The following is a 142,415-nucleotide window of genomic DNA, read 5'->3' as shown; positions in this document are numbered from 1 at the left end:
GCCACTGCAAGAAGAAGCCCACGCACGGCAACAAAGAGTAGGCCTCACTCGCCGCAACTAGAGAAAGCCTGCGCGCAGCAACGAAGACCCAAGTAACCAAAAATAAATAATTTATTTTAAAAAAAAAAGAGATGAGGGAGGAGGCCGTGGGGATAGAGCATTCTAACAAGCGGGAACAGCCTGTGCAAAGGCCCTGAGGCAGGACCAAGCCTAGTTGATTCAAGGCATAGAAGACGAGGCCCCTGGGGCTGGAACTGAGCGGGGAGTGAAGAGAGGTGAGGGCAGGGAGGTGACAACCTTATATTTAGACCTGCCCTAGCCAACAGCTCAGACGGAGAAATGACACCCAGAGGCTGACATTTCCAGAGCTTGTCCTGCTTGCTCTCCCCTCCTGTCACTGCCCTTGTCCCCTGCCATCTCCCGATAGGTTAGCCTTTATCCAGCTGTGGCCCCATCACTCCTGCCAGGATCACGGTCAAAGCTGAGCCAAGAGGACTTCCCTGGCGGTCCAGTGGTTAAGACTCCACGCTCCCAAAGCAGGGGGCACGGGTTTGATCCCTGGTTGGGGAACTAAGATCCCGCATGCCGTGGGCAGCGCAGCCTAAGAAGAAAAAAAGTGCTGAGCCAGGGCCAAAGGGAGGTGCCCTTAGGTGCACCCATCCCCAATTTGGAGGGGGTTGGGGAACGGTCCTGGCCACAGTGTCTGGGCTCAACCGAACCACTGATCTAGGTGCCGACACCCAAGTGTCCGAATCCCCTCTGTGAAGCCTTTGAAACTGGAGGGGTTTGGTGCATACCTGGATGAGTTGGGGGGTGGGGGTGGGAAGGGTGAGCAGGCCCAGGTGACCAGGTCCTTGTCCACGGGGGTGGGGGGTGGGATGGGGAGGGATGCTGAGTCTTTTCTCCTACACCTGGAAAGGGAGTGACAGCAGGCTGGTGGAGGGGCCATCCTCAAAACACACCTGCTCTGGTTTTTGCTGCTCATCTTTGAGGCCCAGCCAGGCCCCCGCCTACCATCTCCGGTCACCTCCCTGAGAACATCCTGCCCCAACACCCAGCTCTGGGCTCTGCACCTCCTCCACCTCCCTGGCCCCCTTCTCTGTCTCCATCAGCACCCTCTCCCTGGCTACTTCCTTCCATTCCCTCCAGCCCCCCCAGGGAGCCTCCCAGGTCAGCTGAGCCCCCCACCACGTGCGGGGGGAAGGGGAGAAGCTTTGCCCACCAGTAAAGGGCTGGCCTTCTCTTCCTTCCTCCTGCCAGCCTCCTCCACCTTCAGGGTGCACTGACCACTCCACACAGGGGACAACACACCAAAGCAACACCCCTGCAAGCCGTGCAGCAGTGGGGCCCAACAACCTTGCACCCCTCAAGCAAGGGCCCAACCAGGGTCTGCAATTGTTGGATTGAGGGGCCCTGAGGACCCTCAGTCTCTTCATCTGCCCCTCTCCCCACTCTCCCCCTGGCTCACTCTGCTCCAGCCACAGTGGCCTCTCGGCTATATCTCCAACATGCCAGGCCGGGTCGTGCCTCAGGACATTTGTACATGCTAGTCCCTCTGCCTGAAATGCTCTTCCTCCAGAAGTCCACCTGGCTGGCTCCTTCTCATCCTTCAGGTTTCTCCCCTCTCCCGGCTGCCCCCCTCCCAGAACGTCGGCTCCATCCATGAGGTGGGGGGGGGGGGGTGGGCAGCAGGGAAGCTTCATTTTGTTCACTGCTAGTCCCCAGTGCCTCCCAGCATAGTGCTTCAGAAGTACGTGCTGAATGAATCAATGACAGGGTGGGAGGGAGCTGGGGCCAAGCACAGGGTAGTGGGGGGGATCTTCAGGGGCTCGCTGGCAGGGGCCTGACCCCTCCTTGGATACAGTCATGGGGCCCTGAAGCAAAATATGGTTTGGGGAGCCTAGGAGGAAGCGGGGAGAGAGGTGAGATACTGCTGGTTCAGCGTGGAGAACTGGTGTGACAGGATCATGTTAACAAAGGTACAAAGGCCAGACTGACGGAGGAGAAAGGCCTCCTCTGTGTCAATCTGGTCAGAGCCAGGCTGGGTCTGAGGGGCCGATTCAAGGATAGCAAAAAGAAGCCCAATCTGAATGGCTTGGGCATTGGGGAAGGAACGGCAACCAAATAAGGGAGTAAGACCCCTGCCATGGGGAGAAATTATTCAAGCAGGGGATTAGGAGACATGGCTGAGACTGACCTCATCTTCCACTTTGAAGCCCTTGCTCCCTTGGCTTCTGGTTTGCCACCCACTCCTGGTTTCTTTCCTTCCACCCTCTCTCCAATCCATCCCACCAGGGTGGGGATGTCTCCCAAGCTCTAGGCTCCCCCCACACACACCTGGTCTCCACCTGGGTGTCTAGTGGCATCACAATCTCCAGATGCTGGGAAATAGACTGCTGACTTGCACCTGAACCTGCTGCCCCATCAGTGGCTACTCCATCCCCACCCCATCCTCAACTTCAAGTCTATCCAGGATCCACCCACTTCTCTCATCCACACCTCCACCTGGTCCAGCCTCATCAGGGTCTGGACCAGTGCAGTCACTCCCATGCTGATTTCCTGGCTCCTGCCTGCAGTCCCTCCCATGTACGCTGTGGTGCTTCCCCTCCACATCTTTGTTCACCGGTCTCTCTGCCCGTGAACTCTTAAAAATCCTTAGTAACCTGGCAGATGGTCACCTCCTACAAGAAAGCTTCCCCCACCCTTCCAGAGGCTGAATCAGGTCACTTCTCTGGGCTCCCCCTGCTTCCACCCGGGCATCCCCTCTGCTTTCCCAGGTGCTTATTACCAGCCGGACACCTCTCAGGTGATGACTGCTGTTATTCCCATGTTATAGGTAAAGAAATTGAACCAGGAGGTGAAGTCACTAGCCTGAGAGCACTACATTCAAACTAGCAGGACAAGGTCAGAGGCCGCTTCCAGACAGCCGGAAAGGGAAAGCCTGTGGTACCCAGATAAGAGAGGAGTGTGCCCCCTGGTGCCTGCCTTCCTGTGGGCATCCCAGGGGTGGTGGGAGGAGTGAGCCCTAGCCAGCTCCCCACGGCCGACTACACTCATCCCAGCGGCTCCTGTGCCCAGTGACCACTTCACACCAGGCGCTGGGCCAACTGAACACTTTACACGCCTAACTCATTCAGTCTGCAGACTGTGGGTTCTGGAGGTGGACGCCCTTATACCTTCCTCCCATTTCTCAGAGCAGGAAATAGAGGCTCACCGGACCCAGAACTCCGGGCCCAGAACTCCCACCGGTGCTGCAGCCCTCCTCCATCCCCCGAGGCGTAAGGCTGCCCCTGGGATTGGCCAAGCCCTTTCCTATTTCATAGCCGAGACTTCCATTGATCAGAACAACACTCCCAGATACAGGTACTATTGACCCATTTTATCGATGGGCAAACTGAAGTCCAGAAAACTTTCTCTGGGGCCCCAAGGCCAATTCAACGACCAAAGCTCCCAGCTGGGAGTAGGTGAGCTGGGAGGGCAGGCAAGGAAGGTCCCAACTGCCTCCTCCCTGCAGCCTGGCTGGGCCTACAGGGACCCAGCTGCGCTGAGTGAGGCTCCGGGCACTCCCACCACTGTCAAGTTTATTCACAGCAGCTCCTTCTGGAAGGGGGCTGAGTTGAGGCTAGGGACTTGGGGTGGGGTGGGGGGACTTCAAAGACAAACCTACCCTCCAGAATTTCTTTTTCAGGTGGCCCCAAACAACAGATCCAGGTTGCCCCCTTGCACTCAGTCACCTTGGACTTAGGCCTGGGTTCAGAGTCAGGTCCTCAGGCACCTTCCCCCTCAGGTGGTATCTCACAGGTTTTGGAAATCGGACTCAGTCACAACAGCTTCACAACCTCAGATCTGTTTCTCCCTCAGTTTTCCTATCCTTCCACACTCCCAGCTGCCGGTGCCAGAAATCTCTTCCGTGCACTTTCCTTCCTGCCCCACTTCTGAGCAGGCAGGGAATGCAGGCAATGTTCTTCTGACAAAAAGAACCCAAATTCACCCACTTTCCATCCCCCCCTTCCTGTCGGGTCCAAACCAGCGGCCTCCTCCAGGGTCTCCTCCGGTCTCTTTTGGCCACAGCAGCTGCTGGGTCTTCTTAAGACACAAGTGGACCCGGTCACTCACTTTGTTCTAAGCCTACGTGGTCACCACAGACTTGAGAACGGAATCCACATCCGCCTCGTTATCTTCGTGGCCCGGGGGCCAACCTCTTCTCACCTCGGATCCCTAGCTCACTGCACTTCAGCCACGCTGGCCTTTTTTCCGCTCAGCAAACACACCAGTCTGGGCCCTGCCTCAGAATCTTTTGCTGTTTTCTGGGCCTAAAAACCCCTCTCTGGCTGGTCCCCTCAGGCCCGGATGACACCTTCTCCGAGAATGCCTCCCCGACCATAACCCATCTCCCAGATGTGTTGTCTTCCCCGCACTTAGCATGGCTGGAATGATCTGTGTCTGTTTCCGCGGGTCCCAGCCGTCCACGCGGCCGGGCTGCGGGCTCCGAGGCCAGGGCCCCGGCTGCATCCCCAGACCTGGCACGTCGGTGGCACCCCTTAGGTATGGATTCTCTGGTGACGGACCGACACCCCCCCGTCGCGGTCCTCGCGTTCACACATCCGGATTCCCCCGCGTCACCGTGCTAGGCTCGTCCCCACTCCGGCCCGACCGTTACGCAGCCGCGTCCTCGGGCGCTCGCGGCGCCCGGGCCCTCGGGGGAGCTGGGCTCTATTGGGGAGGCGGCCTGGGGCCAGATGGGAAGCCCCGAGAGGCCGTCCCGGGCGAGTTGATGGGGGACTGCATGCGTCTGGGGGCCGCCGCGGGCGCCATGGCCTTGGAGGCGGGGCCGGAGCTCTCCGCGAGAGCGGCGTTCCGGTCCGCGTTCGGGGCGCGGGGGGTTCGCTTACCTGGGGGCTCAGGCGGCCGGGCGCACCGGGGGCCGGCGGCGGGGCGGGAGAGAGCGCGCCTGGCGCAGATGCAGAGGAGAAGGAGACGCGTATTGCCCGCACCACGTAGCCGGACTCTGCTCCGGGCACCGCCTCGGCCGGGGGCGGGGAAGCAGGCTTTAGGGGAGTGCGGGGCGGGATCGGGGGCGGGGCCTGGAGGGCGGGGCCTGGGCGGGGACCGGTTGTGCCCAGCGGGGCGCGGGGTCCTAGCGGAGCTCGGCCCCTTCCGTGCGACTAGGCCGCTTCCTGGACCCCCTCCCTGCACCACAGGCCCCGCCTCCAGCCCCGCCTCCCCCCCCCCCCCCCCACCACGAGGCGCGCCTTGGAGGAATCCAGCCGCAGGTTTCTTGTCTGTGCTTTATCTCTCGCCTTTGAACCTAGCACCATCCGCTGAGCGCTCAGTCAGCCCCGGTTTCTCTTCCGTTCACTGCAAGTCCTCCCCAGCCCCCTCCCGGGTCCCCTCTTCTGGCGCGGCTCTGATCCAACCGCGCATCTGCCAACACACCACGGATGTCCTGATCCGCCCGAGCGCACCGCTGGGCGTTGTGGCGGAGGCCTGGACTCCGCCCCAGGCCTCAGAGGCCACCCCCGGTGCCCCAAGTCTGGGGACCTGTCCCAGCTTTCAGGTCAAGCTGGTCCAATTCGTGGTTCATGGGTCCAACCTCAGAGTTGGGAACCCAAGGAACCACCCTGGGAGTTGGGAGGCGTGGAGGGCAGCTGGGCAAAGGGTGCGGTTCGGTGTGGGGGCAGGGGTCAGGCTGCAGAGCTGGGAAGATAAGGCTGGGAGATAGGCCGGAGTGGGGGGTGGCGAAGCCCTAGGCTCCCTCTGGTCGGGGGGAACAGAAGGTGATTCCAGCGCACAAGGGCGGGGAGTCTGGGCGATCCATGAATGCAGGACAATCCCGCATCAGGCAGAGGTGGTCTGTGAGCACCTGAGCAGCACCTAAGGGACTCGTGGTCCACCTGTCGCCAGTTGAAGGGAAGGGGGTTCCAGAGCCGCTGGCCAACCCCACGTCGTCTGGGCAAGTGGCTTCACCTTTGGACAATGTCTCTCCCTGAAGAGAGATTCTCACCAGGGCAAGGTGGGGGCAGCCCGGGCTTTTTTTGGCTAGGCAAGTTGCTTCACATCTCTTGAGATTTGATTTCCACACATAGAAAGGGGGAGGGCAGCAGAGACCTCTGCTGCAAGTGTGGATGAAGCTGTCCGTCTTGATCCAGTTTCCCAGTGTTTGCACTTGCTGTTCCCTCTGCTGGGCTATTCTTTCTCTTTTCAGATGTGTGCGTCCTTCTCCCTCAGCTCTCAGCCTGGCCCTCAGAACCCCTCTGTCCGCATTCACCCTTTTATTTTCTTCCCGGCCCTCCAAGAGCTCCTTTGCACATAGGGAAAAGGCAAATGATAAAGCCTCTTTTCTCAGCGTTGTGACTAGGACTGTGGTATACGGCGCCTTGCACCTGGGGGTGCTTAGAACATGGCCTCCATTTGGATTAATAGTGACACCAGAGACATGGTGGAATGGGGTGGTCCAGACCCCAGAGGAGAAGCAGAAGATTCCTGGAGATGTGGAGGGGAGGCCCTCAATAGAGGATCTGGGTGAGCCGGGGTCAGGGAGAGATTTCAGGTGGGAGGTACTGCATGGGCAAAGGTGGGGAGGCTGGAGGAAGGGCTCAGCCTGGCAGGAAGAGATGCAGGCTGAATCTTCTGCAGATGGGCTGCTTCTTGGCTACTCCATGCCCTTCTGGCCCCACCCCCCAGCCCACTCCATCTGTGAGCATGGAGTGTTCAGGGCAGGCTTCCAGGAGGAGGTGACATCTGTAACCTGAGAGGTGAGTGGGTGGGGGATTTAGTTGAGTTAGGGTCCAACGGTGAGTGATGAGAGGACAGTAGGGCAGGACCAGTCACTAAAGGCCCTCCAGGGTTCTCTGGGGAGAGGCACAATCAGATTTAAAATGAGATGGCAGCAGGAGTGGCTGGGTTCTGGTCTGGGAGTTGCAGACAGGAGTGAAGGGAGGAACTCTGGATTTAGTGGTAAAATCGCCAGGGTTTGTGGGAATCAGAGGAGCCAGGGCCTGGTTGGGGGGAGTGGGGAGATGGAGCCATTTCTAAGCTGGTGAGTCCAATGTAGGGTGTCTGGGTGGTGGGAAGGGGGACCCTAGGGAGGCGGGGGGGAGCCCCTTGCGTCCTCCTCCCCTCCACACCTTCATACCCTCTGTGCTTGAGTGCGGAACAGGAAAGTAAGACTGGGGAGGCTGATAAGCCCTGATCCAGGTAATAAGCTGAGGGCTTCTTTGTCCCTTCTGCACCCCCTAGTCAGATGGCTGGTCCCAAGCACACTGGCCTTTTCCAGACCCCGGGGCCATCATGGCCAGGACTGGAGGCTGGACCCTGGACCTTGGACGATGGGCCCTGTGCTAGGTGGAATAATGATGCCCACACATCCTAACCCCTGGAACCTGTGACTATGTGACCTTCCAAGGCAAAAGGCACTTTGCATGTGTGATTAAGTTAAGGATCTGGAGATGGGGGGGATTATCCAATGTCATCACAAGGGTCTTTATAAGAGAGAGGGAGGAGAGTCAGAGAAAGACAGATTGGAAGATGCTATACTGTTGATTTTGAACATGGATGATGGACCACGAGCCAATGGATGCAGGCAGCCTCTAGAAACTGGAAAAGGCCAGGAAACAGATTCTCACCAAGAGCTCCCAGAAGGAATCCAGCCCTGCTGACACCTTGATTTTAGCCCAGTGAGACCCATTTTTGTTCTGACCTCCAGAACTATCAGGTAAAATGTGTATTGTTTTAAGCCACCATGTTGCGAAGATTTGTTACTGTAGCAATCAGAGACTCAGACAGAGCCCCAACCTCCCATCCAGAGACGTACTTGCACTGTCAGACCCCCTCCTATCTTGATGCAGTTTCCAAATCAGCATCCTGAGGACCCATCCAGGTCAGACCCACAACCCCTGCTATGTGTCCCCATCACCCACTCCTTGGGACCCTTTGCCCCCTCTAGTGGTCTCGGGCTGCTGCTCCCCTGTTCTGGTCGGGTAGGGACTGAAGTCCCAGATGTCCCTCTGTCTGTCACTGCCTCTCCGTGCCCTGGAGTGTCCACCTTAGTGACTCTCACTCCAGCCCCTCACACTGGGCAGGTGTCTGCTGTCCCAGGCCTGTGGCTGACTGTCCTCCGTTGCCCAGCCTTTGCCCATCAAGATTCCTGCCCTCAATGAGGGGGCTTCTCTCCCTGAGGAAAGAGGCCCTCAATTCAGGCAGCTCTGAGCCCACATTTGTGCTGTGTGACCTCGGGTACATGACACAGCCTCTCTGAGCCCCGTGGCATCCTCTTCTATGGAATGGAAGATAACCAGGCCAACAGGGGTAGGGGGATCCTACGGGGACCACTCTCTCCGTATTGCCCCCCATTCCAAATGGCTTGAGTCAGGGCTGGGGGATGAGATGGGATGGGGGAGGATGGGGGACAGGAGAGGCCTTTGCACTGGCTATTCCCTCTGCTGAAATACTCTTCCTGTTTGTCCATGCGGCCCTCTTGGTTCTTAATCAAACCCACCCTGTGCCACCTAAAACAGGGCCCAGCATACAGTGGTGCTTCATAAATGTTCATTAAAGGCAGAGAGGATGGAGGGAGGCAAGGCAAGAAGTGGAGTTTGCCCGAGAAAGACTTAGAAAGAGCGCTTGCTGGGTGTGCCTGTCTGGATGTGTCTGGATGTCCATCTAAATCTCTGTGTGTTTCTCTGTGTTTCCTTGTGTATCTGGGAGTGTATGTGTATGTCTGTCTCTGTGCGTCTCTGTGTATTTGTCTGGGTGTGTCTCTAGGTGTGTGTGTGTCCATCTGTGTGTCAGTCCATCTTTGGGGGTGTCTGTGTGTCCATTGTCTGTCTAGGTTTTGGTGGGTGCCTGTGTACATGCGTCTGAGCATGGACAGACCGCAGCCTTAGCTTCCCCTGCCCAGCAGGTGCTGGATCTCACCCTCTTCCCCGCCAGAACAGCGTCCACCTCCTCTCTAATCCTTCTGCTTCCCCTCTACCCCCACCCCAGCGCCCTCCTGGCTCCATGCCTGTGTCCTCACCTGCCCAGAGTAGGTGCTCAGAGCACCCAGCTTCCCTCTGCCACCAGTCTAGCCCTCTCAGCTCCCGGAGCCCCAGGCTAACCGGTTTGAGTTCCACGTCCAGGTTGATGCCAGGCTCTGTGCTGAGAGGTTTACAGAAATGAACCTATGCAGCCCTGTCTGTGAAGCAAGTGCAGTGAAAATTCCCATTTCACAGAGGAGGACTCAAGCCCAGAGGGGTGCAGGAAGCCGCCCAAGGCCACACAGCCGCGGGGGGGAGTTGTCTTGGAAGCCAGCTCGTTCAGATCTCTTATTCTCTGTCAGCTTTCTTTCCCTTTGCTGGGTGGGTGAGGGCACAGAGGACCCTCATCTTCCTTCACTCAGACTCTCCACTCACCCATTCCCCCAGGGCTGCTTCTCTCCTTCCCCCTTCACCTCTGTCCCCGGGGAGGTCAGGGCTGGCCTGGCACACTGTTGGTGAGACAAGGGAAAGGACCCCCGTACCTATTGTGTGTGCACCACTCACCACTCACCCTTACCTTCCCGCTCACAGGAAGCCCTGGTTACTGACTCCTGCCTGGCGCTCCAACACCCTGAGAGCGTCTGAGAAGCTTGTCATTTCCCCTCATCCTCACCTGCATGCCCGCAAGGTCTGTGCGATTCAGCAAATAAAAACCTCTGAGCCCTGAGGTACTGGGACCAACCACCTGGTGCCTGGACTCAAACCAGGATGGTCCCGAGCAAAACGTGATGGTTGATCATCCTCATGAGAGGGGAGATGATTTGCCCGCGGTGACAAAGCCAGGACGGGAGCCCTCATGCCAATACCCACCAATCGAAGACACCATCCTCTCTCTTAGATTTGATTAGGAGGAACTTGGGAGTCCTATTTTATTTTATTTCATTTATTTTTTGTCTGCGCCGCTCGGCTTGTGGGATCCCGAGCAGGGATCGAACTCGGGCCCTCGGCGGTGAGAGCATGGAGCCCTAACCACTGGACCGCCAGGGGATTCCCAGGAGTACTATTTTAAAAGCATTTTTCAAATAGGAGATGACAATCTCCGATTAAAACGTTTCCCCTTTGGAACAGTAAATATCTACCATTCAAAAGCTGCCCAAGGCTTTCCTATGACAGTCAAATTTCTCCCACCATGTCTGTCTCCCAGGCCCCCAGCGGCTCAATTCATAGGTTCAGCTTCCTGAAAGAGTCTCTGTGTAGAAATGAACATCTTCTTTTCTTTTCTTTCTTTATTTTGAAAGAATAACTTGCACCTTATTCATTCTTTTTTTTTTTTTCGGTGCGCGGGCCTCTCACTGCTGTGGGCCTCTCCCGTTGAGGAGCACAGGCTCCGGAGGCGCAGGCCCAGCGGCCATGGCTCACGGGCCCAGCCGCTCGGCAGCATGCAGGATCTTCCCAGACCGGGGCGTGAACGCGTGTCCCCTGCATCGGCAGGCGGACTCTCAACCGCTGCGCCACCAGGGAAGCCCAATTCTTTTTCATCTTGATATTTTAAAATGGATGTTAAAATAGACGTAACATAAAAGTTACCATTTTAACCACTTTGAGTGCCCAGTTCAGTGGCATTAAGCACATTTACTTTGTTGTACAGCATCCCCACCATCCGTCTCCAGAATTTTTCGTCTTCCCAAACTGAAACTCTGTCCCTGTTAAACACTCTCCCCATCCCCCTCCCCCAGCCCCTGGCCCCCACCATCTACTTTCTGTCTCCATGGATGTGACTCCTCTAGGTACCTCCTAGAAGTGGAATCAGACAGTATTTGTCCTTTGGTGTCCGGCTTACTTCACTCAGCATCATGTTCTCAAGGTTCATTCGGGCTGTTCCATTGCATGGATGGACCACATTTTGTTTATCCATCATCTGTTGATGGACACTGGGGTTGCTTCCACCTTTTGGCTGTTGTAAAGTATGCTGCTATGAACATGGGTGTACAACTATCTCATTGAGTTCCTGCTTTCAATTCCTTTGGGTATAGACCCAGAAGAGGAATTGCTGGGTCACATGGTAATTCTATGTGAACTTTTTGAGGCACCTGAATCTTGTTTTTTAATTTAATACTTTTAGGAGTGCTTTGATATCAATACATAAAGAAGTCTCTTTTTTGTTATTGTTGTTTTTGTTTTTGTTTTTGGAAAAGGGGAGTGAGTGTTTTGTTTATTATTATTATGTAACAGCTTTAGAGATATAATTCACATGCTATCCAATTCCTCAATTTATACTCTTCAAGTCAAGGGTTTTTACTGTAGCCACAGAGTTGGGCAGCTATCACCACCATGTTTTTTTTAAGGGAACAAGTCCCCTATCCATGGACAAGAAGTTTGCTTCTAATCTAAGTAACGGTGTAGTGAGTAACCTGGTGCAGAGGTGATGATGAGTCAGGGTGAGTAGATCATCATAAATTCCTACAAGTAGAATTGCTAGTCAGGGCATGTGGGAGGGTAGAATTTTGACAGCTGTTGCCGCAAGGCTCCCACCCTCCACAATGGCAGAACTATCGGACTTTGCTAATCTGAGAGGTTAAAAATCTTGTAGTTCTAATTTGCATTTTTATTATTTGGGGTGAGGCTGAGCATCTTCTCAGTCTTTAAAAGGTTGATCTCTATATTCTTTTCCTGGAAAAAATTTTTTTCTTTATTTTTGTTTTGTTTTAGTTAGAGAGGCTTTAAAACTTATGATAAAATACACCTAGAAACTCTTTTTAATATTAAGGAAATTACTTATTCTCTGATAGGAGCTGTAATATCCACACTCACCCCAGTTTCATTTTTTAAAATTTACTTTATTGAAATATGGTTGATTTACAATGTTGTATTAATTTCTGCTTTATAGCAAAGTGATTCAGTTATACGTATATATACATTCTTTTTTATATTCTTTTCCATTATGGTGTATCACAGGATATTGAATATAGTTTCCTGTGCCATACAGTAGGACATTGTTGTTTATTCATTCTCTATGTATTAGTTTGCATCTGCTAACCCCAAAATCCCAATCCATCCCTCCCCACCGCCTTGGAAACCACAAGTCTATTCTCTATGTCTGTGAGTCTGTTTCTGTTCCATAGATAAATTCATTTGAGTCATATTTTAGATTCCACATATAAGTGATATCATATAATATTTGTCTTTCTCTGTCTGACTTACTTCACTTAGTATGAGAATCTCTAGGTCCATCCATGTTGCAGCAAATGGCATTATTTCATTCTCTTTTATGGCTGAGTAGCACTCTATTATAAATATATCTGTACCCCCCAGTTGTATTTTCATCTTGTTTATAATGTTTTTTCCCCACAAGTCTATTTGGATTTTAGGAAGTTGGACTTATCCACCTTTTTCTTTTGCGGTTTTTATGTTTAATTTATTTTTCTTAGAAAGGCCTTACAGGGAATTCCCTGCAGTCCAGTGGTTAGGACTCAGCACTTTCACTGCCAAGGACCTGCGTTCAATCCCTGGTCGGGGAACTAAGATCCCACATGCCTTGCAGCACAGCCAAAAAAAAAAGACTTACCTACTCTCAAATTATTGTTTAAAAAAAGTCGCCATGTGTTTTCTTCGTAGTGCTTTTATGATCTGATTTTCCCCATGTAAAACTTTGATCCATCAGCAATTTATGTTTTTTTAAATTAGTTTCTGCTTTATAACAAAGTGAATCAGTCATACATATACATCTGTTCCCACAGCAATTTATGTTGAGGTGTGGTGTGAAGTAGGGATCCAGGTTTGTGTTCCCAGTTGTCCCAAGAGCACTTGCATCATCCATCTTTTTAGAGGCAGTCTTGGGGAGATCCCTAGAGCTGTCACATCTTCAAGGAGGGTAGTTTTGAAATGTGGAGAGACATTAGAATTGTCACAATATGAAAACTGTTTCCTACTAAATTGATAATTTAGGAAATTGGTCCCCACTCAAACCTCCAAGTTTTTTCCCAGAACTGAGCCACACCCATGGAACATGACTTTTTTGGGGGATGGGGTGGGAATCAGTCATTCTCTGGTTGTGGGATATTATAAACATTCCACAAAAACACAATGCTAACACACTGAAAGTTGATTGCAAAATATGACAACTCTGGTTGTGGGATATTATAAACATTCCACAAAAACACAATGCTAACACACTGCAAGTTGATTGCAAAATATGACAAATCTTGCAACCTGGTGAGATTCCAATCGGTAGACGGAAGAGGCTGTAGAGAGGGATAAAAAACGCTGACAAGTCATTGACAAAGAAAGACTTGGTCAGTCCAAGACATAATTAAACACGGAGAAGGGGGCCATTGGCAAAGGCAGAATTGGCTGCTCCAGGGAGAATGACTCAAATGCCAAATGAATCAGACCCTGAGACCTGTGTGTGGTTTTCCTGGGGCTGTGGTAACACACTATCATGAACTGGTTGGCTTAAAGATAGAAACATATTCTCTCATAGTTCTGAAAGTTCAAAATCCAAAAATCAAGGGAATTCCCTGGCGGTCCAGTGGTTAGGACTCTGTGCTTCCACTGCAGAGCGGCCAAAACAAACAAACAAAATCAAGGTGTTGGCAGGGACACGCTACCTCCTAAGGCTCTAGGGAAGAATCTTTCCTGCCTCTGCCTAGTTTCTGGTGGCTGCCGGAACTCCTAGGCGTTCCTCGGCTTGCAGCAGCATCGCTCCAGTTTCTGCCTGTCTTCACTTCTCTGTGTGTGTGTTTTGCTGTATCCAAATTTCTCTTATAAGTACACCAGTCATTGGATTTAGGGCCCACTCTATCCCAAGATGACCTCATCGTACCTTGATTACATTTGCAAAGACTCTATCTCCAGGGACTTCCCTGGTGGTGCAGTAGTTAGGACTCTGCGCTCCTGATGCAGGGGGCCCAGGTTTGATCCCTGGTCAGGGAACTAGACTTCACATGCATGCCGCAACTAAGAGTTTGCATGCCACAACTAAGACCCAGTGCAACCAAATAAATAAATAAATATCTTTTAAAAAGACCCTATTTCCAAATAAGGTCACATTCACAGGTACTGGAGGTTAGGATTTCAACCTATCTTTTGCAGGGGGGGGACACAATTTAACTCACCATACCCTCCAAGTGTTTTTTTGTTTTGTTTTCTTTGTGTGTGTGTGTGTGTGTCTGTCTGTCTCCCCCAAAATGACTCTTTCCAGAATGCTATTGGAAGATTACATGTGAATTATTAAATACAAATTCATGGGGGGGAATGCCCCACCCTCCATAAAACACCCAATGAATTTGTTTCAAGAGTTACCTGTAGTTTCAGTTATAACCCACATCTTGTTTACTATAAAGTGAATGAATTCCTTGTCATAATTTGGACTCTGTTTTGAAAGTTATGGCTCGTGCCAATCAACCCTTTTATTTCCTCGCTCTGGGGTTTTGGTGCCAGTGTTAATTGCAGGAGCTTTTCTCTGGGGCCTGTGAGCTGAAGCTAATGAGGAGACCCCTTGGTAATTCCAGGTCAACGTGGTGGGGGTGGGGGTGGGGTGTGTGGGTGAGAACAGGATGTCCAGGATGTGGCTAGGAGGTCGGGATAACCTTCCCAAGGACTGAATGTCCCTCAGCTGAAGGGACAGGTGGGCAGGGATGCAGAGGGCTGGGCAAGGGGGGCTTCCACTGAAAACAAGAGCCCAGTGTGACCCAAGGGGACAGCCTGGGGGAGGCTGTCCACTCAGGCCTGGGGGCGCTGGGGCTCAGGCTTCCTGGAGCCACAGTCGGTTTTCATAGGAGGGCATCATGCACTGATTAGCAATCTGGAGGGTCGCGGGGCTCAGCATGGGCAGTGCACGGAGAGAACAGAGTGAAAGGGGCCTGTTTTCTGAGTTGAGGGTGTCTGGATGCTGGAGGGACTGGGGAAAGGAAAGAGAGAGGGGTGGGAGGGAGTTTGCAGGACAGGCCTTGGCTGTGCACCTAGCACGATGTCCCTCTGTGGCCTGGTAGCCAGCTGGGTGTCCCTGAGTGGGGAGCGCAGGACACCAGCAGGTTGGGAGGGAAGGGGATGGATTGGACACGGGGTGTCCAGGTGTCCGTGGGAGGCATGCACTGGAGACTCCTTGTGTCTGTCTGCGTGTCCCTAGTGTCAGCCCAGGGTAGAGCTGTGGAGTGGTAGGAGGCCCCGTGGCTGCCTGCCTCTGTGGGCGGGGGCAAGAGGAGGGGGGATGGGCCCCCAAACGGCAGGGACCACCCTCAGCACCCAGGCTAGGGAGGCCGCTGAGCGACTTTGCTGGACAGATGGGGCTGAAGGTCAGCAGGTGAGGGATTAATTCAGACCTTGAGCTTGGCCTCCAGAGCTTGCTGGGGCAGGAGCAGTGAGAGGAAAAAGAGGAGGACTGGGGAGGGGAAAATGGCATTTACTGATTATTTCTCAAATGCAGGGCTTGTCCTCCATTTCTCGCCTATTCAAAATAATAACATTAGCCAGAAACCATCACAGGGAATTTACATGGCAGACATTATTTTATTTCATTTTTTAAAATAAATTTATTTATTTATTTTTGGCTGCGTTGCTGCAGCGCAGGCTTCTCATCGCAGTGGCTTCTCTTGCTGCGGAGCACGGGCTCTAGGCACGCAGGCTCAGTAGTTGTGGCTCGCCGGCTCTAGAGTGCAGGCTCACTAGTTGCGGTGCACGGGCTTAGCTGCTCTGTGGCATGTGGGATCTTCCTGGACCAGGGTTCGAACCCGTGTCTCCTGCATTGGCAGGTGGATTCTTAACCACTGTGCCACCAGGGAAGCCCCAGTCATTATTTTAAATGAATTCATCTGATCCCTCAACAGCCCTGTGAGATGGGTACTCCTATGCTTTTGCAAGTGAGGAACCTGAGGCACAGAGAGGTTAGGGCACTTGCCCAAGGTCACACAGCCTGTGAATGGCTGAGCTGGGGCTGGAACCTGGGTGATGTGCTTCCGCTCTGCTGGCAGTGAGCCTGCCTGGTGTCTGTTCCGGTGAGGCTATGGGCTGAGAGGCAGGGGTAGCAGGAGACAGGCTTGGTTGAGTCTCCCAGGGGTCTGTGGGAGCACTGGTGGTGTGACCTGCTGGTGGGACTGACTTAAATTTCCTCCCTGCAAACTTCCCCACCCAACCCCACTTCTCCTTTTGCTATGCTACAGAGTGGGGGTGGGGAATCCTCCGGAAATGGTGATGGGAGGAGCGAGTTGAGAGCTGGCTGGGCAGAGGAGGGGTGGGGACGGGGGCTGCAGGTAAAGAAGAGGGGCAGGGCTCAAGCTCGGGACCTTTGGGGTCCCTGCTCACCCTTCCCCACTGGGGGAGGGGCAGTCTTTGTTCAAAGCCCAGGATTTCTCAGTTCTTCCCAGTCCAGGAGTGCCCTGGGGTGTCCCAGAGGGTAGGGGTCTCCCTGGAGAAAAAGGTCCTGGGGTGAGCGGCCAAGATTTTGTGTAGTACTCAATGCCTTCTCTTGTATTTTACAAATTGTGTGTGTGTGTGTGTGTGTGTGTGTGTGTGTGTGTGTGTGTGTGTTGATTAGAAGAAAATCATCTCTGGGGACTTCCCTGGTGGTCCAGTGGTTAGGATTCTGTGTTTCCACTTCAGGAGGCACGGGTTTGATCCCTGGTCAGGGAAGTAGGATCCCGAAAGCCTGGCAAAAAAGCGCGGCCAAAAAACCCAAAACAAACAAACAAACAAAACAAAAATATGGGGTGGTCTTTCCTTTTCGCCGAATGCCGCCAATATGGTGTTTCAGGTGCTTCGTGGAGGTTGGCCAGGTGGCCTACATCTCCTTTGGGCCTCATGCCGGGAGGCTGGTCGCGATTGTAGACGTTATTGATCAGAATAGGGCTTTGGTGGATGGACCTTGCATTCAAGTAAGGAGACAGGCTATGCCTTTCAAATGCATGCAGCTCACTGACTTCATCCTCAAGTTCCCACACAGTGCCCGGCAGAAGTATGTCTGAGAAGCCTGCGAGAAGGCAGATATCAGTGCAAAGTGGGCAGCCACAAGGTGGGCCAAGAAGATTGAAGCCAGAGAAAAGAAAGCCAGGATGACAGATTTTGATTGTTATAAAGTCATGAAGGCAAGGAAAATGAGGAACAGACTAATCAAGCTTGAAGTTAAGAAACTTCAAAAGGCAGCTCTCCTGAAGACTTCTCCTAAGAAAGCACTTGCTGCTAAGGTGGCAGCTACGGCAGCTGCTGCAAAGGTTCCAGCAAAAAAGATGACCGCTACGGGTAAGGAGGCTCCAGCCCAGAAGGTTCCTGCCCAGAAAGCTGTAGGCTAGAAGGCAGCACCTTCTCCAAAAGCTCAGAAGGGTCAGAAAGCTCCAGCCCAGAAAGGACCTGCTCCAAAGGCATCTGGCAAGAAAGCATGAGAGCATACGAGGCTGTTATAAACAGAATAAAGGTTCTTTCTGAAAAAAAAAAAAAAATGAGGGGTGGAATAGGGAGGGTGGGAGGGGGATGCAAGAGGGAGGAGATATGGGGATATATGTATACGTATAGCTGATTCACTCTGTTATAAAGCAGAAACTAACACACCATTGTAAAGCAATTATACTCCAATGAAGATGTTTTAAAAAAAAGACAAAGGAAAAACTGAAAAAAAACCCCCAAAACCCCCAAAATCATCTCTGATCCAAAAGCCTCCTGACCCCTAGTTATGAGCAGGGGCATCAGAGCTGAACCTTGGAGGGCAAGAGTGTGTCGGGGCAGTCAGGCTGTCAGGCAGAGGACAGTGGGTGCAAAGACTTGGAGGTTTGAAGCAGCATGCTCTGAGATGCTCGTTAATGGTGCAAGGAGCAGAGAGGGCAGGTAGATATGAGACTGCAGAAGAAGCAGAGCTGGCGCCAAGAAAGTCCTTAAAGGCTTGGATCTAGCCTTGGGAGCAGTAGGGAGTCATGGAAGGGTTTAAAGCAGGGAGGGACATGGTCTTATAAGTGTGTCCTAGGAACTCCCCTGGCTGCTGTCTGGAGGATGGGCTGGGGAGGAGGGGAGAGGTAGGGGCAATCACCCAGTACAAAGTTGATAAGACCTGAATAGGGCAGAGGGGTGGAAGGAAGGAGGGGATTTTTAACTTTTAGAACTTTTTATTCAAATGTAGCACACATGCCAAAAAGAAATGCACAGGCCACAAATGTACGTTGCAAAGTGTTCACAACATGAACATGTTTGTATAGCACCCCGATCAAGGACAGAACATCACCAGCCTTCTGAAGCCCCTGCTGTGTCTTCTTCTGTCACACCCTCTGCCCGCTGCCCCCACCCCCACCCCTAGGGTAACCCCTAACTTGACTTTGAATAGCATAGAATCACTGTGCTTGTCATTTGGACTTTTTTTTTTTTGAGGTTGGGTGTCCAATTTTATTTTATTTATTTATTAAAAAAATTTTTTATTGGAGTATAGTTGAATTACAATATTGTGTTAGTTTCAGGTGTGTGGCACAGTGAATCAGTTATACATACACATATATCCACTCTTTTTTTAGATTCTTTTCCCATAGAGGCTGGACTTTATGGCTTCTTTCAGGCAGCACTGGGTTGGTGAGTTTTCTCTTCCCTTGTTCTGGGTGATAATTCTTCTTCATTGTTGTAGAGTTTCTCAACCACTACTAACATTTGAGTCTGAATGCTTCTTGGTGTGTCCCATGCATTGTAGGATGTTGAGCAGCATCCCTGGCTTCTACACACGGGATGACTGTAACACGTGCCCCTCCCCCCAAGTTCTGACTACCAAAAATGTCTCTAGATGTGGCCAAATGTCCCATTAGGGGTAAAAATCAGCCTGGGTTGAGAATCACTGAGATATAGTATTCCATTTTGTAAAATCATCACAATTTATTGACACATCCTTTTGTTGGGCACTTAGATGGTTTCCAGTTTGGGGTTATTACAAGCAGAGGTGTTAGGAATATTCTCGTAGGTTTTTCAGTGAAGGTAAGTCCACATTTCCTTTGACTTTATTCCTAGAAGCCATAGAGTAGATGTTGATTCAGCTTTGTGGATCCTGCCAAACAGTTTTCCAAAGTGGTTGTGTCGTTTTCCTCTCCTACCAGCAGTGTAGAAGCGTCACTTGGTATGGTCTTTCTCATGTTAGCCATTCTAGTGGGTGTCATGACATTTTGGTTTTAACTGGCGTTTCCCTGATGGCTCATGATGTCAAGCATCTTTTTATTTATTGGCCATTTGGAGATTACCTTTTGTGAAAGGCCCATTTTTCCTAGGACATTTCTGCCCTTTTCTTGTTGATTTGTAAGAGCTCTTTATATATGCTGGACATATAGTGGCATCAGGGCCATTTTCACTCTAGTCCCTCTGGTCCCTTTGGCCACCTCCATCACACTGATGTGCCTGGCTGCATTGATCATCAGGTTACATTCTACTCTGGATCTACAGTGACATGATCTATCTGACCACTGTGGGGGAGACACACTTGAAAGACACAAGTACCTAGAATAAAATCACTGCACTCCTAGCAGGGACAACCACTTCCATAATCTGTATTTACTTCCACAGACAGAGATGTATCTGGAAACAACACACGTGTGTGTCTAATTTATATAAATAGTATCACACTGTACTATCATCACACAACTTATTTTTTGTTTTCACTCAGGAGTATTTTCTTTTAATTTTTAATTAATTAATTAATTAATTAATTAATTAGGCTGTATTGGGTCTTTGTTGCTGCACGCAGGCTTTCTCTAGTTGTGGTGAGCAGGGGTTACTCTTTGTTTTAGTGCGCGGGCTTCTCATTGCAGTGGCTTCTCTTGTTGCAGAGCATGGGCTCTAGGCATGTGGGCTACAGTAGTTGTGGCACGCAGGCTCAGTAGTCATGGAGCATGGGCTTAGTTGCTCTGCAGCAAGTGGGATCTTCCTGGACCAGGGCTCGAACCCTTGTCCCCTGCATTGGCAGGTGGATTCTTAACCACTGTGCCACCAGGGAAGTCTCTCAGCAGTATCTTTTTGAGATCCACTTATATAGAGACAGAGATGAGAGGAGATATTTTTCACTTGTGCATAATATTCCATCACAGGACTATTTTCCTTTCCATTTCTCTACTCCCCCACAGATGGACATTCCAGTGGCTTCTAACTTTTCACTCTTATGAACTTCAACAAAGTCCTTATAGCTGGTTCCTTGGTACTTCTCAGAAAGTTATTCCCTTTCAAAACCCACTCTCCACTTTTCCTGCTGCCTCCACAAGAAATGGTTCAATTGATTGGCCATTTGGAGATGACCTTTTGTGAGGGGCCCATTTCCCCCTTGGGGTTTCTGCCTTTTTCTTGTTGATTTGTAGGAGCTCTTTATATATGCTGGACCATGGGTCCTTTGTCAGCTATATTTCTGGGGCAGATACTTTGGAAGAAGTTTTGGGAGGCATTCAGGAGGTAAGGTCAACAGATCCAGGTGACCGATTGGAGGAAGGGAGAGGAAGGAGTAGAGAAAGATGTACCAATTTCTGGCTAAGTGTCAGGGTGACTGAGGGGGTCGTTGCTGAGGTGGAATCATGGGAAGAGCCACAGGTGAATAAGGTGCTGGTAGATCTGAAGAGTCACTAGATTTTGACCTGGGGTCCCATGGACAAAGTGGGGCTCCAAAAGGAAGGGCCCCTGGGTGGGCTGCAGACCTCAGAAATCATTTGCAAGATATGCAGCCTTGTGCATTTTCCTGAGAATCTCTAGCTTGGAGCAGGTACAGACATAACACCTTGATTCAGAGCCCCAAACACAACAGGGATTTATGGGCCAACTGAGGACAGCTGAGGATGTGGCAACAGAATTTTCTTTATTTGCATTAAAATTTTTTTACTTATTGTAAAGCAGAATTGACTTTTTCCTTTGTTATGTAGCTCTATGCATAATAACATGTGTATAACCATCACCACAGTCAGGATATAGAACAGTTCCATCACTTGACAAAATTCCCTTGCACTGCTCCCTTTTTTTAAAAGTTAATTAATTAATTAATTGATTTTTGGCTGCATTGGGTCTTTGTTGCTGCACACGGGCTTTCTCTAGTTGTGGCGAGCCAGGGCCACTCTTCATTGCGGTGTGCAGGCTTCTCATTGCAGTGGCTTCTCTTGTTGTGGAGCATGGGCTCTAGGTGCGCAGGCTTCAGTAGTTGTGACTCAAGGGCTCTAGAGGCAGACTCAGTAGTTGTGGCGCACAGGCTCAGTTGCTCTGTGGCATGTGAGATCTTCCCAGACCAGAGCTTGAACCCATGTCCCCTGCATTGGCAGGCAGATTCTTAACCACTGCACCACCAGGGAAGTCCTGCACTGCCCCCTTTGTAACCTCACCCTTCCTCTCTCCCCTGTTTCCCTGGCAACCTCTGATCTGTTCTCTGGCACTAGAGTTTAGTCTTTCTGAGACTGTTGTATAAATGGAATCGCACAGTGTGTAGCTTTTCGAGACTGGTATAAGGGCGACAGGATTTTATTTTATTTTATTTATACATATTTTATTGAAGCATAATTGATTTACAATGTCATGTTAGTTTCAGGTGTACAGCAAAGAGATTTGGTTATACATATATATACACATATATATTCTTTTCCCTTATAGTTTATTACAAGTTACTGAATATGGTTTACAGGATTTTATTTATTTATTTATTTATTTTTGGCTGCGTTGGGTCTTCCTTGCTGCACGGGCTTTCTTTAGTTGCGGTGAGCGGGGGCTACTCTTCATTGCGGTGCGCAAGCTTCTCATTGTGGTGGCTTCTCTTGTTGCAGAGCACGGGCTCTATGCACATGGGCTTCAGTAGTTGTGGCTAATGGGCTCAGTAGCTGTGGCTTATGGGCCTAGTTGCTCCGGAGCATGTGGGATCTTCCTGGACCAGGGCTCGAACCTGTGTCCCCTGCATTGGCAGGTGGATTCTTAACCACTGCGCCACCAGGGAAGCCCCCTAAGATTTTATTCTTTTAACAGACTTTATTTATTAGAGCAATTGTAGGCTCACAGCAAAACTGAGTAGGAAGTACAGGTAGTTCTCATATACTCCCTGCACCCAGCCCCACATGACCAGCCTCCTCCACTATCAACATGGCACTGAAGAAGTGCCTTTGTTACAATCAATGAACCTACATTGACACATCATAACCATCCCAAGTCGACTTTAGGGTTCACTCTTGGTATTGTTCATTCTATGGGTACAAATGTATAATGACATGCACCCACCATTATGGCATCACACAGAGTAGTTCCACTGTCCTAAAAATCCCCTGCACTCCGCTTATTCATCCCTCCTTATCCCTCAACCTCTGGTAACCACTGATCTTTTCACTCTTTCTATAGTTTTGCCTTTTCCACGTCATAGAGTTAGAATCGTGCAGAATGTAGCCTTTTCAGACTGGCTTCTTTTACATTTAAGGTTCCTCCATGTCTTGTCTTTTTTTTTCCCCATGGTATGTCTCTTCTTTAATTTTTTCAACAATATTTTGCAGTTTTCAGAATGTAAGTTTTGCACTTCTTTTGTTAAATTTACTCTTAAATATTTTATTTTTTCCATTATATTGTAAATAGAATTAGTTTAAAATTTTCTTTCTCCTATAAATATAATTAATCCTTCCATGTCTTTTCATAGCTTGGTAGTTCATTTCTTTTTCACAATGAACAATGTTTCCTTGTCTGGATATACCACGGTTTATTTATCCACTCACCTACTGAAGGACATCTTGGTTGCTTCTACATTTTGGCAATTATGAATAAACCTGCAAACATCCGTGTGCAGGTTTTGTGTGGACAGAGCTTTCAACTCACTTGGGTAAATATCAAGGATGGTGACTGTTGGATCATAGAGTAAGGGTATGTTTAGTTTTATAAAAACCTGCCAAACCATCTTCCAAAGTGGCTGGACCATTTTGCCTTCCCACCAGCACTGAGTGAGAATTCCTGTTGCTTCACAGGGATTGGGAGGATTATTTTTCTTTTTAGCCATGCTGTTCGGCACATGGGATCTTAGTTCCCCGACCAGGGATCCAACCCGTGCCGCCTTGCAGTGGAAGCACAGAGTCTTAACCACTGGACTGCCAGGAAAGTCCTGGCAATGGGATTTTTAATCACAGAAAAATCTAGAAAAAATATTGGGTTCCACCTGCATGCATCATTTTTTCTTAGAATACTGTATGAAAACACTTTCCATATTGTTAAAAAAAATCTGTGTCATTAGAATAATCTTTCCATGTACTTAAAAGCATTAAACACATTTTTAATGACTGCCTAGCTGATTTGATCATGTTATTATATTGCAGTTTACTTAACTGTGCAATGTAAGCTTTGTGCTAACTGAATATTAAAATAATGCTACCAGGGGGTGAGGGAGGGATGGATTGGGAGTTTGGGATTAGCATATGCAAACTAATACATAGAGAATGGATAAACAGCAAGAGTCTACTGTATAGCACAGGGAACTACATTCAATATCCTGTGATAAACCGTAATGGAAAAGGATATGAAAAAGAATATATATTTATATATATATCTGAATCACTTTGCTGTATAGCACAAATTAACACAACATTGTAAATCAACTGTACTTCAATAAAATAAATTTTAAAAAAACGCTACCATGAGTATGGTTATGTGTAAATATTTGCCTACTTCTCGTATTTCTTCAGGATGAATTCTCAGAAGTGGAAATACTGGCTTGAAAAAGACAAACACTTTATGATTCTTGGTTCATGTTGCCAAATGCTCTCCAGAAGGCTGTCATTTATACTGAAAGCTGCAAGCCAAAGCAATATTCTGCAATTTTTAAAAAAAAGTCACGGTTTAAACAGAGAAAAAGATGTTGCATTTTTTAACCAGCAATGAGTATCTTTGAGAATTCCCAAAGTTGACTGTCTTTTTTCCCTGGTGTATCAGCACTGCTGGTTGGCTTGTTTCACCAGGATGCTTGTGATTTCTCTGTTCATCTTCTCCATCTCTTGGTTGGACGATTCATCAAAATCGATTCATATAAGCTCTTTACATTTTATTTTATTTTATTTTTTAATATGTTTGGTTATATACTAGATACGTTTTTCTTTTATTTATTTACTTGGCTGTGTTGCGTCTTAGTTGCGGCATGCGGGATCTTCGTTGCAGCATGTGGGATCTTTCGTTGTGGCGCAGTCTCTTCTTTGTGGCATGTGGGCTTCTCTCTAGTTGTGGCGTGCAGGCTCAGTAGTTGTGGCGCACAGGCTCCAGAGCACACGGGCTCAGTAGTTGCGGCGTGAGGGCTTAGTTGCCCTGCGGCATGTGGGATCTTAGTTCCCCGACCAGGGATCAAACCCGTGTCCCCTGCACTGGAAGGCAAATCCTCTCTTTTCTTTTTTTTATAAATGTATTTATTTATTTAATTTTGGCTGTGTTGGGTCTTCGTTGCTGCACACGGGCTTTCTCTAGTTGCAGTGAGCAGGGGCTACTCTTTGTTGCGGTGCGCGGGCTTCTCATTGCAGTGGCTTCTCTTGTTGCGGAGCACAGTCTCTAGGCACGTGCGCTTCAGTAGCTGTGGCACGTGGACTCAGTAGTTGTGGCACACAGGCTTATTTGCTCTGAGGCATGTGGGATCTTTCCGAACCAGGGATCGAACCTGTGTCCCCTGCATTGGCAGGCACATTCTTAACCACTGTGCCACCAGGGAAGTCCTTGGAAGGCAAATTCTTAGCTACTGGACTAGCTGGGAAGTCCCAAGCTCTTTACATTTTAAAGAGAGATAACCCAGTACATTCCTTCCCCATTTCTCCCACTACTCATAAGCTTAGAAAGAGATTTGAAACCTCAGAGATTTGAAATCCATTTACTTTTATTTCCTTATGTTTTTTTTTTAGTCCCATGAAAATGTGTAGTTCGATTTTTAGATATTTAACTCTTCAGATCACTTTGTATTCATTAGCAATTGTTGTATAACAAATTATCCCAAAACATAGTGGCTGAAAGCAGCAATAAATATTTCTTATCTTTCCAATTTTCTGTGGATCAGGAGTCTGGGAGTTTCCTGATCCAGTTTGGCTTGGAGGGTCTGGCGAGGGGGTTCTCAGGAGGTTGTAGTCAGAGATGTCATCATCTAAAAGCTTGACTGGATTCACTTTGAAGGTGGCTCACTCATGTGACTGGAGAGTTGGTGCTGGCTGTTGGTGGGAGGCCTCAGCTCCTCACCACCACCTGGGCCTCTCCACAAGGCTGCTTGAACATCCTCACAACATGGCAGCTGGCTTCCACCAGATCAAGCAATCCAAAAGACCAGGGGTGGTCACACGACAGCCTGTAGGTCAAATCTGGCCCACTGCCTGTTTTTATACATAAACTTCCATTATTGGCACAAATGACCGTTTGCTTAAATGTTGTCTATGGCTGCTTTTACAACAGCAAGTCTAGTCATTGCAACGAAGATTGCACGGCCCTTGGTACACAAAATACTTACTATTTAGCTCTTTACAGAAGAAACCCTGCCAACCCCTACAAAAGACCAAGGCAGAAGCTGCAATGCCATTTATGACCTAGCCATATATGACTGTCCTACAGAATTCCACTGGTCACACAGATCATCCCACCTTTGCTTTAATATGGGGGGAACTTGAATACCAGGAGGTGAGGGTCACAGGGGGCCTATCTTAGAGGCTGACTACCACACCCCTGAAATTTGTTTGCAGTTATTTTTGCAAAGATGCTGGGCTGCCTGCCTACAATTCATTTTTCCATCTTAATTCCTAAAGAACATTGATTTTGTCTGGGACAACAGTATGCTCAGTTTAAAATGCAAATGTCCTTAGATTCCCTTGGAGCTTGAAGTGGTCATGTGACCCATGTGTGGCCAATGAGATGGAAGTGGACATTGATGGTCAGCTTCTGAAAAGCTATTGTTTTCCTTATTAGAAGGGAAAACCCTGACATTTCTACATTTTTTGCACACAATGCTCCTCTTTCTTTCTTTTTTATAAAAAATTAATTAATTTATTTATTGGCTGTGTTGGGTCTTTGTTGCGGTGCGTGGGCTTCTCATTGTGGTGGCTTCCCTTGTTGCGGAGCGCGGACTCCAGGAATGCGGGCTTCAGCAGTTGTGGCTTGTGGGCTCCAGAGCGCAGGCCCAGTAGCTGTGGCACACGGGCTCAGTTGCTCCGTGGCATGTGGGATCTTCCCAGACATGGGATCGAACCTGTGTCCCCTGCATTGGCAGGCGGATTCTTAACCACTGCACCACCAGGGAAGTCCCAATGCTCCTCTTTCTTGCTGTCTGGGATGTAGTCACAATGTCTGGAAGTGTAGCAGCCATCTTGAGACCATGAGGACAAAAGCCACATGGTTAAGGAATGGTGATGCAAAAAGATGGAAAGAGCCTAAGTCCCAGCAGGCATCATGGAGCCTCCCCAACAATTCTAGGTTTTTAATTCTAGACTTCATGTTACATGAAGAATAGCAAGACTCCTCCTCCTTCCGTTTTTTTGTTTGTTTGTTTGTTTTTTGGTTTTTGCCACACTGAGCGGCTTGTGGGATCCTAGTTCCCCAACTAGGGATCAAACCCAGGCCCCCTGCAGTGGAAGTGCAGAGTCCTAACCACTGGACCACTATGGAATTCTCCCCTCCTTCCCTGTTTTAGTCGCCATTAGGTAGTTTTTTTTCTGTTTTTTGGTCAAACATAGTCAAATGCAATCCCAAAGTGGTTCTGCTGTAATATGAGGTTAGGGTCTTTTTTTTCCCTCCCCAATAGGTAACGAATTGTCTTATCACCATTTACTGATCTGTGATACCACCTTCATTGTGCAAAAATCACACAGACACAGACACGCATACACAAACCCACACAAGACTTTTTGGTCCATGGATTCTGTCTCCAATATTATCACTAGAACGATGTTGTTTTAATTATTCTGGCTTTATGATGTGTTTTCATATCCACTAAGACCTCCTTCCTCCTCTTCATTTAGCTTCCATTCAATTATCTCCATCCCTTTATTCTTCTCTATGACCTTTCGAGTTGGTTTGTCAATCCCCCAACCTCTCTTCACAAGATCTTAAATCAGAGTCTGTATTTAAGGACAGCATTTTCTTTTCTTTTTTTTTTTTTTTTTTTTTTTTTGCCATGCTGCATGGTTTGTGGGATCTTAGTTCCCCAACCAGGGATGGAGCATGAAAGCACAAAGTCCTAACCATGGACCAACAGGGAATTCCCAAGGACAGCTTTTTATGTTTCGTGCAGGTAAACTGTTGCCTTCTATCACCGGTTTTATTCTCTAGATTAGTTATGGGGTCTGCAGTGGATCATGCCAGACCCTGTGCCAAGGGCTACTCACCACTATCTTGTTTAATTTACCCAGTCCTCGATGGAAGTAGGTGCTATGATTTTGCCCATTTTACAGATGAGGAAACTGAGGCTCAGAAGGGCTCCCTAAGTTGGCCAGTGTTATGAAGCTAGTAAAGGGGCTAAAGACACCATTCAAACTTGGACACCCAACTCCGAGGGCTGTTTTAACTCCTACATGGTCCGGCCTCCTCTTCGGCATGTCAGTATCCCAGAAAGGTACCATTCTCGCCTGGAGTCAACTCAAAGGGTGGCAAACAGCCTCAGGCAGTTACAGGAGGATGCCAAACTCCCAGAGAGAGGAGCCCAAGAGGCTTGCTGCCCCCTTCCCTCCACCCTTACATCTCGGGCTTCCCAGGGAGACTGAGACAGATTGGGCAGTGGCCAACGCCCCCAGACAGCTGCCAAAAGGAATCCAGAACTTTCCTGGGCAGAGGGAAATATCAGATCCCACAGGGCAGGCAGGCACCTGTTATGCGAGGGGGCAATTGCCAGAGTGCCACCCCTGCAGAGGCCCCAGTGTAAGATGGATTCACCCAAGTCTGGACTCCCACTTCCCGTGACCTCTAACCACTAATGTTTCTACAGTCCCCTCATTTCTCTGTCCTTTTTATCCTCACGACAGCTTTGCCCAAGCCCCTGAACAGGAAGCAGTGAACACATTCATTTACTGAATCAACCGATGTTAATTGAGAAGCTATGATGTGCAAGGGACTGTGCCGGTGATGCATCAGTGAACAAGACTGACCAAGTCCCTCCTCAGTGGAGTTGACAGTCTGGTGGACCTTGATGGCTCTTTTCTCTCTGAGCATCATGGAGACCAACAGGCCTCCTCTCCCCACCCCCAACCCGCCCCAGAAACTTTTTCCAACAGTGTGTCTGCCACCACCATCGTCTGTCAGTTTGGCCGAGTCTGGATCATCCCATCAATCCATCCATCAGTGGGAACAACTGTCAGGACTTGGGATCCCCCGAGGCTGTGACTGTTGGCAGGTTGGTTGGCTGGCTGCCCGCCAGGTCTGGTTCTATGCCCAGCCAGGGGTCCCCTAAGGAGCAGAGTCCCTGGTATCATCTAGTTCTCAGTCATCTGGTGGCTTTTCAGGGCTGACTCATCCTTGAGGCACTGTGCCCAGGGCCCACGATATTTTTAGGGGCCCATGAAAATGTTTTAAATTTAATTTTTTAAGATCAGAAGAAAAAAATATCATAAATAGGTAGTAATGAATCCAGCCTGGATTGCATTCATTTTTTAAAAATTTTAAAAAAAAATTAATTTTTATTTATTTTATTTAACAAATTTTTTTTTTTGGCCGTGCCATGCGGCATGCAGGATCTTAGTTCCCTGACCAGGGATCGAACCCGGGTCCTGACAATGAAAGTGCTGAGTCCTAACCACTGGACCACCAGGGAATTCCCTACATTCATTTTTATACCAGTGCATATATATTTAATGGAGGAAGGGGCCCATGAAAGCAAAAGCGCCTAGGGTCCGTTAATGCAGCCCTGGAGCTCTCCTCCCAGGAAAACCTCAGTCCCACCTGTCACCCACACAAGTGTAGAGATTGGGTCTCATCCTGCCCCTGCTCAAAAGTTCTCCAGCACACTCAGAACAAAAACTTCTGTCCCAGTGACCACGGCCAACAAGGCTCCCATCACCTCCCTGCTACTCGCCCCTTCTCTTTCTCTACTCGAACCTCACTGGCCTCCCTGGTGTTTTTCAGTACACTGAGATCCTTTCTGCCTCAAGGCCTTTGCACGTGCTCTTCCCTCTGCCTGGAATACTGGTTCCTAGTTCTTATCATAGTTGAATGTTTCTCATCCTTCAGGTCTCAGTTCAAAAGTCACCTCCTCCAAGAGGCCCTCCCTGATGCCCCCAACAAAAGCAGCCCCCTCCAGTCATATCACTCTGCTTTTGTGTCTCCGTATCACTGGCTGACATTCTCTTGTTTATGTGTTTACTGTCTTTCCTGATTCCTGTTATCTGTTGCTCAGTAACAAGTCACACCCAAACATTATTCTCTCTCATGGTTTTAGGGGTTGACTGGGCTCAGCTGGCTGGTTCTTTTTTATTATTATTATTATTATTTATTTTTTTATACAGCAGGTTCTTATTAGTTATCTATTTTCTATGTAGTAATGTATATATATCAGTGCGAATCTCCCAATTCATCCCACCAACACCCCCACCCCGCTTTCCCCCCACGGTGTCCATACATTTGTTCTCTATATCTGTGTCTCTATTTCTGCCTTGCAAACCAGTTCATCTGTACCACTTTGCTAGATTCCACATATATGGGTTAATATATGATATTTGTTTTTCTCTTTCCGACTTACTTCACTCTGTATGACAGTCTCTAGGTCCATTCACGTCCTTACAAATGACCCAATTTCATTCTCTTTTTATGGCTGAGTAATATTCCGTTGTGTATATGTACGACACCTCCTTCATCCATTTTTCTGTCAGTGGGCATTTAGGTTGCTTCCATGACCTGGCTATTGTAAATAGTGCTGCAGTGAACACTGGGGTGCATGTGTCTTTTGGAATTATAGTTTTCTCTGGGTATATGCCCAGTAGTGGGATTGCTGGGTCATATGGTAATACTATTTTTAGTTTTTTAAGGAACCTCTATACTGTTCTCCATAGTGGCTGTATCAATTTACATTCCCACCAACAGTGCAGGAGGGTTCCCTTTTCTCCACACCCTCTCCAGCATTTGTTGTTTGTAGATTTTCTGATGATGCCCATTCTAACTGGTGTGAGGTGATACCTCATTGTAGTTTTTTTTTTTTTTTTTTGCGGTACGTGGGCCTCTCACTGTTGTGGCCTCTCCCGTTGCGGAGCGCAGGCTCAGTGGCCATGGCTCACGGGCCGAGCCGCTCCGCGGCATGTGGGATCTTCCCGGACCGGGGCACGAACCCGTGTCCCCTGCATCGGCAGACGGACTCTCAACCACTGCGCCACCAGGGAAGCCCCCTTCTAGTGTATTTTTCATTTCAGTTACTGTATTGTTCATCTCTTTGTTTGTTCTTTAATTCTTCTAGGTGTTCGTTCTTTAATTCTTCTAGGTCTTTGTTAAACATTTCTGTTATCTTCTCGATCTTTGCCTCCATTCTGTTTTCGAGGTCCTGGATCATCTTCACTATCATTATTCTGAATTCTTTTTCTGGAAGGTTGCCTATCACTACTTCATTTGGTTGTTTTTCTGCAGTTTTATCTTGTTCCTTCATCTGATACATAGTCCTCTGCTTTTTCATTGTCTGTCTTTCTGTGAATGTGGTTTTCGTTCCACAGACTGCAAGATTGTAGTTCTTCCTTCTGCTGTCTGCCCTCTGGTGGGTGAGGCTATCTAAGAGGCTTGTGCAAGCTTCCTGATGGGAGGGAATGGTGGTGGGTAGAGCTGGGTGTTGCTCTGGTGGGCAGAGCTCAGTAAAACTTCAATCCTCTTGTCTGCTGATGTGTGGAGTTTTTGTTTGGCCTGAGGTGACCCAGCACTGGCACCTACAGGCTCTTTGGTGGGGCTAATGGCAGACTCCGGGAGGGCTCACGCCAAGGAGTACTTCCCAGAACTTCTGCTGCCAGTGTCCTTGTCCCCACCGTGAGCCACAGCCACCCCCCGCCTCTGCAGGAGACCCTCCAACACTAGTAGGTAGGTCTGGTTCAGTCTCCTATGGGATCACTGCTCCTTCTCCTGGGTCCCGATGTAGTGTGTGCCCTCCAAGAGTGGAGTCTCTGTTTCCCCCGGTCCTGTCAAAGTCCTGCAATCAAATCCCGCTAGCCTTCAAAGTCTGACTCTCTAGGAATTCCTCCTCCCATTGCTGGACCCCCAGGTTGGGAAGCCTGACGTGGGGCTCAGAATCTTCACTCCAGTGGGTGGACTTCTGTGGTATAAGTGTTCTCCAGTTTGTGAGTCACCCACCCGGCGATTATGGGATTTGATTTTATTGTGATTGCGCCCCTCGTACCATCTCATTGTGGCTTCTCCTTTGTCTTTGGATGTGGGGTATCTTTTTTGGTGAGTTCCAGTGTCTTCCTGTAGATGATTGTTCAAGCTGGCTGGTTGTTGCTCAAGGTTTCTCAGTGGGTCACAGGCAGGCTGGGACTGGGGTCACTTCCAGGTTCCTGGCTCTCCTGTCTGGTGATTGATGCTGGCTGCCGGCTGGAGCTCAGCTGGGGTTGTCAAGTGCAACACCTCCCCATGGCCTCTCCATGTGGCTTGGGCTTCCTCACATGATAGAGGCTGGTTCCAAAAGGGAGTATCCCAGGAAGGAGCCACATTGGCATGTATGACCTAGCCTTGTGGTGTAGTGTCACTGCCACCATTCTCTATTGGTTAAGATGGACACAGAGTTCTGCCCAGGGTCAAGAGGAGACCTAGACCCCACTTTTTGTCCAGGGGTGTCAAGTTCACACTAAAGAAGAGCAAGTGGCATGGGAGAGATTGTTCCTCCTGTTTTTGGAGAATGCAATCTGCCCCATCCCCCTGGAGTGTCACATCCAGGAGGGCAGGGTCCTTGTGCCTAGAAAGTGCCTGGCGCACAGTAGGTGCTCACACATCAGGAACTTTTTGCTGAAAAATCCCATGTTCTGAAAAGTCACACCTTCAAGATAACAGGATATTATTTATATATTTATGTATTAAAATATATAAATAATGTATTGTTTATCTTAGGATATTAATTATAATAATATATTAAATATAAGTTAAATATTATATTTAATAATAAAAATATTTGGGCAAAAATAGGGTTGAGGGCAGGACACCAAAACCCATAGCACTGGGCTTCCCTGATGGCGCAGTGGCTGAGAGTCCGCCTGCCGATGCAGGGGACACGGGTTCGTGCCCCGGTTCGGGAAGATCCCACATGCCGCGGAGCGGCTGGGCCCGTGAGCCATGGCCGCTGAGCCTGTGCGTCCGGAGCCTGTGCTCCGCAACGGGAGAGGCCACAGCGGTGAGAGGCCCGCGTACCGCAAAAAAAAAAAAAAAAAAACAAACCCACAGCACTTTGTACCCAGAGTGTTAATAAAGCCGGTAGTCAGGACTTCCCTGGTGGCACGGTGGTTGAGAATCCGCCTGCCAAAGCAGGAGACACGGGTTCGAGCCCTGGTCTGGGAAGATCCCACATGCCACAGAGCAACTTAGCCTGTGCACCACAACTACAGAGCCTGTCCTCTAGAGCTGTGAGCCACAACTACTGAAGCCTGCATTCCTAGAGCCTGTGCTCCACTGCCACGAGAAGCCCATGCACTGCAACGAAGAATAGCCCCTGCTCACCGCAACTAGAGAAAGCCCACGCGCAGCAACAAAGACCCAATGCAGCCAAATAAATTGATTAATTAATTTAAAAAAAAGCCAATAGTCATCCTGGTCCAATCCCTACCCCAGGTAAAACTCACCTGGCTTCTGTGCCCAGTCTCTGGCCTCAAACTCAGGGTACCTGCCTTCTCCTTTGAGATGAAAGCATTTGCTCCTAAGAGAGGTCATTTTTAACCTAGTTCAAATCTGATCCAGCCTGTGGATGTCTTCATTAATTTATTTCTTCAAACTAGGGGGAAAATGTCTTTGCAGTGTCTTCACCTGAACTTGAAAATTTCCCAGGTAAGAGAGCAGAAGCTGTAGAGGTTCTTGAGGCCCTAAATCAGCCACAGAGCCCAGCAACAAAACACAGCCATGAATAAAAATAAAAAAGAAATATACAAATGTAAGATAAACACACACACACACACACACACACACACACACAGCACAACCATGAAATGCAGTCGTGGAACTCAACATAAAAGCCAGCCGTAAAACCTGGCTATAGAACCCAACACAAAACCCAGCCACGGAATCCAGCCACAGACTCCAACACAAAACTCGGCCACAGAATTCAACCATGGAACCCAGTCACAAACCCCATTGTAGAATGAAGCCACAGGACCCAGCCACAGAACCCAACATAAAACCCAGCCACAGAACCCAGCCACAAACTCAACAATGGAACCCAGCCACAGAATCCAACAGAAAACTCAGTCACAGAATTCAACCACAGAACCCAATCACAAACCCCCACTATAGAATGAAGCCACAGGACTCAGCCACAAAACCCAGCCAGAGAACCCAACATGAAACCGAGCCACAAAACTCAGGCATGGAACCCAGCAACTACTCACCCTGAAGGGAGACATTTTTGTAGCTCTTCAGTTTTTCTTTTTAAATAAGATTTTTCTTATTTATGTCGTTAAGACTTTCTCTTTACAAAAAGTGCTAGGAAAGAAACCACGTGTGAACAAACGCTTCTGGGTTACCCCAACGTCCAGCGTCTCTTTATCAATTCCAACCAGGTGACTTACGAAAAGGAAGTCCAAGTTGTAGCACAGCAAGCTGTAATTATGGAAATTGTCAGCGGAGACCCGGATGCCCAGGACCGAACTGCAGAAGCTCATTCAAGCCTCTACAATGCAGCCCAATGCTGTGTCGAGAGGGAAGTGTTGGTGATTCTGCTGCTGCCCAGCTGGGCACGCTCAAGCCAAATTGCTTCCTTGCTTTGCTGTGTGTAAAATGCAGCTCCAAGACCAGCTCTGTCTGTGCAGTTGCCCAGAGCCCCATGCTCAGAAGAAACTTGCACTTCGTTTTATGCTCTGCAGCTGCCCTCTGGGAATTTTTTTCCTCCCCAGCTTTATTGAGATCCAACGGGCACGTAACTGTGTACATTTAAGGTATATGATAGGTTGATTCAATACACTTGTAAACTGCAAAACCATTACCACCATAGCCATCCCGTCACATAGTTACCATTTCTTTTTTGTGATGAGAACATTTAAGATCCACTCTCTTAGCAACTTTCAAGTATGTGATACAGTATTATTAGCTATAATCACCATGCCAGACGTTAGATCCCAAACCTTTTAATCTTGTAACTAGAAGTTTGTACCCTTTGACCAACATCATCTTCCCATTCCCCTACCCACGCCCCTTATTTTGGTTTCTAAGGCAAAGGCAAGGCAGAGCAGGGTAAGATTCAGGATTGACTTATTTGAATAATTTCAGCCAACTCTGTGGCGTAGGGGCTCTCCTTAGTTGCCTGGTACTTAGCCTCAGGGTGACTAGAGCAGGGGAATGTTGGCTCAGAGTGGAGACCCCAGTAAGGACGTGGTTGTGTTTATGAGTTTTGCATTGGCTGGTTTGCAAAGGAAAGAAAGGTGTGCTCTCCGAGGCAGCTGTTCACTATCTCTAGGAATTAGCTAATCTTGGGAGGAGCCTGTCTCCAGGATCAGCAGGGGCCCCGGATGTCAAAGCATCAAAAAATACAGAACATGCAAACGCATGATTAATATAATCTTTCACACTGTGACTCTACTCACCTTTACCCCTTTATTGCTACACCTGTTCCCTGGTCCTGAGCTAGCACATGTGTCCTGTGCCTTCTGTTTCCCTCCTATCTCCATAGCCGCACAAGTCTCTCAGGGAGCCTGAGACCCACGTGTCCTTCGCCTTCCCAGATATGTCCCCAGAACTCATCTCAGCGTTGTCCACCCACCCAGGTAAGGGCCCAAGCATCCTCCTGAATGGCAGCTTCTCCCTCATCCCCTGCCGCCGGTTGACCATCCAGCTCTGTTGGAGATGTCCCCTCTTCACTCCACCAGTGATGCATGCCTTCATTCCATCAACAAATGCGTATCAGCCCCTTCATGCAACAGGCCCTAGGTTCCTGGAGCCACTGCAATGGCCGGGACAGACACGGTCCCTGCCCCAGGGAGCTCATTGTCCCCAGGGACCCAGACACTTGACCTCTGTTTCTACTTTTTTTTTTTTTTTTTTTTGTGGTACGCGGGCCTCTCACTGCTGTGGCCTCTCCTGTTGCGGAGCACAGGCTCCGGACGCGCAGGCTCAGTGGCCATGGCTCACGGGCCCAGCCGCTCCGCAGCATGTGGAATCTTCCTGGACCGGGTCGCGAACCCGTGTCCCCTGCATCGGCAGGCGGACTCTCAACCACTGCGCCACCAGGGAAGCCCTGTTTCTACTTTTGAACCAGCTTCCTGCCTGGTGCTCCTGACTCAGCCCAGCCCCATGCCCACCAGCCACCAGCAGCTAGAGAGATGGCTTTGAAAGAGACAGGATGGCATCCCTCATCCTCACTTAGAATCCCCCAGAGCTGTCCTAGAGCCCTGAAAAGAGCTCATGCTTCTTAGCTGGGGACATAGAGCACTTTGCAAGCTGAACTCGCTGGCCTTCAGGGTGATTCACTCATTCCTTCCTTTTGGTCTTAGGCACCGATCACCACACACACACACACACACACACACACACACACACACACACACACCACACGCGCCTGCTCCCCCAGGACATCAGAGCCTCACTTGTCCCCAGGCCCGAGCCTCCTCTGTGTTTCTCCAGTCCACATGCCCTCTTAGGCATCTCTGGTATCAGATGGGCGAAGAGCAAAGTTTGAGAAGACAAGGTGTGGGTTGAACTGTGGGGACCCAGCCCGTCAGTCATTGCAGGTGTGACCCAGCCCTGGGCACAGCCTCAGTGGAGGGCAATTAGAGGCCAGCTATAAAACTGTGAAATGCACATGCCCTTTGGCTCAGCCATCCCATTTCTGGGAATGCATCCTGCAAATAAACTTGCATGTGCAAGGAAATTCAAGAAGAGATTCCTTGCTACGTAATTTGTGGTAGGAAAACATGAATGTCTGCCCACTGTGGTCCAGTTAAATAAAAACAGGGGCCCCTCCACGATATGGGACCCTGTGTAGCTGCCACGTGGGAGGAAGCAGGTCAGGACACACTAATAGAAGTGGCTTAGATGCATGCACTGGGATGGGTTCTTTACCTGTGTTTATGTTTTTTCTTTGCATGTACTGAAACACCACATTTAGATCTGGAAACCAGGTGTAATTCTCCCCCATTTTACGGATGAGGAGGGAAGCTGAGGTGGCATTGAAGGGTTAAATGATCTGCCTGCAGTCCCAGAAGAAGTGACAGAACCAGGAGCTGAATCTGGGCCGTCCATAATGCTAATCTCTGAGTTAGCACACCTCGGTGAATTTGTAAAGGTGTCCAACATCCACCGTTCATTTCAAAAGCACGGAACGGTTTTGTAAAATGTTAGTATTTAGGAGAAGAATTAAACGGAAACATGCCTCCAAGAGATATTTGTACACCCATGTTGATAGCAGCGTTATCCACAGTAGCCGAAAAGGTGGAAGCAACCCGAGTGTCCATCGGCAGACAAATGGATCAACAGAATGTGGTCCGTCCATACAATGGAATATTATTCAAGCTTTTAAAAGGAGGAACATTCTGACACCTGCTGCAACATGGATGGACCTTGAGGACATGACGCTCAGTGAAAGATGCCAGACACAAAAGGACAAATTCTGTGTGGTTCCACTTACAGGGGGTCCCAAGAGGAGCCAGATTCATAGAGACAGAAAGCAGAATGGTGGGTGCAAGGGCTGGGGGAGGGGATGAGGGAGTTAGCGTTCCATGGGGACAGAGTTTCAGTTTTACAAGATGAAAACAGTTTTGACGGTGGATGGTGATGGTTGCACAACAATGTGAATGTACTTCATGCTGTTGAAATGTACACTTTAAAAGTGCCCTTCTTTTGTGTTAGTGCCCCGCTCTGTCCACGGGAGCATCTGTTAGTATTTGCCAATGACAGTATGTAGCGAGGAATGAGTGTGGGCGTTGTTGCCTGAGGCTGCCGGAGGCTGGGCATGGCTGGGGTTGATTTCCAAGATACCTGAGTTTATGCAACTCGGCTGGCACCCAGATCACAGAGGCTCTCCACGTCAGAGAAACCTCAGTATCTGGCCAGCTGGGAACAGGGTAAAGAGGAGGCAGATAGTTTTTTCCCCAAAGAGGGTGTAAGGTTACCTGGTCAGAGAATAGATTCAGGGCAGGGGACCTGGGAAGGGAGGGAAGGGAGGGGTTTTGCCTGCAAGGGCCCCTCTCCCATCCTCGCCCTCCCCTCATCTTTTCCCAGGCAGATTAAAGAGCGCTTAAAAACATTTTTTTAAATTGAAGTACAGTTGATTTACAATATTGTGTTAATTTCTGCTGTACAGCAAAGTGATTCAGTTACACATATATGTATACATTCTTTTTAAATATTCTTTTCCACTATGGTTTATCATAGAATATTGAATATAGTTCCCTGTGCTATACAGTAGGACCTTGTTTATCCATTCTATATATGAAAGCTTACATCTGCTAACTCCAACCTCCCACTCCATCCCTCCCTCCCCCCCTCCCCCCTCCCCCCTCCCCCCTCCCCCTCCCCCCTCCCCCCTCCCCCTCCCCCTCCCCCCTCCCCCCTCCCCCTCCCCCTCCCCCCTCCCCCCTCCCCCCTCCCCCCTCCCCCCTCCCCCCTCCCCCCCTCCCCCCTCCCCCCCTCCCCCCTCCCCCCCTCCCCCCTCCCCCCCCTCCCCCTTGGCAACCACAAGTCTGTTCTCTATGTCTGTGGGTCTGTTTCTGTTTCATAGATAGGTTCATTTGTGTTATATTTTAGAGTCCACATATTAGTGATACCATATGGTATTTGTCTTTCTCTTTCCGACTTACTTCACTTAGTGTGATAATCTCTAGTTGCATCCACGTTGCTGCAAATGGCATTATTTCGTTCTTTTTTATGGCTGAGTAGTATTCTATTGTATATATGTACCACATCTTTTTTTTTTTTTTTTTGTGGTACGCGGGCCTCTCACTGTTGCGGCCTTTCCCATTGCAGAGCACAGGCTCCGGACGCGCAGGCTCAGCAGCCATGGCTCACGGGCCCAGCCGCACCGCGGCACGTGGGATCCTCCAGGACCGGGGCATGAACCCGCATCCCCTGTATCGGCAGGCGGACTCTCAACCACTGCGCCACCAGGGAAGCCCTGTACCACATCTTTAAAGAGCACTTTTAGTGGGAAATCAGTGCCGAACCACAAACTGCAGGCACAGGTGAGCAGGTGGGCAGGGCAGGGGCTGCAGTGTGGAAAGACCAACCTCCCAGAGGTTCCTAGAGATCAGAAAAGGCAACAACTTTGCACGCCCACAAGCTGGATCTTCTCAGGGCCCACTGAAGTTTAGACATAGCAGCAGTTGATGATCATGATTATAATTAGTTACAATGTGTCTAAGCTTCCCAATGGAAGGGGCAGGAAGCCCCAGCCAGGGCACAGGCTGTCTTTGTGTAGATTGCAAACAAAAAAGTGTGCCCTCTAAGAGGCAAGAACACACAGGAATCAGAGTGTGGGCTGTGGAGCTGCAGGACAGAGTTCAAATTCCAGCTCTGCCTGTGAATTAGTCAACCTCTTTGAAACGCAAAGTTGACTCTTGTGCAAAATGGGCATGACAGCAACACCAGTTGTGAGGGGCTGTCGCGTGAGTTGCATAATATACATAAAGAAGAAAGGCAGGGCTTCCCTGGTGGCGCAGTGGTTGAGAGTCTGCCTGCAGATGCAGGGGACACGGGTTCGTGCCCCGGTCCGGGAAGATCCCACATGCCGCCGAGCGGCTGGGCCCGTGAGCCATGGCCGCTGAGCCTGCGCGTCTGGAGCCTGTGCTCTGCAGCGGGAGAGGCCACAACAGTGAGAGGCCCGCGTACTGCAAAAAAAAAAATTAAAAGATAAAAAATAATAAGAAGAAAGGCAGTGCCTGGCACAGGAAAAGTACATTCTGACTCTTAAGTATTACTTCATGATTGTTATTGTTGATGTATGATGTTTGATACTCAAATGTAACCTCGAATCCCTATGGGGACCCTAGAAGGCAGGGATTATTATTATTTGCATCTTTCAGATGGGAGATCAAGAGTCATGAAGATTGAACCTGAGAGCCTAGAGCTATAGAGTAACGAGTGGGGATTTCATCCAGCCTGCCCATTGGCCCAGACTCAGAGGCCTTCTCCTTGTCCTGTATCAAAGACCCAGACATGGAGGGGAAGCCAGGCATCCGGTCTGTGAATGGCACAAGAAGGGCCGAGTTCACCAGAGTGGATTGTCCGGCCATGGCTAAGCCCCCTAATTCCAGCTACAGTTCTTTTCTCTTTTACTGGGTTCTAGGAAGATGCTTTCTTGTGTCCCTTACCCGGCAGGGCACAACAGTTTTCCAATCCCACCAGCCCCATCCTTCCCGTCTGGAGCTGTGGACAGTGTCTCCAGGGCCTGGGCTATTCTCATGGCCATTCTGGCCACTGAACATGAATTTTCCATTAATTTATCTCCCCAGAATGGTGCTTGTTTTCCAGGAATCTGGGGGGAGGTGTCATTCACTGGAGCCCCTACTTTGCCCATTTGGCAGACGGACGTTTCTGGAAGGTGAGTGACCACACGTATCCAAAAGTTGAATAAATGGCCTTTGACCCAGAAATTCAACGTTTAGGATTCAATCTTAAGAAAATTATTAAAGACTTAATAAAAGTTATATATATATATTACATAAACATATAGTTATATATATAATATATATTATATACATATACAATTATATTTATACATTATATATTACACATAGTTATATAATATAGATGTATGTAATATATATCTATATATAATGTATACTTATGCAATATAGTTATATGTATATAAGTATATATGTTATCATAAGTGTAAGTAATTAGAAGCAACCTAAATGTTCAATAATATCGATAGAATATTGGTTAAGTATATAATGCTATGGCCACATAATAGAATACTATACGGTCAATTTAAAAAAATGAGAAAAATTTAAAAATGAGGTCTAAATTTATGGACATGGAAAAATGTCAATTATCATGAAACAAAACAGATGGTTAGAAAAATAACCAATTATAGATAAGGCTAGTTAATGAGAAATGGGAACCACAGGAAAAATTTTAAGGGACATGGAGGATAAATCCAGGTATTCCAATAGAGAAGGTTCCACAAGGAACTAGAACAGGCAAGCTCCAAGTGGTATAAATTGTTTGATTTGCTCAGTGTTATATTGCCAGGACCTAGAATGGTGCTCAATAAATAGCTGTTATCAATAAGAACAATATTTGAAGAAATAATGGTAGGAATTTCCTGAGGGGTAGGAAATTGATTCTCTTGTGAAATTAGCTCCCAGATGGGAGGTACCAGGCGTGAGGAGGGAAGAAAAGGAACCATGTTTAAGCAAGGGATGGGATGAAAGCTTTGTGAAAATTAATAATGGGAAACTTCACTAAAATAGAGGTGGGAGGCCAGAAGGGGGAGCTCCCATGCACATGTATCAATACAAATTCCAGCAGAAAGAGATACTTTGCATCTCTGGCAGGAAGTGACACTACTTTACTACCCAGCAGGGAGAAGAAAGATTTCTCCTTGCCTGGCAACAGCTCAGCCAATGAAAAGCCACTATATTTCTAATCCCAGTTTCCTCCAATGGCCTTTTTATTTACAACATCCCCTCCCAACTTCCCCTTCTCCTCTATAAAAGAGTGTCCTTTGTTTTACTGGATTTGCATGTGGTTCATCATAGTTGCATGTCCCAAATTGCAATTTTTTGCTGCTCTTGAATAAACCCATTTTGCTTGTAAAATAACTGGCAGTTTTATTGTTTTAGGTTAACAGCTTCCATACTGGAGATCACCAGCGCTTCCCTGCTGAGCCCCAAGAAAGCCAAGGGTACTCCCTCCCACCTCCTACCCACACACACAGGAGACTGGGAGTCTTCTCTGGAGAAACCAAATGGCTTCAGAGAAAAGACCTATAGCGACTGACGTTTGGGGGGGGACCTCTGGGAAAGTTTGCCTTCAATGAAACTGCCCACTGACACGAACCCCCTACCATTTCAGCTGCTGGACCTCACATTCAAATATAAGATTTAAGGAAACCTCCAAAATGAAAGGTAGAGACCAGAATAAACACAGGAAAAATAAACAAATTCAGGAAAATAAAAACAATTGAAGGAGAAAAAAAGCACAACACAACCCCACTGAATTATTATCTTCAGAGAAATAGCAGAAGATATATTGATTAGACCAATAACACAGCAGATTGCTGTTTTAAAAATAAAAAAGAGGAATAATCAAGTTCATCACATAATTGTTTTGCTTGGTAGAGATTTGAAGGGGTCTGGGGTCCATTGCTGGGGGAGTAGATGTATGGTGAAACAGGGAGGTGTACAGCCAGAAGTCCGGAGGGTAGCTGGAGTTAACAGACAGGCCTCACATGAAGCAACGTGGATAAACCTTCCTAACAAAGTGCCTCATAATAGCCAAAAAGTGGGAAAGACCCAAAAGTCTATCAAATATGTAAGGGTAATAAAATGTGATCCACCCTTCCATACAATGGCACATTAGCCAGCAATGAAGTGTTGATACACAGTACAATATGGACAAACCTGAGGACATTATGGTGAGTAAAAGAAGCCAGATACGAAATTCACATGTTGCGTGATTCTATTTATATGACATGTCCACACAGGCAAATCCACAGAGATGGCAGGTAGATTCGTGGTTGCCTGAGGCAATGGGAAGAGGGGATGAGGGGTGACTGCCAAGGGGTATGAGGTTTCTTTCTGGGGTGATGAAAATGTTCTGGAGTTAGATTGTGGTGATGGTTGCACAACCTTGCAAATATAATAAAAAAACCACTGAATTGTACACCTTAAAAGGGGTGAATTTTATGGTATGTGAAAGATATTTCAAGGAAAAAATATGCAGATTCTGATTTAATCAGAAAATAAAATGCTAATAGAGAAGGGAAGAAATGAGAGAGAGAGGGAGAAAGAGAGAGAGCGAGTGAGAGAGTACAGCATCATTTGGGCAAATGTAAAACACAGGCACATAGCTCAATATACATCTTGCAGAATCAGAAACAAAGAAAAAGACACACGCTAAACTCTCTAGGATGGGTAACATTCTAGAATGGAAGTAAAAGAAAGAAGTGGGCAAAGATCCCCTATAACCTCTCTCATAAGCCCACCCTTCCACCCCATACCCTCCTGTCTCCCTCCTTGCCCCAAACAGATCAGCAGTGACAAAGGACAATGACTTGAATGACAAAAGAAGCCAAAAGGGAACTGGTAAACTATTCAGAAAACAATGAAAGTAACATTTTATATCAAAATCCCTGAAACAGATAAAACTGATCTTGGAGAAATGCTCACAGCCTTAATTATCCCATTGTTAAAGAAAACAAAGATGTGGGAATTCCCTGGCGGTCCAGTTAGGTTAGGACTCGGTGCTTTCACTACTTTGGCCCGGGCTTGATCCCTGTTCGGGGAACTAAGGTCAGCCAAAAAAAAAAAAAAAAAAAGAGAGAGAGGCAAGGAAAACAAAAATGAGGGAACTGTTTTAACAAATTAGACTAAGAACAAAAAGAAATTAGGAAGATGGAATAGATAGAGAGGAAAAACGGAAATGAATCAAATGGGGAGGAAGGTCAAACAGGGTGAGAAAGGAAGTGGATTCTTTAAAAACCAATGAAATAGATAACCTCTCACAAGCCTGAATAATTTGTAAAAATCAGAGCGGGGGTGGGGGTGGGGGTGGGGGTGGGGGGGTGGGGGGTGGGAAGAGGTAATAAACACGATTAGGGACCTCTAAGGAGATAAGGTGTCAGCATAGATGCAAACAGTCAAATAAGAGAATTCTATATGCGGCTCAGGCAACTTTCTGGAAAACCTACAGGAAATCAATGATTTCTGAGAAAAATGCACATTCTGATCACCGGCCCAAGTGGAACATCTGATTAGGTCAATGAACATAAAAGATATTAGAAAGGTGATTAAAGAACTATATTAAGAAAGTTTCTCTAAACTAAATAATCATAATCCAAATTATTCAAACTATTCCATAGAAAAATACAGAAAACTCACCCAGTAAATCCATGACCTCATTTTATGAATTCATTTCACAGCTTCAGTTCCAAAACGATAATGACAGGATGGAAAAATACAGATCAATCTCACCTAAGAACATAGAAAAATTCTAAATGTTATCAAACATTGTCATTTGTCCAAAAGAGAAGCTACAGTCTGATATAGTCAGCTTTATCTCCAGAATTCCAGAGAGTTCCAATAAAAAGCACTCTATCAAATTAAACAAGAAATCCCACAAGATCCTATTAATATGTACTAAGAAACATTTGATAAAATTCAGCAGTCTTTTTTAGTGAAAGTGAAGTAAAATTTAAAAAAAAAGACATTGCTTAAATATAATAAAAGCCGGCTTCCCTGGTGGCGCAGTAGTTGAGAGTCCGCCTGCCGATGCAGGGGACACGGGCTCGTGCCCCGGTCTGGGAAGATCCCATATACTGCGGAGCGGCTGGGCCCGTGAGCCATGGCCGCTGAGCCTGCGCGTCCGGAGCCTGTGCTCCGCAACGGGAGAGGTCACAACAGTGAGACACCCGCGTACCGGAAAAAAAAAAAAAAAAATATATATATATATATATATATATATAAAATAAAAGCAATTACCCTAAAATCAACAGTAAATATTGTACTATAGTATATATGATACTGTATAAAAAAATCATAAAATCTCATTAAAGAAGATAAAGCAAGATCTGAAGTAATGGAAAGACATAGCATTTCTTTGATGGGTCAATATCGATAAAATGTGTTATCCAAAAATTATAAACTTAATGCGATTACATTCAGCATCCCAGTGTGGAAAGCATAATTATTTTTCCTGAATTGGATAAAAATTATACGGAAGACCAGCCAACACAAATGCAAAAAAGAATAGGGGGATACTTCAATTGAAATAGTTAAAATGGAACTAATTAAATAGATGAGTAGGAAAAAAAATCACAAAAATTCAGGAAGATGTCCCAACATACATGAAAAAGGTGGCATTTTAATTCCCAGGGAATAGCGTGATTTATTTTTTAAATGGTTTTGGTCCAATCTTGAATACACTTTGGTACACTGCTATCAAACCATCTGAAAAAAACAGGTAGACCCTCAGGTGATACAATAAACAAAAATATGTTCCAGATAGATTCAGTACTCAAATGCAAAAAATAAGAACATGGTTAGGAAATCTAAGTAGCTATATATATGATCTGAGGACAGAAATCATTGATTTCCCTAGGCAAGACTGGAAACTCTGGATGACAAAAGATACCACAAAATTTCGAAATCATTAATTCAGCTGACAAAGAGCATGTATAAATTGAGAAGAAGACAATCCGAAAGGAAATAAAGGTTAAACAATATGAATAAGCAGTACACAAAAAAGCAAATCCAAGTAACCAAAATCAGATGAAAAGATGTTCAGATGGGCCGGGGGTCAGGACATGCAAATTGAGACAATGGTGAGATGCCACTTTCTCAAACTGGCAAAAATTTTGAAAGGTGATAACACTCATTTCTGGTGAGGCTGTGGCAAAATGTGTTCTCGGGCATGGCTGGCAGGAATGTACTCTCCAAAAGGGTTTAAACACTGCCCTGGCAACAGCTATTTTGGATACAAATCCTTTTTCAGATATGTTTTGTAACATTTTCTTCTAGTCTACGACTTGTCTTTTCATTCTCTTAATAGCATCTTTTGCAGAGCAAAAGTTTTTAATTTTACTGAAGTTCAACATCAATTTTTTCCCCATGGATTATGCTTTTGATGTCGTATCTAAAAACCCATTGCCAAACCCAAGATCACCTAGATTTTTTCCTATGTTTCCTTCTAGAAGTTTTATAGTTTTGTGTTTTACATCCAGGTCTATGATTCTATGTGTGTGGGCTGGGGGTAAAATATACATAATACACAGTGTACCATTTTAACCATTTTTAAGTGTACGATTTGGTGGCATTAACTATAGTCACAATGTTGTGTAGTCATACCACTATCTATCTCAGGAACTTTTCATCATCCCAAATGGAAATGGTACCCATTAAATGATAACTTCCTATACCACATTCCCCCAGCTTCTAGTAACCGCTATTCAACTCTTTGTCTCTGTGAATTTGCCTATTCAATGTAACTCATTATGATGCATTTTGAGTTCATTTTTGTGAAAAGTGTAAGGTCTGTGTCTAGATTCTCTCTCTCTCTCTTTTTTTTTTTTTTTGGCATATGGACATCCAATTATTCCAGCACCATCTATTGAAAAGACTGTCCTTTCTCCGTTAGATTGCCCGTGCTCCTTTGTCAAAGATCTATTGACTATATTTGTGTGGGTTTATTTCTGGGCTCTCTATTCTGTTTCATTGATCTATGTGTTTATTCCTTTGCCAGTTCCATGCTGTCTTGATTACTGTAGCTTTATAGAAAGTCCTGACATTGGGTAGTGTCAGTCCTCCAACTTTGTTCTTCAGTATTGTGTTGGCTCTTCTAGGTCTTTGCCTTTCCATAGAAATTTTAGAATCAGTTCATTGATATCTACAGCCTGAAAAAATCTATTAAAATTAAAAATACATAAGCCTGGGACTTCCCTGGTGGCGCAATTGTTAACAATCCGCCTGCCAATGCAGGGGACACGGGTTTGAGCCCTGGTCCGGGAAGATCCCACATGCCACAGAGTAACTAAGCCCGTGCGCCACAACTACTGAGCCTGCACTCTAGAGCCCGTGCTCTGCAACAAGAGAAGCCACCGCAATGAGAAGCCCACACACCACAACAAAGAGTAGCCCACTCTCGCCACAACTAGAGAAAACCCACGTGCAGCAATGAAGACCCAACGCAGCCAAAAATAAATAAATAAATTTATTTAAAAGAAAAGAGAATCCGCCTGCCAATGCAGGGGACACAGGTTTGAGCCCTGGTCTGGGAAGATCCCACATTTCACGGAGCAACTAAGCCCGTGTGCCACAACTACTGACCCTGTGTTCTAGAGCCCGCGAGCCACAACTACTGAGCCTGTGAGCCACAACTACTGAAGTCCGCACATCTAGAGCCCGTGCTCTGCAACAAAGAGAAGCCACTGCAATGAGAAGCCCGCGCACTGCAACGAAGAGTAGCCCCCGCTCTCGCAACCAGTGAAAGCCCATGCGCAGCAACAAAGACCCAACGCAGCCATAAATAAATAAATAAATAAATAAATAAATAAACTAAAAAAAAAAAATACATAAGCCTTTCACCCAGCAATCTCATTCCTTGAGCTCTTTCCTTTAGAAATAAAATAATCAGCACATATGGACATAGGTATAAAAATATTTATTGCAGTGCTTTTTTTTCTTTTAGGTAGAAGAGGGAATAAAACCTATAAAGCAAGTGAAAACCAGTTAATGGGAATGTGGTTGAAAAACTTATGGTTCATCCACACCATGGGAGATTATCAAACAATTACAAAGAGTGAATTAGGACCTTAGCAGGTGGTCTGAGCAGTTTCCATAAGATACCCTGGGTAAAAAAAATAGTGTATCCAATATGTTTCCAATTTATAAAACAATAACCCTCACTCTCTATTTTTGGTCTATTTATTATGTACTATTATATTATTATTATTATTTTGTGGTCATGCCATGCAGCATGTGGGATCTTAGCTCCCCAGCCAGGGATGGAACCCATGCCCCCTGCAGTGGAAGCACGGAGTCTTAACCACTGGACTGCCAGGGAAGTCCCTGTGTTATGTACTTTTAGTCAATGAGCAAGAAGAATAACCTGGTAGAAAACACTGTGGGAAGGTTACCTTGAAGGATGACCAATATAAGGGAAAATAAGAGAAAAAGAGAGGGTAGTTTGACCCCTGGCAACTGTTGAAAACAGTAACTGTTTTCTCTAAACCAGTTCTGTTCAATAGAAATATAAATGCGACCCATGTGCACAATCTTAACCACATTACAAAAAAGTAAAAAAGAAACAGAAGAAATTTGATAATTTTTTTAGCCCAATGTGCCCCAAATATCACCAACACCACTGATATTTTTAAAAGCATCAGTGAGGCATGTGACATTCTTTTTCTCTTATGAAGTCTTCAGAATCCTGTGTGTATTTTAAACTTAAATCTCCATTCGGACTGGTCATGTTTCAAGTACACAACCACTCCCTGTGGCCAGTGGCCACCATCTGGACAGTACAGCTCTGAAGACAATCTATAGGAAGACTTGAGTGCCCCCTAGTGGCAGGCTCCTTTAACTTCACCCTTCTTGGCAATCTGGTCCAACTCAAACATCAATCAGATCGTGTGGCTCCCTGCCTAGAACCCTCTATGGCTCCCTGCTGCCACCAGGTCACGTCCACACTCCCAGGTTTAGCTTTCAAGGCCCCTCTCAATCTGAGTCCAACTCACCTCTCTCCAAAGGAGAGAATGTTTTCCACTCCTTCCCCCCAGCCACAGTGGACTTGCCCACCATTCATTCATTCATTCATCCATTGATTGATTCAGTGGATGTTCACTGAGGACCTAGGGGCTACCCTGGATCATGGGTGTCTTCCGAGAGTCAGTGGTGCTTGAGCTTCTGGGACCAACAGTCTGCACTTAACCAACTGCCTCCTTGGGCCTCGGTCTTCGTGTTTGATCTTGGACTTCACACCTTCCTGTTAGGATTATCAGTGGAACTCAATGTGATAACAAATGTAAAGCTCCTGACACACAGTGGGTGTTTAATAGATGTTGACTGAACCAGTGGTATCCTTGAGGCTTGGGGGCAGGGCAGGAAGCTGCAAGTAGAGACTCTGACAGCAGCTGGGGGGTAGATGGGTCCATCGGGAGACAGGCTAGGCCGGAGCCCCAGAGAGATGGGTGCAGATGGTGGGGCTGGGGGTGGGTACCCAGGTCCTCCCTCTCCCAGCAGGACTAATCCACACCTGGCCCAGTGACGCCAATCTTTGCAGAACCCACTTGCAATCACCTCCCTGCATGAAAACATTCGATGGCTCCCTGTTGATTTTAAAATAGCAAGAAAATCCCTGTAGATTGTCTCAGTCTCACCTCTCATTCCTCTCTCCCTTAGTTCCTGGTGCTCCAGCCACACAATTCACACAGGGCTTTTGCACATGCCGTTCCCTATCCTTGGGATGCTCTTCCCTTCCTTTCCCTCAGTATTTTTTCAAAATTTATTTTATTTTTATTTATTTTTGGCTGCATTGGGTCTTTGTTGCTGCGCACGTGGGCTTTCTCTAGTTGCGGCCAGTGGGGGCTATTCTTCGTTGCAGTGCGTGGGCTTCCCACTGCGGTGGCTTCTCTTGTTGCGGAGCACAGGCTCTAGACGCACGGGATTCAGTAGCTGTGGCACACTGGCTTAGTTGCTCTGTGGCATGTGGGATCTTCCAGAGCAGGGCTTGAACCCATGTCCCCTGCATTGGCAGGCGGATTCTTAACCACTGCGCCACCAGGGAAGCCCTCCCTCACTTTTAACTCCTCCTTATCTGGCCAATCTCAGAGCAAGTGTTACCACCTTGGAGAAGCCTCCCCTGATCCTTGGCCAAAGTCAGGCCCTGGGGCACCAGTACCTCCCTTCCATGGCGCTTACTACCACTAGAATGTGAGTTCCAGGGATCTTTGCTTTGTTTGCTACTGTGTCCCCCCAGCACCTAGAGCAATGCCTGGTATACAACAGGCACTCAATAAATGGTTGAGTGAACATTCCCCAGACTCTGATAAACTGTAGGACGGCAGGGCCTGAAGCTGTTTCTGCTTCCTTCCTGCCCCCATCCCCCCGCCTGGTATGCAGTAGATGATCAGTAAATGGTTGTTACAGAAATGGAGGATGCCCTCAGGCCTAGGTCACTGGGCGCCTGGGTCTTGGGCCACCACGTGGCCACTGCACATTTCTATCAGCTTGATCCCACTTGATTTTCCCCAGAAAATCACCAAAAGAGAGATTTTCTTTCCTATTTGGAAGATGAAGAAAACAAGATCTGGAGGTTGAGAGCTCAGACTCCATATCTTGTTTATTCCTCTGGAGCTGATGAGGTTTCTTCTCCATCAGGAAAACTCTCTGTGGCAGGCTACATAGTGCCTCCCAAAGATGTCCACATCCTAATCCCCAGGACCTGTGAAAGATGGTACCCAACATGGAAACATATTTGCAGATGGGATTAAGTTATGGATATGCAGAAGGGGAGATGCTCCTGTGTTACATGGGTGTGCCCAGTGGAATCACAAGGGTCCTTAAAAGAGGGAGGCAGGGGCTTCCCTGGTGGCGCAGTGGTTGGGAGTCCGCCTGCCAATGCAGGGGACACGGGTTCGTGCCCCGGTCCGGGAAGATCCCACATGCCGCAGAGCAGGTGGGCCCGTGAGCCATGGCCACTGAGCCTGCACGTCCGGAGCCTGTGCTTCGCAACGGGAGAGGCCACAACAGTGAGAGGCCTGCGTACCGCAAAAAAAAAAAAAAAGAGGGAGGCAGGAGGGTCAGAGAGAGATAAGAGGATGCTACACTGTTGCCTTTGAAAATGGAGGAAGGGGCCACGGTCCAAGGAATGCAGGTGGCTTCCAGGAGCTGGAAAAAGCCAGGAAACAGACTCTCCCCAGAGCCTCTGGAAGGACTGCAGCCCTGAGGGTGACTTGATGTTAGCCCAGTGAAAGCCATTTCAGATTCTGACCTCCAGAACTGTAAGATAGAAAACTGGCATTTAAAAAAAATTTAATTAATTAATTTATTTTTGGCTGCATGGGTCTTTGTTGCTGAGCGGGCGTTCTCTAGTTGCAGCAAGCAGGGGCTACTGTTCGTTGCAGTGCACAGGCTTCTCATTGTTGTGGCTTCTGTTTTTGCAGAGCACGGGCTCTAGGCATGTGGACTTCAGTAGTTGTGACACACGGACTCAGTAGTTGTGGCACACGGGCTTAGTTGCTCCAGGGCATGTGGGATCCTCCCAGCCTAGGGCTGGAACCCGAGTCCTCTGCATTGGCAGGCAGATTCTTAATCACTGTGCTACCAGGGAAGTCTGAAAATTGGTGTTTTTTAAACCACCAAGTTTGTGGTAATTTGTTACAGCGGCCATGGGAAGCTCATACACCCTCCAACCTGGGAGGAAGTTTCCAGCCGATCAGAAGGCAGAAGGCATCTGACAGATGCTGCATGACCATTGCCTCAAGTTCAAAGCCCCGTGTTTCGGACACAACCAGCGCCGCTGCCCTAATTGTCTCCCAGAAACCAGTGGCCAGGTCTGCCTTCCCTAGTGACAGAGAGAGGACTGTGACTTTAGAAATGTGACAGAACCATCAGAGGTACAGGAAATGCATGACTTGTGAAATGAAATGGTCGCCAGCAATTATTCATCCTACAGCTGCTTAAACATCCAGACTTCTCTCCATCAAGAGAGAAAACAAAAACCAAGAAAAACTCTGAGCCCTCGATGAAACTAACATGATAACATGTTTCTGGAGCTGCCCTGGGGAACAATGATGACAGAGGAATCACCCAGCCCCACACCTTCAGAGACAGAGGCCGAAGGTAGAGAAGGAATTTTGCCAAAAGGCCGGGCTTGGATGAGCTCAGCAGTGAGACTGTGGCCTTCATATTTTTTTCAAAAATTGTGTAAAATACACATAACATAAAACTTACCATCCTATTAGCAGATGCAAACTATCATATATAGAACAATAAACAACAAGGTTCTACTGTACAGCACAGGGAACTCTATTCAATTATTCAATATCCTGTGATAAACCACAATGGAAAAGAATATGAAAAATAATATATATATATATATATATATATATATATATATATATGCTAACTGGGTCACTTTGTTGTACAGCATAAATTAACACAACATTGTAAATCAACTATACTTCAATAAAATAAATTTAAAATATTTTACCATCCTAATCATATTTAAATTATTTTTAAAAATTTTCCCACTTTATTGAGGAATAATTGACAAATATAATTGTATTGATTATAAGTGGACTGTGTGATGTTTTGATATACATATACATTGTGGAATGATTGCTTAAGCATTTTTTTTTTTTTTTTTTTTTTTTTTTGCAGTACGCGGGCCTCTCACTGTTGTGGCCTCTCCCGTTGTGGAGCACAGGCTCCGGACGTGCAGGCTCAGTGGCCATGGCTCACGGGCCCAGCTGCTCCGCGGCATGTGGGATCTTCCTGGACCGGGGCACGAACCCGCATCCCGTGCATCGGCAGGCGGACTCTCAACCACTGCGCCACCAGGGAAGCCCCATGCATCTTTTTGAATTAGAGTTTTGTCTGGATATACACCCAGGAGTGGGATTGCTGGATCATATGGCAACTCTATCTTTAGCTTTTCGAGGAATCTCCATACTGTTTTTCATAGTGGCTGCATCAACTTACATTCCCACCAACAGTGTAGGAGGGCTCCCTTTTCTCCACATCCTTTCTAGCGTTTGTTATTTGTAGACTTTTTTTTTTCTTTTGGCTGCGCCATGTGAACATGCTTGCAGGTTCTTAGTTCTTAGTTCCCCGACCAGGGATCAAACTTGGGCCCCCTGCAGTGGAATCACGGAGTCCTAAACACTGGACCACCAGGGAATTTCCTGTAGATTTTTTAATGATGGCCATTCTGACCAGTGTGAGGTGGTACCTCGTTGTAGTTTTGATTTGCATTTCTCTAGTATTTAGAGATGTTGAACATCTTTTCATGTGCCTGTTGGCCATCTCCAAGTGTTTTTTATGACCAGCGTTTCTTCCTTCTCTCCTCCAGGCCAGCACTTTTGTTGTCAGCAATGGCCATCCTTCCTTGCCCTGGGCTGAGTAACCACTCGACCACATGATGGCTAAGTCACATCTGCCACCACCAGAGGATTCTTAGTGCTCCCCTAGAGCTCCCTGCATGCTCTTGTGGATGTGCTGTTCCCACCCTCCCCATCACTCTGGCTTCAGAGGGATCACGGGGGACAAGTGGTCCCCTGTGCACCTCAGGCTCCTGCTCTCCAGTAGCTGAACCTGCCGAGAGTTGTCATTACCCAAGCTTCTCCACTCTGTCCCTTGTTCCTTCATTGGACAGGCTGGTTGGGTGGGAGGGGACAAGGGTGACCATATATTGATAAGTATTGAAGCCGAATGATGGTGCCATGGAAGCTCATCACACTGTCTATATATTCACTCTACTTTTGTATATGCTTGACACTGTCCATAACAAAAAGATTTCTAGAAACCCTGCATGTCTAGTGTAGGATGACCCCTGTACCAGGCTATTTCCTGAAGCACTGTCTGAAATGACCAAAGGTCTAGCACCTGAAAGTCCACCAGCAGGTGACCAGGTAAATAAATCGCAGTTCAGCCCACCAAAGAGTCCTCTGTAGACATAAAAGAGAAGGAGCAAGTTATCTCAGAACTGACACAGAAGCAGTATCGAGATGTCTTAATAAGTGAAAAGAGCAAGTACATTCATAGCAGATTATTCACAAGAGCCAAAAGGTGGAAACAACCCAAATGTGTGTCAGCTGGTGAATGGATACACAAGCTATGGTCCACCTATACAGTGGAATATTATTCAGCGATAAAAAGGAAGGAAATTCTTATACATGCCACAGCATGGATGAACCTCGAAATCATTATTAATAGTAAAAAAAGCTAGATTGAAAGGTTACATATTGTGTGGTTCCATTGATATGAAAAACCCAGCATAAGCAGAGCCATAGAGACAGAAAGTAGATTATTGGTTGCCAGGGGCTGGGGGGAGGGGATAATGGGTACTTGATTTCGTTTTGGGGTGATGAAAATATCTTGGAACTAGATAGAGGTGATGGTTGCACACCACTTATTGTGGACTTTGGTTAATTTGATGTTATGTAAATTTTTACCTTAATTTAAAAAACAGTAGGAAAGATACATGCAGCCCAATATTCATTGCAACACTATTTAAAATAGCCAAGACATAGAAGCAACCTAAATGTCCATCGACAGATGAATGGATAAAGACGATGTGGTACATATATACAATGGAATACTACTCAGCCATGAAAAAGAGTGAAATAATGCCATTTGCAGCAACATGGATGGACCTAGAGACTATCATACTAAGTGAAGTAAGCCAAAGACAAATATCATGATATCACTTATACGTGGAATCTAAAAAATGATACAAATGAACTTACAAAACAGAAATAGACTCATAGACATAGAAAACAGATTTATGGTTACCAAAAGGGAAAGGGGAGAGGGATAAATTAGGAATGTGGGATTAAAATATACACACTACCATATATAAAATAGCCAACAAGGACCTACTGTATAGCACAGGGAACTATACTTAATATCTTGTAATAACCTATAATGGAAGAGAATGTAAAAAAAAGTATATGTGTATATATATATATATATATACACATATGTGAATCACTTCGCTGTACACCTGAAATTGTAAATCAATGATATTTCAACAAAAAAAATTTTTTAAAGGATATATATGTATAACTGAACCACTGTGCTATACACCTGAAACTAACACTATAATGTAAATCAACTATACTTCAATTAAAAAAATAAATTCAAGATAAGTTTAAAAAATAAATTTTATCCCGGTCCCTAAAATAAATAAATAAATAGATAGATAGGGACTTCCCTGGCGGTCCAGTGGTTGAGACTTCGCCTTCCAGTGCAGGGGGTGTGGGTTCGATCCCTGGACGGGGAGCTAAGATCCCACATGCCTCATGGCCAAAACACCAAAAAACACAAAACAGAAGCAATACTGTAACAAATTCAATAAAGACTTTTAAAATGGTCCACATCAAAAAAAATTTTTTTTAATTAAAAAATATATACATACATATGTAATTTAAAAAACAATAAAAATGATAATCATTAAGAGGCACTTATTTGGTTGACAAGTAAAATAAATGTTTACAAAAAGAAAAAAGGAAGGACGGAACAATGCATATGGGGGTTAACATTTGTGTTCATTGTTAAAGAGAAAAGAATATATGTTTCTGTATCAAAGAGACACAGGATTCTGCTGTCTCCCTCTGCCCAGGAGATTGAGGTTTGGGGTTTTGTGACCTGGATTCAGTTCTGCCTGTTATCTTTACTGGCTCTGGGGACAGGGTGAGTGACTTGGGGCTCTGTGCCTCCGTTTTCCCATCCGTGTAATGGGGATAGCAGAGCCTGCCTCGGGGGTCTCTTGTGAGAATGGTTGTGGGGGTGGGGGAGCTGTCATTCCTGGAGAACCAGATGGGGAAGCCCTCGGGGTTCAGCTGCTGTCTCTGTCCCTCCCTGCCTGCCCCTGACCTTCCCGGGAACTCCAGGACCGGCCACCTCCTCAGCCTCATTCCCAGGCATCCGGCCAAAATTCCCGGCCATGTGCTCCATCCTCCCTGAGCCCAGCTGCTTCCCGTGCTCAGACAAAGAGAACTCTGTCCCCAGACCACCAGGCTTGGGCAGGATCAGTGTACCCCACACAGCACGCACTGCACTCCCGTCCCCCCCGCCGTGTCTCTGTCCCCAGCCCTGGCCCTGTGCTCCTGGACACGCTCTGCCAGCCCTGGCTCTGTCCTTCCCTCAGGCCCACGTTAATGGGGCATTTCAGAATCTTCTGCTCCTGGACGCACACAGTTGAGTTCTGTCTGCAAGAGGCGACTCCAGGACAGCACAGAAAGTTGGGGCGGGGGGATGTGGGGAGAAAGAATAGAGCTGGGATGACTTCGACGTTCCATACTGACCCTACAGGATGACAACAGCGTGGAGGTCCTCAGGGTAGCATGAATGGTGTGGCAATGTGACAGGGACAGGTGACGATGAACAAGAACAGGGGGTGATGGAGACAGTGTGACAGCAACAGGTGACAAGGAGGAGACAGCAGGACAGCAACAGGTGACATGGTAAAAAGAAAATACCCTAGGGATTGGTGTAATGTTGGTAGGGCAGCCATATGATGGGGACAAGGGACAGTAAGGAGAGTGCTGCAGTGAGAGATGACAATATTAAGACACTGCCGTGGTAATGGGTGACAGCAGGGAGATGGTGGGGCAGGAAGAGTGACTGATGACCAGGCGGGGACAACACAACATATAGGACCTTTGCCATCTCCTTGGCCATCAGGTGACTCAGATGATCTTTCCCCGGGTCTGGGAAGTGCCCGCCTCACGAGGCGGATCCCATGACAAAACAAGACACCAGATCCCCATTCTCCCAGTCCCCTTGAAGCAAGGTGGGGACATACGCCCCCCACAGTCCTCCAGCCAGGTAACCCTGCCCCAAACTTTGATGGATGCTGGCGTCAGAAGTGGGGCCCCCTGGACTCCGTTTTGCTGAGAGGGGCACTGGTTTCCAGTGTCCAGGATCATTAAGCACCATTTGAACCCAGGGAGCAGAGAAGGAATGGATGGTGTCTTGGTGGGACCCGATCTGTGGGTGATTTGGTGGTGACTCTGCTGGCTGCAGAACCCCCAGGCTTGGGTCTCCAGCCTCCAGGGATTCTGCAGCAGACCAACGGTTCTTTCTGCCGTGACCGATTTCTGCTGCTGGCAGTTTAAGAATTCTGACGCTCTGGGTGATGGTACAACTGTCAATGGGTGACAATGTCACAGCAATAAGGTAAAGGTATAATGGTGACATGAGACAACATGAATGTCCCAGGCAGTGGAGCAAACCAGAAAACAGCAAGGTGTCCCATGGATGGGTGACAGTGAGAGGGCGACAGCAGTGGGTGACACTGACAGGTGACCCTGTAATAGGAATTTGGCGGTCATGCAATATTGACAGGGAGACTGTGTGAATGCTCTACCCTTATGACAGTGCTGGGGTGCACTAGGATGCTGGAGGGGGAGTGAGAGCCTAAATGTCTCTTCACGACAGCGTGATGTAACAGAATCATCATATCGGTAATGGACACCAGTGTAACAGACTCAGGCAGTGGAAGGCAAGGTGGTGTGACAGTAGTGAGGAGGATGTAGTGGCAGAAAACACTCACTCCCCGCTGTCACTGAGAACTTCCACGTGTCACTGAGACTTCCAACAGCTCCACACCGCCTCTGTCTCGCCACACCTGATGGATTCCTTCTCCCCTGGCTTCCGGAGAGCAGGTAGGGAGAATTCTAGAAGGAATCACTGCCTGATCTACCAGCCTACCTCTGGGTTTAGCCATCGAAGTATTGGTCATGCCGTGTCCCTGGTGTGGGACTGTACCTCCCCACATTCCACACGTATGCTGGGCTGCTTCTGGGGCAGCCAGAACCTATCTCAGCGCCCATGTAAGGCACACTTGGTGGCTGAAGAGCAGGCCAGGGTGGACCTTGGCAAAGGAGCCTAAGAAGCGGTGACACAGGTGTCCCCGAAAGCTGGCTCATCCACGACAGCCCCTGGGCCTTCCCACGCTGGAATTCCACCTCTGTCAACTTGATCCTGGGGTTCCTTTCCTAGCTCACTCTCCCCACACCTCACCACCCCTCCTGACCATCCTCACTGGCCCCGGAAACCCCTCTCCCTCAGTCAGGATGCCCTGAATCTTGTCCCCAACGTTTCGCTGTGCCTGATGCCCCCCTAGCCCAAACCTGGAGCCCTCACTGTTCCCCAGACCCAGTTCTAGACACCACAGAGCAGCCTTTAGAGTGACTCCTCTTCCTGGAAGCCCACCATGGCCCCCCTCAGAGGTGGCGGGACACTACTGAGGGCTCCTGGCCTCTGCTTACCCCTCCAGCTTCCCTCTTGCCCGCCTTCCCTTTTCTCCCCTCCCCAAAAGCTCCAGTTTTGCTCAATTTGCGCATGTTCCATACTCTCCTGTCTCTAGGCATTAGCCTATCTTTCCCCCAACTTTTCATATTTGCTCTTTTCCACTGAGCCTTCAAGGCTCCCCTTCCCAGGCAGAATGTTCCTTTCTGGGCTTCCCTGGTGGCACAGTGGTTAAGAATCGGCCTGCCAAGGCAGGGGAAATGGGTTTGAGCCCTGGTCCAGGAAGATCCTACACGCTGCGGATCAACTAAGCCCGTGGCGCTCTAGAGCCTGAGAGCCACAACTACTGAGCCCGTGTGCCACAGCTACTGAAGCCCGCGTGCCTAGAGCCCATGCTCCACAACAAGAGAAGCCACCACAGTGAGAAGCCCATGCATCGCAACAAAGAGTAGCCCCCGAGTAGCCCCCGCTTGCCGCAGCTAGAGAAAGCCCGCGCGCAGCAACGAAGACCCAACGCCGCCAAAAATAAATTAAAAAAAAAAAAAAAAAAGAATGTTCCTTTCTTTCCCCCCTCCTGGGGTCCTTCTCTCTGGCCCAGGAGTGTCATAGAGTCCAGGTCTGTCTCTTGGGACCCATATTGGGAGATTATAAAAGTTATCTCTCTCGTAGAGTTTTTTTGGTGATTAAATGAGATAATGTGTATGAAACTCTTAACACCAAGTCTGGAACATAAGCACCTGCTAAATATCACCTCAAATTGTTATTTGCTATTTATTTATTACGATCCAGAAGTACTTTGATGGAGGCATGATCAGCACAATCAGCTTTGGGAATTCAATAGGGTAAACTAACAATTTTGGTGTGGGGAATGGATTTTTGAACTGGGCTTTGCCAGATGCATAGGAGTTTGCTGAGTGGAATAACAGCCTCAGGTTCAACAAACAGCTTCTGACTAATCCCCATATTCAGGCTCACTGCTCTGGTGGTGTCTGTTTTTAGAGGTGGGAAAGTAGTGGGGAAAGCTAGAAATTTTTGTTTGGATATAAGCTCCAAGTAGCAAGCAGAAATTCTGAAATTCAGCCCCTGTGACAGGTGGAGAAACTGAGGCTCAGAAAGTCTAGAACTTCTGGATTCTTAAACTCTCCATTTTGAGAATCAGATGAAAAATGTGGACCTCTTCTCTAGAAAACTCATCTTTGGCCAACGTTTTGCCTACATTTTTAGGGGCTTCCGGATCTCAGTCTAGTTAAGAATCCAGGCCCCAGGCGCCAGGTAAGTTTCCCAAGTCACCCTTGGAATTCTCCTTGCCCGAGGGAGGAGGCGACGGCTCGGGAGGACGTAGGAGTGGGCCTCCAGGTGAGTCCCGGGACCTTTCAAGCCTGGTTCTCTTCCAGGCCACCCCAAATCGCAGCCCCATCTCAGGGCACCACCACTCAATTTCTATCTGAAAACGTGGTTCCCCCAGCCTCCCCGACCGCGTCTCAGCCAACCCCTACGACTCTGTGCCCCCCATCCCATTTCTTCAGCCCCTCGGAGTTTCTCCCGTAGCCCCAGGCCCTCCCCCAGCTCCAGCCCCTCCTTCCGCCCGGCATCGGAGCCCCCGGCCCCCGCCCCGGGAGCTTCAGAGGTGCAAACGCGTCCTCCCCCAACTCCTCCCGCCACCGACTCCCCCCGTGTGGCAGCTCTGGGCTGGGAACTCGGCGGGGTCGGCCTCTCGGTTTCGCGTTCCCGCCCCGGGCCCCCGGCGCCGCGCCGAACCGACCCTCCAACGCCGAGCCCCGCGCGTCCGCTCGCCGCGCCTGCCTCCACGCGCGCCGGCTGGCAGGTAGGGGAAGCGAGGGACCATCGGCGGGCGGAGAAACCGGAGAGCAGCGGGTCGGGGGGAGGTAAGGGCGGGAGGAGGGGGCCGGGGGGACGGAGGGGGAGGGGATTCCTTTGTTTGCAGCCGGCAGCCCCGGACCCAGCCCCTTTCCCTCCCTGCGCTACGCTCGGCGCCGGCGTGGGGCGCGGGGACCTGGCGCGGGCGGGAGGGGCTCGGCCCGGGTGCGGGTGCGGGCGCGGGCGGCGGACACAGCCGGGCTCTGACCCGCAGGTGAGGGCGGAGCCGAGCGTGGTCGCGGCTCCCGGGCCTGCGTCCCCGGCTCTGCCCGGTAGAGAACGCGGCTGGCGGGCTCTGAGGACGCGTGCCCCCTCCTCGTCGGCGGAGCCCGGGACTCCTCGCTTCCCGTCCCCCCCTCCCTCAGTTACCCCGTGCAGTGCGCGCCGTCCCCCCCGCTCATTCATTCCACAAACTCCCGGGCGCGGTTCTCAGAGGCAAAGTAGGGGGTGAGGGAGGAGTTGGATCAAGCCAGGCCGGAGATGGAGGCCCCGTGGGCCCTGAGTCTGCCTAGAGAAGGCGTCCTCGGAGTGCAGACCAGCCGGGACAGCCTGGGAGCAAGAAAGGGGTGCCCCTCACCAGCCGGCCGATTCTTTCTCGCTTCCCCGTCAAAGGTGACAAAGGTCTTTTCCTTCTCCGAGGACCTTGGGACCACCTGGTTAGACTCTCATGTCACCCCAAGGCCCAGAGAGGGGCAGCCACTGGCCCAAGGGCACACAGCAAACTCCCCGTCTGTTCTGCACCCAGGCCCAATTCTTCTCCCTGGTGCGGAAGGTGGGACTTGAAAGGGGCCCCCCATGAAGGCCACTTGGTCTGCCTTTTGTTCCCTGAGGGTTCAGCTTCCATCCTCCTAACCTTTGCCTGGTCATCTCCTCTGCCAGGAGTGGCCGTGTCCCCATCGCCTCCCTCCCATCCTTCCAGGTCCTGGAGAGAGCCAGCCACCTCCTGGAGGGTAGGGTACCCTTGATCTTCTTCCCCTCCCTCCCCTCTGCCTGGGCTTCAGCTCCCACTCAGCTCCTCGCTAAATGTGTGATGGCCTTTGTTTGCTCCTCTGTGAGGTGGGCTCAAAAGCTGTCCCTTCCCTGCTGGGCAGAGGGGTGTTCTGTCCTTTGGGAAGTTCCAGCCTGTGCCCCCTGCTCCTGGAATCCTTTCCTCTCATCTGGATGCCTGCCCCAGCCTCTTCAACTGCATGCTTCCTCTGGGGCCCCTGCAAATCCTTCCACACTCCACCAAACACCCATTTCTGCCCTTGTTCCTCCCACTTAGAGCCCTTCAAGGGCTCTCCATTGCCCTTGATGTACAAGTAGAAGCTCCATTACACAGGTATGCACTCCTGAAACACCCTGGCTGCCTGCCACCCCCTCCCCTCCACTCAACGGTCCACGATCTTCTTGCCTCTGCTCTCAGTGTGCTGTGTCTGCCCCGACACCCTTCTCTTGGATGACTCCATCGCTGAGACATCACACCTCCTCCGAGAAGCCTCCCCTGACTGTTCACCTGCTTGCGGTTCGGGGTTGGATGCCTCCCTGGGCTCCCACAAGCCCCCAGTTTCTCCATCCCGGCAGCGGTCCCACTGCTTCTGGTTCTCCTGGGTGCCGTGTGGCCAAGGGCTTCTTGCTGAGGTTGACTCTGCTTCCTCTCTGCAGCCTCCGAGGGACACGTCATGGTTCTGGAGGGTCTGTGCTTGACAAGGAGAGGGGCCGGCACCCACACCATGGCCCCGGACCCCTTGGCTCGGCTCTTGCTGGCCTGGACAGCCCTGTCGTGCGTGGCGGGTGTCCAAGGCCGTTGGGATGGGGCCGTGAAGCCTGCAGGTCTCGGACGTGTGCGCAGGCGTGGCAGCCCAGGCTTCTTGCAGGGGTGTGTGGTACCCGGGATGCCGAGAAGCCCCTGGGGTGTGGGCTGGGCTGGGCTGTCCTGCTAGGTGGGGGGGATGAGGCCCAGGGGATGTCCAGCTGGGCAGGGGCTCACCAGCCATGCCTGCTCTCCTGAAGGCCGAATGTGTGTGGCTCCCGATTTCATGCCTACTGCTGCCCCGGCTGGAGGACGCTGCCCGGTGGGAACCAGTGTGTCGTGCGTGAGTGTCGCTCCCTTCCGGAGGTGGGGGGTGCAGGCAGGGGACACTGGGGCAGTTCTCTTACTTACTGCCAGCAAGTCCAGCCTTGTTTAAAAGTGGACTTGGCCTGGGACGTCTGGCTAAGCCACAGGAATGGCCCTTGCTTCTGTCTGCAGTCTCCCAGGCCACCCGCCGTGTTTCTTTGTCGTACAGCTTCCCTGTGTCTATCTGCTTGTTGGTCCGTCTGCCTGTCTCAGTCTCTTGTCTCTTTCTGTCTTGGTCTCTCTCTGAGTCTCTGTCTCTCTGTGTCTGTCTTTTTCTCTGTGTGTGTGTGTCTCTCTCTCTCAATCTCTCTGTTTCCCCACTCCCACGCGCACCCCATTCTAATGTGTCTAGAATCCGACTCTGCTCCCAGGAGACGCCCCCTCACCTCTTCCCCAGCAGTACAGCCAGTGTTTCTGTCCTGACTACTCAGCATTTCTGGCCCAAAGAGCACCTCTGTCTCCCAATGGCTCCAGCAGAGACTCGGCCCCCTGGGGCACCCATGGGGTGGGGATGGCGGAGGATTCGGGTCCTGGCCTTGACCGTCGCCTGTTACTCTCCAGCGGTCTGTAGGCACGCCTGCGGCGAGGGCTTCTGCTCCCGACCCAACCTGTGCACCTGTGCTGATGGGAAGCTGGCCCCCAGCTGCAGGGTGAGCCGAGGTGAGCAGGAAGTGACCCCCCAGGACTTCCCTGGCGGTCCAGTGGGTAGGACTCTGCGCTCTCAACTCAGGGAGCCTGGGTTTAAGTTTAAAAATAAATAAATAAATAAAGTGACCCACCCACCCCACCCCTCCCAGGGGTGGGAAGAGAAGGTGAGAGGCTTCCCGAAGCTTCTGGGAGCCCAGGCTGGTTTTGCTGAAGGACCAGAGCCAGGCTGGGCGCACCTGGTCCCGACGCCTTGTACATGCATCTTGGGGCCTTCCTGTGTGTCCCTCTTCCCCGCCCGCAGGGTCGGGGTGCAGTGTGAGCTGCATGAATGGGGGCAGCTGCCGAGGGGAGTCCTGCCTGTGCCAGAGGGGCTACACGGGCACCGTGTGTGGGCAACGTGAGTACCCATCACGCACACCTGGGCTTGGGACCCCAGAGGTCAGGTCTCTGCTGCCACCTGCCCACCGCCCACGGGTCACTCCTCTGGGACCAGGATTGGAGGGGACACACTCATTGTCACAATCTTATCTCTTGGTCTGGGCCGGATCGAGGGGATTCCTGTGTGAAGGAGGGCTCGCCCGGGCCCCAGCTCCCTCTGCTGCTGGGGGACCTCAGGCCACACCCCCCCACTTCCTCCACAGCCGTCTGTGACCACGGCTGCCACAACGGGGGCCGCTGCATCGGGCCGAACCGCTGTGCCTGTGTGTACGGCTTCATGGGGCCTCAGTGTGAGAAAGGTACCAAGCTGAGCGCGGGGCAGGGGTTTGGGGGGAGGAGGGCTTCCTGGCAGCCCCTGAGACGTGGCCAGGCCCTGGGAGGGTCCAGCTGACCTCCTTCCTGCTGTCCCTGCTGCTGTGAAGGGCAGAGAAACTGTGCTCCAGGGAAGGGAGTCACGGAGGGCTTCCTGTAGAAGGGATAAGTCGGAGTTCATGAGATGGACACGCCCCCTCATGTTGCATCCTGTTGAAATGATCCCACGGGCTGAGGTGGGTGGAGGTCGCCTGCTGGGAGGCTGTTACCAAGACAAACACGGTGGAAAGAACAATGTTTTGTGAGAAGTTGGATGTTGGGGGCTGCGGTGGGCAAGGGGAGGCATGGAAGCAGGGACAAACCCCAGGTCTGCTCTGAAAACTGGAGGGAAGGTGATGCAGCCGGGGGTAGGGAGGGGGAAGACCCTGAGGCTCAGTGTTGGCCGAGGAGCCTGTGGGTCACCCAGGAGGCAGCTGGACACCCAGGCCTGGGGCTGCCCCATCCACGGGACTGAAGCCCAGAGGATAGTTGAGGTTCTTGGGGAAGAAAAGGGAGGGCGATTTAAGGGTCTACCAGAGAAATGGAGGCCATGGGCAGCTGAGAATGAGAAAGTGAACAAGAGCAGGGCTGGCGAGTTTTGCAGCTGTAGGAGCCATCAGAGTGCCCTGTGTGTCCAAGGAGCCTGGGAAGGCAAAAATGGGCAGGACCCTGGGACTCACCCCAGTGTGAAGGGTGCTGCTGGGGATGGAGGCCCATCTGTGGCCGAAGCTGGGTTGGAGAGGGTATAGCCATGAATCAAGCTGGAGGGGCTGGGGGTTACCTGGCTTTGAGAGTGAGCATTTGGAAACTGGATTTGGCAAGAAAACAGAGTTGGAATTCGGGCTGACTTGGGGAGCAGTCGGGATGGCTGAGGGAAAATGAAGGTTAGTGGAGAGGGTGGGAGAGGAGAGGCCTGGAGGGGGGGTGGGGGCCCCAGAGAGAGGCAGGGTTGGGTGCCTAGGCAGGAGTGAGTGCGGTTCCAGGGTCCTGGATGACTGAGGTGAGATTCTGGGGGCCGTGTTTTGCTTTAGGAAGTCAGGACTGTCGCAGGTCTCCCCTCCTTCATACAGGCCTGGGGGCTGGCTTTGGTGTCTCCTTCTGGAAGGGGCTTCCCTTGGTCCAGTGCCAGCCCCTTGATTGGAGCCATCTGGAGGATGGAGCCAGGAAGTCACATCTGGGCCCGTGCACGGCGGTGGGGGGACCAATGAGACCACCTTCAGCTGGTTGGGGAGGGCGTGTCAGGGATGCAGAGCTGTGGGTTCAGAGCATTTGGGCGGATGCTGGGTCTGGGAGATTTGGCAGAGCCAGATGTGTGCTCAAGGATGAGAGAGGCTCTCCAGCGGGGCATCCATGGGTCCCTGCCCGGGCTTGAAGGGAGGGTGGGCCTGGGGGAGTGGAGGGGATCTCCAGACATGCCCTGGGCTTTGTAGGCTTGGAGGTCCTGGCCTCTTGGACGTTGGTTGGAGAATGCTTTGGAGAGAAAGGGTTTTGAAGGGTGAATAGGAGTTCATCAGGTAAGGAAGGGGAACAGTATGAGTAAAGGCTTGTGGTCAGGAAAAAAACCTGGTGTGTTGGTATAGGGAGGCTGGGAAGGTGGTTACCGTCGTGGTCCAGGCGAGAGAGGTAGAGGCCTGAGTTGGGCTTGCCGGGATGGAAATGCAGAAGACTATGGGGTGGGGGCAGCCTGAGGCCAGCTGCCCACATGCATCTGCCCTGCAGACTACCGGACAGGGCCCTGCTTTGGTCGAGTGGGCCTGGAGGGGTGCCAGCACCAGCTGACAGGCCTCATCTGCACCAAGGCGCTCTGCTGTGCCACTGTGGGCCGGGCCTGGGGCTTCCCATGTGAGCTCTGCTCTGCTCAGCCACACCCCTGCCGCCGGGGATTCATCCCCAATATACACACGGGGGCCTGCCAAGGTGAGTGGGGGGCCCAGTGCGTGAGGACCGAGGTCCTGGGAGCCAGGGCTGATTGGGAGCCCTCAGCAGCCTTGGTTTCTCCCTCTGACGTGCCTCTCATTGCCTTGCAGACGTGGATGAGTGCCAGGCTATCCCAGGCCTGTGCCAGGGGGGCAGCTGTGTCAACTCTGTGGGTTCCTTTGAGTGCCGCTGCCCAGCTGGACACCAGCTCAGAGAGAACAGCGCCAAGTGTGAAGGTGGGCGACCAGGAGAGGTTCAAGCTGGGACCTCCTCTCCGCTCTGGGCGGCTCAGGCTCCCCTGCAAGGAGGAGGAGGTGGAGGTGGGGTAAGGCTGGTGGGGGGCTGGACTCTAACCGGACATGTATCTACATAGACGTGGACGAGTGTATCAGCGTGCCAGGCCTCTGCTCCGGGGGCGACTGCACCAACACGGTCGGGAGCTACGTGTGCACCTGTCCCCATGGTTATGCCAGCAGCCTGGACGGTACCCGTTGCCTGGGTGAGCCAGGGCCCAGGGGGGCTGGAGGGGCAGAGGGCAGGTAGGAGACAGACCCTCTGCTCATCTATCTCTGCAACCCTCTGGCCCTCGGGCTCCTCTAGCCCTTCGATTTCTATGTCCTTCTGTCTTTTTTGGACCCCGGTTTCCATCCCCTCGTTAATTCTGGTTCCCTACCCATTGGCCTTTGTGCTCTCTGGACCCCAGTCTGAGAGGCCCTCTAGGCCCCATCTCTATGCCCTTTAGCTCTCTGGTCCCCTGTCTCGGTGTCTTGGCTTCACGGGCCTCCTGTGCCCCTCTGCCCCTTGGACTCTATGCCCTTCTGGCTCACTGGTCACCTTTCTTCCCTTTCTGGCTCCCCCCGCTGTGCCCCTCTAGCCCCCACCTCAATGCCCCCATCTCGATGCCCATCTGGTTATCTGGTCTCTACGTTCTTCTGCCCATTAGCCTCTCTGGCCCCGTCTCTGTATCCCTCTTTCCACTCCCGAAGACTTTTTAAAAGTACCCCATCTTCCCCCACACTGTGTTTGAGATAAACTGAGGCCCAGAGAGGGGAGGTTTGCTTAAGCCAAATCCGCAAGTCCAGAAGAGAGAGCTACCCACACCCCAGCTCCCCAGACCACCCCGCTCCCTGACCCCAGCCAGGGTGGGGTCGTCTGGGCTATGCCTCCCCCTGGAGGCTCACCCTCCTGGCTGGGGCGGGAGGATCCTTGGGCTCTCACTCCCTGTCCTGCTGTCTTGATGAGCTCGTCATTAGACGTCAGAGGTTGCCAGTGGCCAACAGGGCTGGCCAGGAACACTTGTGGTGGGGCATGGGCAGCGTCTTGGTTTGGGGAGGTGGGGTGGGCTTGGCAGGTCTCCAGCACCACTCGGACCTCTCAGGCTGGGTCTCTACCAGCCAGGACAGGGAATATTGTGTCTGGAGTTCTGCCAGTGTGCCATGGCCAGCGCCAGACCTATTTATTCCTCCACCTCCGGGGGCCATCTTGGCTGGCATGGAGGCTACCTCTGGGCATGTCCCCTGGACTGTGGGGCATTTCCCAACTACTAAATAGCAGAGCCTAGATGTGAACCAAGGTCAGGTGTCCTCTGAACATGGGCTTGGAATTCAGTCCTGAGTTCCAACTGCTACTTAAGCTGCTTGCATACTCTGTGACCTTGGGCGAGTGACTTAACTTCTCTGGGCCTCAGCTGCCTCATCTGTGAAACGGAGATAATGGCTGTACTGAACAACATGGGGAGGATTAAATAACAATTTATGAAGAGATTTGCCCAGGGCTGGATGTAGGGGGCACACAATACACATTCACAAAGACAGGGGAGCAGGGAAGTTGGGGTTGTGACTGCTTAGCAGGGCCTGATCACAGTAGGTGCTTAATAAGTAAAGGCAGCATCATTTTTGTCAAAATTCTTACATTTTGTCTCATCTTCCCTACTTGAGAAGCAGCTGCTTGGTCAGGTCCCCTGGGGTTCAGAGATTTGGATTTCCATCCCGCCTCACTCTCCAGCAGCTGTGTGACCTTGAACAAGTCTGTTGACCTCTTCTTGCCTGGGCAGGCCCAGTCCTGTTCGTGGGCCAGGGGTGGCGCTGGGAGTGCAGAGCCTCGACTCCCACACATGCACCTGGGGACCACCCCCCTACCCTCCCGCCAGGTGCATGGGGTATGGCTGGGGAGGTGGAAACGCTTTCTGTTTTCTCCGCCTCGGGCAGCTCAGGGACAGCTGCAAGGGCCCTCCCGGCTGGTGGGAGGGGTTTTTCCGCTGTGGGCCACTGGCCAACCTTTGTGGGTTTTCAAACCTAAAAATACGCTCTTTTGGAGTCAGAGCTTGAGAAATACGATCACCGTGTAACGCCATCAGGCTCGAGGGCGTAGTGGAAGCGTCTGTGGTTTTCGTACCTGGGGAGTCTCCGCCTCAGTCTCCCCAAGAGTTGCAGCCATCAGTCCACCAGTCTGCTCCCCCAGCCCCTCCTCAAATTCACAGCCTCTTAGGTTTCCCCAGGATGCCCAGGGCTGGTAGGCGGGGACACACACATACAGATCCCAGCATCTCTGCTTGAGCACCCAGCATGACTTCTCACCGGGGCAGCCCCCTGAACCAGGGGTCTTCCTCAGTGTGGTTGAATACCCACAGTGACAGGGAGCTTCCTAACAATGCCAGCTTTAGATGTTGGGACACTTTTGCTCAGCATGCGCCTAAGTCTCCCTCCCGGGGGTAATTTGGAAATCTTGGTAATAAGATCCTCACTCAGTGAGGATGGGCCACGTGCCAGATACAGTGCACTCTGCAACACTCTACCGAGGTGAGATGGGTGCTCTGAGCATCTCCTATCCATGGATGGAGAAACTGAGGCGCAGAGAGGCAAGGAGTTCTGTCCTGCAGACGGTGCTGGTAGAGCTGGGATTTGAAGTCTGGTAATGGATCCTCCCGACCCCCCACCCCCTTGCAGACCACCGTGCCGGCACCTGCTTCTCGGCGCTGATCGTGGGCCGCTGTGCCGGAGACCTCGCTGGCCGCTATACCCATAGGCAGTGCTGCTGTGATACGGGCAGGTGCTGGGCAGTTGGCCCGGCCCCTGAGCTGTGTCCGCCGCGGGGCTCTGGTGAGTGGCCTGGGGCCACCTCCCACCTTCCTCTGCCCCCAGAGCTTGGCCTGCGGGTTGGGATCCCGGGGCACAACCGAAGGCTTGGCCTCCAACCCCGCTTCCTTGCAGATGAGTTCCAGCGACTGTGTGCCCTGGGGCTCCCGCTGCTGCCCCCCTACCCAGGCCCCTTCCCCAGCCTCCCTGGCTTCGGACCCAGTGGGCGTGGGGTTCCCAGCCTGGGCCTTGGTGACACCAACGTTGGTGAGGACTTGGGATCCAAGACTCCTCCCTTGGGGGAAGGGGGTCCAGGCCTCAGAGACAGAGAGTCAGGGCTTTGGAGTGTGGGTCCTGGCCTGGGCAGTAGGGATGAAAGTACTGACAGTGGTCTGGGGCTGGGGGTAGATTGGGGATCCAGGCCTCCAGGTCAAGGTTTGGGTTTTGGGTGAGGGTCTAGGGCTGGGGTGGAGGGCTGGGGGTCTCAGCCAGGGTGGAGGTGTGAATCTAGGGCAGGACTCTGGGCTGAAGTGGGAGAGCCTGGCCATTGGGGTAGGGTTCCAGCTTCTTGAGTGGGTGTCTGAACCCAGAGGTGAGGTCCAGACCCAGGGGGCCAGCACATGCTCGGGTGCCCCACGTCGGCCCTACTCACAGGCACAGCCACGCTGAACCAGACCATTGACATCTGCCGACACTTCACCAACCTGTGTCTCAATGGCCGCTGCCTGCCCACCTCGTCCAGCTACCGCTGCGAGTGTAACGTGGGCTACACCCAGGACGTTCGAGGGGAGTGCATCGGTGAGCAGCGGCTGGGGCAGGGGTGGGCTGGGGGCGGGGCGGGGGAGCTGGGGCTCAGGGTCCTCTGCCTGCAGACGTGGACGAGTGTGCCAGCAGCCCCTGCCACCACGGAGACTGCGTCAACACCCCCGGCTCCTACCACTGCCGGTGCTGGGAGGGCTTTCAGGCGACGCTCACCAAGCAGGAGTGCGTGGGTATGGCCGTCCATCGGAGAGTGGGGGTGACCGGGAGCCTGGCTGATGGAACCTGCATCTGAATTAGAGCCTGGGGGCTAGGAGGATGCCTGCTGACTGCCCACCTGCCTCCCCACCAGACATGGACGAGTGCATCGCCAGCAGTGGCCTCTGCCACCACGGCCGCTGCGTCAACACAGCAGGCAGCTTCCAGTGTGTCTGCAATGCGGGCTTCGAGCTCGGCCCCGATGGCAAGCACTGTGTGGGTGAGTTGAGGGTGAGCGGGTGGGGACGCGGCTTCTGGGCCCCAGTAGCTGCCTTTTGCATCTTGCCACCCTGCTGCATCACCCACCTCCCTCCTCACGGTGGGCCCTCTGCTTCCCTTTCCGGGCCGAACCAGCCCATCTGAGATCCTCCTTGTGGTCTGTCCAGCCCCTACTCACTCCTTCATTCTCTCCTTCCTGAATTCATTCCCTGAATCCCAGGAAGGGGCCTCTGGGGTAAGACCATGCCATCAGCTGTCTGCTCCTGCCCCTGACTCATGGCCCCTCACCTGTCCTCGAGAGAGTCTGGCCTCTGAGAGAGGTGGGTCAGGACCGTGGAGAGCGCCCCGATCTCAGGCTCCCTGTGGGGTATGGGGGTGCCACCCAAGCTCCCCACAGCTTGTAGGGGCCACCGGGGACTCCCTTCATTCTTTTCTGTCACGCTCTCTGAGGAGACCTGCCTTGCAGTCTTCCCTCATCAGGAAGGATTTTCTTCCTTTCATTCTTTTTTTTTTTTTTGCAGAGCATTTACTTTCTATTGATTTTTAGATACATTTAGAAAGTTGATTATTAAATTAGCTATTTTCTTAGCATTAACTTTAGGTATAATAATTTATGTCTGTGCATAAATCATTATTTTTATTTGCATTGTTTTTTATTAGTTAGATATCACCTACTGAAAGTAATTTTGATTAATTCATTGTTTTATAATTTTACCATCATCTTTCTTTTTTTTTTTTTTTAATTTTTGGCTGCGTTGGGTCTTCGTTGCTGCAAACGGGCTTCTCATTGTGGTGGCTTCTCTTGTTGCAGGGCATGGGCTCTAGGCGCGCAGGCTCCAGTAATTGTGGCACGCGGGCTGAGTAGTTGTGGCTCGCGGGCTCTAGAGCACAGGCTCAGTAGTTGTGGCCCACGGACTTAGTTGCTCTGAGGCATGTGGGAACTTCCCGGACCAGGGCTCGAACCCATGTCGCCTGCATTGGTAGGCGGATTCTTAACCACTGCGCCACCAGGGAAGCCCCCTACCCTTTTTAAAGGAACAGTTTGGTGGCATTTAGTACATTCATAAAGTCATGCGAACACTACCTCATTTTTTCCATTTTTTTTGCATTTTTTATTGTGAAATATACATAACATATTTACCATTTTAACCATTTTTAAAGGAACAGTTGGTGGCATTTAGTGCAATGTTGTGTAACCACCACACCTCACGTATTCGACTTTGAACAACTATTTATGGAGCACCTACGGTGTGCCAGGATGGAAGATGCAGACACGAGCTAGTAGCCCCAGTCTTGCCCCAGGGGAGTTCACACTCCAGCAGTTCACTATATCCAAGTCGACATAGTCCCCGACAGTCACATTTTGTCCTGTCAGGCTCGAACTGCCCTGGGAAGGGTCCCTGGAAAGGTGAGGGGCGGGGCTGGTCTACCTGGCAGGGCTGGCGCAAAGAGGGGTGACTGCTGGGACCCTGCTGGGAACCATCCTCTCCCGGTGTCCCCAGACCACAACGAGTGTGCCACCACCACCATGTGTGCCAACGGAGTGTGCCTGAATGAGGACGGCAGCTTCTCGTGCCTCTGCAAACCTGGCTTCCTGCTGGCGCCCGGTGGCCGCCACTGCGTGGGTGAGGCTGGAGGCTGGACCACAGGGGAGAGATGGGGATTGGGGAGGAAGAGGTGAGGGGACGCGGCAAGGGCAGGGTGGCGGGGGACTGGGACCTGTCGCAGTCGCCCACGGCCCCCCACAGACATCGACGAGTGCCAGACACCGGGCATCTGTATGAACGGCTACTGTACCAACACGGAGGGCTCCTTCCGCTGCCACTGCCTGGGGGGGCTAGCGGTGGGCGCTGATGGCCGCGTGTGCGTGGACACCCACGTGCGTAGCACATGCTACGGGACCCTCGACAAGAGCTCTTGTGCCCGCCCCTTCCCCGGTGCCGTCACCAAATCCGAGTGCTGCTGTGCGAGCCCCGACCACGGGTTTGGGGAGCCCTGCCAGCTGTGTCCTGCCAAGAACTCCGGTGAGGGTTGGCTACCCCACCTCCACCCGCTTTCCTTTAGTTCTTGCTTCTGATCACCCAGGGGGCAGGAGGGGACAGTGGTGGGGGGCTTGGCTCCTATGGGGTGGGGGGGTGGGGATTTCTCTCCCCCAGAAGACACGGAAGGAAGTTGCTCTTCCCATTGGGGGGGGCATCTTAGTCCCAGACCCTCGTTCAGCTCCAAGAGGCCACATCCTAGGCGTGGTTTGGGTTCGGCAATGGCCAGTGACCCCTCTCGCTCTGCTTCCGCCACTCCAGCCGAGTTCCAGGCCCTGTGCAGCAGCGGTCTTGGCATCACCACGGATGGCAGAGGTGAGCGGGGCAGTGCTGGGACAGGGGTGGGGTCTTGGTTGGGCACTGTCATGTCGCTGGGGCTGCCGTAACAAAGTACCACAGGCTGGGAGGCTTCAACAGCAGACGTTTATTCTCCCACAGCTCTGGAGAGGCTAAAAGTCCGAGATCAAGGTGGGAGCAGGGATGGCTCTTTCCGAGGCTGTGAGGGAGAGTCTGTCCCGTGCCTCTCCCGTAGCTTCTGGCACTTCACTGTTAAATCCTAAGCTGGTAGAAGCATCACCCTGATCTCTGCCTTCATCTTTTTTTTTTTTTTAAGTTTACAATGTTGTGTTAGTTTCAGGTGTACAGCAGAGTGATTCAGTTATACATACATATCTATTCTTTTTCGGATTCTTTTCCCTTATACGTTATTAAAAATATTGAGTTCCCTGTTAGTTGCCGTAGGTCCTTGTTAGTTATCTGTTTTATATATAGTATTGTGTATGTTATTCCCAAACTCCTAATTCATCCCTACGCCCTCTGCCTTCATCTTTTTTTTTCACGCCGTGCAGCTTGCAGGATCTTAGTTCCCCGACCAGGGATTGAACCCGTGCCCTCGGCAGTGAAAATGCAGAGTCCTAACCACTGGACCACCAGGGAATTACCCCTCTGCCTTCCTCTTGACGTGGGGTTCTCCTTGTGTGTCTGTGCCCAAATTTCCCCCTTTTATAAGGATACAGTCATATTGGAATGGATTGTGGGTCCACCCTAATGAACTCGTTTTAACTGGATCACCTCTGTAAAGTCCTTGTCTCCAAATAAAGTCACATGCTGAGATCCTGGGAGTTAGGACTCCAACCTATGACACCATCCCTTCCTGAAACAGCCTTTCTGCCTGAGCAAGAAATAAAAGGACTTAGAATAGTCAGATTTCCCATCCACTGCTAGGCCATCAGGGCAGGACAGATGTCCACCCCTCCCCCACCCCCTGTCAGTTAAAGGGACAGGTTCTGGAGCCAGATGCGTGGGTTCGAATCCTGGCCCTACTATTTACTGATTGAATAACCTCAGGCAAGTTACCTACTGTCTCTGTGCCTCCTTGTCTGTACAGTGGAGATAACGGTAAGACCCATTTCAGGGATGTTGTGAGGATCAAATGAGCTAATATGCTTGGCACAAAATAGTAAACATCCTATAATGGTAGTGATTATGATTGCACTTTTTTTTTCAAAATTATGTTGCTGCCATATAAACATCTGTTCCATGAGTTCCAAACTGGGGACAGTTTTGCCCCCCTCCCGACATTGCCATTTGGCAATGTCTGGACAAATATTTGGGAGGGTGCTACTGGCATTTCCTGGGTAAGGCTGGGAATGCTGCTCAACATCTTACAATGCACAGGACGCCCCCCATCACAGCAAAGGATGATCTGGCCCCAAATATCCACAGTGCTGAGAAACCCTGGTTTCAAGGGGAAGGAGGCAGGGTCTAGGCTGGAGCTCTGGCCCTGGGGGACATGGCTTCTGGAGCCTCTAGGGAGCCAGGGCAGCTGCTGACGCCCTCCTCCTGGTGCAGACATCAACGAGTGTGCCCTCGACCCTGATGTCTGTGCCAACGGTATGTGTGAGAACCTGCGGGGCAGCTACCGCTGCATCTGCAACCTGGGCTACGAGGCAGCCACAGCCGGCAAGGAGTGCATGGGTGAGCGTGCCTGGCAAGTGGACGGGCAGGTGGGTGGGCCACCCCCACTGCACACCCCTCACCCCGCTCTCTCCCCCTCACCCTGCAGATGTGGATGAGTGTGCACTCAACAGCCTCCTGTGTGACAACGGGCGGTGCCGGAACAGCCCTGGCAGCTACAGCTGCTCCTGCCCCCAGGGCTTCAGCTTCTGGCAAGACACGGAGACCTGCGAAGGTACAGGGTCCCGGGGCACACAGCCACGCACACATACATGCAGATACTTATGCACGCTGCATGCTGTGGGTACACACATGCTCAAAGACACGTGTACCTGAATTCATGCACACAGACACGCTAAAGGCATACATGTATTCATACTCAGTCTCACAGTTACACACACTCATAGGTACACACACAATACCCACATTCACACACTTATTCTCACACTTTACACGCATGCTCACAGCCACAGTTACACCCTCAAAGGCACACCCTTATGCAGACACTCAGACCCTCCGACATTCACACGTGTGCATATGATCACTCAGTTACACACACCGGTACTCACACAAAACACACTCACATACCCATATTCACACTCACAGACATTCCCACAGTCACACACCCTCACGTGCACACACTCAAAGATGTGTGTGCCCACATTCTTTCACTCACCCTTTCACACACTTAGGCTCACAGCCACACACACTTATGTGTGCAGTCACACACACCCTCATATACCTGCACAGTTGTGCACTCACATGCTCATACACACTCACGCTTATACACAAGAATACGTGCCCATCCTCCCTCTCACACACGTGCAGTCACTGACACATACACATGTTCAATTGTGCATGCTCGCCATTGCCCACACACACTTTGTTGTGATGACCTTGCCCATCACATAGATCCCTTGGCACTCACAGACACCTGCACACGCGCACACACACACACAGTCACGCACAAGCTTTTCGTCTGGCCCCACCCCTCCCCTGGTCCTTTGTCTTCTTTCCAGCTGACACCCCTCCCCCACCCTGGCCACACCCAGGCCTCCATCCCCTCTGGGGTTTCCTCCTGCCTCTCACCTGTCTTGTGCCAGGACCCACCCTTTGAGGGCCACGGTTCCCCACCGTGCCTATCCCTCTGCACTTTTACCTGTGTGCGCTCCCAGGACCCTGCACGTCAGCGTGCTTGTGCAGGTGCACAAGACGATTCAGTGCAAACTCACGTGCGTCTGAGCCTGCGCAGTCCGTTCCCTTGTATTCTAACCGCTTGCGCCCCCTGCCTCTGGACTTTGGCAGCCGTGGGGAGGAGGGGCCCCTGGTCAGGGGGGGTTCCCCTTCCTGCAGCTCAGGACTCGCTGGGGGGTGGGGCGGCTGGGGGGCGCTGTCCCTGCAGACATCGACGAGTGCCTGTCCAATCCGTGTGTGAACGGTGTGTGCCGCAACCTGGCCGGCTCCTACGCCTGCGAGTGCGCCCCCGGCAGCCGCCTGGGACCCTCTGGCACCGTGTGCTTAGGTGAGAGGCCCCACGGAGCAGCGGGGACCCCGATGCCCCGAGTAGGCTGGGTCTCTGCGGGTCGGCGTGCAGGTGTGGGCCCGCCAGGTGAGACAGCAAGCCCCTCCCCGCAGACAGCACCAAAGGCACCTGCTGGCTAAAGGTCCAGGATGGCCGCTGCGAGGCGAACCTGCATGGAGCCACCCTGCGGTCTGAGTGCTGCGCCACGCTCGGGGCTGCCTGGGGGAGCCCCTGCGAACGCTGTGACATGGGTAATGCTTGGGGGGGCTCCGGGGCTCCCACACCATCGGGACAACTGGGGGGTAACAGATCCCCTGTGTTTAAGTGGAGAAAGTGACTCCTCTCCCCAACCACAGACCCCGCCTGTGGCCGTGGCTTCGCCCGCGTGAAGGGGCTCAGCTGTGAAGGTAACCCCCATCCCCACCCTCTGCGGTTCGCCCTCCAAGCCACACGTGGGCGAGTGTCATGGGGGCTGCCTGGGGCCCCTCCCTGAAGTCATTTGAGATCGAGACATTCTCCCTCCTTGGTACCTGGGTCTTCCCCGCGATCCGCCAGCCCCTGAGGCTGGCACTGCCCCTTCCCCCCACCTCAAGGACCACGTGGTGTCCTGAGGCCCCAGGGGAACAGCTCCTGGGAGCCTCCAGCCCTTGCCTCTCCTCCTTGCCTGCCGCTGCCCAGATGTGAACGAGTGTGAGGTCTTCCCGGGAGTCTGTCCCAATGGGCGCTGCCTCAACACCGCTGGCTCCTTTCACTGCGAGTGTCTTGAGGGCCTGACGCTGGATGCCACGGGCCGGCTATGCGTGGGTGAGTGCGGGCTGGGTCCCCATGCCGGGCCCCCTGCCCTTCATTTCCTCCACTCCCAGCGCTGGAGACCCCTCCTAGGGACAAGCGGGATCTCTGGGGTCCTCCAGGACCCTCTTCTCACTGCCCACCTCCTGCCCATGTGTCTCCAAAGTTTTGGGGGATGCATCTTTTTTTTTTTTTTTTTTTGCGGTACGTGGGCCTCTCACTGTTGTGGCCTCTCCCGTTGCGGAGCACAGGCTCCGGACTCACAGGCTCAGCGGCCGTGGCTCACGGGCCCAGCCGCTCCATGGCATGTGGGATCTTCCCGGACCGGGGCACGAACCTGTGTCCCCTGCATCGGCAGGCGGACTCTCAACCACTGCGCCACCAGGGAAGCCCGGGATGCATCTTCTTAACTGCCCTTCCAAGGAAGGTCATTGCAGATGGCAAAATCTCGTGGAATAATACTTGCAACCTTCGTTTATTCTTTCTTGTTACCGAGTAAGGGTTACACGGGGGGATTTGAGCAGGAGGCACCTCTAGCATGAGTGGTAAGTGATGCTGGTGAACCTTCCTCAGCATCCAGGGCTCAAACCCTCACCCTGAATGGCTTACCCTCAGTCTCAAAGGCTCTGAGATATTTTCCCCCTCGATGAGGGCTTCTTGCTTTGTCCCTATCAACATCTTGAACAGGACACTTCTTGGCCAAAAGCATGTGCCGGTCAGCAGGTAGTGCTCCGAGTTCTATCACCTTTTCCTCCTGTAGTCCCATCAATCCATCGGTAGCCTCCTCGGGGTCACCTTGGAGCCTGGTCAACATCAGGCAGATGGACCCTGATGACCCTTCTCAACTTCGATTTCCTTCTAAACTGAGCTTCAGGTGTGCAGCGGGTCTTCTTGCTGATTCCAAAAGGTGAACAAGGAAAGAAAGTAACTGAGTAAAGAGAAAAAAGCCATTGCTGAATTCACAGCCAGGTGAAATGGCTCAGTCTGGTCAGCCCTGGACCAAGGCACTGGGTACATGGGAGCTTAAGACAGATCTCTGTGTGTCATGGCACTTCTGCTTATCTTTATTTTTTCCTAAAGATTCTGTAACAGGGTCTTGTCCTCAAATGGACCCACTTAAACGTATGTTCCTTTTGTAAAGAGTGAGAAGTTGTCTTAGACCAGGGATCAGCTAACTGTTTCTGCAAAGGGCCAGAGAGTAAATGTTTTCAGCTTTTGGGGCCTCACAGTCTGTTGCAGCTACTCAGCTCTGCTGTGTAGTGTAAGAACAGCCACAGACAGTACAGAAACAAATGGATGTGGCTGTGTGTCAATAAAACTTTATTTACAAAAACAGGAGGCTGGCACCCCAGGCCGTAGTTAACCAGTGCCATTCTTAGACCCTCATGTCTGGTGCTGAGGAAGGCTTATCCACTCCCAGATTATTCTAAGGGAGTTTTACAGGTTAAACACACACACTCTGGAGCCAGATGGCCTGGTTTGAACCCCGCTGTACCTCTTACTAACTGTTTGGCCTCAGGTCAGCTACCTAACCCTTCTCTGCCTCAGTTTTCTTGCCTGTAAAATGGGCATGATGATAATATTTTCCTCTTGGTGTTATTTTGAGGATTCAATGGATTGATGAGCTTAGAACAGTGCCCATCACATAGCAAGCACCTAGCAGTACAAGTTACTATTATAGTGTAAGTTTTGGATTATACCATTATTCAAATGTAACTGTTGGATTATATCATTTTAAAAATGTAACTGGGGCTTCCCTGGTGGCGCAGTGGTTGGGAGTCCGCCTGCCGATGCGGGGGACACGGGTTCGTGCCCCGGTCTGGGAGGATCCCACATGCCGCGGAGTGGCTGGGCCCGTGGGCCATGGCTGCTGAGCCTGTGCGTCCGGAGCCTGTGCTCCGCAACAGGAGAGGCCACAGCAGTGAGAGGCCCGTGTACCGCAAAAAAAAAAAAAAAAAAAAAAAAAAGTAACTGTTGGGAATTCCCTGGTGGTCCAGTGGTTAGGACTCGGTGCTCTCACTGCTGGGGGCCCCAGGTTCGATCCCTGGTCAGGGAACTAAGATCCCACCAGCCACACAGCGCTGCCAAAAAAAAAAAAAAAAAAAGGAAGTATTGGATGATATCGAATCTCAGCATGAGGAAGTCACTCTTCCCGTTGGGGAGGAAATTTCAGAAGAAGCTGCTGAAGGAGGCTCTAATGCCTGTCCTGGCAGGCACAGTGTGGCAGGGGCAGGACTGGTGACTGCCCCTCCCTGCAGATGTGCGCCTGGAGCTTTGTTTCCTGCATTGGGATGAGGATGAATGTGGGGCTGCCCTGCCCGGCAAGTACCGGATGGATGTCTGCTGCTGCTCCTTGGGCGCTGCGTGGGGGGCCGCGTGCGAGGCGTGCCCTGAGCCTGAGTCCCCAGCGTTTGCCAGCCTGTGTCCCCGGGGGCTGGGCTTTGCCAGCCGGGACTTCCTCTCAGGCCAGCCCTTCTATAAAGGTGTGTTTGGGCTCAGGGAGCCTGGTGGATGGGGAGAGGGCACAGTGTGGGCAGAGGCCTGGAGATGGGACGTGTGTTTGGGAGAGAGCAAACATCTGTGGCCAGAGGGGTGAACGCTCAGGAGGTGGGGACCCAGAGACATCGGGGCAGTGTGACGTTTTGTGCTCCCATGCTGCAGATGTGAACGAGTGCAAAGCCTTCCCCGGGCTGTGTGCACACGGCACCTGCCGCAACACCGTGGGCAGCTTTCGTTGCTCTTGTGCTGGGGGCTTTGCCCTGGATGCCCAGGAAAGGAATTGCACAGGTACGTGCCCGCATCTGCCTCCTGGGCGGTGGGGGGCGCCTACAGGGATGGGGGCCATGAACTAGAGGCACCTAAAAGACAAGAACCGGCCTTTTCCTGCCTGTCTACCTGCCTGCTCTGTGAGCAAGGACAGCTCAACACCCTCTCTGGGCCTTTGGGATCCCAGCTATAAAAGGAGGGGCTGGCAGAGGCGGCCTCCAGGGGCCTCCAGGCTGGAAGGAAATTCCCTACCCTCGTCTGGGGTGCAGTCACGGCACCTCTGCTAATCTGGCTCAGTTCAGCAGCCTGGGGCTCCTGTGCACCCCTGGGTGTTTGCAGATGTGGAGGCCCGGCCCATGCCCACTCTCTCCACAGACATTGATGAGTGCCGCATCTCCCCTGACCTCTGTGGCCAGGGCACCTGCGTCAACACTCCGGGCAGCTTCGAGTGTGAGTGTTTCCATGGCTACGAGAGTGGCTTCATGATGATGAAGAACTGCATGGGTAGGCAGCCACCCCGGGAAGGGTGATGCTCGGGGGTCTCGGGGCCGAGCCAAGGGATGGGGGTGACGTTGCTGTGATGGATGTAGGTGGAGGGGGCCGGAGTGGAGAGAAGCCATGATCCAGCTGGGACACGGCGAGTGTGGGCATCATCCCTGTAGGCTGCTGGACATTGCATGTGCATTCAGATGAGAAGCCTGGGAACCAAGATTCGGGCAGGTCTCCCGGGGGTTTGTAGCATGAGAAGAGGAGGGGGCCCGGGACAGAGGAGCCTCTTCCCCTTTCATTCACTTTTTCATTCAGTGAACATTTCATGTGCATCTACTCAGGGGAACCACAGAGAGCTTGGCAGCAGAGGGCCATTTTCTCGGAGCTCTTGACCTAATGGGGAGATAGATGTTTAATAAAATAAATCCCCAGACAAATGCAAAATAAATAGCCACTGTCATAAGCACTTGAAAGGGCCATATGGTGCAGTGGGAGCATAGACCCCTAGGATGTATCCCATTCTGTGGGGCTGAGAGAGTGGGAGTAATTGGGGTGAAGAGGGGCTGAAGAGCAGCTTGAAGAAAGAACAGTACATGCAAAGGCCCTGGGGTGGACGTGAAGGATAGAAGGAGCTGCTGTGTGGAGGGCCGGGTGGGAGGGGGAACAGCATCTGAGGGGTGGAAGGAGGCCCATGAGGCTGGAGTGGGAGGAGAGTGGGGGTGGGTGGTGAGGTCCCCCACTCCCTGTGCCGACGCCTGGAGGGGCTGGGCCTTGCCTCCCCTCTGTGTCCTACAGGGGGTGCTTCTCAGGACCTCCTTCAGCTCCAGGAGTGTCAGCCTGTGTCCTTGATAATTCTCAGAATTCCAGCTTCCCCCCAGTCTGACTCCCATGGGTCACCCAAGTCCGCAAACTCCAGGCCCTTTCGGCTTCAGCCAGGGTGACAGGGTCTGGGGAGAGGGGCACAGGGGGAAGCTTCCACAAGCCACATCGCACCCTGCCAGGTCAGCGTCCTCACACCTCCTCTCTCTCTCCACACGCCCAGATGTGGATGAGTGTGCCCGGGACCCACTGCTGTGCCGGGGAGGCACCTGTACCAACACGGATGGGAGCTATGAGTGCCAGTGCCCCGCTGGACATGCGCTGGTGGCCAAGGGCACTGCTTGTGAGGGTGAGTGTGGGTTGCATGAGGGAGATGATGGGAGTGTGTGCTTCTGCATCTCCCTGAATACATACTTATGTATATGTGTGCACACGTGTGTCAGTCTCTATGCATGTGAGCAGTCACATGCATGAGGTAGTATGGGTGCAGGTCATTGTGCGTCCATGTGATATGACTGTGCGTGGGTGTGAGGTGGAGGGAGTGTGTATTTGTGAGCATGCAAGTGTGTATCTGGGAATGTGTACAAGAGTGAGTGTGTACATGGGTGTTTATATGTGAGTCTGTGAGTGTGTAAGTGTCTACACAAGGATGCGTGTTCTTATGTGAGAGGATGTGGTGTTTGTGCATCTGTGTGAGCTTGTGAGAGAATGTGTGTCTAGGTGTGGATGTGTGCACACGGGTGGGTGTGTTTGTGGATGGGGCTGTGTGCATGTGGGTGTGGGTGTGTGTGTCGAGGGTGAGCGTGTTTGCATATGAGTGGGTGTGAGGTGTATTTGTGAGTCTTATGAGTGTGCATGTGGCTGTGAAGGTGTGTCTACTGAGGGTGATTGTGTTTGCTTGTGAGTGGGTGTGAGGGTGTGTTTGTGAGCTGTGTGGACGTAGGTGCATGGATCAGGGTGTGGGTGTTATCTGCTGAGGGTGAGTGTGTATTCAAGGGCGTGTTTTGGGTGAGTCTTGTGGGTGTGCACGTGGTCTTGTGGGTGTGCACGTGGGTGGGCACGTGGATCTGGGTGTGGGAGCGTGTTTGTACAAGGGTGAGGTGTGGACTCACCTGTGGTGGCGTGTGGATGCCAGGAGCCTGAATGCATCGGAGTGCACACGTGTCCCAGTGCCTCGGGGTCCTGCAGATGGCGGCTGAACACAGGCCGGGCCTTCCCTGGGGCCCCTCCCCTACCTGCTGTCCCCACCAGCCATGTGCTCCCCCTGCAGACGTTGATGAGTGCTCCCTGAGTGACGGCCTGTGTCCCCACGGCCAGTGCGTCAACGTCATCGGTGCCTTCCAGTGCTCCTGCCACGCCGGCTTCCAGAGCACACCTGACCGCCAAGGCTGCGTGGGTGAGACCGCGCCCGCCCCGAGCCCCAGCCGAGGCCCCCACTACCACAGCAGTCCCTCGAAGTCCCTGCCTCTGCTGGCCCCGCCCTCTAGTCAGACCCCTGCTTGACCCGCCCCCGCCGCGCCCCCACCTCACCCTGCCTCCCGCCCCGCCACGCCCCCCACCTCGCTCCCGCCGAGCCCCCACCTCGCCCTGCCTCCCGCCCTGCCACGCCTACCCACCTCGCTCCCACCACACCCCCACCTCGCCCTGCCTCCCACCCCGCCACGATCCCCACCTCACTCCCGCCACGCCCCCTACCTCGCCCTGCCTACCGCAGACTTGGACGAATGCCGCTCTGGGAACGGTGGGTGCCACGTGCACTGCGTTAACACCGAGGGCAGCTACCGGTGTGGCTGCGGACACGGCTACTCGCTGATGCCTGATGGGAGGGCGTGTGCAGGTGGGTGGGCGCGGCCCCCTCCCTCCACCTGGGATGGGGAACACACCTTTCCTGACCCAGACGCAGCCGGCCAGACCCGGGACAGGCCGCTGACCCTGCAGCAGGGTCCCTGGGGCTCCCCCTCCATCCCTGCCTGCCTGCAGCCCAGCCCCCCACCCTGCTCCCTCAGACGTGGACGAGTGTGAGGAGAACCCGGACATCTGTGACGGGGGCCAGTGCATCAACGTGCCGGGGGGTCACCGCTGCCTCTGCTACGACGGCTTTGTGGCCACGCTGGACATGAGGATGTGTGTAGGTGAGGAACTGGGACTACATACAGGTGGAGGAGGCAGCTTCACAATTCACCCACCAGGCCTTCCACAAGGAGGCCACGTGGGCAAGACAGACGCCAGTCCCATCCCCGTCACACACGGGCAGGGGAGATGAGGCTTTGCACTTGGCGGTCTGCTCCTGGCCACCTGTGCCTAGAGCCCCTGCACCAAGACCCATGGGATCTCATTCACAGCAGCAGAGGCCCTTGAACCTTGTTATTTTATGAACAGTTATTGAACACTTACTGTGTACCCAGTGCATACAGAGGCGTGTGCCCTGTTCTGAAAGCAAGGTATAGGATCACTGCAGACCAAGGGGTTTTCTGCAGAGGAAGCTGAGCTAGATGGAAAGACACTGTATTCTCTGAGCCCTGCTTGGGGACCCAGGCTGTTTGAGTCGTGATCACCGTCCTGTCCTGGCTGCAGGTTGTCACGGGGCCCAGGGAGCAGATGTCTACTGGGTGCCCCATCAGGGCAGAGCTGGGGCCAGCGTGAGGAAGTACCAGGAAGTAAAAAACATAACCCTCCCAGGGAGATGTGTCCAGCCCAGGGCAGCTTAAAGCATTCCCGAGCACAGGTGTCTTAGGAAACACTGAAGAAAAGGGGGCTTAGGACCAAGTTAAATAAGAAATGCTGCTTCCTCCATCCCTTCTTGCAGATCCACGTTGGCATAAAGGCTCTGAAAAGGGCTGCAGGAGATAAAAATCCAGTTAGCTTTGTTTAATTCAGCGTTGTCTAAATGTATTGGTATAAAATCCTTTTGGGAATGCATGTCTGGTGTGTTCCACGGAATATGTGCTGTAGACTGTTGACTGAATATTCGCGGCTGCCTAGTGGTGGAATTGGGGGAGTTCCCCACCCCTGAAGATGGGCAAAGAGAACCCCGATGCAGGGGACCCATGTGGCAGGGCACTTAGCAATGCTGCTGCATCCCCACCCTCACCTGCTTCCTCTCTTGTCATCCCACAGACGTGGACGAGTGTGACCTGAACCCCTACATCTGCCTCCATGGGGTCTGCGAGAACACAAGGGGTTCCTTTGTCTGCCACTGCCAGCTGGGTTACGTCGTCAGGAAGGGGGCCACGGGCTGCTCCGGTGAGCTGGTGGTCAGTGGAGCAGGCGAGGGGGCCCCCGAGGGGCCAGCTTAGGGTTCATGGGGTCTTGGAGCGGAGCACAGCCGGACCTCATTCTTACGCGTTTCCACTGGTGGGGCCTCATGTTAAAGCAAAAATTAGGATCCGATCACGTGCCCCTGGGGCTCCCTTAACAGCTCTGCGGGGGGGAGCTCTGGATCCCTTAGTATCCACATCAGTTCCCAAAGCATGCAAGCCTGATGCTCTTAAGTGGTACAGGAAGGAACATTTAAACACTTCCGTAGTTCCTGTTTTAGCTTCCTAGGATCGCTGAGACCCCTGACAACAAACCTGGTGCCTCAGAACCACAGAAATCTACTCTCTCTGGAATTAACAGTTCTGGAGGCCAGAGTCTGAAATCATAGTATCGGCAGGGTTGGTTCCTTCTTGGGGGCCCAGAGGGAGAATCTCTCCCATCCCTCTCTCCTCACTTCTGGTGGTGGCCATTGGTCCTTGGCATCCTTGAACGCACCATTCCAATCTCCACGTCCGTCATCACAGGGTGTTCTCCTCTCTGTGTCCAAATTTCCCTCTTATGAGGACGCCAGTCATTGGTTTTGAGCCCACTGTAATCCAGGATGACCTCATCTGATTTTGGTTACACCTACAAAGACCCTATTTCCAAAAAAGGCCACATTCAGAGGTTCTGGGAGTTAGGACTGGAACACACTTTTTTGGGAGAACATAATTCTACTTGCCGTAATTACATAATTATTTTAATGCATGCTAGAAACAAACCTTGGAAAGCAGTATCAAACTCATGATTTCTTAGAGATCGTTGTTATTTTTCTTTTAAAATATGTTCACGTGAGTAAAAATGGGGGCAGTGTAAAGAAACTTTCAGCGAACAGCAGCTCATTTAGGTGGTGTATGAACATTGACGAGATAAGGGTGATGCAAAATTGGCTGAGGATTAGACACACTGGTTTAGAAGGAAATCCTGCTTTAGAGAGGGAGCGTGTGCGTTAGGACAGCTACTCTTAGTGTCTACCCTAAGTCTCTCATGCTGCCATTTCAGACCATTTCTGGGAGCTGCTGGGAGTCATGCCCTGTTGGGTTTGGGGGTTTTCCTCTTGGGCTCTGGGTGAAGGTTGGAAGCTCCCGCAGTGGTGTGGGGACATGTCTGGGCCAGCCCTGCCCTAGGGAAGATCCTTGCTCTTTCCCTTGCTCCTGCACTGAGTCTTGCCACTCTTTACCTGAAGCCCCATTTCTACTGGGCCCAGGTTTCCCGGGGGTGTTGCATCCTCCACCCCCTCTCCTGGTCCTGCCCCTCCTATGCCTGTGTCCCTCTCCTCTCAGATGTGGACGAATGTGAGCTTGGGGGACACAGCTGTGATGGTCACGCCTCTTGCCTCAACATCCCTGGGAGTTTCAGCTGCAGGTGCCAGCCAGGCTGGGTGGGGGATGGCTTCGAATGCCACGGTGAGTGCCTGAGGGCAGGAGGTCCGGGCAAGAGCTGTAGAGGTAGGTGGGGCGGTGGGGGGGAGGCAGGTGGCAGGGAGGGGTGGCTGGGCTCAGGCATGTCCAGGGGGGCCGGTCAGGGCTGGGATTGGAGGGTGTGCCTCCCTGCAGCCCCTCAGTGCACACACCCGGGGGACTCTGGGTTCCATCTCCTGCAGACCTGGATGAATGCGCCTTCCAGGAGCATGGGTGCAGCCCGAGAGCTGACTGCCTCAACACCCCCGGCTCCTACCGCTGTGCCTGCCCCCTGGGCTTTACTGGGGACGGCTACTTCTGCGAAGGTGAGGTCGGGGGTTGGGATGGGAGGGCTGGAGGGGCCCGAGAGGGACAGCCATGGGGGCTGGATTCCAAGATGGCCACAGTGGTCAGTTGGCTTCCCGACTGGCACTGACCCACCCACCCACCCTGTGGGTGCCGGAGAGAACGTGCCTTCAGCATTTGGGGCCACAGGCCAGACCCTGAGTCCCTGGAGGCAGTGTTCTCCCCTGGACTCAGAATGCATGGAGCTTTGGATGTGCTTACTTTCTGGCGGCCCTCCACTCCAGATCCTGAGTGACCAGGTCCCCTATCTGCTCCCTGGCCCTGACTTGGTCACCTGCCCTCCAAGTTCCCCGGGCTACTTGCCAGCTCCCTGGAACCCTGGGTGACTGAAGGATTTGAGTGACAGGGGCCACCTGGCCAGCTGACCCCCAGCCCTCCATCTCTGGGTCCCCTTAGACAGGGACGAGTGTGCGGAGAACGTGGACCTTTGCGAGAACGGGCAGTGTCTCAATGCCCCCGGGGGGTACCGCTGTGAATGCGAGATGGGCTTCAACCCCACAGAGGACCAGCACGCCTGCCAGGGTGAGGTCTGGGGCTGCCGGGGTATGGGCGGGTCCCTGGAGCCGCTGGCACTGGGGGTGACAGGAACAGGATGCCAGGTGGGCTGGGCTGCGCTGAGCTGGGGTCTCCCCCCAGATGTGGACGAGTGTGTTCTTGGGAACCTGTGTGTGTTTGGGAGCTGTGAGAACCTGCCAGGCATGTTCCGCTGCATCTGCGATGAGGGCTACGAGCTGGACCGTGGAGGCGGCAACTGCACAGGTGTGGGGTCCGTGGGGCTGGGGAGGGGGGGTGCGGCTCACTCCCTCACTGCCCACAGATCTCTTCTCACATGTCCTCTCATGGAGGTGGCCTTGTGTGACCCCCGTCTCCAGTAGTGCTCCTGCCCCATTAACCTTCATCATCCTCATTTATCATCCCCTGAATAAATGCAGTGGATCAACAAAGTCGAGCTCCCTCCACCACAACCATCAAAATGGTCTCCCACCTGTGTGTCCCAAACAGGGTTCGGCAGTAAATATTTTCAGGTTTCGGCCATACAGTCTCTGCCCTGTTGCTTGGAAACAGACACAGGTGATAAGTGAATGAATGAGTGTGCCTGTGTGCCAATAAAACTTTATTCACACAGATAGGGGGCCGGATTTGGCCCACAGGTTGTAGTCTGCCAGCCCCTGGCCCAAAACATGTCCTGAATGTTGCTTTTTGTAGGTTCGCTCGTGGAATCTGGGGCAGGGAGAGCTGTCAAGGGCAAACCTCCAGGCCAAGTAGAACGGAGCAGGGGAGGGCGTGGGGTCGCCTGGGACAGGGCAGACCCCAGAGGCTGCTGTCCCATCAGGCTTTCTTCCCGGGGGAGGATGTGACCTTGCCCCTAAGCCTGGCCCCCAACAGCCAGGGCTTGACTCCCTGGGAAGAAGGCAGGAGGGAAGCGGGTCAAGGGAGGGCTCCCTGCTGACGGTGCCCCCACCCTACAGATGTGAATGAGTGTGCAGACCCCGTGAACTGCATCAACGGCCTGTGTGTCAACACCCCTGGCAGCTACCTCTGCAACTGTCCCCAGGATTTTGAGCTGAACCCCAGCGGGGTGGGCTGCGTGGGTGAGCACCACACTCCACTCCGGGTGGAGTTTTGGGGTCAGTGGGCTGGATGGGACCATAGCCTGGGTCACCCAGATCCACCTGTTCCTGACACACAGGCCCTTGGCCAGAGTGATCATCCCGATCGTCTGTTGAGATACAGCCTTCTGCTCTAGACAGACAGACGCATAGAGTCACACATGCACACAGAAATATGCATGCACACAATTCAACAGTCAAACACAGAGGCACCCATGCACACACACACACATAGAGTAACACACACGTTACACATACACAGAAGTGCAAACACACACACACACGCAAACACACACACACACACACACACACACACACACCATTTCTCCCCCACCACTTGCTAACCATCCCTTTCTGCCTCTTCAGACACCCGGGTCGGGAACTGTTTCCTGGACACACAGGACCGAGGGGACGGTGGCATTTCCTGCAGTGTGGAGATTGGGGTTGGCGTCACCCGAGCATCCTGCTGTTGCTCCCTGGGACGGGCCTGGGGCAACCCCTGTGAGCTGTGCCCGCTGGCCAATACCAGTGAGTCCCTGGGGGAGTGGGGGCGGGGGAAGGCAGAGGCCTAGCCCTGGTCCAGGCTCCCGCAGGGCTTAGTGGGTCATCTCTGCTAAGGGAGGGACACTGGGAACCAGAGAGGGAGAAGGGCTCGCCCTGGGTCACACAGCATATTCTTAGCAGTTCATCACCTAGGTCTCTCCCCAAAGTCTCCTTCTGCCATCTCTTCCTGCAAATTCTTTGTGTGTTTATATTCACTTCCTCACTCAGTCAATCAGCAAACATTGAGCATTCCTCTGTGTCCTGTCGTAGGGGTGGGGACCTAGAGAAGGATGGACCGCAACCGCTGCACACTGCCCCTTGCCCGTAAACCAACAGTCCCTGGACTGTTGAGAGTGGAACTATCCTAAGGGTCTGTTTGAGGCGTAGTGATGGGTCAGGAGGAAGCCATTCAGAGGAAGGGGGTAAGGGAAGCCCTCCCAGCATAGGGACTTGAATGAGGTTTTGAAGGATGTGTAGGAGTTTTCCAGGCAGAGTAGGGGAAAAGGTGTGGGGTGCAGTGGGAAGAGCATGTGCAGAGTCGTCAGGTGTGAAGTGGGGAGGCAGCTGTCCACCTATTCAGGTGTGTGTGTGTGTGTACATCCAGGGTCTTCCTTTCATGGGGGAAACTTGTGGTCACACTAGGGTCTGGTTTTGGATCACAAAGAATCCCTCCCTACCCCCAGCTACTACCACAAGATCCATCTGCTCACATGTTGAATTGTGAGCACATGCTTATACACACACGCACACACTGGATCCCCCAGGATTGGATCAATGTCTCTGGCCCCAAGAGGCTGAGGAGGTAGTTTCTGTGCTAAAGGGATGCAAGGCCCACTCTTGAGCCCTTTCTAGGGGACCTCCCCTCCCCTGCTTCCCCTGAGCTTTGCCCAAATGCCCCATCCCACAGCCCCTCACAAGCACCTCTTTCCCTTGCAGCTGAGTACAGAACCCTGTGCCCGGGGGGTGAGGGCTTCCGGCCCAATCCCATCACCGTCATTCTGGAAGGTGAGTTCCTGGTAGACCATCCACTGATTGACCTTCCTCTCATTCCCCCCTCAGCGAGGAGCAGAGTTGGGCAGCTTTGGGGTTAGGGGCAGATCCTCTCAGCCATCTCCTCTTCTACCTGTTGGTTTATTGATTCATTCTTCTATCCACCCCCATCCACCCATCGATCCATTCGCCTCTCATCTACCCACCCATACATCCATTCCCTATTTATTCATTCTTCCTTCCTTCTTTCCTTCCATCCATCCATCCATCCATCCATATATATAAGTACGTTCATCCATCTACTCACCTACCCACCCACCTATCCATCCACTCATTTACCTTTTCGTCCATTGACCCATTTGCTTATTCACCCATCCAGCACTTTTCATATCCACCCATCCACACATCCATCCTCCCATATCCATCCATCCACCCATCCATCCATCCATCATTCCATCCATCCATCCATCCATCCATCCATCCATCCATCCATCTATCCTTCTATCCTTCTGTCCATGGGGGTAATGAGATTGGAGAATTCCATCAAGACGGAACTTTGTGATGGATGGATAGATGAAAGGGTGTTCTATGCAATGAAGGGAAAGAGGATGAATTCAGGGTGACATTGACCCAGGAGAGTCTGGGTGCAGCCTCCAAATATCCAACAGCTCTTGGGTATTCTTTTTTTTTAATTAATTTATTTTATTTTTGGCTGCGTTGGGTCTTCATTGCTGCACGTGGGCTTTCTCTAGTTGCGGCAAGCGGGGGCTACTTTTCACTGCGGTGTGCTTGCTTCTCATTGTGGTGGCTTCTCTTGTTGTGGAGCACAGGTTCGCAGTGCATGGGCTTCAGTAGTTGTGGCTCGCGTGCTATAGAGCACAGGCTCAGTAGTTGTGGTGCATGGGCTCAGTTGCTCCATGGCATGTGGGATCTTCCCGGCCCAGGGATCGAACCCATGTACCCCGCATTGGCAGGCGGATTCTTAACCACTGCGCCACCAGGGAAGTCCCTGAGTATTCTTAAAGAAGCAGGACTGACTCTCCAGGACGCTGGAGAGCCCAGGGCAAGGCGTGGTGTCCCCCAAGTCCTCTGCTTGGATTTACCTTCCAATCACAGCTTCCTCACTTCCTGACAGACATTGACGAATGCCAGGAGCTGCCAGGGCTGTGCCAGGGGGGCAACTGTGTCAACACCTTCGGCAGCTTCCAGTGTGAGTGTCCACCTGGCTACCACCTCAATGAGGACACCCGCATCTGTGAGGGTGAGCTTGAACCCACCCCATCCTCCCTGCCTTCCTGCTCAGCCTCACCTCCTTTTCAGGTACTGGGGCCTCACATGCCCCTCGGAGTCTGCTCACCTGCTTTGCTGCCTGGGGCCCATTGGAAGGGTTGGGAAGGCTTCCTCGGAATGTCCCAATCTACCGTCTGCTCCGCTGCCCCCTCCCCGTATCCCCATGGCCTGACCTCCAGCCTCCTTCCCACTCAGAAATGACCTGGTTTTATCTCAGCAGCCATGCCCTTCTTCCTTTGATCAAAAGCTGAACAAGGCCCAGAGCTAAGAAGGGGAAGGGAAAGACACCAAAGGAACAGCCATACCTTTCCTTTTCACTTGTCTCCTTACTGTCCTCTTTTGCATCTTAGTAACAATCAACAGTTAACTGGTGTCTTTGATTGCACGTCACCACGGTGCTGAGCATCAGCATTTGTCATTCACCAAAACAGCCTCATGAGAAAGATGTTCCTATTGTGACCCCATTTTTCAGATGCAGAAACTAAGGCTCAAGGGGGTTAAGTCACTTGAGAGGTACCAGCTAGTAAGTGACTGAAACTGGCTTTGAGCCCAGCCATTCTTATCCTTGAGTCTGAGCTCTTTTGATGCAATATATGAAATTCATTCCTTCATTCATCCATCCATCCATCCATCTGTCCACCAATCCATTCTTTTTCTTCTTTTCAACAGTATTAACTGAGCACCTGCATGCAACCAGACACTGACATCAGCACACGAGGACAGTAGATGTCTCACTCTGATCAGCACTCTTTAGAAACTCAAGGAGATGGCGAAAGAAGGGAGAGGTCTAAGATTGAAAGCCCAATTTCCTTTCTACATGGAGGTGGGAGCTTTCAAACAAGAGTCAGAACCCAAAATGCTTGAAAAATATCTCATCCCTCCCTGCCTCCCCTATTCCCTAGACTCTCAAGGGAAAAAGGGAGAAGTTCTGTCATCAGATATGGCCCTGTGCTGCATTTCTTGACTGTCACAGGGCAGGGAGACTTCAACCTGAATGTTAACCTTGGCTGTGGAGCCTCGCAGGGCCAGTTTGTGCCCTTGAGGACTGCAGGCTTGCAGCATTTCCCAGCTTTCAGACTCAAGGGCCCTGTACTCCACAGGGTGCCATTCCCCCACCCCTCCCACCCCTGCTTAGTTTAATGCTCTGCTGTCGCCATCTTGAAATTCTTCATATACTTTGCACTGGACAAATTTTGTAGCCAGTCCTTATCAAACATTTTATCTAACTCCTAGAATCACTAAGTCATATGGTAATTCTATGTTTGACTTTTTGAGGAACTGCCAAACTGTTTTCCACAGCAGCTGCACCATTTTGCATTTTCACCAGCAACGTAAGAGGGTTCTAGTTTCTCCACATCGTTATCAACACTTGTTATTTTCCATTGTTTAAAATACTATCCTAGTGGGTGTGAAATGGTATCTCATTGTGGTTTTGATTTGTATTTTCCTAATGACTAATGAGGTTGAGTACCTTTGGAGAAATGTCTATTTAGGTCTTTTGTCCATTTTAAAATTGGATTGTTTGCCTTTCTGTTGTTGAATTGTGAGAATTCTTTATATATACTGGATATAAGACTCCCATCGGATATGTGATTTGCAAAGAGTTTCTCCAGTTCTGTGAGTTGTCTTTTCACTTTCTCGATGGTGTCTGCTGATGCACAACAGGTTTAAATTTTGATGAAATCCAATTTATCTGGGTTTTTTTTTCCTTTTGTGGTTTGTGCTTTTGGTGTCATATCTAAGAATCCATTGCTAAACACAAGGTCATTAAGGTTTACCCCTGTGTTTTCTTCCAAGAGTTTTATAGTTTTAGCTCTCATGTTTAGGTCTTCTATTTTGAGTTAATTTTTGTATATGGTGTGAGCTAGGGATCCAACTTCATTCTTTTGCCTGTTGGTATCTAATTGTCCCAGCACCATTTGCTGAAGAGACTTTTCTTTCTGCACTTTGTTGAAAATCAATTGACTGTAGATGTCTTGGTTTGTTTCTGGTCTCTCAATTCTATTCCACTGATTTATAGTTCTAGCCTCATGCCAGTACCACTCTCTTTTGATTACTATAGCATTGTAAGTAGGTTTTGAAATGGGGAAGTGTGATTCCTCCAACTTTTTTTCTTTTCTCAAGATTGTTTTGGCTGTTTGGGGTCCCTTACAATTTCATATGAATGTTAGGATCAGCTTTTCCATTTCTGCCAAAAAAAAGAGAAGTCACTGGTATTTTGATGGGAATTACATTGAATTTATAGATCACTTTAGGGAGTATTGCCATTTTAACAATAATGAGTCTTTTAATCCATGTACACAGGATGTCTTTCCATTTATTTAGGTCTTCTCTAATTTTTTTCAGAAATGTTTTATAGTTTTCTGTGTACAAGTCTTTCACCTCTTGGGTTGAATTTATTCTTAAGTATTTAATCTTTTGGCTTCTATTATAATTGGAATTATTTTCTTAATTTCCGTTTCAATTGCTTTTTCGTAGTTTGTAGAAATACAACTGAAATTTCTATGTCAGTGTGTTGATCTTGCATTCTGCGTTGTGCCCGCTTCATTTATTAGCTCTAATAGTTTTCATTCTGTGGATTCTCTAGGATATTTTATATATCAAATCCCCTGGTTTTGTAAGTTTTTGACTGGATTCCTGAGTTCCTCAAAAGTTAATTTAGTCAGTTTTTGCTCAGCTCAATAGTTGTTTTTGTGGAGGAATAAAGCTCTGACATTCCCTATTCTGCCATTTTTGGAAATGTCACCCCTAGCTTGCTAATACTCCACCACCTGTTTTTGTATAGCCCACTAAGAATGCTTTTCACATTTTTAGGTTATTGGAAAAAATCAAAAGGAGAATAATACTTTGTGCCGCATGAAAATGACATGAAATCCACATTTCAGTGGCCATAAATCAAGTTTTATTGGGGCACAGCATGCTAGTTTGTTTATCCATTGTCTATGGCTGGCTGCTTTCACGCTACCATGGCAAAGTGAATAGCTCATCAGAGACCATTGTTTGGCTCGCAAAACTGAAGAAAACATTTACTGCCAGCGCTTTACAGAAAATGTGTGCTGCTTCTGGACTAAGGGATCAATCAGATTGAGAATCAACTTTTTTCTTTCAAGAATATTTTATTCATAGGGCTCTTGCTCCCTATTGCATCACACTGAGAAGCACATGATTGCCCCACTCTTGGTGATAATATCATTAATTCATGAGCTCAGGTCATATTTTTTCTTAATAGAAGTGGGATCATAGTAAACTTTTTTCCCCACCTAACACTGTGCCATATCTTTACACATCACTAAGATGTCTGTGCATTTTAACCTAATCTTGAAACTAAACTCAACCGCATAGCGAAGTGGCCCTAGCAGACCTGGGGTGGGGAGTTATCCAGATAATTCCTGGACGCAGACAATTCCTCCATCCCCCTGCAGACATCGATGAATGCTCTGCACACTCGGGCATCTGTGGCCCTGGTACCTGCTACAACACTCTGGGGAACTACACTTGTGTCTGCCCAGCGGAATACCTGCAAGTCAACGGTGGCAACAACTGCATGGGTACGAAGTGTGATGATGGGGGAGTCCAGCAGTTGTGGAAAAAGCACTCGGGTGTGGGAGGGGCTTCTGGGAGTCCCCAAGCCTTGGAAGAGTGTGGAGAGGCATGTTTGTGGGAGGAGAGAGGGAGGGTGAGTGTATTTGAGATGCTGGTATGCAGCAGTGAACAAGGCTGCAGGGCTCAGGGACCCAGGGCTGCTGTGTATGGTTGTCCAGGTTGTGCACTGCCCGAGAAAGGCTAAATGTGAAGGGCACCCTCATGTGTGTTGGGGAGAAGTCAAGCCAGTAATTTCCAAATGGATTTGTGAATGAGTTCCTATCTCTCTGGCTCTCTTCCTCTGGTGTCTCTTGCCTGCATCCTTCACCCCAACCCAACTGCAGACATGAGGAAGAGTGTCTGCTTCCGGCACTATAACGGTACATGTCTGAATGAGCTGACCTTTAACGTGACCCGGAAGATGTGCTGCTGTTCTTACAACATTGGCCAGGCCTGGAATAGACCCTGCGAGGCCTGCCCAACTCCTGCCAGCTGTAAGTGCCCCTCCCTGGCCTTCATTCCAGCTTGGCCCTTTTTAATGCAGTGTTTAATGAGGCACACCACACTTAGGACTCCCAGATAGGTCTGTGTTGTTTTGATGAGAGCTGAAGAGTTGAAGTTCCATCCCAATCAATGTATGGAAAAATCAATACTTTCAAGTAGGGCAAGGCATCCTTCTATTTCACAGACTCGAGGAATTCAGGATGGATCAGTGAGGCTTTCATTTGTGCTAAAGAACCTTGAACACTCACAGATTATTTGGTGGGGGGGGTCAGCGAGTGAGTGCCTAGGGCCAGAGAGAAAAGCACAGCTGGTTAGAGGCACCAGGGCCCCATGAGCTGCGGGTGGAGCAAGCTTGCAGAAGCTCTGGGGAGGATTACAGAAATGTCGGTCAGGATGGAGAAAGGTATTTCAGGCAAGGAACAGCAGGAGCAAAGTCCTGAAAGAAGGACTGAGCAGAAGACCTTTTTGGCAGTTGGGATGAGACCTATTAGGATGATCTAGCAACCAGCCCAGGCATGAGAAAGAGCTGCAGGAATGGAGCGGTGAGTAGAGAGGATAACTAGGGGGTTACAAGTGTATTAGTGCTATGGACTGAATGTTTGAGTTCCCCCAAAATTCATATGTTGGAGCCCTAACCCCCAGTGTGATGGCACTTGGAGGTGGAGCCTTTGGGAGTTAATTAGGTCATGTGGATGGAGCCCTCTAAATGGGATTAGTGCCCGTATAAGAAGAGACACAAGAAAGGTTCTCTCTTTGCCACGTGAAGACACAGCAAGAAGACAGACAGGAAGAGTTCTCAGCAAACACCAGATCTGCCAGTGCCTTGATCTTGGACTTCCCAGCCTGCAGAACTGTGAGAAGTAAACGTTTGTTATTGGAGCCATCCAGTTCATGGTATTTCCTTATAGCAGCCTGAACTAAGACAATTAGTTTCCTAGGGTTGTGGCAACAAATACCACAAACTTGGTGGCTTAAGAAAAAAAAGAACACCAGAAACGTATTTTCTCACAGTCTTGGAGGCTAGACGTCATAAATAAAGGTGTGGGCAGGGTCACGCTTTCTTCAGAGGCTCTAGGGATGAATTCTTACTTGCTTCGTCCAGTTTATGGTGGCTCCAGGCATTCTTTGGTGTTGCTTGACTTGTACCTGCATCTCCTCCGTCTCTGCCTTCAACTCATATGGCTTCTCCCTGTGTCTCCACATGTCTCTTCATTTCTTATAAGGACACCAATCATTGCATTAGGGCTACTCTGATCCAGGATGACTTTAACTTGATTGTATCTGCAAAGACCCTGTTTCCCTCACATTCAGAGGGTCTGGGTAGACATGAACTTTGGGGGTGGAGGGTCATTGTTCAACCCAGTGTCGTGGTATGAGAAGGGGTCATTACTGGCTGTCTGAGTGCCGGGCCCTGTTCTGGGTTCTAGGAAATAAGAATAAGGTAGACCCAAGCTGTGCAGTCTGGGAGGAAACTGCAGACAGCCAAGTCTGGTCATGAGATTGTCAAGACAGATCAAATGTCACTCAAAAATTATGTGCTGGGAGTTAGGTACCTACCTGAATCTTACGCACCTGAATCTGAGGTGCAGGTTGAATATGATGAGACAGAAGTCCACACTAGGCATAGGGGCCACTGAGATTGGTCTGTTCTCATCATGATACAGGCAGCAGAGCGAGTGAGGAGCAGGGCAGGGACCTGGGGAAAGGTGGCGCTGCCCAAATGCCTGCCCATGTCTGTCAGGTGGGTCCAGGGACACCCACCCACCTGGGGATCTAGGTCGGGCAAGCAGCATCTTGGTGTCAGCAGTGGGATACAGTCAGAGAGTGAATTGCCCTGGAAGAACCAAAGGATGGCGTCATCAGCTGTCCAGGGCCAGAGTGGTGGGCTGCCCTGAGTCCTCAAGGTTGAAGTGGACTATGCTAGGGAACAGCATATGCAAAGTTCCGGTAGCATGACAGAGCAGGACACGTCCAGACATGGAATGAAATCATATAACAGAAGGGCAGGAGATGCTGTTGGAGGAAAGGTGGGGCTGAGGGTGAAGGTTCTTGAGGTCCAGACTGAACAGTCTGCATTTTTTTTTTTTTTTTGCGGTAGGCTGGCCTCTCACTGTTGTGGCCTCTCCCCTTGCGGAGCACAGGCTCCGGACGCGCAGGCTCAGCGGCCATGGCTCACGGGCCTAGCCGCTCTGCGGCATGTGGGGTCTTCCCAGACCGGGGCACGAACCCGTGTCCCCTGCATCGGCAGGTGGACTCTCAACCACTGCGCCACCAGGGAAGCCCCAGTCTGCATTTTATAGTGAGGACAGTGGGGTGTGGCTGGTGGCACTCATGCAGGGAAGAGATGAGGGAGGTCATGTCTATGTATTAGAAGATCACACCGCACAGGTGAATGGCACCCGTAACCCTCCCAGTGCTGGTCAGAGTGGAGGGAGGGAGAGGGACTAGTTAATCAGAGGCTGGGTGAGCACTGGGCTACAGGGATGGACAAGCTGATCAGAGGAGGAGGAGGTGTCCTCCCAGGGAGGCTGCAGCCCCAGCGCCCTGCCTTCCCCATTCTCCTTTGCCCAGTGGATTACCAGATCCTGTGTGGAAACCAGGTTCCTGGGTTCGTCATTGACATCCACACGGGGAAGCCCCTCGGTGAGTGACCACCACCCTCCTGCCTGTAGCCCCAGGTCACTCTGTGCCCAGAGCCCTGCCCCCTCTCTTCTCCTCCCCCGACAGCCCTTTCCCTTCCACCCTCCCCCACCCCACACCCTCACTCTTCCAACTCCCCAGGCCAGGAATCCTGCCCCTTTTTAAAAAAAAGCAATGAGAGTATTTTTATTAAATTGTTATTCATTTTTTTAAAATTCTGTAAAAATACACATAACATTTACCATTTTAACCATTTTTATGTGTCCAGTTCAGTGGCATTAATTACATTCACACTGTTGTACAGCATCCCCACCATCCATCTCCAGAACTCTTCATCTTCCCAAACTGAAACTCTGTCCCCATTAAACACTAACTCCCATCCCCCTCCCCCAGCTCCTGGGAACCCCCATTCTACTTTCTGTCTGTAAATCTGACCTCATAGAAACAGATTCATACAGTATTTGTCCTTTTGTGTCTGTCTTGTTTCACTCAGCATAATGCCCCCAAGGTTCATCCGTGTTGCAGTGCGGAGCGGAACACTCCCTTTTTAAGTTAAATGAGGTTTTGTACAATTTAATACCTGAATGCCAAATTTCAGCCGTGAGGTGTTTCACTGATGAACTTATTTTCAGTTGTTTTCATTCCACGGTTGTATTCTCCTTATTTTCAACAATTGGAACAGAGCAGATAAGAGCAACTCCCCCTCCAGTCACCCCCTCAAATCTAAGTCTCCTTCATACTCTCCCAGGGTCATAAGTCAGTCTCCCATGGATGGATACAGGCTGATTCCAGGTTCTTTTATATAAACAATAGATTTATTGATTTATAATTCATGCTTTACGCCTGGAGTATTTCTTTCTAGTTCTTTCTTCATGCATTTAAACACACATAGAGATCCACCTTTGAAAATGTATGGCATTGTTTTCTGGGGAGTTGGACATAAATTCTGTGCTTTCTTATGTCTTGTCTGCAACTTATTTTTCTCACCTAGCAAAGAGTCGTGAAGAACCAGCCAGGTTACTACACGCAGCACTGCCTCCCTCTTTGCCCTGCTTTGTAGTATTCCATACGTGGACACATCCCAGGTCATAAGTCAGTCCCCCATGGATGGACACATAGGCGGATTCCAGGTTCTTTTATATAAACAACAGCTTTATTGAGATATAATTCACTTCACCCATCAAAAGCGCACAATTCAGTGGGTTTTCGTATATTCACAGAGTTGTGCCCCATCGCTTCAAGTTTGAACATTTCATCACACAAAAAGAAACCCTGTCCCCATGAACAGTCATTCCCTGTTCTGCCTTCCCCCAGCCCCTGGCAACCACTATTCCACTTTCCATCTCTTTGGATTTGCCTGTTCTGGACGTTTCATATAAATGGAATCGTATGGTATTTGTCCTTTGGGGACTGGCCTCTCTCACTGAGCATCATGTTTTCAAGGTTCGTCCATGTTGTAGTGAGTGTCAGTGCTTCACCCCTTTTCCAGGATGAATCGTATTCCCTTGTAGGGAGGGACCACATTGACCACATTTTGTCATCCATTCCTCCGGTGATGTTTCCAGTTTCTCCCTAAACGTCACCGCAGGTCCTCCCGGAGTGCAGCTTCCTGCTCACACACGGGGCTGCTTCATTCCCGGAGACCCCACAAAGCAGGCTTGCTGGGTCACAGCAAATGTGCATTTTTGTTGAGAAAGAGGCTCTCTCCCCCTGCCTTCCCTCCCACATCCTGATTTCTTTCCGGTGTGAGCAGATATAGTTTGGCCACTGCAGAATTTTTCAAGTGTGTGCTGGTTGGGGGACACATCTTCTCCTAGACTGCATGATCTCTTAGGTCAGGGTCCCCAGACGTTGCCGGGGGCTGGGCTGCTTCTGACGGCTGGCGCCCTCCCCAGACATCGACGAGTGTGGGGAGATCCCTGCCATCTGTGCCAATGGTGTCTGCATCAACCAGATTGGGAGCTTCCGCTGCGAGTGCCCCGTGGGCTTCAGCTATAACAGGGTGCTGCTGGTCTGCGAAGGTGCCGCCTCCCTGCCTCCCCAGCCCCGGGTGGGATGCTGGTCCCCCCATCCCAGCCTGTGCTCTCTGGGCAAGTCTTTTAAACCCCGTGAGCCTCAGTTTCCCCCTCTGTGTATGGGGCTCATGCCTTTCCGAGGGGCTCCATCCCACATCACCCCGCTCAATGTGGTTCTGGCTGCTTCTGGAGGGGACCACCTGCTCTGAAGTGGGGGGGGCTGGGTTTAGGGTTTGATTCTGCAGGGAAGCGTCTCTTTCAACCCCACCCCGCTGGCTGTACTCCCCAGATGTGGATGAGTGTGCCAGCGGGGAGAGCCCCTGCCAGCAGAATGCCAACTGCATCAACATCCCCGGCAGCTACCGCTGCAAGTGCGCCCGAGGGTACAAGCTGTCACCAGGCGGGGCTTGTGTGGGTAAGTGGGGACCCCAGTAGAGAGGTGAGGGAGTGGGGTGTAGGACAAAGCCAGACTCTGCCTCCCGCTGTGACTTGGGTAGGGCACGGCTCTGTCCGGGCTTTGTTCCTTGGCTGTACTTTTTTTTTGGTGGGGGGGCTGCGCCACACTGCTTGCAGGATCTTAGTTCCCTGACCGGGGATCGAACCCGTGCCCCACTGCAGTGGAAGCGTGGAGTTATAAGCTCTGGACTGCCCGGGAATTCCCTCCTTGGCTGTACTGTGGGGTGGGGGTGCTGAGAGCATCTGTTAACAGGGGAGTCATGAGGGTGAAATGGGAGGTGAAGCATTTGCCCTGGGACAGCAGCTAGAATGGGTAGGCGGTCGGGCTCTCCCACTGCCACGTGCGATGGCTCGCAGCACACTGTGGGGTGGGGACTCCGGGGGCACCCCACTCCCTGCCCTCCCTCAGGACGGAATGAGTGTCGGGAGATCCCAAACGTCTGTAGCCATGGCGACTGCGTGGACACAGCTGATAGCTACATGTGCCTGTGTCACCGTGGCTTCCGGGCTTCTGCAGACCAGACCCTGTGCCTGGGTGAGAGCCCCCTCTGCTCCTTCCTCTTAGGCCAGGCTGCCAAGGGCGAGGGGCCATGGGTCTACACCTCCCCTGGGGTGGGGATGGTGCTTCTGCCCATCCTGATTCACAGACTCACAGCTGTGAGCCCTGGCACCCAAGACCTTGGGTAAATGGCTTATTCACCTCCCTGCACCTCAGTTTTCCCATCTGTAGAATGGAAGTGATAAATAGGGATATTTCCCAGCCATCACTTCCCATCCACCTGGGCAGGGCGAAGTGCAGGAGAGGGGGGCTGGGTCCAGCCAGGCCCTCACTGCCCAAGCTGCCCGATGCCCTGGGTGAGCTGGCAGGGATCAGGGGCTTTGCTCTGGCAGACGTCGACGAGTGTGACCAGCAGCCATGCGGAAATGGGACCTGCAAGAATATCGTCGGCTCCTACAGCTGCCTCTGCTTCCCTGGCTTTGTGGCGACACACAACGGACATTGCGTGGGTGAGCTGCCCAGGCTGGTGGGCAAGCCTCAGTGCACCCCCACTGAAAAGTGGGTTCTTGGCTTGAGGGTGCCCCTCTGAAATAAAGGATCTCGCCCCAGGGGTGCCTTCAGGAAAACAACCTCAGGGGATTGAAAACTAGTTAACCATAAAGTTCTCCAAACCCCTTCAATTGTCAAGTACCAAGGGTCCCTCACTAGAGCTTACACTCAGGTTGATAAGAAGGAGATGGACAGTACAGAGAGAAAGGTGAACAGTGAAGACAAGATGTGGGTGGTGTGATGCTGGCATTTGAGTGCAGTGGTTGAAAGTGGATTCCAAGGTCAGGTGGTGTGAGTTCAAATCCCAGCTTTGCCATCTGCCAGCTGTGTGACCCTAGGCAAGTCATTTTACCTCTCTGTGCTTCAGTTTCCTTCTCTGTAAAAAAAAGATTAATAGTAGTACCTACCTATCTTAATATCAGACCAAATTGACTTCTTTTTTTAATATAAATTTCTTTATTTATTTGTTTATTTATTTATGGCTGTGTTGGGTCTTCGTTGCTGCATGCGGGCTTTTATTTTAGTTTCAGCGAGCGGGGGCCACTCTTCGTTGCGGTGCGTGGGCTTCTCATTGCGGTGGCTTCTCTTTTCGTGGAGCATGGGCTCTAGGCGTGTGGGCTTCAGTAGTTGTGGCATGCGGGGTCAGCAGTTGTGGCTCACGGGCTCTAGAGCGCAGGCTCATTAGTTGTGGCGCATGGGCTTAGTTGCTCCGTAGCATGTGGGATCTTCCCGGACTAGGGCTCGAACCTGTGTCCCCTGCATTGGCAGGCGGATTCTCAACCACTGCACCACCAGGGAAGCCCCCAAATTGACTTCTGAACAAGGAATATTACCAGAAATAAAGAGAGTCAATATATATTGATTAAGGGGTCATTTCTCTGAGAAGACATAACAATCATAAATGCATATGCAGCTAGCAATAGAGCTTCAAAACACATGAAGTAAACATTGATAGAACTGAAAAAGAAATAGACAAATCCATAATTACAGTTAGAGGCTTTAACACTCCTTCCTCAGTAATAGAGGAAACAAGTAGAAGATCAGTAAGAATATAGAACACCTGAACAATCATGTGAACTACCTAGACCTGAGTGATATTTATAGAACATCCCAGAACATACTTTCTTCTCAGGTGCACATGGACCTTCACCAGGAAAGACCATATTCTGGCCATAAAATAAACAACAAAATTTTAAAAATTGAGGTTACACAAGATAGGTCCTTGGAATGTAAGTGAATTAAACTAGAAATCAGTCACAGAAAGATATCCAGAAAATCCCCAAATGTTTGGAAGTTAAATAATATACTCCCAAAGAATCCATAGAAAAAGGAACAAATCATAAAGAAAATTAGAAAACATTTTGAATTAAATGAAAACGAAAACGCAACATAACAAAATTTGAGGGATGCAGCTAAGGTAGTATGTACAGGCAAATTCATACCCTTAAAATGCTCATATTGGCGTCTGCTTTATAGGATAGTTGGAGGGTTAATATACAGCTGGTATGTAAGTGCTCAGTAAATTGAAGTCATTGCCATCAACTCAACTTTGTGAACAGAAGAGCAAGGGAGGCTCAGAGCCCTAGGCTATGTGGGTGACCCCACTGGCCCATCTTCCATCTGCAGACATGGATGAATGCACCACCATCATGGGGCAGGTGTGCCGATTTGGCCAGTGCCTCAACACAGCAGGCTCCTTCCACTGCCTCTGCCAGGATGGCTTTGAGCTCACAAGTGATGGGAAGAACTGCATAGGTGAGTCTCACCATGGTGCTGGAAGCCATCTCAGCCAGCCCCTACTCCAAGTTTACCTGCAGTTGGTACTTCCGAGTGAGCATGGTTCCATTTCATAAGCATGCATTTATTTTAAGGTATAAAACCAGCACATCACACCCATGTTTTCACAGGGTTTGTGGTTTAGGGTGAGGCTGTCTTGAAGCTCTAAGTTTTATGAAGTATGGTATAATAGAGGTGTTGAATGGATGCCATGGAAACCATGAAAGGGGTGTATAAGTGGCTTGAGATTAGGAACTTTGCTTCCCCTTCCCCTGGCTCCACCTATAATCCCCATCAAGACCGAGAATATTCTTCTCCAGATGTCCCTGTTTTCCTGAGTATCAGCCCTTCCTCTGGATCCAGAAAGGCTTGTCTGGGGGCCTTGGCTATCATGCAGTGACCATAGGTGCCGGTCCTAGCCCCAGGCAAGCCCCTGCCACCAGCTGTTGCTGGAACCCCTCCTCCTCCTCTCCCCAGACGCCAACGAGTGTCTCAGCCTTGCGGGAACCTGCCTGCCAGGCACTTGCCAGAACCTTGAGGGCTCCTTCCGCTGCATCTGTCCCCCCGGCTTCCAGGTTCAGAGTGACCACTGTGTCGGTGAGTGTCTGGCCTCACCTCCCAGCTTTGGGGCCAGGGAGGTACCTCCGGGCCTCTGTTCTTCCCCCATCTGTAAAATGGGAATGCCAGCTGGGGTGGTGGTGAGTGAAGAGATGCAGTTAGCACAGTGCCCAATACAGCTCCATATACTGTTATTGTTATTAGGGTGCTCTCTTGACTCGGGGCTCTCTCTCTCTGGGGCCCCCAGGCTTCCTCGTGAATCCTATAAAATGAGCATGGGTGTGTGGGTCTCACTGCACCAAACATGGAACTTCTCGCTTGATGAGTGGTGGTCAAGGACCAGTCTGGCCTGAACACCTCTGGTCCACTCATCCACTTGGACTAGCCTTGTACAGCCTGGGCTAATGTGGGCCAATCTGGCCTTAGCAGATGGGCTAGCCTAGTACAATGCAAGCTAACTTCTTCCACTGTAGGCTAATTTTATCTAGTCTTAGTTAGCTGTGTATAAATTTACTCTCTAAAGATGAACTTTTCCAGACCATGACCCCTACCCTGGAGACACCTTCTAGGAAAGACCCCACACACACACTGCCCACCTGGTGCGCCAGCTAATCCTGAGCCCTGGGGACCCCACCCTGCGTCAGTCCCTGGACCCTCCCTGGCTGGGCCCCCCACTCCATCTGCCCCTCCCAGCAGCCGAGGCCGCCCACCCCAGTGGAGCTCCTGCTGCACCCCACCCACCTCATGTCCCTGCCCCTCCAGACATCAACGAATGCTTGGAAGAGCCCAACCTGTGCCTCTTTGGCACCTGTACCAACAGCCCCGGGAGCTTCCAGTGCCTCTGCCCGCCTGGCTTTGTCCTGTCTGACAACGGGCACCGTTGCTTTGGTGAGTCTGGGGCCAGGAAGCACACAGGGTTAGGGAAGAGGTGGGAGGTGGGGTGAGGAAGAGCTGGATCACCCAGAAAGAGAGCTGCAGTTTCTTGTATGGATCTCCAGGAGCCTTGTCCAGTGTGGGCTAGCCTCACCCAGGCTGAGCTGGCCTCTTCTCTCCCAGGTTAGGGCAACAAGGCAGAGGGCAGGGCAACTCAACAAGTATTTGTTGTTATGGGGGCCAGTGGTGAACCAAACCCCAACCTATCTGTAAGGACATCTCAGGCCAGTGGTGGTCCAGGGCTAAGGACTGGGAGTCAGTAACGAGGATTTGGAGTCTGAAATCTGGGTCCTCTGGCTCTCTGGAATGAGTCACTTTGCCTCTCCAGGAAAGGAGTTCTGATCCAAGAATAACGTGGCTAGGTTTGACCATTCTCCCAGCCTGGGATGACCCCCACAGATGTGAATGTGGGGTGTTGCTGGAAAGGATTCTCAGATTTTCAGCAAAAACCCCAGGGCTGACCCTCATTGGCCCGGTATGGGTCACGTGTCCGTCCCTGAACCAATCACCATGGAGTGATTCTGGAGTGTCCTGATTGGTCGCTGGTAGGGTCAGGACCACCCTATTCATGATGACTAGGGTGGCTAGCTCTCCTGGCTTTTCTCTGGGGAATCACCCCGCAGACACACGGCAGAGTTTCTGCTTCACCCATTTCGAGGCTGGAAAGTGCTCGGTACCCAAAGCTTTCAACACCACCAAGACCCGGTGCTGTTGCAGCCAGAGGCCCGGCGAGGGCTGGAATGACCCCTGCGAGCTGTGTCCTCAGGAGGGCAGTGGTGAGCACCCACCCCTGTCAAGTCTCCCCTGACCCTGCCTGCCTGCCCCCGTCTGCTCTCCTTCAGCCTTCCCTACACACAGGGACATCCTGGGGGCTGCACGTGGCCCCAGACCCTCACCTCCCTTCCCCTCTCGGTGTCCAGCCGCCTTTCAGGAGCTGTGCCCCTTTGGCCACGGGGCAGTCCCAGGCCCGGATGATTCTCGGGAAGGTGAGCCCCTCGCCCACGTGCTAAGAGCCCCCCTGGGCCACCGCAGTCTCCTCCTTTCCCGCCCAGCCCTGTCTGGGCTCTACCCTAGTTCCCAAGTCTCAGGCTCCCTCCTCGACCCATGGGTAGCCCTGGACCCCACCCCCCTGGAGGGAAGGAAGAGACCCTGAGTGTGGCCAGGGCATGACAGATGCCGTACCTGCAACCTCCGCTACCTGCAGACGTGAACGAGTGTGCGGAGAACCCTGGCGTCTGTGTTAACGGCTTTTGTGTCAACACTGATGGCTCTTTCCGCTGCGAGTGTCCTTTTGGCTACAGCCTGGACTTCACAGGTGTCAGCTGCGTGGGTGAGTGACCAGCCCGCCCCAGCCTTCTTCCCAGGGAAGGAGGGAGCCAGGGAGGGCAGACACCACCCAAGGCAGCACCCTGCTGCTCAGCCACTGTCACTCTCCCCCACCCACTTGTCCTTCTTGCTGTTTATTCACTCATTCATTTATTCATTTACTTATTCATTCACGCATTTGCACACTTTTCATTCATTTACTTGCTCTTCACTCATTCATTCACTCACTCATTTACTCATTCACTTATTCATTGAACACATACTGCCTGCCCGCCCTGCGTCCAGCCTAAAGGTGCAGCAGATCTGGCCCTATCCAGTCTGTAGACAGTCAGCAGGAGGCAGACAGGATCATGTCAAGGGTGGGAGCCCTCTGCAGTCTCTGACCACCCCCTTACCCCCACCCCAGACACAGACGAGTGCTCCGTTGGACACCCCTGCGGGGAAGGCACCTGCACCAATATCATTGGAGGCTTCGAATGTACCTGTGCTGATGGCTTTGAGCCTGGTCCCATGATGACTTGTGAGGGTACGACCCTGCCTGCCCAGACCTGGGCTGTGTGATGGGGGTGAGGGCGGCTGGCCTGAGAGAGGGACAGGGGGTCCTGCAGGCAGACCCCGCCCAGCCGGCACCTCCACTGACCTCTGCAGACATTGACGAGTGCTCCCTGAATCCCCTGCTCTGTGCCTTCCGCTGTCACAACACTGAGGGCTCCTACGTGTGCACCTGCCCAGCTGGCTATGCCCTGCGAGAGGATAGGGCCATGTGCCGAGGTAGGACCCGTATGGGCAGGCGGGCTATGGATAGGGCCCTGGGGCTCCCCATGCCTCGGTCCCGAGAGAAAATGAAGAAATAAGACCTCTGCCTCCAAGGGTGGGAATAAGCAATAAGTGATAAAGCGAGGGGAGAGCTGAGGCAAGTGAGGGTGCAATGGGTGCTCTTTTGTGAGTAGTGGTTCTGCTTTTATAGTTATGAAAGGGGGTGCTAGCATCTCCTTGGCTCCCCAATCTAACAGAACAGTGAGTGTGGCTTTGGAGGCCTCTCCAGTTGTGGCTGGACATTCTCTGAGTGGGGTAGCACAGTGGGGACAGCGATTGTGCCCCTGACCCAGGAACATGTGGCAATGTCTGGAGACTTTTTATTGTCACAGTTGGGTGGGTGGGTGGGTGCTACAGGCATCGAGTGGCCAGGGGTGCTATTCAATATCCTACAGTGTGCAGAAGAGGCTCCCACCACAAAGAATTTTCTAGTCCCAAATGTCCACAGTGTCGAGGGTAGAAACCCTGGCCTGCGACTTGGTCCCTCAAGAGCTATTTCAGAGTCAGTGTTCCAGGGACCACAGTGAAGGCCAGACAGATTCACAGACCCTGATGTAGGCAGGGGTTGCGGGTGTTTGGGGGCAGTTGTGACCCCCCCTCCCTTGGCTTCCCAGGAGGTCTGGGACGGTCGGGGGAGGAACGGGCGCCTGGCAGTGCTTCAAGGACCTCACTCTGGCCACCGAGGCCACCGGGGAGTGGAGTCCAGGTCCTCACGTCCTGGAGCTGGTCCATGGTGTGTCTGGTCTTGAGCGCCATTGGTCTGGGGTTGCCCGCAGATGTGGACGAGTGTGCAGACGGCCAGCAGGACTGCCACGCCCGGGGCATGATGTGCAAGAACCTCATCGGCACCTTCACCTGCATCTGCCCCCTGGGCATGCGGCCCCAGCTGGGCTCTGGGGAGGGCTGCACAGGTACAGGAGGGCTTCAGGCATGCAGGGCCTCCCTGCCCCCGATGGATGGGAGAGTTCAAAGCCAGAGGGCGTGGGTGGGCAGACATCGACCCTGGAGGTGTGGAGGCCAGCTCAAGGGACTCTGGCCTCCACCCCCGCCTGCCGCATCCCTCCTGCCTCAGATGATGATGAATGCCATGCCCAGCCCAGCCTCTGTGCCAACGGCCGCTGCGTCAACACCGCAGGCAGCTTCCGCTGTGACTGTGACGAGGGCTTCCATCCCAGCCCTGGCTTCACTGAGTGCCACGGTGAGTGTGGCCAGGCCCAGGTATGGCACCGCCACCTGGGAGCTCCCCAAGGCGGGGACGGGGCCAGGGGCACCGAGAGGGTCACTGAGCCAATCCAGACACACGTGTCCACCGCACGCCCCCAGCTTCCCTTTGTCCCTTCAGTCAAACCCCCTGAAGGATGAGAGCATCTTCCCCCTGCCCTGTCCATCATCACACCCAGGAACCGGCCCTCCGCAGGTTCACCACTTCCTAAGGGCTAAACCTGGAGGGCGACCCAGTGGTACCGTCTGTCCTGGCGACTTGTCTGTCCCTGTCCCCACAGTCCTTGCCACTCTTCTCCCTTTTTACTCTCCCCCGACCCCGAGTGCAGTCTCCACCCCGCAGCTTCAGATCAAGCGTGTGTATCCAGCTGTCTCCTGGACACCCCCATCCCCCATGCACCCCAGGTTCAGCTCAGCATCTTTGCTTCCCAAGCCTCGTCTCAGCGATGCCCTACCTCCCACCCGGACCCCCAAGCCAGCCTCCTGGAGTAACCCAATGGCCTCCTCCCCACTTCCCTGGACGTCACCCTTCGCTCTGTCCCTACTGTCTGTCCTGGACGCCACCACCTTTTGCCTCCACGCTGTCCCTTGTTCTCTCTGCGGCCAGAGGGATGCTGCCCTCTGACCTCAGGAAGCCATCCTCTGCAGCCCTCTCCGATTTGGGGTCTGCAGCTTCTGCCACAGCCCAGCCCCAGCCCCAGCCCCGAGAGGGCGTTTAACAGCACTAAGCAACCACAGCTTGCAAGATGTCACCCCATGCACGGGCACAGATGCGTCGGAGATGCTGGGAGCCCACGTGTAGACTCTCAACACCGCTGGACGCCACGGGGAAGGGGCACCCAGACAGCTTGTTCCTCCCACCCACCATCCCCACCCGTTCTCTCCAGACACCCGGCAAGGGCCCTGCTTCTCCGAGGTGCTGCAGGCCACGTGCCAGGCTCAGTCCAGTGGCGGCGAGGCGGTCACCAGGGCCAAGTGCTGTTGCGGGGGTGGCCGCGGCTGGGGCCCCCACTGCGAGCTCTGTCCCCTGCCCGGCACTGCCGCCCACAAGAAGCTGTGCCCCCATGGCTTGGGCTACACCACCGACGGCCGAGGTGGGTGGTGATCTGTTCACGGTTGTGTGTCTGTGCTCCAGCCGGTGTTAGAGTACGTGAGCCAGTGTGTGCATCTCTGTGCTGGCAGGTGTGTGGACCAGCGTGAACCAGAGCCTGTTCATCGCTCTGCGTGTGTGCGTGTGTCCTTTGTTCTGTGTGTGCGGGCTCATTAGTGAGCGTGTGACTAGTGTGCAGTGCTTGTGCCTCCATCTCTGCTTCCATGTATGTGCACGGGGTGCCCTGAGAAGGTGTCGCTGATGAGGCTGTGGTGTGGGTGTGTCCCCACCACGGGGATTCTCAGCGTCCAGTGGAAGCAGTTTCATTCGCCTCAGGGTGGGGTTCACAGGGGCCAGGCCGCCAGCTCTGGGGTGCCGGGAGGGGAAGTAGATGCTGGCCTTGCGTCCCGGGAGAGGGCTGGTGGGCCCAAGGGAAGCGGTGACCCAGGGGGGACGGCCCCAGCCGAGCCCTGCTTGTCCTCAGACGTGGATGAGTGCCGTGTGCTCGCTCACCTGTGCCCTCATGGCGAGTGCATCAATAGCCTCGGCTCCTTCCGCTGCCACTGCCGGGCTGGGTACACGCCTGACACCACTGCCACAGCCTGCGTGGGTGAGCCCCCTGCCCCAGCCCCTGAGCCTCTCCATGCAGCGCCTGGCACACACCCCCGTGAGAAAACCGAGACCAGAAGCAAAGCATCCTTGTTTCTTCCCTCCACCCCCAGCCCATATGGACCACTTTCCTCCTGTTATCTGGTGCATCCTAAGATTTTTCAGTCACGTTGTGTAGCAGGTGTTCATCTAAGTCAGGGTCGGCAAATTCCTGCCCAAGGGCTGAGTCCAGCCCTCTGCTTATTTTTGTTAATAAAGTTTTATTGGCACACGGCCACGCCTATTTGTTTCCTTACCCTCTGTGGCTGTTTTCCTGCTACAGAGGCAGGGTTGAGTAGCTGGGATTGAGACTGTCTGGTCCGCCAAGCCAAATATATTTATTCTCTGGCTTTTTACAGGAAAAAAAAAAAAAAAGCCAGTTCCTTGTGTAAGCCCACAGATTCTGAATAGCTGGGGTCCAGGAAGGAGGCCTCAGCAGGGTGGGGGTGGGGACCCCAGCCCCTGAGCCCCCAGGAATGTCTGACTGACCCTCCTGAGTGCTGCGTCCCCTCTAGATGTGGATGAGTGCAGCCAGGTCCCCACGCCATGTCCCTTCCTCTGCAAAAACACCAAGGGCAGCTTCCTGTGCGCCTGCCCCCGAGGCTACCTGCTGGAGGAGAACGGCAGGATCTGCAGAGGTGATGTCCCTCTCTCCCCACCCACACGTCATGGGGCTCTGTCCCTGTCCCCACAGGGGCATCTCACACCCTCCCACTGCATGGGGTCGGGTGCCGTCTCCAGGGTGTCTCCCCTGGGAAGCCCCCAGTCCCGGAAGGCCCTGCCCTGAGCCCGCTGGGACCCTCTGTGCTGCAGACGTGGATGAGTGCTCCTCCAGGCAGCACAACTGCCAGTTCTTCTGCGTCAACACCATCGGTGCCTTCACCTGCCGCTGTCCCCCTGGCTTCACCCAGCGCCACCAGGCCTGCTTCGGTGAGTCCCCTCGGCCCTCGCGGCTGGTGCTTGGCCCCAGTCTTCACCAAGTAAGTGGCAAATGCACAGTGTGTGCCAGACATCAGGGACACGGGTGATTAGAACAAAGCCCTTGCTCTGTCGCTGCTTACGTCCTGGTGGCAGCTGGTACCTCAGTCTCCTTCCTTGCCCTAGGGACCTGGGAGGCCACCCTCAGGAGTCTCTCTGACCTTGGCCCAGGACACCTACCCTCGCCCTTGACCTGCCGAGTCTCTCGGCAGAGGGCCTCACCAGGGTGCCCCCAAAAGCCAAGGGGCTCACGCAATCCAACTGTCACTTCTTAGTGTCTTGTGACCTGGGAGAACCAGACCTCCCCCAAGGACTGAACCTAGACATGGGTGGCTTCATTCAGGCTCCCATGAATCCACTCAGTCAACACCTACTGAACACCTGTGTACCAGGCAGTGCTCTAGACCAGAGCTCAGCAGACTCCAGCCCCCAGGTCAAGCCCGGCCCCCTGCTTGCTTTTGTCAATAAAGTTTTATTGGCACACAGCCATGCCCATTCATTTACGTATTGTCTGTGGCTGCTTTTGCTACAACAGCAGAGCCAAGTAGTTGCCACAGAGTAAAAAGTATTTCCTACCTGGCCCTTTAGGGAAGCAGTTTGCCTCGTCCTGTTCTAGACCCTGAGGGCACAGCAATTGAACACAAGGGTCAAGCTTGCTGCCTCATGAACCATCCCTTCTGTCAGGGAATGACTAGAAACAAACATAGCAAATTACCACTGTAGCATGTTAGAAGATGATGTGGGACATGAAAGAAAGAAAAAGTAGAAAGCAGGGGAAGGCAATCAGGAGGGCTGCAATATAATTCTTTTTTTTTTTTTTTTTTTTCCTGCGGTACGCGGGCCTCTCACTGTTGTGGCCTCTCCTGTTGCGGAGCACAGTCTCCGGACGCGCAGGCTCAGCAGCCATGGCTCACGGGCCCAGCCGCTCCACGGCATGTGGGATCTTCCTGATCCAGGGCACGAACCCATGTCCCCTGCATCGGCAGGCAGACTCTCAACCACTGCGCCACCAGGGAAGCCCTGATACTATTTTTTAAGTGAGATATAATTGACATGTAACATTATATTAGTTTTAGGTGTACAACATAATGACTCGATATTTATGTATATTGCAAAGTGATCACCGCAATAAGGCTAGTTAACATCCATCATCACATAGTTACAAAATTTTTTTCTTGTGATGAGAACTCTTAATATATACTCTCTTAGCAACTTTCAAACATACAGTACAGTATTTTTGTTTCCTTAACAGATTTTTAAATTTAATTTTTATTTTATATTGGGGTATAGTTGATTTACAATGTTGTGTTAGTTTCAGGTGTACAGCAAAGTGAATCAGTAATACATATACACATATTTATTCTTTTTCAGATTCTTTTCCCATATAGGGTTATTACAGAATATTGAGTGGAGTTCCCTGTGCTATACAGTAGGTCTTCATTGATTATCTATTTTTGTGTGTGTATATGTTAATCCCAAACTCCTAATTCATCCCTCCCCCTCACCTTTCCCCTTTGGTAACCATAAATTAGTTTTCTAAGTCTGTGAGTCTGTTTCTATTTTGTAAATAAGTTCATTTGTATCATCTTTTTAGATTCCACATATAAGTGATATCATATAATATCTGTCATTCTCTGACTTACTTTGCTTAGTATGATAATCTCTAGGTCCATCCATGTTGCTGCAAATGGCATTATCTCATTCAATGCAGTATTATTTTTTAATTTTTATTTTATTTTTGGCTGCGTTGGGTCTTCATTGCTGTGCACAGGCTTTCTCTAGTTGTGGCGAGCGGGGACTGCTCTTTGTTGCGGTGCGTGGGCTTCTCACTGTGGTGGCTTCTCTTGTTGCGGAGCACGGGCTCTAGGCACACGGGCTTCAGTAGTTGTGGCATGTGGGCTCAGTAGTTGTGGCTCCTGGGCTCTAGAGCTCAGGCTCAGTAGTTGTGGCGCACGGGCTTAGTTGCTCCATGGCATGTGGGATCTTCCCAGATCAGGGCTGGAACCCAGTGTCCCCTGCATTGGCAGGCAGATTCTTAACCACTGCGCCACCAGGGAAGCCCTCAATGCAGTATTATTAACCACAGTCACCATGCTGTACATTACATCCCATGACTTATTTATTTTATAACTGGAAATTTGTACCTTTGACCACCTTCACCCCTTTCAATCACCCCCCAAACCCTCCTCTGGCAACCACAAGTCTGTTCTCTGTATCTGTGAGCTTGGCTTTCTTGTTTTGTTTTTAGATTCCACATATAAGTGGGATCACACGGCATTTGTCTTTCTCTGACTGATTTCGTCTTAGCAAAATACCCACAAGGTCCAACCATGTTATCACAAATGGCAGGATCGCCTTTTTTTTTCCTCTTTTTTTTTTTTTTTTGCGGTACGCGGGCCTCTCACCGCTGTGGCCCCTCCCGCCACGGAGCACAGGCCCCGGACGCGCAGGCCCAGCCGCCATGGTTCACGGGCCCAGCCACTCCGCGGCATGTGGGATCCTCCCGGACCAGGGCACGAACCCGCGCCCCCTGCGTCGGCAGGCGGACTCCCAACCACTGTGCCACCAGGGAAACCTGCCTTCTTTTTTATAGCTGAATAATATTCCATTGTACGTATATAACACATTTTCTTTATTCATCCATGTTTGGATATTTAGATTGTTCCCAGGTCTTGGCTATTCTGAATAATGCTGCAGTGAATGTAGGGGTGCAGATATCTTTTCAAGTTACTGTTTTCATTTTCTTTGGATAAATACACCCAGAAGTGGAATTGCTAGGTGGGCTTCAGGAATAATGGCAAACCTCAATGAAAGAGGAAGGATTTGAAGGAGGTGAAGGAGTGAGCCGTATGCATATCTGTGGGAGGAGTGAGCATTCCTAGCCACGAAATGACTGGCATTTCTCCTTTTTCTGTACAGTCAAGTTATTTTCCCTCCTTCCTAAGGTGAGGACCCTTACTATGGCATTTGTGTGTGTGCAGCTGTATGCATGTGCACACAGAGGCTTAGAAGCCCCATGTCCCAATGCCTCTTGTATCCAAGAGAGATTCCAGGGATGTGCCTGGTGTCAGGAATCTCCATACTCAATAAAGAAGATGTGGTGTGTATATATACAGTGGAATACTACTCAGCCATAAAAAAGTATGAAATAATGCCATTTGCAGCAACATGGATGGACCAAGAGATTATCATACTAAGTGAAGTAAGTCAGACAAAGACAAATACCATATGATATTACTTATATGTGGACTCTAAAATATAACACAAATGAACTTATTTACAAAACAGAAACGAACTCACAGACATAGAGAACAGACCTGTGGTTGCCAAGGGGGAGGGGAGGGATGGAGTGGGAGTTTGGGACTAGCAGATACAAACTATTATATATAGAATGGATAAACAACAAGGTCCTACTGTATAGCACAGTGAAGTATTGATATATTCAATATCACTCAATAAACCATAATGGAAAAGAATATATTTATGTATAACTGAGTCACTTTGCTGTACCCCAGAAACTAACACAACATTGTAAATCAACTATACTTCAATAAAATAAATTTTTAAAACTTAAAAAAAATCTGCATAGTCAAGGAAGCCTAAATTAGGGTTCCCCCTAGAAATGTATGGTTCATTCTCCATGACCCCAATCCCAATGCAATTTACCACCATGGGCCATGACCACCATAGCAATGTTGCCTGATAACTAGGCCTGTCGTAGCTCGGGCTGCCATGACAAAATATCATAGACTGGGTGGCTTAAAAAACAGACATTGCTCACAGTCTGGAGGCTCTAAGTCCAAGATTAACATGCTAACAGGGTCAGGTTCTGATGAGGGCCTCTTCCTGGCTTGCATACGGCCACCTTCCTCCTGTGTCCTCACATGGTAGGGAGAGAACAAGAGTAAAGCTCTTTGGTGTCTCTTCTTATAAGGGCACCAATCTCATCAGGAGGGCCCCACCCTCATGACGTCTAACCCTAATCACCTCCCAAAGGTCTCGCCTCCTAATACCATCACTCTGGGGGTTAGGGTTTCAACGTGGGAATTTGGCAGTGGTGGCATTGGGAGTGGGGTTGGGGGGGACACACACATTCAATCCATAACTCTGGCTGACATCCCACAATTGTCAGGTCTCCATGAGGACAGAGTGCAACAGTTACCCCAGGTCATTTTCCCACAGAGAAGGAAAAGGGGTTTTGTTAATCTTTTACTCTTAGGTTGAGCACTGTCCCAGTGCTTCATGTGATTAGGTTAATTTAATTCTCACAAAACACAATGAGGTAGATATTATCATCTCCATGCTACAGCTGACAAAACTGAGGCACAGAGAGGGTAAGTCGGTTGCCCTGCGTCACACAGCACTGAGGTGGTAGAGATGAGATTCAAAGTCCTATATGTGCGTGATCTCAAGTGTTTGTGACAGTTCTGTGAAGTGGGAACTGTTATGGATCTCCTTTCACAGAGAGGGAAACTGAGGCCCAGAGAGGTTAAGATTTGCCTGGGGGACTTACCTGGCTGTCCAGTGGTTGAGACTCCACGTTTCCAATGCTGGGGCTGTGTGTTCGATCCCTGGTCTGGGAACTAAGATCCTGCAAGCTGCATGGTGCAGCCAAAAAATATGTGTGTATATATATATATATATATATATATATATATATATATATATATATATATATATATATGTAAAAGATTTGCCTGGAACAGTTGATCAGGTTGTAGGCCTGGTATCGTGGTGCCTGACATGAACCCCATAACCAGAAGCTTCTATGTCCTGCCCGTTCTATGTCCTCTGCAGACAATGACGAGTGCTTGGCCCAGCCTGGCCCATGTGGCACCCGTGGACACTGCCACAATGCCCCAGGCAGCTTCAGCTGTGAGTGCTATCAAGGCTTCACCCTGGACAGCTCAGGCCATGGCTGCAAAGGTAGAACCGGGCTTTGGGTGGGGTCTAGGCCCTGGGGGTGGTCCTGAGGGCTGCCTGGCAAGCCTTCTCTCCTCTTGGCATCTCACAGATGTGGATGAATGTGATGGGCCTCATCGCTGCCAGCACGGCTGCCAGAACGAGCTGGGGGGTTACCGCTGTGGCTGCCCCCAGGGCTTCACCCCACACTCCCAGTGGGGCCAGTGTGTGGGTGAGTGGTGGGGGCTGGGAGGAAGCCGACCCCCCACCAGAATCTGTCCAAAGCGGGAGACTGGGAACCACCCCCATGGCCGGATGTTGTGATAAGCACAAGTACCTCAAGGTCCGATGGGCTGGTCTGGAAGGTAGTTAGTTCCCTGCTGCTGGGCAGGCTGGGGAGTCAAGGGTCTGCAGAGTCAGCCTGGCAAAGTGGTGGCCGTTTCTTAGGGAGTGATGGTCTGGAGGGCTCAGTGGAGAAAGATTCTGAGACGGTATCTGTGATCACTGGGAAAGGGGTGCTGGGATTGATTAGTGACGTCTGCCATGGATGTGGCAACGGAAATGGGTGCATGCATGCTGCATCTTTTGTCATAGCTGTTGCAGGCACCCTTGGTTTGGGGAACTAGCCTTCTGCCTCCCCTCCAACCTTGCCCACTGCACCCTTCTGTTTGCTGCTCCGGGGCCTCCCAATGACAGCCTCGTCCTCTCCACCTCTCTTTGTTCCTCCTCTGCAGTCTGGCCTTCACTCTGTACCCATGTAGGGACCACTCTCCTGCATCCTCTCCATCACCTCTCCTCATATTTCACCTTCCACCTCCTCTGCTCTGGGCACCACTGCCTGCCCCTCCTGGACTCTCCACCCACGGCCTCTGTGACTCAGCTTTCCCCTCCCTCCCACTGCCTCGGCACTGCCTTCTCTCCAGCTCGTCCTCCTGCCCCTCCTGGTGGGTCCTCAGCTAAGTTCTCCATCTTTTCCTCTGTCCCTCGGCATTTGTCCCCTGGGGACCCTGCAGACCATTGCCTCTGCTGCCAATCCCTATTTCTCAGCCTGCTCCACATTAGTTATTCATTCCTTCGGCGACGGTTTGCCCAGGACCCGTGGATACAGAAGTGAGCTGAGATCAGACTCCATCCCTGCCCTCCCATTGTCCAGTCCTTCGGGGGAGACAGGGAGTAATTAGGCCAGTGGTTCTCAACTGGGCACCGTTTTGAAGTGTCTTGGAGACATTTTTTTTTCTTTCTTTCTTTCTTTTTTTTGCGGTACGTGGGCCTCTCACTGCTGTGGCCTCTCCCGTTGCGGAGCACAGGCTCCGGACGCGCAGGCTCAGTGGCCATGGCTCACGGGCCCAGCCGCTCCGTGGCATGTGGGATCTTCCCGGACCAGGGCACGAACCCATGTCCCCTGCATCGGCAGGTGGACTCTGAACCACTGAGCCACCAGGGAAGTCCTCTTGGAGATAATTTTGATGGTCACAACTGGGCACTGGGTGCTCCTGGCATCTAGTGGGTGGACACCAGGGATGCTGCTCAACACCGTGCAGTGTGCAGGATGGCCACCATCACAGAGAATGAAATGGCCCCTAATGAGAATAGTGCCGAGGTGGGGAAACCTTGTTCTAGACCATCCCACCGTTTAACATTCCTGGGAAGTTTTGAGAAATGCTTTAAAGGAGAATTACAGGATGGGGGGTGGGGTGGGGCTGGGGGGCGGATAAAGGAGTGTAGGGGACAGCAGACCTAGTCCAGAAGCTCACCAGGAGCTTGATGAAGGTTTTGACGTTGGCCTTGGGCTCTGAAGGAGGAACCAGAGTTGCCACGTCGGGACGGGAGGGATGCAGGTAGAGGGATCTGGAGATGCGAAGGCTGTCCCCTGCCCCTCCCCCCATCCTCCCCCTCCCCCTATCCTCCCCCTCCCCCTCCACAGACAAGAACGAGTGTGTCCTGTCACCCGCGGCCTGCGGCAGCGCCTCCTGCCACAACATGCTGGGCGGCTTCCGCTGCGTCTGCCCCTCCGGCTTTGACTTCAACCAGGCCCTCGGGGGCTGCCAGGACGTGGATGAGTGTGCGGTGCGGGGCAGCCCCTGTAGCTACAGCTGTGCCAACACTCCCGGCGGCTTCCTGTGCGGCTGCCCCCGAGGCTACTTCCGGGCTGGGCAAGGGTGAGGGGCTTGAGTGGGGTGGACACAAACACCCAAACCCTGGGAGTGCACACGCACACACACAGACACACACACACACACGGGCCTGTGCACACGTTCACATACATACGTGTGCATGGAGAAATGGGTGCAGGGGACTTCCCTCGTGGTCCAGTGGTTAAGACTCTGCGCTCCCACTGCAGGGGGCGTGGGTTTGATCCTGGTCGGGGAACTAAGATCCCACATGCTACACATGCCACGTGGCCAAAACAAAAACAAACAAAAACAAAACAAAAAAGAAATGGGTGCAGAGGCCCAGTGGCACCTGTACCTGTGCACACACAAGCTCACACCCCGCGTGGAGTAATTGTCCTGTATGTGCTTAGTGCAGGATGCATGCCTCCCTGTAATACACATGAGTGTGTGTGAGGTTCACACCTGTGCCAACATGCCCGGGCACCCTCATTCATATATCCCAATGTGCACATGCGTGCAAGCGCATGTCAGCATCCAGGGTGCACGCAGGCTCATACACGCATACGCCCCTGGGTACACTCAGGTATATCCTACACCCCTGCATGCATGCAGGTTCACACCTACACCCAGGAAAGCCAAGGGATGCACACACACACACGTGTAGGCACATGCAAATCCGCACTGGCACCTTGGTACACTTGTAGTTGCCCCCACGGGCAGAGTGGCTCCAAATGGAGTGTAGGGGGTGGGAGGGTGGTAGGGGAGGTCCCATCAGCCTGCCCTGAACACTTGCCCACCCCTGTCCTGGCCCAGGCACTGTGTCTCTGGCCTGGGCTTCAGCCCTGGACCTCAGGATGCCCCAGATGAGGAGGAGCTGCTCTCACCTGAAGCCTGCTATGAATGCAAGATCAACGGCCAGCCCCCTCGTGACCGGCCACGGCGCAGCCCCCATGGGGACTATCAGGTGCCATGGGGAATGCACTGGGCATGGGGCACAGTGAGTGGCAGGGACAGCCAGGGAACCGGCCAGGGGTAAGAGGACCAGGCTCCATGTCACAGCTTGTCCCCTAAATCATGGTGCCTTTCTGGGTCTTCCTGTAGTTCCTCAGCCTGAGGATTCCCTTTGGGGGCTCTCTGGGGGACGCAGGCCCCCAAGCATCCCACCTTGCTCCAGATGAGAAGTCAGGCATCTCCCACACAGGCCCTGGGTGTGATGCCTCCCGTGGATCCCTTCCATGGAGCTTCAATGCAAGAAAAATGCCTTAGGCCCCCCAACCCTGCCTGCACCCTGGAACTTGTCACCTGTCACCTCCTGGCTGGCACAGCCCTCCCTCAGAGCCCCTCTGGATTTAGCACCAATAGCGCTCAGAGCAGCTAGCTTAACCCCTTCCATCATCCCCTTTCTTCAGACCCTCTGCACCTCTTTCCTGCACCCACAGTGCTCCTGGAGCTATGCTCAGGCCTCCTGAGCCCTCCTTGTCTCTCCCCCACCCTACCCGCCGTGCTCTCAAGAACAGCAGAGCAGGCCTGTGGTTTAGTCCCTCTGTCCCCTGGGGGCCACTCCAGCTATGACCCTGACCCCACCAGGTTGTGCAGGGAGGGCAGTTTTGTCACAAATTCAGCTTGCTTGTCCTTCAGCTGAAAAGTCCTTGAGGCCACTGCTGGCTGGTCCTGCCACTATGCCCCAAAGAATCTGAAAGCTAAACATTTATTAAGCACCTGCTGGATACACGTGCTGCTCCAAGCATTCTGCATTCATTCACAACCTCTCAGTGTTTACGACAGCCCTGGGAGGTGTAGGTACCACTATCATCCTCATTTTACAGATGGGGAAACTGACATTCAGAGAGGTTAGGTCACCTGCCCAAGTTACAGAACTAAAAACTGGCAGAGCAGGATGGCAGTCATCCTGGGCCCCTCTGCAGCCACCACCTTCTGAGGTCATTACTTTCTGTTATTTCCAAAAACAAAAATCACCGAGCACAGAAGCCATTACCCACATCTGGAACCAAACTCCTTCACTCCATAGATTTTACTGAACACCTACTGTGTGCTGGACTCATAGCGAACAACCAAAAAAATGGAGCAACAGTGAACAACACATAAAACACACAATAAAAAAAAGTCCCTGTCCCCATAGGACTGATATTCTAATAGACAAGAAATATGTAAAACACATCATATTTTGTAACACGTGATAAGTATGATACATGATAAATGCTATGGGGAAAAAATGAAGGCAGAAGTGGGACAGGAATGCTGCGTCTGAGGGTCTCTCAATATTAGATTATCTAAATATGAATGTTCCTTTGCTTTCCTTTTCCTTCTAGTTGTTTCCCCTTTCTGGGAAAAGGAGCGTACATATTATTCCCATTGTTACCGTTATTTTTGTAAGCATCACAGGGATAGGGCCCAGTGTCTGTCAGGTTTGCCACTGTGTCACCAGCCCTTGCTGCTCAGTAAGAGTGAGTAGAGAGGTTGTCAGGGCCCCTGGCATGGACACAAGCAGATCTGGGCAGAGGCAGGCTGGGTCCTGTGGCTTTGCCTGCAATACCCACGGATTGCCAGCAGGTGTCAGTAAGAGCACATGTCTGAGCAACAGTCCTGGTGAAGGGATGGGAAACAAGAATAATTTTCACTTTCATGCAACAGCAAAACACTCCATCAGCATGTAAATTAGGCAGAACAAACAGCTCTGCCCAGAGCAAAGGAGAAGAAAACACAGATAACCTCCTGTGGGATTGGATACATCACCCAGCCCCCATCAGCCTGCCTTTGAGGTTTGCTGGCTTATTCAGGGCCCTGTCCGGGTGCCAGGACCAGGAAGCATTCCGAGGAGCTCAGATAAAGAGGGGTTTGTCATCTGCACACAGGGGGGCTCTCAGAGAGCCCAGATGCAGGAAGTGCAGCCAGCCTCCAGGAACCGGATAGCTACTGGGCAGCTCCTCTGTATGGCCCAGCAGGGTCTTGTGTTTCTCTCACTGTGTCTGGGGCTGGCTCGTGCTGCAAGGCCCCTGGTCATAATTCCAGCCACCCCAGACCACCTTTGAGTGACCTTGGGTGCTTTGGGGCCAGATGCCATCTGACTGCCTCCCAGTCTGGGTATCTGAGGAAAAATTCTCCATTTCCTCCACCAGGCTGGCAGGGATCGAACTCAGCTCCCTCAGTTGAAACAAGGGGTCTGGAGTCAACCTGTGAAAAAGTTTCCTTTTCACCTGGGAACCAGCCTCCACCTCCATCCTCTACTATAGCCCAAGCTGACCGTTGTCCTTGTGGGTGGGGAGGGCTAGACAGGAGTCAAGGGCAGGGAGTGGTCCATGTTTTCCTCCATTTTAGAGATTGCCTAAAATTCTCCTCTTGGCCCCCTACCCACCGCATTCTGATTTCTCCCAGCCCCTGCCATCATCCACCTGGTCTTTCTCCCCAGGCGAGCCTGGCCAGCCTTGATTCGGAGGCTCTGCTGACCTTGGGCCTGAACCTCTCCCGCCTGGGCCGGGCTGAGCACATCCTGGAGTTGCGGCCGGCGCTGGAGGGTCTGGGGGGCCGCGTCCGCTACATCATTGCCCGTGGCAACGAGCAAGGTTTCTTCCGCATGCATCACCTCCGCGGCCTCAGCTCCCTGCAGCTGGGGCGTCGGAGGCCAGGGCCTGGAACCTACCAGCTGGAGGTGGTGAGCGTGGCTGGGGCCTGGGGCACCCAGCCTGAGGGGTGGCCGGCAGGCCGGGCCTTGCGGCTAAAGGTGCAGCTGCAGCTGCTGTAGTCCAGAGGCACCCATGCCTCCCACCTGGCCCCAGGCCCCTCCCACAGCCTGCTTCCCAGACTCACCACCTGGGCACTGCCCCGCCCCTGCCTCCTTCCACAGGATGTCACTCTGTTTGCTACACCCCTGCCCCCACCCCGCACCCCGGGAGACCCTTGACAAGCCCTGGCATCAATGGGCCCCAGGGTCCCTATGGGGTCCTCCTCTCCAGAGGCAGGAGATACTAGAGCTGGGAGGGATCAATCCCCGGCGGCAGTGGCCGACCAGGTGGAACCCCAAAACTCAGGAAGAGTGAAATGCTATCCTATGACCTCAAGCGAGCCCAGCCTCTATCCGAGGGACCCCACCATTCGGTGTTTCCTGGAGACAGCTGGCAGTTCCTGTGGCGTGCCCCCTCCACTTCAACAGCCAGGGTCAAAGAGGGCCCTGGGTTTCACTGTATCTGGTCAGTCTCAGGCTTAAACTTCTGCACTGCACGGGGGCTCAGCCCTGGGGGTTGGCGGGGCATGGGGACAGGTGGCTAGGGTGGGCCTAGGGCTCGTTCCTCCCAGCAGAAGGGCCCACGGGGCCCCAGCCAGAGTTGCTGACATGCAGCCATGTTCATTCCCACGGGGAGCTGGGCTAGGCTTCTGAGGATGCTTTTCTATCAGGAGCAGAGACAACAATAAAGTTATTTTGGGTTAAGTCTGTCCCTTGGCAAGTTCTGGCAGTAAGTAGACACTGCCCTTGGCAGGGCCGGGCAAGGCTCACGTGGCAGGGGAGCAGGAGGCCCCAGGAGGGCAGCAGCTTTGGAAAGGATGCACTTCTGCCTGGGGTTCTGAAGAGAAAGTGTGTACGGGAGAGGTGGGTGAAGACCATCCTGCACCTGGGGGTGGGGGACACCATCCCAGGGTGCGGGTAGGTTCTGCCAACTTCAGACCTGGGAGTTTGGCACAAAGCCAGGCTGCAAGTGGCAACCTTTGGATCCCTTGTGGGTTCACCATTACTGATAATAATGGCTCATGATCCCTGACCCCATACTATGTACCAGGCACCATTCTAAGTATTGTACAATTACTGACCCATTCAGTCCTTGTGACTGAGTCCAAGCTCATACTACTCGCCACACGACAGGCCAGTAAATTGAGAGACGAGTTTTTGGGACAAGGAATAGCGACTTTATTCAGAAAGCCAGCAAACTGAGCAGGTGGTGGACTCGTGCCCCAAAGAACCATCTTGCCTGAGTTAGAATTCAGGCTTCTTTTATACTAAAAGGGGAGGGAGTAAAGTCAAACCAATGTCCTTGTTCTGGTCAGCTTCTGGAGGGGATGTGTTCATTTCTTCCTTCCTGCAGACATTCACAGGTGGGCCTGGCCTGGATGTTTCCTGTGAGCTAAACAAAGGTATTTTAGCTTAGTGCTCATTACTTGGGAAGCAGGGTTCCTGGCCCAAGATGGGCCATTATGTATAATTTCAGCTTATAGGCAACATCCCTTTAGTGATTAACTTGTAATAGAATATAAAAAGTTCTTCCCTATTATATCATCACTATGACCCCATGGAATAGATACTGTTATTCTCATCCCCATTTTACATATAGGAAAACTGAGGCTCAGAGAGGTTAAGTGACTTGGCCGAGGTGACACCAGATTACAGGTAGAAGAACCAGATTCAAAGTTGGGCAGCCATGCCAGTGTCCTGGCTCCATCCTGCCTGGCTCCAGGTTGGACTGGATCTATTGAATTTGATGGCTGAGCTCAGTGGATGGGATATTCAGTGTGTTAACATGTAGCTTGTGCGTGTGCTGTATGTCACAAATGGTAGTGTATTTAGTCCCCACAAACTTGTATGAGGCAGGCAGTGTTATCACCTCTGTTTTACAGCGGGGAAACCGAGGCTCAGAGAGTTTATGGCATCTGCTCTGGGTACCCACACAGTGTAGTGGGGCCTGGAAGTTCCTTTGAGTCTGCACCCTGGCCCCAGGCCCCAGTGCTCAGCACCCCAGGCTGAGAGCACAGATCCTGGGGTGGGAGGGGATCACGTGGGTTTCAACACAGGCTGGGGACTCGCACCCCACAATGAAAGGTGACAGAGACAGGAATGACATCCCACCAATGGTTTATTTAAAAGTTACAGAGAAGCACATTCTGGGAGAGAACTGAAGCTTTGCAAAGACCCAGAGGGACACAGGCAGGTGTGTCCCTACAGGTAGGCAACTATAGTGATGGTTCTTTCCAAGAATCGTTGCCCAGGCAGGTGTGACTCTGGTGCCTCGAGCAGGCACGGGGCTTGAAATAACAGAGCTCCCTTGTTCCAGCTATCTGAGGAGCAGGAGGTAGCAGGGGTGACAGGGAGGGGACTGATGCAGCCTCAGGTGCGGGGATTGAGATTTGCCCTGAAGCACAGAGGGGCTGGGGCAGCTGAGGCTGCAGGGTGGTAACTGTGGCATACAGAGGTCCAGCCCATCTCGTGCTGGCTGATCCTACAGAAGTGCGGGCTCATGGTCCTGCAGGAGGGACGGGGCGGATGGGCAGGGGAGGGGGGCTGGAGTGGAGTCAGGGGCCGTGAAGTTTTCGGTCCACACACTTGGCGTTTCATTTCAGCACTTGCCGAAGCCCCCTGGGCCGGAGCAGGGTAATGAACAGCCCCCTAGGACCTTCCCGTGTGAATCTGTGGGGCTGACCACAGAGCCAGCCCTCCGTGGTCCTGGAGGTGAGTCCCCTGATCCAGTCTGGGCTGATCAGGAGCCCTCATTCCTCAGCAGTGATGAGGGGAGGAATGGTCACATGCTCAAGAGTCCTGACCTGGATTAGCTGTCAGGAGAGAGGTTTTCCTCTTGTTGCTTCTGGTGGGACCGCTAAACTTCGACAATGGTAGCGTGGAGGTTCCAGAGCTCAACTTCCTCACCCCAGAATGAGGGACTGTCAGAGAGAAGGCAAGAGAAATAGATAAGAGCTCCACCAATACCTTTGGAGCACCTGGATCCAGCCCAGCCTGGTGCTGCCCATTGGGTGGTTATTTGAGCCAATGAGTTTCCCATTTGCTTGAATTTTCCATTTCTAGCAATTGAAAGTGTCTTGACTAAAAGCTGCACGTTCACTCAGCTTCCCACTCACAAGCCACTGACTTCTTGGGGTGCAGGCAGCTGTCAGATGCTGGCCTGCCATCCTCTCCTTTGGGGGTTGAGAAGCTCAGGGGCCCGCAGCAGGGAGGGTCGGCCCGTTAGATGCTGGGCTGGGGTCTCACCCACCCTGGAAGTTTCTCCGGGTGCCGTGGTGAGGCTTTAACTGAGTCTTCTTCCGAGCATCCAGGATCTTCATCCCAATCTGCACCCACCTGGCCCCTGGCTTCCCACACACCATCTTGTTTTTCTGGGGGAAGAAGAATCTGCAGGGATGGGGGTGTAAGCGGGGAGCAAAGTTGCGTGAGAGTCCCCACCCCCTCCCCCATGGTCCCACTCACATCACCGCAGGCAGGTTGCAGCTCCCGCTCACGTCCTGGCGATGGTAACTCTGGGCGTACCGGAGCATGGACCGTCTTGCTGGGCCGTGGTAAGCCAGGCAGCAGTCCTCAAAAACACCTGCGACCACACAGCCGCCCAGAGGCTCGTGTCTCTACACGTGCGTGTGCGGCTGCGCATGCGCTCTTCAGGAACGCCCACAGCCGTGGGCACCCGCGAGCCCGCACGCGCACCACAACCCTCCCACGCCCACCACAACCCTCCCACGCCCTGTGGAGGCCCGGGGACAGCCCAGACGGTAAGGAGGCTGTTCGCCTCACCTTTGGTCCTTGATAAGGGGACAGGAACCGGGAGTTGGAGAGGGCCCCGCAGGCCCCTGCTGGGTAGGGCCCAGGACCACGAAATAAATGGGGGACCAAGACCATTTCCATTCCTGCTTTGGGGCGGAGGGCAAGGAGGGGGTGCAGCACCCTGAGAAGGGGAGGGGGGCGTGGTTGGAGGAGGAGGAGGAGGTGCTGGTGTCAGAAGGTTCTGGAAGAATGAGCAGGTGGAATGAGCAGAGGATGAATTAATGTGGAGACGGTGCTGGGCCTTCAAGGTCCTCTGGGATCCGTCCCTCTGCCCACCCGTGCCTCCAGGGGCCACATCTCAGTTCTGGGAGGGCCGTGGGGAGGGCTTGGAGGCTCCCTCCATCCCCCACCTTGACCCCGAGAGCAAGGGGCAGTGGAGTCAGATGGACCCTGTGTTGCAGTGCCAGGCAGGCAGTTCCCCGGGGCTGGGGGCCCCTCTGGCCCCAGTATCAATGAGCCCAGGCTGGGCCTGGCGCCTGAAACGGGCCTCTAATAGCAGGACAAGGGGAACGAAGCCCAGCCCCCTCCTGGGCAAAGGGTAAGGTCTGCTGGGGGCAGGGCTAGGGCCTCTCAGAGCTAATGAGGGGCAGGTGGGTGGGGCCATGGGGCTTCCACCTGGCCAGGGGCCCTGCTCGGCCAGCTGCTGGGGCTCAGCTGCCTCCTCGGGCCAACCGGGATGCAGAACACAGCGGCAGAGCTAGGGGACACTGGGGGCATCCAGAATAACCTTTGGTCACCAATATCCTCAAATGCCTAAGCTAGGGAGGGGAGGAGAGGAATTTCCCATTGATAGCAGTAATGGTTATCAGTGTTGCTGCCAGGCACTGGGCCGAGAGTTTTGCAGGAATCAGCCCATCGGATCCTCATGTCCCATCTCTGCAACAGGAGTTTGGAGCCCCACTTTGCAGATGAGGAAACTGGGGCTCATAAACGCTGAGTAGCAACTCTCAGCCGGACCGCACAGGTAGCCGGAGTAGGGGAAGCTGAGATGGAGACCCATGTTTGTTGGCCTCCTAAGGTTCTGATCTCAACCCCTACCCCTGGCTCTGCAGGTTCAGGTCACTGCAGTGTGTCCCTGGGGGTAAGCGGCCCCACCGCCCGCAGTCCCTGGGCTGGCTGGAGTCCAGAGGGAGGCCTTGGGTCATGGACTGTGGAGGAGGCACCCAGGGGCTCTGAAAGGAGGGGCTGAGGACACTGCAGCCCCAAGGAGCTGCACAAATGCTGGGAGTTTTTGCATGCCTGCTGGGGGGAGCTGTCCACCCGAGAATGAATTCAGTGGTGACGGGATGGGGGAGGCTTCTGGAGGAGGAGACAGGCACATGGCAGGGGAGGCACAAGAAGGATGGGGAGAGGAGGACTCCAGGGGGGGAGAGTAGGTATTGTCTGAGACAGTACCTTGAGCGTGGACAGTGGGAGCCCAGGCACTCACGAAGCAGGCCACCAGGCAGATCAGGAGCCACGGATTCATAGTGCAGGCTGGTCTTCCTCCTCCGGCGCCTTGAGGGTTAGCTAGGAAGGGTGGGGGTAGGTGGTTGATGAGGACCCAACATGGACAGTGGCAGACACTGGGAGCACCCCCGTCTCAAGCCAGGGCCCTCGGCAAGGGAGGCAGGTGGCATAGGATGGGGACAAGTGTGCTGGAGGGACCTGCTGCTGGTCTCGGGGGGAGGACTCACCAAAGCCAGTGGGGTCCCTGGAGCCGGTACCTGCTGGAGTGGACCCAAGCTCTCCTGCCTGCCAGGCCAGCAGGCTTCACCCTTTATAGATGGAGCCCCGCCCTGCCACTCCCTCCCCACCTCCCCTCCCACCCCACCTCCCGGCTTCTCCCTCCTGCCCTGCCCTCCTCTGTTCTCCCCATTTCTTTCTAGCTCCTCTCTCCAATGTCAGGGTGCACCTGTTGGAAGTTGAGCACGAGGGGCAAAAGGACCCAAATCAAAGAGCTGGGCAGGAAACAATGACACCTTCAACTAAGTACTCGGACGGTGGGGAGGGGGACGGACAGGGATTTGGCTCCTTCAGTGATGAGAGGTGGACGGATGCAGGTGGACAGACACAGCCTTGACCTCAACCAGCCCCCTTGAAGGCTCACGTGCCCCCTATCCCAGGCCCCTCAGCCAGCACCCCGGCTTTCTCCCTGGAGGGTCCTTCTCCTCCTTGTCCCGGCCCCTCTCTTGCTGCACCTCTAGGTGGATACTGGCTTTCCAGGGGCCGGACCCAGGCAGCCTAGAGCAGGGGGAAAGACTCCACCTCTGCTCCCCACTCCCAAGCCGCCTGTTCCCATGGGGCCCTGACTTCACCGCATTTTTCTCTCCTTCCACACAATGGGATGACTTATCCTGTCACAGAAAAGCCCTGTTTTTGAGAACAGGCAAACCCATAGAAATAGAAAGTAAAATCAGTTGTTGCCATGGGCTGGGAGGAGGGGAGAATGGGGGTGGGTGGTGAGGGCGAAAGGGAAGGTATGGGTTTCTTTTTGCTCTGAAATTAGATGGTGGTGATGGTCAAGGGACTCTGTGAATATAGTAAACACCACGGAATGGTACACTTTCAATGGGTGATGTCGGCGAAGATAATCAATATTAAGATTAGAAAGGAGTTTGGGGACTTCCCTGGTGGCGCAGTGGTTAAGAGTCCACCTGCCAATGCAGGGGACATGGGTTCAATCCCTGGTCTGGGAAGATCCCACATGCCACGGAGCAACTAAGCCCGTGTGCCACAATTACTGCTCTCTAGAGCCCTCGAGCCACAACTACTGAGGCCTGTGCTCCGCAACAAGAGAAGCCACCGCAGTGAGTAGCCCGTGCACCACAATGAAGAGTAGCCCCCGCTCGCCGCAACTAGAGAAGGCCCGCGCGCAGCAACCAAGACCCAACTCAGCCAAAAAACCCCAAATTAATTAATTAATTTAAAAAAAGAGAAAAGAATAGAAAGGAGTTTTATTTGAGCCAAACTGAGGACTAGCCCAGAAGTCCGCTTCCCAGATTACTCTGAGAAACTGCTCCGGAGAAGCAGGGTTTTCAGGGCAGTTTTATATCTTGTCAGAACAAAGAATATTAAACAAGTCAGGGAGACATTTCTTCAAGGTTTCAGAAAAACAGACCAGCATGTACACAGCAAGTCAGTATGACCTTGGCACCTGGAAGGGAGTCTTATCATCAAAGGAGGACCAGCCCTGGCATCCCAGGAAGAGGGGCTTTAATCTTTATTTTTAACATGGACATTCTTGACTTCTGGTCAGTGTGCCCTTTTCTTTAATAATTAAAGCAGACTGCAGTGTATGTTTGATAGGCCACAAACAGGCTATTTTAGCTAGCATCAAATTCAAGTTAACTCATGTATAAGCCAGAATGGCTTCCCTATATCTCAATATGTAAAAATTTCTTTTATCATGCAATGTGTGGAACATGAATTTTCCCTAATATTACATTGAGAATAATCTCAATAGAACTGTTATTAACGACCACAACAAAAAAGCAATGCTCTGGTTTTGGAAGAAAAGTGGGAGCCCCAGGTAACCACGCAGGCAGGAAGCAAAGCAAAACCCAACTAGAAGTAGTTTCTTTTTCTCCTGGGTTAGCGCGGCCCACCCGGAACAGGGGTGTGGGGATCGGGGTGGTGGGGTGGGGAGCGTCGGGGAAGGGGAAGGGGGTTCTGCAGAGAGCTCGCTGCTGATTGCTTTTAACTTTTTTATTGTCTGCATCCTTAGCTATGGACCACCCTGAGTATTTATGACACTCTGTACCGCTTTCTCATCTCTCGCGCTCCACCAGGAAGCCCTGGCAGGGGGTGGGGCACGCCACCCACTCCCTGGGTCTAGCCGGGTGGGTGGGACTTAGCACCGGGGGCGGGGCCTGATGAAAGGCACTGGGCGCCGGGGCGGGGCTTTCTCTGTGGGGCTTAGGCCAGGGCAGGGCTTACGGGCCCCGCCCCTCCCCTCCACAGCCGCGGAGACTCGGCTACCCGGCCCGCGGTCCTGTGCCGGTGGCAGTGGGTGCTCCCGGGGTGGGTAAGGCTGGGCCAGGAAGCGGCTCCGCGTGGCTGAGGGCGTGGGGACGCGGCGTGGCGGGCCGAGGCCAGCCTCCCAGCTGCGGCCCACTGCCCCTGCCTGCCCCGCCAGCGGTCAGCGGCCAAGACGTGGCGTTACGAAACCTTGGCTGAGGTCCCCCGTAAGCGAACTCACCTCCCTGCACCTCACAATTTGTCCCACCGGCAGCCTTAACGGGGAGGAAGGGGTGAGAGGAACCAACACGCGCGCGGGGCAGACAGGGATTGTGCGCTCTTGGACCCGGCTCAGAACCCAGGTGTCCCGGCAGTGGACGGGATGCTTAGAGACTAAAGGCTCTTAAAACCCAGAGTTCGGAGGACCGCAGTTGCTTCGCGGTCAGGGCTAGATTGGGAGAGGGGAAGCCTCCATTCCTACAGCTGCTGGAGGCATTAAGGGTAAACTGCTTCCAGCAAGGGGACTCTGTTCTCCGCATGTGTGAACCGGGCACAGAGGACAGAAGCTTCCTCCCGGTCAGCAGCTCAGAGAATGGGGCCGTTGTGCGTGGCCTCCAGCCTGCAGCTGAGCCAGACGCAGGGGCTGACCACACCCCAAGGACTGCAGGGCAGGCCGCAGTGCCCCCGGGGTGGGGGAGGGGTGGGCAAGGGCACAGCTCAGCTCAGGGCGCCTCTAGTGGGTGCACACAGATGGCTGTACTGCAGAGTGGGGCAGCCAGTGGGCTTGGTGAGGGGAAATTCCAACTACTGCCTTTGGAGTGAGCTCCTCTGGGGCGGACTGAATACCGGCTCCTTCTCATTTCTCTGCTGGAGGAACTTCCCAGATGCTCAACGGTTGACCCATTTTTACAGAGAAGGAGACCGAGGGTCAGAGAGGCCAAGTCGGACTTCCCTGGCGGTCCAGTGGTTAAGACTCCACACTTCCAATGCAGGGGGTGCGGGTTCGATCCCTGGTCAGGGAAATAAGATCCCACATGTCGCGGGGCACATCCAAAATGAAAAAAAAATAGAGAGGCCAAGTCATTCCTCCTTCTAACTTTTTATTCTTGGCCAGGAAAATCCGACTTTTATTTCTTAAATATTGTGAAGGAAAGGGGGACAGTCCCCTAATGGGGGAAGGCCATTGAGCAGAGCTCATCAGAAAGGATGCTGAGGAAGCACCACCAGCTGAAGTAGGGGTCCTCCGGCAGTTGCTTTTTTTTTTTTTTTTTTTTTTTTTTGCGGTACGCGGGCCTCTCACTGTCGCGGCCTCTCCCGTTGCGGAGCACAGGCTCCGGACGCGCAGGCCCAGCGGCCATGGCTCACGGGCCCAGCTCTGCAGCATATGGGATCCTCCCGGACCGGGGCACGAACCCGTATCCCCCGCATCGGCAGGCGGACTCTCAACCACTGCGCCACCAGGGAGGCCCCGGCAGTTGCTTTTGCATCAGACCCCCACTCCCCCACCCCAGTGCTGCCTACCACCCTCCTGAACCTACGGTGCCTGCAGGGCCCAGCTCGGGTGGCCTTTGAGAGAAGCAGCTGGAAACCCACCCCCCAACAACTCTACATAGTTGTGCATCTCATGGGGAGCATACCAGGCCCTGGGTGCCCTGTCTGCCAGGCCTGGACTCCTGTTGTACCCAGCTGCCTTTCACTCTGGTCCTGATGCAGAGTGGTTACCAGGCAACTGGAGGAAGGAGGGAAAATTGTTGTGTGTGTTTTTTTTTAAGGATGCCTTGCAAGCCTCTGGCCTGACTTTCAGGAACTTGGTTTCTAGACTGGCCCTGTGGGGCCCATTTCACTGTGTTCCCGATGTGGATGGCCCAGCTGCCTCCTGAAAGGCCGGCCTTGAGGGGCTTCCCTCCCCAGCCTGACCAGCTGCCTCTGTGTTCCAGGGAACCTGGGTGGGGAACTTGGGCTACCAGCACTGGTCGTGGCCTTGGCCTCGGTCCTTGTGCTTCTTCTGCTCCTACTGGACACATGGGGCTGAGCCAGCTGGGGCTGGGGTTAGGGGCAAGGGTGACATGGGGGGCAAGGGTGGTGAGCCCTGAGGAGAGGGTTCCATAGGGTTGTGAGTCCCTCTTTGAAGCTACTGAGCTCCACTCACACCCTCCACACAGGTTTTCTGGGCACCTCTTACATACCAGCCACGTGCTAAGTCCTGGGGTGACCGCAGTGAGCAAGGAGATGTGTCCCAGGCACAGAAGTTGACGGTGATGTCACTGATCCTCACCAGATACCTGTTTGGGGCCATTTGTTATCTCATTCATTCAACAGACATGTAGCGCCTGCCTGCTGTATGCCAGGCACTGGGCTGGGTACCAGGGTAAGCAGTGCAGAACAGACAGGTAGCAAATAGCGAAGCAAGGCGTGACAGGGAGACGCTGGGGATGGTTTGGGCTCCTCTAAAGAGAATGACTTGAGGTGAAAGCAAACCCTATGGGATTAATATTTATCCCCACTTGACAGGGAAAAAAATAATCAGCTGAGGTCCAGAGAGGTTAATTTACCTGACCAAGTAAGCAGGGGGTCAGATTCCAAGTCCAGGTCTGACTTCATTCCACATATACTGCTTGGGTGCTGTATTAAGTGTGTCTTTTTTTTTTCAATGATGTATTTTATTTAACCCTATCCAAGATAATATCGTTTTAACATATAATCAAATCAAAATGATTTATGAGATATTTTCCCTTTTAAGTCTTCAAAACATGGCTTACTGTACATTTCCAGTACATTTCAAGTGCTAAATAGCCACATGTGGCTGGTGTCTATCTTATTGGAGAATGCATTTCCAGCTACAGGTTACAGTCAATTCAAAATTTTACATTGTTTCTTTTTCCTTTTATTTATTGATTTTTCTGTGAAAATTTTTATCAATAAGGATAATTAACAATACCAAAACAATACAAATCACCTCAAAATATAAATTGGTGCAACAGTGGTAATACACACAATGTAACATTATATAGCTATCCAAAAGTTGTCAAAAACTAAGATGGAAAAATGCTCATTAAACATTAACACAGATTATTAACAAATAGGTACAACAGAATCTCATATTTATTTCTTAAAGTCTAAATGCATAAAAATATGAAAATGTTTGCAGTAGTTATTACCACTAAGTGTTAAGATGAATGCTCCGAAATCTTCTTGGTGTTTTCCTGTATTCTCCCAGTTTTTCCTTACAATAAACACGCGTTACTTTTGCAATCAGAAAAAAAGGGAGGGGGAGGTTTCGGAATAAATCTGACGACTCATTTTTTGCAGTACTGAGTCCCTAGCAAAGAATTCTCCCCCAAGACTGCCACCCTCAAACCTTAGTAACTCAGCTACTAATTCAAATCACTATAGAGGTGGTGCTGTTATGAAGACTGATATTTTTGATGAGTTTTTTCTACTTCACCGTTAAATTCTTTAGCAGATGACACATTAGACTTACCTCATTTTGATGAGTATCTGTTTGAGAACTGTTGAATGCTTGTTAACTCTTTTTAGTTTAATATTTATTATTACTCTTGGAAAAATTTACTATGTTTTTAGGTAGTGTTTACACACTAGCCTCATCATGAACAAAATGTAAGCTACTGAAGGTTTTACCTTTGGTTATGCCCACAAAGCATTTTACCTGTTTCACAAATTTAAATGATGAAGACTTTGTTCTCCTTGTTGGCTTCATTTTGTGTTTGTAGGAGAATGAGGATTTCAAAATGTTAAAAATGAAAAGTAGTTTATAGTTTCTGGCAGTTTGTACAGTTGGGTACATTAAATTTCTACATTTTAAATTTTAGTTACAGTTGGTTCAGGAAAAACACTAGTTGATACAAACTTAAGTCATTGTATATGATACACGAACACGTGACTGTTTTGCTAATGGTTCTGTGGTCTTCCCTAAGAGCCTAAGCCTGTCTCTTCTACCAGTAGAGTGGTGTAGAATGTAAGCTTCCCCTCATACAACTTGTCTCCTCCTTCTCTCTTTACAAAAGATGGCAGGAAACTTGTTACCAGAACTTTATAAAATGTTAAGTGATCAAAAAAATGATCGGTAACAGGAAAAAGTAACCTATTTTTGTGTTGATGTGCTTAGAGTTTATGTTATAAGTATCATCTTTCTCCCCCAAGACATTTATTTCTGTAACCAGAGTGGGACACCATCTAACAGTTATATTTTGGGAGAAATAGCCAGTGCATGTAAGGCTTGCATATGTTGGATTCTACTATAAATGAAACATTAATTCATTTAAACCTCAACGTTCTGTGAGCAAGGTACTCTTATCACTTTTAACAGATAAGGAAACAGCACAGAACGAGTAAGTTGTAGAGCTGGGATTGAGTATAGAGTGGTTACTACAGTGCTTGAACTTACTATATGTTCTACCTCTAGCTTTATTTCCTTTTATTTTTTATTAAGACATTTTTGTTTAAAGCAGTTTAATTTTCCCAGCGAAACTGAAGGGAAGGTGCAGAGATTTACCATATACTCCCTGCTCCCACACATGCACTGCCTTCCCCATTATCGACATGCCGCATCTCAGAGGTATGTTTGTTACCATTAATGAACTGACACATCATTATCATCCAAAGCCCATAGTTTGCATTCGGGTTCACTCCTGCTGTTGTATATTCTATGGGTTTGGACAAATGTATAATGACATGTACCCACCATTATTGTGTCATACAGAGTATTTCACTGCTTTAAAAATCCTCTGTGCTCCCAGCATGTGTTTTTTATTCTGATGTTTTGACAGCCGGGGCCTTGCTGATCGTGGAAGTATTACCCCTCCCAGGGCTAGCAGATTCCCAAAGATAGTAAATGACTTCCTTATAAGGGCACCTTTCATATGCAAACCAGACAATCCAGAGCCCATACCCTAACCCCCTCATCTATCAGGCGTCTCTATCCTCCAGCCCTGATCACCCCAGGGCCAGGTGCCAGACAACTAGGGACAGTCTCTGTACCCCAGAGCCTGCTGGAATTATTCAAACTAGCCAGTCCTAAGCCTGCTTACCCTGCCTCACTCAATCCTTCCCACAGAAATTACAATAAAGCCTCTTGCCCACATTTCCCCCTCGCTCCCTCTGCCTCCTGACTGGCCCTGGTGCCTCCCCATGTGGCCCTGCATGGCACAGTGTGTGCCCCCTCCTTCTGGGCTCTGTGAGTAGCAAAGTGCCTTTTCAGTGGCAGTCGTCTCCTGATCTGTTGGCCTCACCATACCTGGATAATTATAAAACCTACAGTTTAAAACAGGTGTCAAGGGGGACTTCCCCGGCGGTCCAGTGGTTAAGACTCTGCACTTCCAATGCAGGGGGCGTGGGTTCGATCCCTGATTGGGAACTAAGATCCCACATGCTGTGCGGCACAGCCAAAAACTAAAATCAAATAAATAAAAACAAAACAGGTGTCAAGCTCAATAGCAAAAAAACAAACAACCCAATCCAAAAATGGGCAGAAGACTTAAATAGGCATTTCTCCAAAGAAGATATACAGACTGCCAACAAACACATGAAAGAATGCTCAACATCATTAATCATTAGAGAAATGCAAATCAAAACTACAATGAGATATCATCTCACACCAGTCAGAATGGCCATCATCAAGAAATCTAGAAACAATAAATGCTGGAGAGGGTGTGGAGAAAAGGGAACACTCTTGCACTGCTGGTGGGAATGTGAATTGGTACAGCCACTATGGAGAACAGTATGGAGGTTCCTTAAAAAACTAAAAATAGAACTACCATATGACCCAGCAATCCCACTACTAGGCATATACACTGAGAAAACCATAATTCAAAAAGAGACATGTACCAAAATGTTCATTGCAGCTCTATTCACAATAGCCCGGAGCTGGAAACAACCTAAGTGTCCATCATCGGATGAATGGATAAAGAAGATGTGGCACATATATACAATGGAATATTACTCAGCCATAAAAAGAAACGAAACTGAGCTATTTGTAATGAGGTGGATAGACCTAGAGTCTGTCATACAGAGTGAAGTAAGTCAGAAAGAGAAAGACAAATACCGTATGCTAACACATATATATGGAATTAAAAAAAAAATGTCATGAAGAACCTAGGGGTAAAACGGGAATAAAGACACAGACCTACTTGAGAATGGACTTGAGGATATGGGGAAGGGGAAGGGTAAGCTGTGACAAAGGGAAAGAGAGGCATGGACATATATACACTACCAAACGTAAGGTAGATAGATAGTGGGAAGCACCCGCAGAGCACAGGGAGATCAGCTCGGTGCTTTGTGACCGCCTGGAGGGGTGGGATGGGGAGGGTGGGAGGGAGGGAGATGCATGAGGGAGGGGATGTGGGAACAGATGTATATGTATGACTGATTCACTTTGTTATAAAGCAGAAACTAATAAAAAAAAAAGAATAATAGTGCTATAAAAACAAAACAAAACAAAACAGGTGTCAAGTGATATGCAGAGAGTTGGAGACAGAGGGCAGGTAACAGATGCATCACTCCCCACATGGGGCTCACAGCTAGTGGGGGAGATGTTCGTGGGATGCTGCAAGGCTACATGGTCAGCATTCTAGAAAAACATTCACTTCAGAGGGCACCCTATCAGGTCTCCAGAGGGAATAACTTGAATGGAGACCTGAAGACAAGCAGGTGTTAGAGGCCAGATGGAGCAGGACACCAGAGAGACCTGCCACGTTCAGGATGGCTGGGGACTGGAGGTGCGGGGGGAGGATAGTGGAAGATGGGGTGGGAGGTGACAGGCTATTCAGGGCCTCACGTGCTGAGCTAAGAAGGGCCACCTTCATCCAGAGGGCGCTGGGGAGCTGCTGAGGGATTTAGCCAGAGGGAGGGTTGTGGTCAGGCCTGTGTCACAGCTCTGCCAAGGTCACATGGAAGATGCACCGGAGGGGCATCAGCTCAGGCACAAGAAGACTCAACAGTCACCAGGCTGTCTTCCCATGAGGGCGGTGGGGAAGCCTCTTTCCCGATCCTTCTCATGCCCTACCTTAGCAAGAAGTAACTCAGGAAATATTTACCGAGGTCTACTATGTGCCAGGTTAGAGCGGTGACAAGACAGACTGGTGCCTACTGTCGTGGAGATTTTTCATTTTTGTTTTTCTAACAAAGGGGTTGCAATAGCATGTGAGGAATGCTAACATGACGCAAAACAGGGACCCAGAAGAGAGAAAAAAACCAAATAAAGTCAGAAACAAAAGTGGGGACATTACTGAGCTTTAGAAATAAATAAAAAAGGATTATAAGAGAATACTGTGAACAACTGTATACCAACACATTAGATAGCCTCAGTGAAACTGGCAAACTGCTAAAAACAAACTACCAAAACTGACTCAAGAAGAAATAGAAAATCTGAAAAGACCTATAACAAGTAAGAAGATTGAGTCAGTAATCAGAAACCTCCCAACAAAGAAAAGCCCAGGACCAGATGGCTTCACTGGTTCATTCTACCAAACATTTAAAGAAGAATTAACACCAATCCTTCTCAAACTCTTCCCAGGAAAAAGAGGAGGGAACATTTCCTAACTCATTCATTCTCTGAGGTCAGCATTACCCTAATATGAAAGCCAGACAAAGTCATCACAAGAAAACTACAGACCAATAATCCTAATGAACATAGAAGCAAAAATCCTCAACAAAATACTAGCAAACCAAATCCAGGAGAATATTAAGAGGATTATACACTTGACTAAGTAGATTTATCACAGGAACGCAAGGGTGGTTCAATAAATGAAATCCATCAATACACCACATTAATAAGATGAAGGAAAAATGATCCCCTCAATTGTTGTAGAAAAAGTATTTGACAACATCTAACACCCTTTTATGATAAAAAAATGCAACAAACTAGGAATAGAAGGAGATTCAATGCAATCCCTATCAGAATATCAATGACCATTTTTGTTTTTCACAAAAATGGAAAAGCGGATTCTAAAATTCATATGGAATTGCAGGGGACCCTCAATAGCCAAGAAAATGGAAGCCTAGAACCACCAGTGCTACTGACCTGTGGGTCTGGATACTTTTGTGTTATGTTTTGTGTTGTGCTGTCAAGGGCCGTGCTGTGCATTATAGGCTATTGAACAGCATCCCTGGCCACCACCCACTAGATGCCGCTAAGCATTGTTTCCTGGTTGTGACAACCCAAAATGCCCCTAGACAAAAGTCCCTGTCTCCCCCGCCCCCTGCTGAGAACAACTGCTCTAGTGAGAAATCGGGGGACCCAAGTTTCACTTCTGTCTCACGTGCCGTGTTGCTGAGTGTGTATGTGTGTTTTAAATGCCACGCTGTTTGGCCCTGATCTCTCAGCTGTTAATAGTGAATACTGCAACCACAACTGTAAATCTGCCTGCTGCATGTCAAGTCCTGTGCTGATGAATTCTATATCCACTGCCAGGTCCTGTACTGATGAATTTTATGTACAACCCATTTCGTGTCCGTCATCTCTGTGACAAGAGCATTTTCCCAAGGTTCTGTCCCTGGTCCTTTTTTGGGAGGGCTGAGGCTGCACAAACCCTGCTTTGGTATTTTAGCTGTTGATGAAAGAGCTTGAGGTGCCTCGCAGACTATATGTCTGTTTGGCTGTGAACTTCTGCCAACTCAAGACGTATGGCTATAAAAATGAGATGTTTTCTCCTAGGGAGGAGGGGAAAAGAATTGGTCCAGGACATGTTGGAGAATGTGGGAAGCCTTTCAAAGTCAACTACGTGAAGCAAGGATTAGGGCTTTTTGGTCTTTACGTGCATAACTTTTTTTTAAAAAATTTGGTCAGAAAAAGTGATCATTTTGTCTGTTTCTCCATCTCAGTGTTCTAAGCCTGAGAAGGTCTGGTCCACCCAAGCCCTGACTCCTGGTATTCTCTTACAGTCACGGAGGGCAGAAGTCCTAAAATAAAGGTGTCAGCAGGGCTGGTTCCTTCTGGAGGCTCTAGGGGAGAATGGGCTTCCTTGCCTTTTCTAGTTTCCAGCAGCCACCTGCATCCCTTGGCTCCTGGCCGCTTCCTCCATCTTGAAAGCCAGCAGTATAGCATCTTCAAATCTCTCTCTGACCTCTGCTTCTGTTATCACATCTCCTTCTCAGACCCAGACCCTCCTGCCTCCCTGTCATAAGGACCACCATGATTGACGCTGGGGCCGCTGCATAATCCAGGATCATCTCCTATCTCCAGGTGTGATTAACTTAATCACACTTGCAAAGTCCCTTTTGCTGTGTAAGGTCACATATCCCCAGGTTCTGGGGGTCGGGATGCAGACATCTTGCGGGAAGGGCATTATTTGGCCTACCACAGCACCCATGGGGGCCAACCTCCTAGGGGGGGCGGGGAACACTCCTGGGGGCAAGTGATATGTAGACTCAGTTCTGGAAGATGGCAGGTAGGGAGGGGGATGGGGGGCAGAGAGTTCCAGGTAGAGGGAATAGGGCACATAAAACAGCAGGTTCCCTGAATATCTGACCTGGATGTGACCTGAGGGCCCTTAACATCAGCACAGGAACCTGGTTGAGGGGACAGCTGCCCAAGTCCGGAGAGATATTTGGCTGTCACAGTTGGGGTGGGGAGGTGGGGGGCCAGAGATGCTGCTACACATACTGCAAGGCACAGGGTTCTGTCTCCACCAGGAAGAATCCTCTGGCCCTAACATCAGCGGGAAGCCCTACTGCGGCCACTTTCTGGCCCTGTCTCTCCAAACCCAGAGGGGCTTCTCCTCTTCTCTCCACATGGAGGGTTTCTGCTCAGCAACCTGTGGCCCGTCTACCCCTACCCCACCTTTCTGGGGAAAAGCTGTTTCTACTTCCTCCTGACCCTTGGCCCGCCCCAGAACAGAAGCCTGTGTGTGGGCTGAAGGCTGATACCTCTGGAATGTGAGGCCCTGGGAGCAGACAGAGCTGGGTAGTGCTTTCTCCCTGAGCCCTGCTCTGCAGCCCCACCCCAGGCCTGACCCACTCTGACCTCTGGGTCCCTGCGCACCGGGAAGGGAAGGGAGTCAGACGGTGTGCTAAGGCTGCTGCATCTGTCATTGGACGGGGGGCAATCTAGTTCACCCACGGGACACTAGAGAGCAGGTGACAGGGCTTGTGACAGGAGGAGGGGTGAGTTGGGGCAGGGGATCCCCCCTCCAGCTCCTTGTTACCGCCACCCTGCAGGGCTCAGGTCGGTGATGTCCCTCAAATACGGGCCCCTTGAGTCCGACGGGTCTTCCTTGGGTCTGGGCAGGAGTGGGTGCCCATCTCACCCGCTGAGGACGGGACCCCTGTTGGAGTTGGGGGGACGGAGTGGGGTGGGCTCTGCCGCGACATGTTTGAAACCGGGCTGGTGTCTTACTGCCGTTGGCCCTTGAGAGCAAGTTGGCTTCTGGTTCATTAGATCAGCAGACCTTTGACACCTACTGGGTGCCAGGCTCCGTGCTGGCCTCTGGGGGTGATAAGGCCAGCAGTTCCCTCAAAGAGCCCGCAGAGGCTGGGGAGGGCAGGGTTCTCACTCTGCTGACCGCTTAACCAAGAGCCAAACCCTGTGCCGGCGCCCCATCTCCCAAGGTGGTGTGGGAACAGAGGGACTGCATTTCTGGGGGGAGGGACGAGGGGGTGGGAGGAAGGGGCGGGGGTGGGAGGAAGGAGGGCTGCGGTGATCTGGATAGAGGAAGCCCCAGCGCAACTGCACAACGGCCCGGGGAAAAGGGGGAGGCGAGCATTCAGTGGGACTTCCCTGGGTTGAGCCCAGGAAAACCGCTGCTCCCGGAGGGGAGGGCTGGTTTGGGGTGACGGCCCACCTCTCCCACCACCACTGGCTCCTGTCCCTGCTGTGGCTAGCCTTTGGGCATTTCCACGTGGCCCTTGGCTGTGTCAGAGCCCCTAAGGTATGGCTCCCCATCCACCCACTGGAGCCCCAGGGCTGCTCCATCCACCAGAGAATGCGGAACCCAAACCCCAGAATCCCCTTGACCTATGGAAGGCTGGGCAGTGCCTGTGTGTGATGAGGGCCACCTGAGCTCCCCTGCCCACACCCAGTGGGCTGTGGCAGAATGACATGCTCCCCCAGTGTTGTGAGCTGGATTGTGTCCCCCTCCCCCACATTCATATGTTGAAGCCTTAGCCCCCAGGACGTCAGAATATGACTGTCTTTGCATTTAGGGTCTTTTGTTTTTTTGTTTTTTTTTTGGTGGTACGCGGGCCTCTCACTATTGTGGCCTCTCCCGTTGCGGAGCACAGGCTCCGGACGCGCAGGCTCAGCAGCCATGGCTAATGGGCCCAGCCGCTCCACGGCATGTGGGATCTTCCCGGACCGGGGCACGAACCCGCATCCCCTGCATCGGCAGGCGGACTCTGCGCCACCAGGGAAGCCCTTTTTTTAAAAAAATAAATGTATTTGTTTATTTATTATTTTTGGCTGTGCTGGGTCTTTGTTGCTGTGCGCAGGCTTCTCATTGAGGTGGCTTCTCCTGGTGCAGAGCACGGGTTCCAGGCACACAGGCTTCAGTAGTTGTGGCTCATGGGCTCTAGAGCACAGGTTCAGTAGTTGTGGCTCACGGGCTTAGTTGCTCCGTGGCATGTGGGATCTTCCCAGACCAGGGCTCGAACCTGTGTCCCCTGCATTGGCAGGCAGATTCTTAACCACTGCGCCACCAGGGAAGTCCCTGCATTTAGGGTCTTTAAAGAAGTCTTAGAGTTAAAAATGAGTACAGGGTGGACCCTAATCCAATATGCAGTCATATGTGTGTCCTTATAAAATGGGGAAATTAGGACACACACAGATGCACAGAGGGAAGACCACGTGAGGACACAGGGAGAAGACGGCCGTCTGCAAGCCAAGGAGAAAGGCTTCCGAATGAAACCAACCTTGACCCTGGACTTCTCGCCTCCAGAACTGTGAGGAAATGTGTTTCTGTTGTTTAAGCCCCCAGCCTGTGCTTTCTTTTGGCAGCCCTAGTGAACTCACACACCCAGGATGCACCTGAGTAAGGTGGCAGCCCATTGGGTGCCTAGGGATGTGTGTGGGGGGACAAAGATGAAGATGGACCCTTTCTCCATGGCCTTGGTTTCCTCCTTCCCCCGTGTGAACCTGAAGGATCACTTAAACTGCACCACAGAGGATGCCTGCTTCCCTTCATCCTCGAGCATCTTAAGCCGCTGGACCCTGGCTGGGTGGAGGAGTGGAAATAACACCCCACAGATGCTACCACGAACCCACGACCCTCCACCCCAGCTGGGTTCTCCTTCCCCAGAGTGGTCCATGAAAACCATCCCCCCAGCCCCTCCCCTCTGCCCAGCTCCCACGCCCACCCCTGAGTTATCTGCATCCTGCGCAGTCCTTCCTCCTGCCCATCCAGCAGTACCCAACTCACAGGCTTATGGTGAGGATTAAACTCCGTCCCCATAGTGCTCAGCCCACGCCTGAGAGGCACTCTTAATCCACGTGGTTGCAGGGCTCCTGCCCATCATTTCTAGAGGATGTGCGATTCCCCAAGCCAGCTGCGTCACTGGGCGTCTAGATCACTGCCAACCTTTTACTCATTGAAAGGAGTTGCCCGGTAGCCTAGTGGTTAGGACTCTGGGCTTTCACTGCCATGGCCTGGGTTCAATCCCTACTCATTAAAGGCTGTAAGAATAGCCCTTCCACTGGGGGCTCAGGACACTTTTCAGTGGTTTAACCAAAGGGTGAGACTATGACCCCTGTAAGATGCTGGTTAAGTATCTTCCAAAGGTTTTGGAAGTTTCTGATTATCAAGGCCACCACCCTGAGGAAAGCCAGTGTCTGGGTCCCGGCAGCCCTGGAATGATCTTCTTAACCAGCCTGCACCCGAGGGCCACTCTGGGGTTTGTTGACTCTCTCTCCCCCCGTGAATTGTCTGTTTCTGATCTTTGCTCCTTTGGTTCTTATCAATTTGCGTGAGCTTTTAACAGCTGATAACACACCTGGCTTTTCCTCTGGCGAAACTTGCTCTTAACTATGTACGATCAGAGGTTAGCACGTGTGGAGCACTCCGAGACATGCCACCGGCTGTGCTTTTGGACCTTTCGTCTGGGGAGCTGGGTGGTTTGAGGGTTTCCTGCTACATGGAATGTGGGAGTTGCCAGGGTGGGGCAGAGGCCCGTAATGGGAACACCCACCCTTGGTTGCACTTGCCCGGCACATCGGGACAGGTGGGAGGCACCCTGGCAAATCCACGGGCCCCTGGCCTGCTTCCCATGGGAGGCTGGACGAGGAACGGGGCTGGAGAATGATCACAGCCAGGTGAGCCAACGACTGACAGGCACGCAGCCTCCATCTCATTTACAAAGAAAAGATTTGGGAAAACAGCCTGGCAGTTCCTCAAAAAGTTAAACAAAGTTATTCTGTCATCCAGCCACTCCACTCCTAGGTATCTACCCAAGAGAAATGAAAACATATGTTCGTACAAACACTTGTCCATAAACGTTCACAGCAGCATGATTCACTAAAGCCAAAAGGTGGAAACAGCCCAGAAAACATCCATTGATGGATGAATGGATCAACAAAATGTGGTCCATCCACACAGTGGAATATTACACAGTCCTAAAAATGAATGAAGTACTAAATCACACTACAGCACAGATGAACTTTGAAGACATGATGCTCAGGGAAAGAAGCCAGGCACAATAGGCCACATACTGTATGATTCCATTTATATGAAGTGATCAGAACAGGCAAATCCATGGAGTCAGAAAGTAGATTAATGGTTGCCAGGGGCTGGGGGAGGGACTGCTAATGGGCATGGGGTTCCTTCTTGGAGTGATGAAAATGTGCTGGAATGAGATAGTGTGAATATACTAGAAACCACTAAATTTCTGCTTAATTTTTTTTTTTTAAGAAGCACTGCAAAAAGCCCAGCAGAGACATGTAAAACACTTAGAGACAGAGCAAGAAGGAGAACCTGTACGGCATGAAAAAGAACAGTTGGGTTTTTTTAAAAAAAACCCAGAAATCTTAAAAATGGAAAAAAAAAAAAAAAGTGACACAGCAGTTACTACCTGGTCACTGGCAGAAATGGGGAGGGTGACATGGTGGAAGTGAAAGTGATCACCGTCAATAACATGGTGACCCTCAGAATCAAAGCTGTGGGGCCTGTTCTAACCTTTGACCCAGTGTGAGATAAAACGCAAAATGCCACTGCTGTTCTTGCCGGAAGGTCACCCGAGTGGAAGGGGCATGGGTCAGATCCAGAAAGGTAATTCTGGAAACCAACACTCGCCACGTTCACTCAGGTCAGTGACCCACGTGATCTCATGCTGGGGCATTTGGGGACCTCGCTTCTCAGACGAGTTGGGGAGCCCTTCCTGCTCTCCCGGGCACTAAGCATAGAATTTCCTTTATGGGCCTGTGCCACAACGGTTGTCCCAGGCATCATCTGCTCTGCTTGGGGCCTGCTCTACGTGTGTCCCTGGTGCCCCGTTTTTTCCAAATAAGCACATGGAGGCTCGGGGAGGTTATCAGTACAGCAGTTCCTGGACGAAAGCCCTGTGCTTCTGTGCCCGCTCCAGGGCCAGGCTCTTCCGATGAGAAATGCGTACAAGTAGGAAGCACGGGTGACCCACACCCGGAAGGAGCCAGTGCCCGTGGCGACCCACTCTTCCAACACTGAAGTAATCAGGGCCACGAGCTCCAAAGGGTTGCCCACCCAAAAATAAACTCAACCGTCCAGGGAAAAGTCAATACAGCTTTCTGGTTTTCTAAATAACTCACCTATTCAGCACTTGCGATGGAATCAGGTTGAGGTCAGGCCCCAAAGAGCTCAAGTGCCAGAAGGTTCTTTGGGCTCGACCAGGCTGCTCGGCTTCTGTCCTCAGGGTGGATGCTCTGCTTCAATGCCTCGGCTCTGTTTGGGGGCTGACCAGTGAACGGCACCCTTGACATTTAAACCTATTGTTTTGGCCATGCTGCGCAGCCTGCAGGATCTCAGCTCCCCGACCAGGGATTAAACCTGTGCCCCCTGCAGTGGAAACGCTGAGTCCTAACCACTGGACAGCCAGGGAGTTCCCTAAACCCATTTCTTATGTCCCCAAGATACCCCCCCACACACACTCTGAGCCCTGTAAGTGGTCCAGATGTCATGGCTTCCCCATCGCTGTGCCTAATGACTCGGGCCACCACATTCTCCACACGTGACTGTCACTAAGTCCCAGAGATCCCACCTCTAAGACATCTGGAGTCCTCCTCCTCTCCATATCCCGCCCCATGCCTGCTTTGACAGCTCTCCCAAGGGGTTTTCTTGACAGACTTCCTCTTTTGAAGAGTGCACACCCCGCTTGCCTCTGGGTCCCTTCCTTCTAACAAATAAGCAAAGAATCATGTTAAGTGTCTCATTTAAAATTCTCTTTGGCTGAAAGACAAATTCTTTTAGGTGCCCACTGCCTATGGCAGGTATATCAGGGTCCTGTGGCTGCTACAGTAAATAACCACAACCTTGGTGGCTTAAAACAAGACACATTTATTATCTTACAGTCCTGGAGGTCAGAAGTCCAAAGTTAGTCTTACCGGGCTAAAATCAAGGTGCTGGCGGGTCTGCGGTCCTTCTGGAGGTGCTGGGAGAGAATCTGTTTCCCTGCCTTTTCTGGCTTCTAGAGGCTGTCTGCATTCCTTGGCACGTGGCCACTTCCTCCATCTTCAAAGATGTCAATGGCATCACTGCTTATAGTACTGTTGCATCTCCTTCTCTGCCCCTCCTGCCTCCCTCTGATAAGGACTCTTGTGATGACACTGGTCTCATACAGATAATCCAGGGTCACCTGCCCATCTCCAGATCCTTAATCCCATCTGCAAAGTCCCTCTTGCCAGGTCAGGGAACATCTTCACAGGTCCAGGAGACCAGGATATGGACCGCTTGTGGGGCGGTTATTCTGCCCACCACAGCAAGACCAAGCTACTTTTTCTGAAAAGGGCCCCAGGGTAAATATTTTAGGCTTTGTGGGCCATCTGATCCCTGTTGCCAAGATTGGCTACACAATTTATAGAGCCCGGTGCCAGATAAAAACATGGGGCTCCTCATTCATAGATTAAGAATTTCAGAACAGTGACAGCAGAAGTGCAGGGCCCTGTGTCACTGCATCATTTACGTGGCCAGAAAGTGGGCCCTGCCTGAGCAAGTCCACCTCTGCTCCTGCGGCCTGAAAGCAGCCACCAGCAACACGTGCGG

The 142,415-nt window shown here is 51.4% G+C and overlaps 2 protein-coding genes and 1 pseudogene across 3 annotated transcripts; 2 read left to right on the top strand and 1 right to left on the bottom strand.

Moving 5' to 3' along the window:
• The first annotated feature begins 16,681 nt into the window (after window positions 1-16,681).
• LOC307051137 (large ribosomal subunit protein eL14-like) lies at window positions 16,682-17,329 on the top strand (annotated as a pseudogene). Its single transcript has one exon. The product of its transcript is annotated as a large ribosomal subunit protein eL14-like (transcript).
• A 42,839-nt stretch (window positions 17,330-60,168) lies between these two features.
• Window positions 60,169-118,512, top strand: FBN3 (fibrillin 3; the record flags this gene model as incomplete). Its single annotated transcript, XM_079703071.1, has 64 exons — window positions 60,169-60,365; window positions 60,500-60,582; window positions 61,167-61,265; window positions 61,555-61,650; window positions 61,895-61,990; window positions 63,762-63,959; window positions 64,070-64,195; window positions 64,333-64,458; window positions 66,905-67,057; window positions 67,169-67,300; window positions 67,688-67,831; window positions 67,906-68,025; window positions 68,145-68,270; window positions 69,772-69,894; window positions 70,018-70,293; window positions 70,570-70,623; window positions 72,160-72,285; window positions 72,374-72,499; window positions 73,667-73,786; window positions 73,900-74,037; window positions 74,143-74,193; window positions 74,465-74,590; window positions 76,834-77,058; window positions 77,237-77,362; window positions 77,717-77,845; window positions 78,873-78,998; window positions 79,920-80,045; window positions 80,364-80,486; window positions 80,656-80,781; window positions 81,767-81,892; window positions 83,230-83,352; window positions 83,550-83,672; window positions 84,109-84,234; window positions 84,349-84,471; window positions 85,182-85,304; window positions 85,689-85,850; window positions 86,802-86,870; window positions 87,991-88,116; window positions 91,568-91,693; window positions 92,072-92,221; window positions 94,803-94,874; window positions 96,767-96,892; window positions 97,176-97,301; window positions 97,752-97,877; window positions 98,234-98,350; window positions 100,017-100,145; window positions 100,644-100,763; window positions 101,487-101,612; window positions 102,281-102,433; window positions 102,578-102,643; window positions 102,862-102,987; window positions 103,390-103,509; window positions 103,632-103,754; window positions 104,576-104,710; window positions 104,872-104,997; window positions 105,908-106,114; window positions 106,595-106,720; window positions 107,274-107,396; window positions 107,572-107,688; window positions 112,534-112,662; window positions 112,751-112,870; window positions 114,563-114,797; window positions 115,566-115,716; window positions 118,180-118,512. 64 exons carry the CDS (start codon window positions 60,169-60,171, stop codon window positions 118,510-118,512), a joined length of 8,526 nt encoding a protein of 2,841 aa, XP_079559197.1.
• Window positions 118,513-120,989: 2,477 nt separating this feature from the next.
• On the bottom strand, window positions 120,990-123,851 carry CCL25 (C-C motif chemokine ligand 25; the record flags this gene model as incomplete). The annotated part of the gene is made up of 5 exons (XM_079701482.1): window positions 123,697-123,851; window positions 121,954-122,071; window positions 121,742-121,878; window positions 121,296-121,412; window positions 120,990-120,997 (listed from the first exon to the last, which is right to left on the bottom strand). Exons 1-5 carry the CDS (start codon window positions 123,767-123,769, stop codon window positions 120,990-120,992), a joined length of 453 nt encoding a protein of 150 aa, XP_079557608.1. The 5' UTR covers window positions 123,770-123,851.
• Window positions 123,852-142,415: the final 18,564 nt, after the last annotated feature.

This window comes from Hyperoodon ampullatus (genome assembly GCF_949752795.1).
Source record: "Hyperoodon ampullatus genome assembly, chromosome: 4".
NCBI lineage: Eukaryota > Metazoa > Chordata > Mammalia > Artiodactyla > Ziphiidae > Hyperoodon > Hyperoodon ampullatus.
This window is presented reverse-complemented; position numbering and strand designations above follow the sequence as displayed.